At 49.2% G+C, this 143,317-nt stretch overlaps 1 protein-coding gene, 1 long non-coding RNA gene and 1 other non-coding gene across 3 annotated transcripts; 1 reads left to right on the plus strand and 2 right to left on the minus strand.

The window, feature by feature from the left end:
• Positions 1–16,953: 16,953 nt before the first annotated feature.
• On the minus strand, positions 16,954–46,385 carry ARF1 (ARF GTPase 1). Its single transcript, XM_075922960.2, has 5 exons — positions 46,240–46,385; positions 22,727–22,911; positions 22,035–22,145; positions 21,150–21,274; positions 16,954–18,431 (listed from the first exon to the last, which is right to left on the minus strand). The coding sequence occupies exons 2-5, from the start codon at positions 22,872–22,874 to the stop codon at positions 18,270–18,272; spliced, it is 546 nt and encodes a 181-aa protein (XP_075779075.1). The 5' UTR covers positions 22,875–22,911; positions 46,240–46,385; the 3' UTR covers positions 16,954–18,269.
• A 114-nt stretch (positions 46,386–46,499) lies between these two features.
• Positions 46,500–69,440, plus strand: LOC142827409 (uncharacterized). Its single transcript, XR_012902141.2, has 3 exons — positions 46,500–46,750; positions 65,809–66,372; positions 67,206–69,440. It is a non-coding gene; the product is annotated as an uncharacterized LOC142827409 (long non-coding RNA).
• Positions 69,441–86,204: 16,764 nt separating this feature from the next.
• TRNAL-UAA (transfer RNA leucine (anticodon UAA)) lies at positions 86,205–86,287 on the minus strand. Its single transcript has one exon. It is a non-coding gene; the product is annotated as a tRNA-Leu (tRNA).
• Positions 86,288–143,317: the final 57,030 nt, after the last annotated feature.

Consider the following 143,317-nt stretch of genomic DNA (forward strand, 5'->3'; position numbering starts at 1 on the left):
TCTACTGTCCGAAATCAGTGCTTCTTGCGCAAATGCTTTGACGTTCCCGTTCGGGCAAAAGTCCTTTTCTGGAAATGTTTTTGCACAAAAGGGCCAGTGCAGACAGCTAAAAACTCTTTTGCGCAAAAAAGCCCCGCTGACGAAAATGGCGATCGGGGCTTTCTTGCGCAAAACCGCGTCTAGATCGGCGCGTATGCTTTTCCACAAAAGTGCTTTTGTGGAAAAGCGTCAGTGCCAATCTAGACGCTCTTTTCTGCAAATGCTTTTAACGGAAAAACTTTTCTGTTAAAAGCATTTGCGGAAAATCATGCCAGTCTAGACGTAGCCACAGTGTTTCTTCCATTGACTGAAAACTTGCTCGCCCATTCGGTACTTTAAGACCATGTGCAATAGCACCATCTAGTGCTTCTGCCATGCCATTTCCACTTGCTGAGGAAGGAAATAAGGCAGCAGGGCTGTGCAGTAAGTCTGGGGCAGAGCCAGGATTCAAAGCCAGGTCTCATGGTGCCTCGTTAGTGACTCTGCGCTATCTGCTAGTTTAGGCACCCTCTTCATTGATCAATGGACTATCACAATAATTTCTGCAGTAAGCAAATAGGATTGTCACTAAGGGTGGTAAATTCAGGTGGCAAATCAGCACCAGGAACAGACAGAATTGTAAAAACCAGGGAGCATGGACGCGGCTGGACTCCCTGACCACAGTGGAGTCGGGCCCTTTATGTTTGATCTGAATGTAACCCAGCCGCTCTCTAGCTCCTCCCAATCACCCTATTCTGAGCCTCACGCGTAGGGGGTCAGGCGGCAGCAGCCCATGCCCAAACGTTAGGTGACTTTACCATCCGAAACAGGCACCCAGAGGATTTAGACTCATACAGGGTGGTTTGGAGGATCTGAATGTTGGACTTGGTCTCGTAAAGTGGCAGTTAGGTGCCTAAATCCCTTTGTGGCTCTGACCCGTAAAAGCTCTGCCTCAGTTTCCCATCTGTGACGTGTGGGTACTAGCACAGCCCTACCTCACATGCATGAGGGACTCGGAGGCACTCATGAGCCGCGTAAGCACCGTGGAGGTAATTAATCATCTAGCCAGCCCCTGGCTCTCTTGTCTATCTCACGTGATGTATTTCCCAGGGAGGTGCGCCACAGGCCCACGCCAAAGCCACGACCACAGACCCGCCGCGTGGTAGCAGAAACAGGCACAAAGCTCCCAGACTCCCCTCCAGAGCTGGCCTGGCTGGGTGGATCGTCACATTCCCACTGAGGGGGAAAGCCCGCTCTGCAGCACACGATCCCCCAAAGCCTTGTGCCAGCCACACCGTGCACCGGGTTATGTCTACCCTGGCGGGTTCTTGCGCACGAACACGTCCGCACTGCCAGGTGCTTTTGCGCAAGAGCGCCCATGGCCGTGCGGACGCTCCCTCGCGCAAGAAAGCTCCGCTGGCCATTTTAGACACAGGCCTTTCTTGCGCAAGAACCCGCCAGTGTAGACATAGCCCCAGGGTCCTCACCACCCCCCGCCCCTCCGCTCATAAGGGGGTCTGCTGCCGTCCCGGGGTCTGGGATCCTGGCTGCCACCCTGTACTTCTGGCGCACTGCTGCTGGCTCTGGGCCTGAGGTCCCAATTGCTGTACCACACACCGAGGGCCCAGCTGCCTGGGTGCTGGGGACCCTGCTGCTGACTCCGGGCCGGGGGTCACGGCCACTGGCATTGTCCACCTGGAGATTCTGTTTCGGCTCCATGCACGGGGAGGCTCTGTGGCCAGCCCCCTGCTCCAGATCCCGGCTGCTGCCCTCACACGCCAGGGCTTTGCTCCCAGCCTCAGCTGGGGGGGCAGGATGGGGTAAAGCAGCACCCCCACTCTTAATGTTCCCACGCCGCCGCTCCCAGCCTCTGCTCCCAGCAGCCATCTCAGTCCCCACCCACAGCCCCCCCCATGCCGCACCCAGCACCACCCCAGTATCTCCGCTGCCGGGGCCCAGCCCCCAGACTCCTGCTCAGCCAGGGCCCGAGCCTGCTCCCCGTGGAGCGAGACGTCCGGGTGAGACTGGGTGGATGGAGCCCTGGGAGGGCGGCGCCCCTTTTGGCTCAGTCTGATCCTTTTTCAGATGGGGGGGGGAGACGGAAGTGTGGGGGGCGGAGGGCGAAGGGCTCCTCTGGGTAACTCGGAAAATCACGATCCCCTTCCCCCTGCTGAAAAGGAGAAGCTGGGTTGCTGGGCAGGAATAAACCCATTTTTACCCCATGGATTGCTGCTCCCTGCCGCCCGGGGCGGGGGCCAGGTGCTTCCGTGCGGTGGGAGTGAAATGACAGGTCGGGGGCAGGGGGGAGGGAGGCTGCGTTTTTTACAAGGGGAGATGCTTTTAGAGCCCCCGATTGCTTTATGATGGACCCTTGACAGGCTGTAAAAGGGGTTTTAGGCCGGTGCCCTCCCTGGGTTGTGGTTTTAATCTCGATTTCACGCCGCACGTGAGAAAGGAAGCGGGGGAGGAAAATAACGTCCCCTGGAAGCGAGCGTAACGACTGAAGAACAGAGGAATTGCGTCACCCCCCCCACACACACGCGTAATAAAGTGCAGAGCCGGGAGGGGCCTGTCACGTATGTGTTAACTGGTGCTTCGCTGCGGGAAATGAAGCTTTATGGTCTGCTGGGTCCGAGTGATCGGGAAGCCACCGGGAAGTTTCAGCCCCGTAAACAGGTGGCTTTGAAATCAGGCTGCTGCGGCCCGCCTGCTTGCCAGCTCCAGCAAGAGGAAAGCCAGGGGGCCCGATCCGGAGCCCTGCCACTGGTGTTGTCACTTGTGGGGCGAAGCAAGTGCCCCATCCCCTTTCGGGCTTTGGCAGGATTTCCCGGGGGCGGGTGCTAACCCTACTGACCCCCTGCCGGATCCGGGCATGTCACCGCCCCTGGGCGCTGGCCTGAGGCAGACAGAGGCCAGAGACCCAGGGTGAAGGAGAATTCGGCCCACAAGCTTCCATTGGCCCACGCACCTGCACGCCGGGTGTCTCACATTCAGACTACCAGGGTCGGGCCCCAGTTCTGGGCCCAGCGGGTGCAGGCCGAGGTGGGGGTTCCGCCTGCTTTGCACTGCCGGAATTCTGACGCTCCCGGGGGCTGGTTTGGACGGGCAAGGGTCCACCTCCCCGGGGCAAGCTGGCACTGACAGGGTCTGCGTGGCGGGGCTCTCGGGGGCCCAGCTTAGTCCTGGAAATGACTGGAGTAAATTCAACAGAGGCAAGGCCCATTTGACACTAGTGCAGCATGGCCACAGGAGAGGTTTGCCCCGGGACAGCCACCACAACACCACGGCTGGTGGGCCCGTAGGGCCAGACTTTCCCTTGCCTGTTAGCGGACGTCCCGATGCATTTTGGGGTTCTCCAGCCAGCTAGAACCCAAACCAGCACCCCGGCTGCCATGTCCAGCAGCAATTCCAGATCCACTGGCTCCTCCTGTTGCTCCAGATGTGGTGTAACGCCATTGAAAGCAAAGGGATTACCCCGGCACGCTGTCAGAGAGTCCCAGGGGGAATCAGGCTCCCGGAGTGCTAGACATGTATCTGAAGCCTGTCGTCTCAGCACCCCGCCCCTTAAATGATGGAGTGTGGTGAGCAAGCCCCGGGAAGTCGTTCTTCCGCTCTGCTCTGCGCTGATTAGGCCTCAGTTGGAGTCTGGTGTCCCGTTCTGGGCCTCACATTTCAGGAAAGAGGTGGAGACATTGGAGAGGGTCCAGAGAAAAGCAATAAAAATGATTAAAGGTCTAGAGAACATGAGCGCTGAGGGAAGACAGAAAGAATTGGGCTTGTTTCGTTTAGAAAAGAGAAGACTCAGAGGGGACATGAGAACAGTTTTCAAGTATCTAAAAGGGTGTTACAAGGAAGAGGGAGAAAAATTGTTCTCCTTGGCCTCTGATGCTAGACAAGAAGCAATGGGTTTAACTTGCAGCAAGGGAGGTTTAGGTCGGACATTAGGAAAAACTTCCTGCCTGTCAGGGTGGTGAGACACTGGAATAAGTTGCCCAGGGGGGTTGTGGAATCCCCATCTCTGGAGATATTTAAGAGCAGGTTGGACAGACACCTGTCAGGGATGGTCTAGATCAGGGGTGGGTAAAAGGGCCTCCGCTGGCTGGATCTGGCCCGCCAAGTGTGTGGATCTGGCCCGCAGCGGTCCTGCTGCTCCCCCGCCCCCAAGCCAATTAGGGCCTGGGAGCGGGGAAGTGCCCGTGCGCTGTTGGCCGGGCGGGGGTGGGGGGGAGCAGGGGAGTGCAAGAAGCTTCCTTTGCCCTGCCCCAGCTCTGCAAGGAGCCCGCGGCTCTTCGAAGTGCCACATGCTCCTGGCAGAGGGCGGGAGGAGGCTTCCCGCGCTCCCCCACCCCCAGGTCCTGATTGGCCAAGACTCTTCCAGGATACGGGTGCCTAGTGGGAAGGGGGAGCAAGGGGCTCCCCCACCCCCAGACCAATTATGGTCTGGGGGTGAGGGAGCCCCGCCCCTTCCTGTTTAGGCTCCGCCCCTTCCGAGGTGGCCCGGGGCTACTTAAATTTTTTTTGAAGTGGCCCCTGAGTAAAAAATTATTGCCCTCGAGGGCCCTGCCAGTTCTATGCTTCTATGGCGATTTGTGTTCTCACAGCCACTAGGACCAGTGCCCAACAACCACACAATCAACAGACGCACTGCAGCGTTTATAGTCCGCCAGGGCAGGGCAGTACGAGGAGATGGTGCTGGTCAGCCGTGGCCTGGGCCCATCAGCGTCCAGAAGATGCCCGCAAATGCCAGAAGCACCCCATTTCCAAGTACAAGGGGGGGGACGCCGGCGGTGGCTTTATGCCGGTGTGAGAAGCCCTAGAGATGAGGAGTCTATTGATGGCTGAGGCATCTTTAATAGGATCGACTTTTCCGGGGGGGTGGGCACCCTGCTGATGTGGACCGATGGCCGAGGTTGGTCGGGACCCCGGTCTGAGACGCCGTCTGCAGGCCTGGCAGCCGGGGGACAGACAAGCTGACATCCAGGTGGGGCTGGGGTGGGTTCACTGTGCCTCAGACCGACAGGAGAATGAATACACGAGCGTTACTCTTCGTTTGTGCTGCGGCAGCGCCTGGGGGCCTCTGGGGAAGGGGCGATCCCCTTTCGGGCTTTGAAAAGCCCCCCGGATCTTTCCGCTTTCCCAGGGCGTCTCTACTAACCTAGCTGACACCTTCCCTCCCCCCTCTGTCCCTTTCACTCCGGAAACACGCTGAGGAGAAACTACGGCCCCTGCCCCTGCTGCTCCCTCCCTCCCTCAAGCCTCTAATTACAGCTGGGGAGACAGATTTAAGCAGGCGCCTTGGTCTCAGTCGAGAGGCGAGAGGAAGTGGCGATGACTCCATTAGCCCTGCAAAGCGCCGCGAATGGTATAAATCAGGCCCAGGTATGTCCCAAGGCTCAAAGGTCAGGACACAACTTCCTTGGGATTCTCTGAAGTCGGCAATGATTCACCGGCGCCCCACCCTTGCCATGCCCCAGACACCTCCCGCCCTGCTGGATTGGGAAACCAACCCCTGTGGGGGCAGGACAGCAACCGGGGCCAGGCCCCAGGGCTGACAGCTCCAACACAGGCCTCCACCCTTGGAGCTAGGCAACAACCTAGGAAGAGAGGCCCTGCCCTAGCAGCTCAGACCTGGCCTCCATCCCCCCCGGGTTCTGTCTACAATGGGCAGCACCTGCTGCTTCAAAGGAAGGTGCAGGGAACCCTGAAGGAGGCAGAGCTGGGATAAGCTGCCCTCAGGGAGCGTGCCTTCCTCGCCCCCAATATTTATAGCATGGCGTACGCCCTAAAGCAGGAGGGCTTGTAGCCCAGCCAAACACCCTATGAAAAAAGTCCTCCAAGCGCTCCTGTTATTTACAGAAATGCTCAGTCATGCAGAGGCTTCAGACTGGATATCCAGCGGCGAGGAGTTCCCCAGGTTTGAGCGGAAAACAGATTTTCTTTTATTCTTTGGAATGGGCTGCCTTCTGAATGTTTTGAACAGTCCTTTATTCATGACAGGCATGAGCAGGTGAGTGGTGGCAGCCGCTTTGCCTTTTTGTCTTCCACTCCTGATTTTGTAAAACATTTACCATCGGGTCTCATTATCGATCCTCTCTCAGAATTAAACCACGGCCATTTTTCGCAGCCTCTCTTCATTGCTACAGGAGTTTACCCAGAGCCATTTGTGTAGCCCTCTGAAAGTCCTGGATTTCTCCTCTGCTCTTTCCGCGATGTAGCGATCACACACGGCAGCCACGCACGTCTTGTTTCTTTGCATCCTCCTGGTAGAATATTGTCGTCTGTTTCGTTCTTCTTGCCACCCACCTTTGCATGGCTTTCTCCCCACTGCTGCTGCAGACTGAAAAGGGAGTTTTTGTTGTCCAGGGCACACAGTCCACTTAGAACCTGATTCCCAAATCACAGAGGACGGGAGCCAAAGGAGAATCCCCATTCGCCGGCGTGCCGAAATCGTGCCAGATAGGTGAGCAGTTCTCAATCTATCCAGCAGAGGGCAGTCATGCCCCTATGATCTAGTGCTTGTAGTTCGTACCCATTATATTTTGGCTCCCAGATGCCTGGTAATCCCATCCATTTACAGGGGGAGACACAATTAGCAGGCCCCGTTAATGTCCTAGCCAATAGTTACTTGGACTGTAGCGTCCCTGGCTGGGCTGTGCTGTTCTAACACAAGGCCACTTGGTGCCTGGCTTTTCCAACCCAGCTCTCCTCCGGCCCTGTACAGCAGCGGGGGTCTGGTTTTAGGCCCCTGTTTTGGGGCAAGGGAGCGGGCTGCTAGAGGAACCGTAGGATTTCAGGGTGGCCAGAAGGCTTGCAAGCACGCCCACACAAAGCTCTTTGGCAAGAAGAACGTAGCCCCTGGCTGCCGGCCACGTGGGAACCTTCCTGCATGTCGGGTGAGAACCAACCCAGGGCAGGGCTCTGCTAGGGATGTGAACAAGTAATCTTAACGGGTGATGCTTATTGGGTACCAATTAACCTGGAGCAGCTCGCTGCAGGTGTGGGGCTGCCTCAGCCTTTCGGGGGTCAGGAGCCGGACGCTCTGTGCAGGATCCTGCTTAAAGGGTGTCATAAGAAGGAGGGAGAAAACTTATTCATCTTGGCCTCTGAGGATAGAACAAGAAGCAATGGGCTTAAACTGCAGCAAGGAAGGTTTAGGTTGGACATTAGGAAAAGTTCCTAACTGTCAGGGTAATTAAATACTGCGGCTACGTCTACACTCGCGGCTTCTTGCTCAAGAATCCGCAGAGCATCCACACTGCCCGCCTGCTCTTGCGCAAGTTAATTTACAGTACGGCGTGGTCAGAGAGGGCTCCTTGCACAAGAGTTATGCTCTTTTTTGACAGGTGTAAGCCCTCTTGCGCAGGAGCTCTTGCGCAAGAGGGCAGTGTGGACGCTCGGCAGGGATTTCTTGCGCAAGAAAGCCCTATGGCTAAAATGACCATCAGAGCTTTCTTGAGCAAGAAAGTGTCCACACTGCCGTGGGTGCTCTTACGCAAAAGCAGAGCTCGCACATGGCAGTGTGGACGTTTTCTTGCACAAGAGTCTTGCACAAGAAGCCGCGAGTGTAGACATAGCCTGAGATAAATTGCCCAAGGAGATTGTGGAATCTCCATCTCTGGAGATATTTAAGAGCAGGTTAGATAAATGTCTATCAGGGATGGTCTAGACAGTACTTGGTCCTGCCATGAGAGCAGGGGACTGAACTTGATGACCTCTCGAGGTCCCTTCCAGTCCTAGTATTCTATGATTCTATGATTCACTGGCTGGCCAGTGTAATCAAAGGTTTCATCAGTTAATTGATTACGCGGGATTTTACTTCCCTATCTTTGCACTGCTGGAGTGGAACTCACCGGGAGCCTACGCTCTGTGCGCCCAAAGGGGCGGATTTCCTCTGCAGTGCACGACGTCAGGGGATGATGTACGGCGTCAGGTAATCCCTTCTGGCCTCTTTTGAAACAGAGAAAAAGGAAATGGAGATAATTATCGGCTGTCGGGAAGAAAGGAGCAACGCTGAGCTCCCCGTCCGGCTGACGTGAGAAGAGGGGCCGGGCTCTGTTGACAAATGGCTGTCGGCTCCCAAAAGCCCTGTCTGCAAAATGTCAGTCAGTGATTTAAAGAGAGGAAGGCTGGAACCTAGAACCTGCCGAGAAATACCTCCCAGGAGCAGAGGGGCTGTGGAGCCTCCAGCACCAGACCAAAGCAAGGGGGGACCTCATTTTGCTTAGGGCTTGATCCAGTGTAGACATCAATAGGAATTCTGCACATGTCTACACTAGGGAACTATTTCCAAATAACGACAATCGATTCAAGAACTCCTGAAATAAAGACATTGAAACCGTGTGTCCCCACAACAGGGGAGCCTCGAAATGAGTCCGAGACTGGCTCTGTTCATGTGGGCGCGCTACCTCGACTTAGTGACACTAGAGTCATGACCAGATGGCTCTGGGACGTCGTTATTTCGATATAGTGGCATCAGAGCGCCCGCACAGCCGCTACTTCCAAATCACGCTTTTGGAACGAGCGTTATTCCCCCAGACGTGCAGATGTTGAAATAACCAGCCTGTGATTTCGCAATAATGGGCATGGGCACGTTCCCTGTTCCGTTCCCTCCCCCAGGGGTGCCTGGCATCGTCAGGTTCCCTGGTCCATTCCCTCCCCCGGGGGCACCTGGCATTGGATGGTTCCCTGTTCCGTTTCCTCCCCCAGGGGCGCCTGGCACCGGCACGTTCCCTGTTCCATTCCCTCCCCCGGGGGCGCCTGGCACCGGCACGTTCCCTGTTCCGTTTCCTCCCCCGGGGGCGCCTGGCACCGGCCGGTTCCCTGTTCCGTTTCCTCCCCCGGGGGCGCCTGGCACCGGCACGTTCCCTGTTCCGTTCCCTCCCCCGGGGCGCCTGGCACCGGCCAGTTCCCTGTTCCGTTTCCTCCCCCGGGGCGCCTGGCACCGGCACGTTCCGTGTTCCGTTCCCTCCCCCGGGGCGCCTGGCACTGGCCGGTTCCCTGTTCCGTTTCCTCCCCCGGGGCGCCTGGCACCGGCCGGTTCCCTGTTCCGTTCCCTCCCCCGGAGCGCCTGGCACCGGCCGGTTCCCTGTTCCGTTCCCTCCCCCTGGGGCGCCTGGCACCGGCACGTTCCCTGTTCCGTTCCCTCCCCCTGGGGCGCCTGGCACTGGCAGGTTCCCTGTTCCGTTCCCTCTCCCTGGGGCGCCTGGCACTGGCAGGTTCCCTGTTCCGTTCCCTCCCCCTGGGGTGCCTGGCACTGGCAGGTTCCCTGTTCTGTTCCCTCCCCCTGGGGTGCCTGGCATCGGCCGGTTCCCTGTTCTGTTCCCTCCCCCGGGGCGCCTGGCACCGGCCGGTTCCCTGTTCCGTTCCCTCCCCCGGGGGTGCCTGGCATCGGCAGGTTCCCTGTTCCGTTCCCTCCCCCTGGGGTGCCTGGCATTGGCCGGTTCCCTGTTCTGTTCCCTCCCCCAGGGCACCTGACTTTCGCTCTTCCCATCTTTCTACTTCCCTTAGGATGGCATTTGCTCCAGCGTGGGGGAGTTGGATCCAAAGGGCGGGCTGCTAGGGAGAGAGGGGTGTTCAGGTCTGTTACGTGAAGACGCTGGCACTGTTCCCGTCTAGCCCTGGTTTGCTCTTTCCTTCACTCCTGGGCTGAATTTGCTCCGCTGGGTTTGCCATCACTCCCAGAGATGCTTTTAAAAAGTACCAAAGGGGACATCCCCCTGTGCCACGTCCCTGAGTGATGCATCTCAAGCGACTTGCTTGCAGCAGCAGCCACACCCCAGAGGGGGAAACTGAGGCACTGAGCAATGACTTGACTTGACCACGGCCACACAGAAAATAAGTGACAGAAAGAGGAAGAGAACCCAGACCACCCACTTCCCAGGACTTCACTACAGTCTCTTCTCAGGCCCAGCGGATGTTGACTGTCACTCAACGAAAAGCTGTCCAAAACCGATTCCCCTGTGGATTCTGACCGGTTCACTCGCTCTCCCTTCCTCTGGCACAACTGGGAGCTGTTCCGCCCCTCTCGCTGCCTGCTTGTGCCACGCGCTGCTTACAGCTGTGGTTACCTCTGGCTACGTCTACACGGCAGTGCAGCGATCCTGCAATGGAACGGGTGCGCTATTCTGACGTCCCCGTAAACCTCCTTCCACCAGGAGTAAGGGATGTTTTGGAAGAGCGGTTTATTCTGAAAGCCGTGCTGCGTAGACAGCATCCAATTGTGAAATAAGCGCTTTCAAAATTGACTCACACTAAGCTACGCAATTTGCATGGCTCAAATCGCGTCGCTTATTTCGCACTCCAGGTGCAGTGGAGTCTGAAAACTGATCTCTGCTCCAGCTACACAGCAGCCAAGCAGGAGCCCGGCAGGGCCATGGCGCCGTTCCAGGGAAAGGTGCGTGGCCCGTCAGACGTCTCCTTTGTATGCAACAGAGTTGCCAATCTAACCGCGCTGATGGAAGAGTAGCGCCCGTCTCCTTAACGTGGCCGATGCTGCTGGTGCTTTTACGCTTCACTCGAGTGATATTTTCACTTCCCACCACAACTTGAGCCCATTGCTCCTTATTCTGCCATCGGCCACCACGGAACAGCCTCTCTCCAGCCTCTTTGGAACCCCCTTCAGGGAGTTGCAGGCTGCTACCAAATCCCCCCTCACTCGTCTCTTCTGCAGACTAAACAGCCCCAAGTCCCTCAGCCTCTCCTTGTAGGTCATGTGCTCCACCCCCCCCCCCCCCCCCATCACTGGGGGATCTAAGGGTTCAGGCCTGACACTGCAAAGGGATTTAGGCTCCCAGCTTCCAAACACGTACGTGAGGGTCTGGACTTGAGTGCCCAGAGGCCTTGAGCCTTTTCTCTCCCGGTGACTGTAGGGGGCGGGGAGGGGCAGTCCGGATGTTTTAGGGCATGTGGCTAGGAGCTGGGCCATGTTTGCGACTTGGCCTTGAAAAGTTCCTGCCTGTGACCGGCTACCGACGCTGAGGCCTTGGCACAGCTTGACAGGTGAGCTTTCCAGCCTGGGACCCTGCTTTGGGTAACGCTTGCCAGCTGGTCTTAAGCCTTTGGCCTAATTTTCTCAGACAGGCTGCGGCCGCCTTTGCTTTGTACCGTCCTCATGGGGCCAGCAGCTCGTGTGTTTGCGGCGAGCTTTCCTTGGACTCCACGGATGCTGTAAAACGCCTCAGCTACACTGCAGTCAATGGGGCAGACCCCAGCCTGCGCCGCACAGACTGGGGGAGCAGCCCCCCACAGGACTCCCGCGTGCGCAGTAATGAAGCCCACAGGCCCAGTCAGGACTCTGGACCGGGTGCTACACACACAGCAAACGGCTTCTCGGGGGCTACGTGCCAGCCCTCAGCGTGTGCGCCGCCCGGTTTCAGAACCTTCCGGGAGCTCGTTTGCAATCCAGCTCCCCTGCTGATTCCCACCCTGCCTCAGTTTCCTGCTTGCTCTTTTCACTATCCATCCCCCAAGCGCCTCTCCCCACCCCGGGGCCTGGCCAACGCCCCGCCAGCTTTATCCAGGTTTCCACAGCCCGCGAGACTGTCCCCCCCCACCCAGCACACGGCACTGCCGTTGTGAAATCCACTGTGCTGCTCACACGCTGGCTCCGGCTCGGAGGCCGGGGTGAGGCAATAACTTGGCTACTTTCCCATCACCCTCCCCCCACACAGAACAGTCGTGAAGACACTGGACAACCGGGAAGTGGCTCCTACTGCCGGGTTTGCTTTTCCCTTTCAGGTGCCCCCCGAACTTTGTGTGGGCTCCCCCGGCCGCTGTCGCCTCCCAGCCTTTGCCGCTTTGGTTTGACACGTCCTATTAAACCGGTGGTTTGAACCACGCATGGGGCAGCCGCTGGGAGCAGGGGAGGGACAGAGCAGCCCCCCACTGGGCAGCCGTCAGCACAGCCGTGGGGTCTCCCTTCCCAGCCCCGCTGCCAGGAAGCCCCCTGGAGACAGCAAAGGGGCGCTCTGCCGTGGCGATGAGGGCCGTGCCGCGGGGGCGCACGTGGAACCCACACAGCTGCTGGGGGTGGGGCACTGGCCCATGCCGTGGCACGGAGACCACGGACAAAGAATAAGTCTGCTCTACACCCTGGCCGAGAGCCAGCTGCCTTTCAGCTCAAGCGGTAGATGCAGAAGTGGGAACCTAAGGCCCAGGGGCCACATCCGGCCCCCGCGGCTTGTGGCTTCTCCCCCAGCATTGAGGCACCCAAACTGGCGCACCGACTGCCCCTCCCTCATCCTCTGCCTCCCACGAGGCTGGAGCATACACAACCCACTAGGCCGGCCTGCCTAGGCCGGGGTGTGTGAGGGAACAGGGGGAGGGGGAGTGTCTCCTCAGTCAGGGACCACCCCAGGGAGGGCTGCTTGTGCTTCTCACATCTGCGCCGTGGATTTTTCAGTGAGGCAGCAGCTCCTGCCCCAACAGAGGTGGAGCTCACGCACCACGCGCCAGGGGTTCCCCACTTCAGTGCTGCCTCCTGGCGTGGTGGGGATTTCAGCTCCGGCTGCACTCTCTCAGCACGGGGAAGGGGGTAGCCTGCCCACCGACTAAGGACCGGGGCCTGGGCCCATGGAGCAGCATTAGGACCACTTCCAGAGAGAGAACGAGTTCACGCAACAGCCCAAGCGAAGAGGCAGCTGGCTTGTTGCTCCGGCTGTAGAGGCTCCTGCCCTGCGCTCCCGGCGTGTTTGGCCTGTCAGTGTTACAGCTGGATTAGCTTGGATGGGGAGGGCGGGTAGAATTTGGGCTGCCTGTAGCTGGAGAGGGATCCAGTCCCTCCCCAGCCTTAGCATGTAGGGGCTGTGCTCCCCCCCCCCACCGGCTGCCAAAGGGAATTGCTTTGCCTACATGTGCATCCTTACCAACCCTCAGGTGCCCTTCCTTCCTTGCGCTAGTGTGGGGAGGGGGGGGGCTAGCTTTTCATGGACCAGAGGGGCCAGGGGGAATCTCACCCAGTCTGAAATCAAGGTCAGCTCCATGAATTTAGATCCATCAATGGCTATTAGCCAGGATGGGTAGGAAATGGGTGAGAGGAGAGGGGGCATGCGAGGATTCCCTGTTGTGATCCCTTCCTCTGGGGACAGGACACTGGGCTAGATGGACCTTTGATCTGACCCAGCCTGGCTGTTCACATGTTCAAGCAGGTAGCACTTGAACCCAACAGGGCTTATAAGGAAACTTGCCCTTGTGTCAGTGTAGGGTTACTCTGTGCCATCTCCTCTCTACAGGGTTATGGACAAGGAAACTACCTGAAAAGCCCCCATCTCTTTTTTACACACACACCCACCCACCTCCCTCTCAACAGCAGCCCTAAGCAGCACGCTGGCTTCTGCCAGGTGGTGCCTCGGGTAGTAAAGATCCTGCAGCAAGGACAGGTTGGTTGAGGAACATGATAGGACAGGGTCTCCCTGGGTCACGTGGGACAGAGCTCACAAGATCAGCGCCCTTTCCTGGGTCTACGCGCCATTTTCCACCTCTCCATCAGCAGCCCCTCTTGCTCCACCCGCTGATGCATGACTTGGCCCTCCAGCCAGGTCATCAAATGCACCTCACCAGCTCTTCCTCCCACTCCCTGCTCTGAAAGGCCACTCCAACAGCTGGCAGGGGAACCCAAGACACCCTCTGCTCTGGGTTCTGACTCCTCCTGGACCTGCCTCGTCCCACCTTCCTGGCTTTGGTGCAGCAGAATGGGCAGCAGTGCATCTCCACAGCTCATTTCTCCTGCTACAGGTGCAGATACACATGTTGTATGTAGATCTTTGCGGATGCAGATAGCCACTGATGAGGGTGCCCATGGCTATCAGTACAGTTCTCCACGGCTGACACCTGCAGAGCCAGATACGGACAAAGTTTCGTAGGGCTCTGCTGATTGGGTCTCTTGGCCCAGCTTTCTCGGATCATATTGAAAATGGTAAAAAGGAGTCCGTCGACCTAAACTCTGCCTTGGCACAGTGTCATCTTATTGTTGCAGAGGTAAAGTCAGCCGAAAGCGTTTGGATCGGAGATCAGTGCTGAGGGGTTCCTAACCACCTTTAAAAACAGGCCTACAGATCCTGTATGGTCTCCTGCTCAGGCCTTGCTCTATACCTTTCCAATACCTTGCTTATCCATTTCTTCCTCCTGCCTTCCCCCAGTTCAACCACCCACCCTACCCACACACCATCCACAATCCATTCTCCCACTCTCCAGGCTGGCTAAACCCTCCTCCCAGATCAGAATGCTGCCCCTGTTTAGAAATCCACACCAGTGTTCCCTCCAACATTTTCTATCCTTGGGTCTGTTTAAATGTCTTATGTGCAACACCAATACTGTGGTAGCATGTAGAAGTGCACCGCCAATACAAAAAAAAATCTGTCCCTCGAGAAGTCCATATGTGTAGAATATATTAAAATAAGGGATAATTAACAAGGAGCAATGGTTACAAAATGTAACAGGAAATCAAATAAAGTAACATTACCCTTGGAGTACACATATCATCATCCTAACAACTCAAGCTAGTAAACACACCAAAATGCATATTATCCACACAACTCAGCTTTAAGATGCTAAACAAATCTACGAGTTAACTAGAAATAGTATTCTCAAGGACAGCACAACTAATACAGTATGTACTGACACTGGAAAGGAGAGTAAAAGGCATTCACTAAGGCTCATACAATTTCTCTGGAGAATGCTTAGGACTCATGCTGTGAAAACAGATAAAAGTTCTCCTGGTTTGAAACTTTCAGCTTGTGTGTGTCATCAACTCCAAGTGGTAGCCGTGTTTTTTCAGTTGCAGACTAACAACAAGTTGTCCTGCAGCACCTTAGAGACTAACAAAACTCAAAGAGTAGAAGCCCCAGAACAAATTAACACACAGCTTCAGGATTTGTAGCAGGGATGTAATAGTGTAGATTAACTGATAAGCAAAAGTTTATAGGTTAATGCTATAGACTACATGCATTTCTCCCCCACCCAGTAAATTTTTTTTAGCAGGCTGGACAGCAGCCCAGCTCAGTTCTGGCTCACTCTGGGTCTGGGAGCTCAGATCCCACCCCCTACTGCTGCCTCTATCAGAGGCAGCAGCACAGAGCAACAAGCAGCTGGTCCACAAGAAGAGCTAGTTTTTAAAACTGGCTCCCCTCATGGACTAGTTCCCACCTGGCACCCTGCACTGCTGCTGGCTCCACCCCCAAGGACTATAGAATAGTGCACTAACTGATAAGAATTCATGAGATTACTTGACTATTCAATTAAGCAATATTTAACATCCCTAGTTTGTAGATGGATGCTTGTTTCAAAGAGCTTGCAAATAAGGTTTCATCCTACAAAACTAGCAATCACAACTAGTACTTGCTGCTTCTGACTGAGCCAGAACTCTACCACATAGCAAAGATCTGGCCTTAATGTAACACAATATGCCATGTATTAATTAGTAACACAGGATTTTTTTTTAAATCAGTAAGGTCCGAGTTTTAGATATCTGAAACATTCCAAAAAAATTGTTAATTTTTTTTTCTTACCATAAACCATTAACACCTATGTAATCTTTCTTTGAAATGTAATCATGCAGATGTCCTCCTAGCACACACAATACAGCTTGCGGTCCTCTTCCCCCCCTTCCTCCCCCAACCCCAGCTAGGCAGGACTGCAGCAAGTAGGACACCCCAAAACCCCCCTCCACCTCACTACGCAGATGCCAGCACCCACCCACCCTCTTTCCCACACCTACCCCTGTGCAATCTGCTCCCTGCCAGCCCAGGTTAGGGCTAGGAAAAAATCCCGCTTCCCAAACTAGCAAGCACCAGCAGTCTAGCTGGGAGTTAGGACAGGACAAAGCACAAAATTACCCACACGTCCCCCACCTCATAGCACCTCCCCCCTCACATTTGCCCCAAAGCCAACACTCCCCCTCTACCTATCCCTTGCAGTCAGTCCCTCATCTCCTCCATTCCCAGGAGGCTTAAGTGCACTGAGTTTCTGCCCCCTCCCCTCTTGCACAGATGGGACTCAATTCCCCTCCGCCAATTAATCCCTTCCCCCCAGACACTTATTCTCTTCTCACCTCCCTCTATCTGCTCTGGGAGCTGCTCAGTTTAGCTGCTGCTCAGCAAGACAACGCCCTTCTCTTCGCTGGTCAGCTGAGCTCACTGCCTGTGTGGGTGCTTTGAACTTCTGAGTGGAGCTGAGAAAACAGCTGTGCAGCAGCACATAGGAACTGAGCTCCAGACCCCAAAAAAGAACACCTTGTCCCTTGCTCTGAATCCCTTCTCACTGGATTTCCCCCTCAAGATCAACATTCCGCCCAAATCTGTTGAAGCAGGAAGTAGTTGTAATGAAGACCCCAGTACCCACAAGAACTCACCTGAAATCAGCTCCTCAGAGGCTTTTTTTTTGCTTGCTATGCATCTGCTCTGAGTCTACCATACAAAGCCAACATGCTGCAGGATTTGCAGTATTCCTCGACAGATGGCTTTGCTCCAGCCCACAGCCACGTTCACTGTAGTCCCTTGGGAACAGTTACAGCAGCCATGCTATAACGTGTTTGACAGGCGAGGGCATTTTTAGTGGGACTTCACCCCCAGAAGGAGACACTGTTGGGATGCTAAGATTGTATTAGCCACCTTGTACTAGCTAAGAGATGCGGGTTATTTTCAGATCAACCCTCCTTACTTTCCTGCTTGGACGTATGACAAAGGGTAGATTAAAATCCAGTGAGCACCCCTCCCCCCCCCCAACTGCAATCTTTAAATCAGTGCAGATGTTTTCCTAATAGATCTGCTCGAGGAATTATTTTGGGGAGTTATGGTCTGGCCTCCTGTACAACAGACAAGGAGATTCCAAGGCTGGAAGCACTGTGATCTATAAATATTAGTGCAAGTTTCAAGAAACCTTTTGTTCAAACATTTCATTATGATTCTGCAAAGGTCATCAAACAACAGCAAGACAAAAACATGAAATAGTTAAGAGATTTTATTCTAATAGCTTTAATTACAGTGCTTGTTTGTCAAAATGAAAACTGAAACAAGTATACAAAACAGTTGATTACTAATTGTGTATTGAAAGCATAAAGGTTTCCGCAACACTAAACAAACCAGTTTTGATAGTTCCTCAAGTTTAATGTTCTCAACAGCTCCAGATTCTTCAGTGTTTATCAAAATACAAAAGAAAAAAGTAAAGAGATTTTCTGATGGCAAATCTGAACCTTGCAGTATGAGGGATGCCAAGGGTTTTCACACATATACAGATATGGGGTTGTTCCAAAATGGGATTGAATACTTCTAGAATGGAATGACTCTCCAGACTCTCATGCTTTTTTCTAGACACTATACATAGATGTTTGGTGAGTTTCATGGCATTTCTTATTTACGTACAGTACTTTCTAACTATAGAGCTCAGGACCGATAGAGGCTGTGCTTTCTGTGGAAAGATTTTGCCTTCTGAAGTGGTTTATACACAAGAAAAGTAAAAACCACACTTCACATAGAATGCACCAGGCTAAAAAGGCGATTCTCCCAGAAATTCAAGTCTAATGGGAGATCACAATATCAACCTTTTCTGAAGCGAAATACAGAGGTTTAAGTTGTATGAATTCATTTGCAAACTGTTCTAAACCAGTTCGAACAAACCTCTGATCACACATGCTAGGAACTACAGAAAGATCCAGAGACCCAGCAGTGACATGGACCTATATTTTAACCAGATGAAGCTTGGTTTCATTTCTGTTTTGCCATGTCCAAAGAATTAAAAATCACTGGTATCCAAACTGGAACCACAGAAATTATGTCCAACAGACTTATGTGTTCAAGTGTTTTACTTTCCTTTAGCTACTTAAAAAATAGAGAGTTCAGGTTAAAAACCAACCACCAAAATGGATCTCAACACAGATCTCACAAACCAATGGGGATAGTATTCAGCTCTATTGCACACTGGCAACCCTATGTTAATCCACTTAAATCGCTTCCCAGTACTAAACAGTGAGTTGATTCTTTACAATAAAAAAGCTGAGTAATATTGCATAGGAGTACCAGAAACTGCCTCATTGGAAACAAAGACTATTTACATTAAATAAGAAACCTAACTGTTTCCAGGCTTGTATTTGCCACATTTACAGCATGGTGCAATACGTACTGTGACAAAAGTAATGAAAACAGCTTCCGGCACTCAATACCACAAAGTAGCACAGTTTGCCACATTAGAGTAAAGCGAAGGGTGAAGAGGAGGAAATAAAAGGGAGGGGTGGAAGAGAGGGAAGAAGAAGTTTTATTGTTTCATTTCTGGTTTCGGAGCTGATTGGACAACCAGTCCAGTCCTTCATAGAGACCATCTCCACTAGTGGCGCAGGTAGCCTGGATATACCAGTTCCTGTGACGAAGAGAATGGAGTCCAAGTTTGTCTGTAATTTCTGCTGCATTCATCGCATTAGGGAGGTCCTGAGTGACGGGAAAATGGAAGTTATTTTCCATTTAGAAAAATCCTTTGCATACTTCAGTTAAAGTGTTCACATAGGACAAGGTAAGAAACCAAGGAGGACTTAAATGAACACCTGTAGTATTTGCATAACATCATAGGGTAGTTACATACTGCCTGAATATTTTTGAGAAGTTTAACATGAGAGTTAGAAAAAGGTATTTATTGCATCTTATGAAGTTTGCCCCCCCCCCCCTTATTTATTAGGAAAAGGGAAGCTGATTCATTTAATAAAATGAGTTCTGCATTTCATTTAACAGGAAGGATTTCTAAAGATTTACCTTTAGTTAAATTAGCAGTTAAATTTTCATTTAGCACTTTTGAAGAATTTAAATTACACATTTGTAAATCTCTGCTCTCAGCTGTAGATTCAAAGTAACAGCTTTCTGTTAACTCTGGTAATGTAATTTTTGAAAAAGGGAATCTTACAGTCAGGGATCAGAGTAGAGAAAGGGGTAAAACTCTTCAAGCTATTGAAAATTCTTTAACTGCTGGATGCTCCTGCTAAGAGAGCAACAGCAAAATGGTTAATGCTGACATGGAATCTCATTAAGATGCAAAATTAACATGTACTAAGAGAAGACATTTCACACTTCAGGACTACTGTTTCAGGCTAGCTGGGAGCCTGCCCAGTGAGTTCCCATGTATGTAGGAGGGTCTCTCCACAGCTGAGGAAATGGGATTTTTCTGAAAAGCTTGAAGTACTGTTCTGAAGAGCAGGCAGAAATAGCACTTAACAACTCTGCTCCCTGCCTACCTTCAGTCTTTCCTGATGACTTCAACAATGACTTACTGCGTGTAATGGCAGTAGCCCAAAAAACAGAGTCAGCTGAACTTTATTCTCACACAGAAAAGTGAATTAATTGTGTATGTTCTAATCTGCAATCCAGTTACAGGTTGAACCTCTAGTCCGGCAGCCTCCGTGGCCCAGCATTTATGATTTTAGTTTGCCAGATGTCCACTTATGGGTGTGGCCAAGTTTCCCAGGGTCCCATAAAGTTTGTTTACAGTCACCTGTTCTGGCTCTGTGCTGTTATTTAGCTTCAATTTACCCCAAAAAGTCTTCTAAGAGCCCAGTCTGCAGTGGAAGTGCTGGCAATGCTGCTAGACAATATTGACCTCCTGTGGTTTGGAAAATTCTCTGGTTCAGCACTGGTCAGGTCCCACGGGTGCCAGACTAGAGGGGTTCAACCTGTACATGGCTTTAGTGAGGATTTAATCTGAATCAACCAAGCACTACTGGCGGAGATATGAGATAGGAAATCCAGCTAAGATGAGCCTATGAGGAGTCTGCAGACCTTGCGATTCAAAGGCTGACCACAAAGAATCAACAGAATTTTTGTACCTATTACATGGCACCCAGGGGTGACCTGTGCCTACAGGCAAACTAGGCAGTCGCCGACAGCGCCAAGTTGCATGGGGCGCCAAATTCAAAACCCTGCCCTTTCCATTTCCCATGCCTCATCTGGAGCACGGCTTCCCTGCGGCCAGGAGGGGGGTAAATACTGGGAGAGGCAGTGCACGGGGGGGTTTCCCCTGTGCCACTGGGGGGAGGGGAAGGGGTCTGCCCCGGGGGGGGGGGGGGGTTGTTTCCTCTGCCCCACAGGGGGAGGAGGGAGTTGGTACATGCCGGCTCCTCTCTGGTGGGGGTGGGATCTTGGGAGAATCTCTCCCTCTCCCCAGCCCCAGAACTCCATCCCCAGCCCAGAACTAAAACCCTCAGTCGATAGGTGCCGATTGCATGGCTCGCCTAGGGCACCAGTTGCTGGCAGCCGCCCCTAAATTTATCATAACTAATGGATTACATCATAGGTTCCCAAACTAGGGGGTGCATCCCCCAGCAGGGGGCGTGAGGCAAGAGCCTGATCCGTCTGGGGTGGGGGTGGGAAATCAGAAGATACCATGTGAAATGTCCGGTATTTTCTGTTTGTCCTGGCTCGGGCGTCTGCCAGAACATACACAGCTCAGGCTGGCTGGGACAAGGATGGAGTGTCCCGGGAAGACTTCAAAATGGCCACCTTAAAAAGGCAATGCCTGCTCTGTTCTTAAAAGGGCAACCTCCCCCCAGTCAAACTTTTCTGTGCACTTTTTTTTTTAAAACCACACTGGTCCTGGGAATGAAAGGGTCCGCGACTGTTTTTCGGCCCCAGTCAATTCCTTTTGGGGGGGGGGGCGAGCTCAAGTTTTGCTGCTATGGGGGGGGGGGGGGGAGGAGAAGAGGGCACGGTGAGGGTTTCTCAAAAATCAAAAAAGGTGTGCGATGCTGAAAAGTTTGGGAACCACTTGATTAGATAAGCCACTTTCAGTTTACTGTGTAGCTGGTTTCCTAGCTGCCTGGGAAAACCCAGACAAGCACAAAAGCAGAAACTACCTGTAAATTAACTTAAATTCAAGATGGCAGCATATTTAGTAAAAAGCTGAGAATTTCATATGGAAATTAGTGACAAAAATATAAATACTGTCACTTCTATGGAGTCACTTTACAGAGAACCTCAAGGAGCTACAGATCAGTGCAAATATGACACTGTACTGACTACCCTTTCAGTCGGTCACATGCCTTAATTGTCATGTGATTTGTAAGACTGCTACATCACTGGCTACTAAACATTTTTGCACAACTATTTCAGGACTTCTGAATGTTGTTTTAATCAAAGTCACTAAGATCACTTGCTAATGCATACCTGTTTGTTAGCAAACACTAATAAGACTGCATCTCTAAGCTCATCTTCTGCCAACATTCTCATAAGCTCTTCTCGGGCCTCATTAACTCGTTCTCTGTCATTACTGTCAACCACAAAAATCAAACCTGCAAAAAAAAAAAATTAAAAACCAAGATGTATACCAGAAATAATTCTTAATATCTATGTAATGGGTGGGGAAGGAGGGGGGGGGGGGGGGTAGAGAAATCAAGGCTACCATTGTAGTATTTTGAAGATTTAACAGATAAATCAACTGCTCAACATGTATCAGGCCACTATTATTTCTTTCGTTTGAGAATGTCAAGTACCAACAAATGCTGACTATGCATAGATTTCCTCCTGATTTTGGGACAGAACAGCTTTCAGGTTACACGTTACACACACACTTTTTGTAGTTTTAGTTCTAAGTTTTCTTTAAAAACAATTATTATAGGGCAGAGAAGTTGCTATAGAGTTTGTATTGTAAGTGTATTGACATCAATTCCTCTTAACACAGATCCATGAGTTAAGGACAGAAGGTATCTCCTGTAGAGATAAATACTTAGAAAGGAGCATAGCTTCCTAAATTCTCTCATTCGTTTAAAAGCAGATTTTCAGTTCTTCCAGAGGAAAACTCTGAACTATGGATTTGACAGGTAAGCAGCAGAGCTGATTAGGCGTTTTAAAGGAACAGCTGTTATTTTTAAATCTACATTCATCAAATTTGGAAACGGAAACAAAGTCATTGAAGTTTTAGATTGGTACACACTTATCAAATCCTTGAATGAATAGTAGAGTTTGATGCTTTGGCTTATGCTTCATGCAATAAGCTATTCAGGAAAAAAGTTTACACAAGTATATTTAACAGTCATTTAGCTAAGGACTCACCTTGTGTATTCTGGAAATAATGGCGCCAGAGAGGTCTGATCTTATCCTGACCACCTACATCCCACACGGTGAAGCTAATGTTCTTGTATTCTACTGTTTCTACATTGAAACCTGAAATAGAAATGGAGACAAAAGAGTTGATTGAGCAACAAGATACTATAGTCTTTAACTTCTGAGTAGGGATGGATCATAAAAGGGTAGTGTGTGAAATCCCATTTAGATGCTGCATTTTCACACTTTTCCTCTCAAGACCTCAATGTGACTAAGCCATTTCTCTCACCATCCCAAGTCCCTATGAATGGCTCCTCATCTGGGACTTGACTATTCCTTGGTACCTGACCTTCAGATTTTACTGATCTCATTCTCTCCTCTGAGCATTCCACTTCCCCAGAACAGCCACTCTGTTCTCTCACCCCCATCCTCCACATGCTTCGTGGTCATGGTACCCTTCAGAGACGGGTGAGACTTCCCTAACCTATCAAAAATGGCTCCCCCTATATTGGCCAGAAGGAAGAAATGGAATTAAAAAGCAGTCAGATATTCTCTTCCAAAGAATTAATTGTACTGGCTCCACCCCAGTTTATGAAAGGCAAACCATCACTGCAGCTACAGCATGAAACCAGCTAACTGATGCAACCAATGTCACAGGGACCACAAAGTGTAAAAAAGCAAGCAATATTTAAATCTCTTACCTATAGTAGGGATAGTAGTTACTATTTCACCAAGCTTAAGTTTGTACAAAATTGTTGTCTTTCCTGCAGCATCCAGACCAACCATAAGAATGCGCATTTCTTTTTTGCCAAAGAGGCCTTTGAAGAGGTTAGCAAAAATATTCCCCATGCTTCAAGATATATGTTTCCTCACTGGCCAATGAAATCTAGAGAAGAAATTCAAGACCATTAAAATAAGAACATACAAATGAATATATTAGGTCAGACAAATGGTCTCTCGCTCAGTATCTGGTCTTGGACAGCAGCAGGTGTCAGATGTTTGAGGGAATGAACAAGGGTAGTAATTGAATGGTCCGTCCCCTGTTGTTCAGCCCCAGCTTAGGGATACCCAGAGCATGGGGCTGTGTCCCTGACAATCTCAGCTAGTAGACATTGATGGACCAATCTTCTGTGAACTTGAGGCCAGTTATACTTTTGGCCTCCACAACATCCCCTGGCAATGAGTTCCACAGGTTGACTGTGCCTTCTGTGAAGTAGTACTGAATCACCTTTGTTTTAAACTTGTTGCATATTCATTTCAACCTGACTGTGTTCTGTGAAGGGGTAAATAGCACTTCCTAATTCACTTTCTCCACACCATTTATGATTGTATAAACCTCTATCACAATCCTCTTAATCACCTCTCTAAGCTGAACAGTCCCAATCTTTTAAATCTTGCCACACAAAGTACTTTTCCAATTCTAACACTTTTGAAATGGGTTGATCAGAACAGCAGTGTGTTCAAGGTAGGGATATTAAATTTCAACAAACTAATCAAGTTAACTATGGTTTGTAACCTATTTTTTAAATCAGCTTCTGTACCCAAGGACTGGAAGACAGCTAACACCGCCAATATTTAAAAAGGGCTCTAGAGGTGACCATGGCAATTACAGACCAGTAAGTCTAAAGTCAGACTATCAGTTGAAACAACAGTAAAGAATAAAATTGTCAGACACATAGAACAACATAATTTGTTCGGCAAAAGTCAACATGGTTTCTGTAAAGGGAGATCATATCTTACTAATCTATTAGAGTTCTTTGAAGGGGTTAAATATATGGACAAGGGGGATCCAGTAGATATAGTAAGATTTCCAGAAAACCTTTGACAAGATCCCTCACCAAAGGCTTTTGTGTAAATTAGGTTGTCATGGGATAAGAGGGAAGATCCTTTCATGGATTGAGAACTGGTTAAAAAGACAGGAAACAAAGGGTAGGAATAAATTGTAAATTTTCAGAATGGAGAGGTGTAACTAGAGGTGTTCCCCAAACGTCAGTCCTAGGACCAATCCTATTCAACTTATTCATAAACAATCTACAGCAGTGGTCCCCAACCATTTGGGGTTGCCGGGCGCCAGGGGGCGTGGCCGTTCGGCCGCCGGGCGCTGGCCCCCCCCATAGCCGCATTCCGGGGCCGGCGCTCTCTCCCCTCCCTCTCCTCCCCCAAGCGCCGCGCGCCCGGGGCCGGCGCTCTCTCCCCTCCCTCTCCTCCCCCAAGCACCGCGCGCCCGGGGCCGGCGCTAGCGCTTCCCCCCCCCCATGCGCCGCGGTGCATGAATCCGCGGCGCCCCCGGGGCCAGGCCAGCCCTGAGCACTTGGCGAGTGCAGAGAAATGCGCCCGCGGGCACCGTGTTGGGGACCACGGATCTACAGAAAGGGGTATGCAGTGAGGTGGTAAAGTTTGTGGACAATACTAAACTGTTCAAGGTTGTCTGCTTTGGTCTTGACTGTGAAGAACTGCATAAAGATCTCAGAAAACTGAGTGACTGGGCAACAAAATGGCAAATGAAATTTAATGTGGATAAGTGTAAAGTAATGCACATTGGAAAAAACCTCAACTACACATACAATATGATAGGGGCTAATTTAGCTACAGCTAATCAGGAAAGAGATCTTGGAGTTAACGTGGAGTTCTCTGAAAACGTCCACGCAGTGTGCAGTGGCAGTCAAAAAAGCAAATAGGATGCTAGAAATTTTAAAAGGGGTTAGAAAATAAGACGAAGAATATCTTACTGTCCCTATATAAAACTATAGTACGCCAACACCTTGAATACTGCATACAGATATGGTCCCCGCACCTCAAAAAAGATATTTTGGCATTAGAAAAGGTTCAGAAAAGAGCAACTAAAATTACGGGTTTGGAACCGGTCCCGTATGAGGAGAGGCTAAAGAGACTGGGACTTTTCAGTTTAGAAAAGAGGAGACTGAGGGGGAATATGAGAGAGGTATATAAGATTATGAGTGGTATAGAGAGGGTGAATAAAGAAAAGTTATTTACCTGTTACCATAATATAAGAACTAGAGGACACCAAATGAACAAAAGAGAGTTCTTCTTCCCATAGCACACAGTCAACCTTGGAACTCTTTGCCAGAGGAGGCTGTGAAGGCTAGGACTATAACAGAGTTTAAAAAAGAGCTATATAAATTCATGGAGGTTAGGTCCATAAAAGGCTATTAGCTGGGGGTAAGGAATGGTGCCTCTAGCCATCAAAGGCTGGAGAAGGATGGCAGGAGACAAATCGCTTGATCATTGTCTTCAGTCTACCCCCTGGGCACCTAGCACTGGCCACTGTTGACAGAAAGGATACTGGGCTAGATGGACCTATGGCCATTGTTATGTTCTTAAGTAGTCAATGAGATTTCCATCAACTATTCGATTAGTGGACAAGGACTAGTGTGGCATTCCACCTCTGAAGTGTGGAAGAGCCTCAGCTGGGGTTCTTGTGCATTTCAAAGATTGAAATGCTGCTGGCCTTGGGTTCCATGTGGCATTTCAATCTTTGAAATGCACAAGAGCCCCTGCTGGGGCTTTTGTATATTTTACAGGTGGAATGCTGCTGTCATGCTCCTGCCCCCTTTCACAGAGCTGGAGGGAACAGACTTACGCTGGCTCCCTCCAGTACCTCGTTCCCCTCTTGCTGCCTCTTTCTGATAGGGTCAGCAAGGGGGGGAACACGAGGGGGTGACTAGTGTGTCAAACAAAAGTTTATCGGATAGTCATCGGATAGTCGACCAGTCACTTACATACCTAGTTCAAGGCATGGGAACACCAGGGATTTAGTCAGTGGAATTATGATATTTTCTGTTTTATTATCTATCCTTCTAATGGTTCATAAATTGTTAGCTTTATAGTGTAGAGCAGTACTGAATACAGGACCGGGAGCCAGTGTGGACATTTGAATTGTTTGCTGCGTTGTGACAACCCTCCAGAAATGGCCCATAATCCCATAAGTCCCTTCTGGTCTTTGTTTGGAACTCTTCTATTTGCCCCACAGGCAAGCGCATGTACCTTTCAGAAGCCTGCATGTTCTGCTGATTTGCTCCAGGACACAGACTAAACCATTCAGATGAAATGCTTGCACTGTTCAACATAGAGGCGGGTGTCTGTGTGTAGAGGGACTGCTGTGCAACAAGTCAGGGAGGGATGTCTGGGTTTTCCCCTCCCCATCTCAGAAGGGGTTGCTTCTTAAACTGAATTTACACAAGACACAGACCAAAACAGTTCCCCCTTGTCCGCACACACTCCCTGTCATACTCCCCCACTTTTCCTGACTTCTGTCACTGTAGTGGGATGACCATGGAGCAACAGGATTGGGAAACCTGCATCGTGTGCCATGCTGTATTGCAAACCCTTCCCAAAGCACCCTGCAATCAGTTGCACCATGAGTTACCCCAATGCACTGCTCTGTGGCGCTGCAAATACGCATATGCTCCACCATCACAAGCAGCACAGTGTGAACACATGACAGCTGTTTTCCTGCAGCTTTCTACATCTGCCAATGTAGACATGGCCTGTATCACTGCATTTATAATACAATTTCACCTGCCGTTTTGTTGCTCAGTCACCCAGTTTTGTGAGATTTTAAACAAATAAATCAGCTTTTGAGTAACTAATTTACAAAGTTATCTTGAGTAATTTTGTATTATCTGTAAATTTTGGCACCTCACTATTTATGCCTCTTTCCATATCTTTGATATGTTGAACAGCACAGGTTTCCACAAAGATTCTTGGAGGACTCTGCTATTTATTTCCTCCACTGTGAAAACTAATCATTTATTCTTCTTTGTTTCCCCTCTTATCCCATGACTGCTTACCTTGCTTTGAAAGCCTCAGTGCACTATAGTTGCTGCCTCACCCTGGCTTAGACCTTGTTTGCTGACACCCTCAGAATTCTAATAGATTGGTGAGGCAATTTCTTTTTACACAAGCCACACTGACTCTTCCCCTGTATACCAAGTCTATATGTCTGACAGCTTTGTTCTTTGTTTTTAACCAAAGAGAGGCTCACTGCCTTTTAATTATCAGCATTATCTCTAGAGCTTCTTTTAAAAACTGTGTTACTTTAACTACCCTCCAATCATCTGGTACAGAGACGGATTTAAGCAACAGGTTACATACCACAACTAGTAGTTCTGCAAATGCATATTTGAGTTTCTTCAGAACTCTTGGGTGAATATCATCTGTTCTTATCTACAAGTCACTGCATGTATAACTACTGATGATATTTTGCATAGTAACATGGGTTACTTAACAGCTATAGACTAGTAACTGAACACAAATTCTAACAAAAGCTGTTAGGTGCTCGTGGTATACTTAAGTCTATTAAAATGCACTGGGCAAGTGGGGTGAATAGGTAGTCCTAATTACAAGGTAACTGCCGTAAGTATTTCTGAGTTTTGTTAGCATGCTTACTCAGTGTCTGTTTCTGACACTCAGCACCACCATCTTTTTCAATACTGAAAATATACAAATGTTAGTTATTAAATCAAAGAAAACACTGAATTGTACATGATTTATCAACATTAATTACACACTTTACTACTCTGAGTACCTTGCACTAACACTTCTCAAAAGTGCATCAATTAGTTTTTATTGAAACTGAGATATCACTGACTTTTGGTTGTGATTGGGTATGCAAAAGTATCAGCCAAAAGAACACCTTGAAGACTAACCTATATATTTCTAATGGACAGATAGTATCATGAGCTTTCATGGGCACAACCCACTTCTTCAGATGACAGATACCTGAAGTGGGTTGTGCCCATGAAAGCTCATGATACTATCTGTATCTTTGGTTAGTCTAAGGCAGTGTTTCTCGATTTTATTTGGCCACAGAACCCTTTTCAGCTTAAAATAATTTCAAGGAACCCCTAGGGTTCCCAGAGTAAAATTTGGCCAAAAAAAGCCCCGCCAGAATTGGTTGAGCAAAAAAACCTGCAAAATACTCTTGTTTCTTTATGAGGGGGTGGGACAATGCTGGGTTCTCACAGAACCCTTACTTTCGCTTTGTGGAACCCCAGGGTTCCACAGAGCACCAATTGGGAAACACTGGTCTAAGGTGCTACAGGACCATTGTTAAGTTTACAACTAACATGACAACCCCCCCGAGACTATTAACGAACTGAGCTCTGATCTGAAACGGTTAAAATAAGTCTTTTAACATATCTGCTTTTCTAATTTTAAGACCGACACCTCTGTACTTAACACACCCCTATATTTGCAATAAAAGATCTTACAATCAGCAAATTCAGCATTATATTTTAAGGATATTCAGTGCTGTAGTGGGTCCCAGGATACTATCAAGACAAGGTGGGTGAAGTAGCATCTTTTAATGGGCAGTCTTGTCTCTTGCCAACAGACGTTGGTCCAATAAAATGTTACCTTGTCAATTAAGAGATAGGAATTATTGCAGTTTACTGCACTAAAATTCTTTAACAAATCACTGAATAATAGTGTTCAACTTAAAGTTGTATCTGTCACCGAGGTGTGGGGAGTCACCAGGACCTGCACCCCCGCCCCGCCCCCCCCATCCACAGCCAGCATGTAGAATATAAGGTTTATTAGTTCACAGGAATACAGCGCAGAATAAACTTGTCAGTACAAGAACCAGAATCAGCTAGTACAAACTATCTTGCAGGCGGGGGGAGGGGGGTGTCCATTGACAGGGGCCTAGGCCCCTTCCCTGTATCTTAAACCAGCCAAGACTAACTCACATTCAGCAACCGGCTCCACAGGAAGCCCCGCCTCCTCCTCTGTCCAGCTTCCAGGGCAAAAGGTGCCACCTGCTGGCACCCCCTTCCACGCTCATGTTACACTGAGCCTTTGTGAATGTGCTGGCCTGAGAAGCCTGGGGCTCGGGATGTTAAATGTTGATTAACTGGCTAATCAAGTAGCCAATGGAATTTCCATTGACTACTCCATTAGTCAATAAGGGGGGAGCTCTGCTATACCTCCACCTTTGAAATGTACAAGAGCTCTGGTGGCTCTTGAACATTTCAAAGGAAGAGGCACAGCCGGGGACCTGCAGTTGTGGGGACTGAAACAGTCCCTGCTAGCATGGGTTCCTGGGGGAGCTGGCTTTTAAGTCAGCTCCTGCTCCCTTCCCTTCGTGCCTTTGTATAGAGGCAGAGAGAAGCAACTAAACTGCCCAATAGACGAAGGATTATTGGATAGTCAACTCATCACATACATCCCTACCTGGGGCATCCTCCTCCCAAGAGAGAGTCATGCCTAAAATTCCAATCCCAATCCGGGCATGGGTGCAGTGACCAGGGAAACTGAGGTGCGCACAGAGTTACTAAAGAATAGTACTCATCACATGGAAAATAAAGCAAACACAATCACCACTTTGCAACAGCATTCAAGACACATTTTACCAGCAAGAAAGGGTAAGAACTTAAGGCACAAAGGAAATCTGTCCTTAATTAGTAGATGGAGACAAGTCAGAGTTTTGCCTGGAAACTGATGTCTCAAGTGTCCATTAATATCAGGAATGTTAGTGTTTAACCAATAAGCATTAGCATTAGCTTATTGGTTAATATCATCATTAAACTCTGAGCCCCTGGGAGCAGAACCAGCAGCATCCATGGGCCCAGCTCCTGCTGCAGTATGAAGTTTAAGCTTTATACAGCAGAACCCGCAGTGTGCATAACTGCTAAACATTTTTTGCAGTTAGTTACCTTATTAAATCACTTTTAACATCCCCAAGTAATATATGCAGAGATGACCATCACTAACAGAAAAGTTAACACTTAAAATGAAGGTATAAATTTTAAAATAAAATATAGCCAAATATACAATGAAATACTGCACAATTGTAGAGGATTTTTGTTTACTACAATAAGACAATTCAAGTGTAATTTGTTAACACAATGAATTGATCTGAAAGTTTATGCACATGTGCAGCAGGCAAGTGAGACCTACGACTACCCCTTGCAATTTAAGTTTAAGAGAGTCCACATTATAGAACTTGCCTTCGTTTCAATGACTAAAACATGACAGTCACTGCATCTCCACCCCCCAAAATACTTAGCAATGAGTAATGCAAAGAGATCAGAATCTACTTTGAGTTGTTTAGCAATGGGCTATGGATAGTATAGTATAATATAGTTTCATTGAAAAAAACTCACAAAAGGTTCTAATATCTGCTATTATATTCTTTAAAATATTCTAGCCCAGTGGTTTCCAATCTGTACTGTAGTGTCTGCGTGGAGCCTCTCACAGCCAACACGTTGGTTAACCTGCCTTTACAAAGGAATACTTATTTGTACCTTGGACCCTTTAACTCCATTCATCTGAAGTACGTTGTGCTCATGAAAGCACATGATACCATCTACATTTTTGTTAGTCTCCAAGGTGCTAAAGGACTATTTGTTGTTTAAGTTTTTCCAGTTACAAGCCAACATGGCTAACCCTCTGAAACTTTTGCACTTCAAAGGCTGCCATTCCGAAATCTCATCAACATATAATTCACTTAAGTTTAATAAAATGGTATGGAAACTGTCCTTTAGTATTAGGTTTACTTCTAGTTAAAATTTGTTTTGTCGTCATTGTTAAAAAGATGCTCATGAAAATTTAATGCTGGTTTCATATTCCTGTACAGTCAAAATATTGAGCTACTAGAGAGAATGGTAATCCAATTTATGAACATTGCATCAAATAGAAAGACTGTGGCATGACTCATTTGCAAAAGAATGCATTTCCTTCTTTCTAGAGCCCTTATTTCCTCAAAACACTGTTTTTTCAGCTGAGAACAGTCGATGTCTCCTTTTTTTCGCCACGGTCACTGCCAATCCTTATTTGGTGAGAGGGGGAGTGAATGACAGGAAGCATTCCACTGGGCTTGCTGCCTTCACAGCAGTTCATTTGACTGGATTAATAAAAGTGAGACTTGGACTTCGTTGTTCTACAGCAGTGATCTCCAACCTTTTCAAGTATAAGATCACTTTTGAATTTAAGTGCAATCTAGGATCTAGTTCAAACCCAAACAACCTTGCCCTACCCCCTTCCCACATCTTCCCCAAGGCCCTGCCCTTGCTCACTCCATCCCCCCCACCCTCCCACTTATCAGGCTGGGGGCAGAGGGTAGGGATGCAGAAACTGATCTTGGGCTAAAGGATTGGGAGTGTGGGAGGTGTTCTGAGCTGAGCATGGGTCAGGGAGTAGAGGTGCAGGGAGGGAGTTCAGGCTCTGGAAGAGAGTTTGGGTGCAGGGGGACTCAGGGCTAGGGTAGGGGCTTGGGGTGCAGGAGGGGTTCAGGACTGGGGCTCAGAATGTGGGCTCCAGCTGGGCACTGCTTACCACAGGTGGTTTCCGGACAGTGGTGAAGGGGACTAAGACAGACTCATCCCTACCCTGGCAGTGCACCACTCCCAAAAGTAGCCAGCAAACTCTCTCCATCCCTGCCCCCACCTGCTCTGTGGAGATGGCGCAAAGGGTGGGGGAAGAAGCACCCTGATATCAGCACCCCCACCCTTTTTCCTGTGCCCTACACGGCAAGCAGGAGGCTCCCATGGGTAGAGGGGAACCCTCCAAGGTAAAGGGAAGGAGCAGCATGGCAGTACTGAGAGGGGCAGATGAAGTGCCCGCACTGGATAGCCTCCTGGTCAAACTTGTCAGGATCACCTGTCAAAGGTTCCAAGATCTACTAGGAGATTCTGATATACTTATACACACACCTCTGTTGGAAGGCTAAATACCATCACTATTAGGCCACTTTACAAGCCCTGTAAAAAAGTTCAGAATACTTTTTTAAATGTATTTTGCATGTTTAAAAGGCATTACTCAATATGTGTTATGTCATCTATCAGATTTTTAAATGGCTGCTGTCAAATCTCAAATACATATTAACAGAGTTTAACATTTTCCCATACCTCAAAAGAAGCATACAATCTGAGCTTGTCTTATAATAAGAAGTTACTATATTTATACTTAAATTCCATTGCTACTTCCCCTCCACAAACTATGAGACAGGAGGATTTTCCTTGAATCCTTTTGGTAGCAGATAGTTTTAATTTAGGCCTAGATGGGGAGTACAAACTTATCACCCTTCTCAGTAGGGTTATGGCATTCATCTTTTCTACGTTCTCCACCATGTCTCCATTTTAATCTTTTCTAGTAAGTATAAATCTAGCTCTTCTCTCCCTGGTGTACAATGCATCCTTTACTACAGCGCTTCCCAACCACCAGTCCTGCTGGGCCGTGCACTCTGCCAGGCCACATGCCCAGCTGCTAGTGAGCCCTGCCTGCTGGGGAGCTCCATTCTCTCTAAGGTGTATGCACTAAAAACTCTCCTCCCATGGTGAGTGGCGTTGCAGACTGCCTACTTGTGCCACGGCCCTGGCTCCAGCTCCGGCAGTAACCAAAGGATGGGACTAGTATTGAGTACTGGCACTGGGGGACCTGGTGGTGGTTGTGAAGTGGCTGGCACTAGGGGGGTTAGTGAACAGGTGGGGGGGGCTCTAGGGATTAGGGCTGGCACTGGGGAACTCTGGAGGCCAGGGCTTTGGATGGACGGGTAACATTTTATTTGCATAATGAATATGCAAATAAATTACCACCAGTCCGCCAAAGTTTGTGAACAGATCTGCTGGTTCCTCATATCAAAAAGGTTGGGAACTACTGCCTTACTACACATGCTACCCACTTCTGTCCAGTCTTCTCTGTAGCAGCACCTAAACTGTACACAATAGTTTGTAGTTCAGAGGATACAGCCTTAGTCCTTTTAGTGACAAAAATATCTGCTAATCTAGTTTCCATCCTTGAGAGAGAGTCAGAACTTGAAACATCTATTAGGTAACCATTAGACAGAAGCAAGACTTCCCAGCAGGGATGTGAATGGTTAACTGATTGGGCTGCAGCAGACTGGGCAGGGAGCTGCTCCAACCTCTCACCAGTTATCTGGAACCGGTAAGCCTCTTCCGATTAACCACTCAGATGCCTAGTTCCTGGATCCTGCTCAGGGACTCTTCTCTATTTGCCTTTGGCTACAATATGGCAGATAAACTTACCCCCAATCATGGCTGCTACTATTTAACCCTCCATCCATCTCCAATCCCCCTGTCTCCTCCCAACTCAATTTTCACCTAGAATCCATCAATATAACCTGAATTCTCTCATCACCCCATAATTGCTCCATTTTAAAGACAGGCTCATCTAGTGCTATTGTACACATTGTTAATCGTAAGATTCAGTCATGCTTTCTGTATCTTCATGCATCCGTACGAAGCTAAGTATTACAGGGACCTAATGGTGACTTCCATTCCTGTAATATAAATAGGGTATTCTAGTTCTCCCCCTTAGCACCAATCAGAATAATTTCTGAATAGTTATTCTCCACCCCATATGGCAAAAACCTTAATTTTTGGGGGCTTTTGGGTAGGTTTACATCACAATTAGGGATAATAGCATGAGGGTGTTGTGCTCAGCAACTCCTCCTCCCCCCCCCCCCAACCGGTAGGCAGCCCCAGCTCTCCCTCCCCCCAGCTGCCAGCGAAGTCTGGGCCGAGGTGCATCAGCCCTGGCTTCCCCACGCCCTCGTCTCCCGTAACTGGGAAGGGGAGGTCAAGGGGAGGTCGTAGCATGGCAGCCCTGGCTCCCCACAGGACTATTGGGGAGGGTCGGGCTGGGAGTGGGTGGGGCTTGGCTCTGGGGAAGCTGGAAGGAGTGGGGCTGGAACTTGCCTTCCCCAGCCATGCCTCCCCCCCCATCCCTCCACCCCAGCCTGTGGACGCAAATGAGTCATTCTGTCATCCTGCAGGAAATTTTTTTGAGGGAGAGATAACCCTTAATCAGTTAACCCTTTACACACAGGTTCCCAGACCTGCTCTTGGAGAGCCAGCTGCTGCTCTGTGCTGCAAGCTCTGCAGTAAAGATTATACTGCAGAGTCCGCAGCCTGTAACCACTCAGGTTTTCAGCAGTTACACTGTTATCTAATTAACCACTTTTAAACATAATCAGATACCCTGGCTGGCCCATTTTAGCAGATGGTGGCTCATGAAGCTGTTTAATTGCAGTGTGGATGACTGGACTGGAGCTGGATCATCTCCACTGAAATTAAACAGCCCTGCAGCCTTATCTCCATGAGCCCAAGTCAGCTAACATGGGCTAGCAACACATGTTTAATTACAGTGTAGACCAGCGTTTCTCAAACTGTGCTCTGCGGAGCCCCAGGGCTCCATGAGACATCTCCAGGGACTCCGCGAGGTTGACAAACTGGAAACATCGATAGGTACAACATACAATCAGTGGACCGCTGGGGCTCTGCATAAATATTTACAGGTGTAAAGGGCTCCAGAGCCCAAAAAGTTTGAGAACCACTGGTGTAGACGTACCCTGAATCAGTCTTCTCATTCTCTTGCCCCTTCCAAATGTCTGGACACATGCCACGATGTATCCTTCCTGAGAAAATGCTACAAACTAGAGTGAGAGTCTTGACTACCCAATCCATGGTCTATTCTTAAGTAAAAAAAAAATCTTCCTCTACTCTGGTTGGCTTTTTCCCTACTTCCAGTTAGTAGAGACTACAAATATTACCATTGTTAACTGTTTAACAGTCAAAGGGAAGCGAGTTCGGTGATCTCAGTCTAGTTCCCAGTACATGGGTATAACTATCACCCGGGCTTGACAAACCGCGGGGAGAGCTACTCGCCAGCCCCACACTGCGCACGTGTGCAGCGCTGGTGAATGGGGCTCATGGAGCGACTGGCTGAAATCCACTCGCCACAGGCAAGTAGAATCAGCTGTTTGTCGAGCCCTGACTATCACAACCATCAGTTTGGATGTGTCTACTCTTTACCTTAACATGTTTTCTTCTTGCCTTCATATGCAGCCACACACACTTCAGCACAACCTCTGGTCAGCAATAGGTAGTTTTTATATATAGGCAAGTCCTCAGCTGGCATCCTCAGAAGAAATGCTAGAGAATGAACGAGCAGATTCTGTGGGCCTATTAACTGTAAGGTAGGGCCCTCCAGGTCAGGGTTGCCTGGGCTGACTGAGCTGCTAAGATGTGTCATCGATCTACAGTCAAGATTTCATCCTCCATGGAGGTCAATCCAGTACCCTTCACCAGCTCTGACCATTCCAAAACACACTTGGCTGCTTTTACGCCTGTTTTGTGGTTCCTCATTATGCTGAACCCTGGACTACAACACAAACCTATGTTGATATTATTACAGCTCTTCTACCCCCTTGAGCAACAGTCACACTTGGTGTAGATAGCACTGCGTCAGCTCCGGTCAACTTAGCTGTTGCCTCTCAGGGAGGTGGAGTGCCTATTTTAAGAGGTGCCTTCTGTCAGCATGGATAGAGTCTTCACTACAGCAACAGCTGTGCAGCTGCATTACTGTCACTGGACACGAGCGCCAAGCACCACAGAGCACAGCCTCACCCTCAAGTTGCATTCTAAAGCACCTCTCGCAAGGTTTGCACAGTGTTAGGAACCTGTTATTCAGGTTCAGTTAAGACGTTTTGTACACTGGAAAGCAGTAAAAAGGAACAAAGACTCATATTTCAAGATAAGACTGCAAGTTTATACAGGAAGTACATATAGCTCAAACTACTGGTAAATTTCTAGCAAGGGATGTATCTTAGGAGAACTCACAGTAAAGTTAAGTGTGAATAAGTTGTACAGTAATGCTTTTACTATGCAGGGCTCATTTCAGAAGTTTGCTCAAGTGCTACAGCACCACACACAAGAGTCAACCTTCAAGCATTACATACTCTAAAATGTCTCAGAGGGTCACTGTTAGAATTTAACAAACATATCATGAATTTGCAGACTAAGGTGCCACAGGACTGCTCGTTTTTATAATCTAAGGGATGCGACTAAAATGTACATATTTAGTAGTATTACATACGTCAGCATCCAAACCATTTTAATGGCATTTCACTTTACTTGCATGCCTTTAGAAATCCTCCTTTTGCTGCTCACATGCCATCCAATTTTTGAATAAAGTCAGTCTACTAATTGAGTCAAACTTTACTGTAAATAATCTGCCAAGAAAGGTGTACATTTGTACTGATGGTTTAACGAGGATTTAAGATCTTTGAAAATTGTAATGAAATCTGTGTCTATGGTACAGTTGCATTTGGCCACATACAAGCGATTCAACTTCTTTATTGACTAAACAATTCTGATGCAAGACACCATTTCCTGTAATTTTATATAACTAGAAGATATTGGTGAAGGCTTGAAGGCAGTAGGGTGGCAAAAAACCTGTTCATCCAATATCATTTTGACAGTTTCATTTAATGAGTAGGATGCTGGATGAACTACAAACATTACATGTGTGTTCAATTATAGCATGTACATGGAGCTTCAGCAGCAATTAACCTGGTGTTACATACCTTCACTGTTTCAAACCATTGCAAGAAAGGCTACTGGTCAGGAGCATAAGCATCTTGCTCTCAAACTGTCTTCTACCACTGAAGACATCCAACACTGCTAGCAAACGAAACTGACTGCATAATAGCTTAATTCCCTACGTCAGAGTACAAACATGCCATATCTGTTAAAGAGCGTGAAAGCAATCTTAACTAAGGTATTCTGAACAATTGCTAACCCCTTAGCCAGCACTAGTAGTTTCAGTTGTTTTTCCTTTAGGTTTTTCTTTAAATAGTTACAGCAGCTAGGGAATATACATTAATGTACATACAGTCTTGTACACAACATGCTATTTACAATAAAACTAGTCAAAATGCTTCCTTTGTGTAAAAGAAATGACCATATCAAAGCCACAGCACTACAGGCTTGAAATGTAATATTAAGCTTGTGAATTCAGATATGCATTTAAAATATTTACAGTAATCCTGTCCTCCATCTCCAGCTGCTTATGTTAGCTTTCTTGTCAACAATATAACCAAAAAGTAATTATAGAAACTGCTTCCAGTGTCCAATTGTTTTACAAACAGAAAAAGTTTTACCCAACTTCTATAGTTTGGCTTAGAAGTTTTAGTGCCAATGTTATCTAGCAGCATAGTATTTCACACCTGAAATGGATATAGTCAGTTAAACCTGCATGTTTTTGTACTTGAATAACCTGTTACTTGCACCTTAAATGTTTTATTGCCGCTAATTTTAAAAATAGTTTTGGTTGGAGTTAAGTATAACTGGCTAATTGTGTAGTTGATATATTTGTATCGATTAGTCGATAAGGGGAGGAGCTCTGTCCTGGCTCGTGCCAGGTCCAGGAGCTATCACCACTGTGGCTCTGCAGTTTAAATGTAGCAAAAGACAGATGCAGACAGCCTGGCTCCTACTACATTTAAAATGCAGGGCTGCAGTGGGGATAGCATCCGGAGGTAGCTGCCTTGCCCGCTGCAGCTCTGCCTCCCATGTAGCTTGCATCCCTAATCAAAGTAATGTCAAATGTGTAATTAGACTTTAGACTGACTCAATACCTGACTATTCAAGAACAGTTATATCCAACTACTTGCAGAAGTTAGTTAGTGGCCTTTCACCTATGGTGCAAAGGACAAAATATGACTAAATAGAAAGTCTTAGCCTAGGGATACTTAAGTGATTGCTTAAGTGAAATTTTCAGTGGTTACCTATGGGGTGGCAGTCAGCTCCCACTGGGTTCCGCGCTCCCCCACCCCCAAACTGCTCGGGAGCATGCATGTAACCATGAAGGTTAACTGATGACCCCAGGCTTATCGGTTAACCCTGTCCTGGATTACACTTACGCATCCCTATTGTAGTCAACTGAAAATAATTCTGGAACTGTAGTTTTACAAAACTAAAATTATGCCTAAGTTTTAGATGTAGATGTTTGTTAGTTTTCAGAACGTTTGTCTAAGTATGTATCATCATCAGGAATCTAACTTTTTATGAAGTATGCGAATTAAAGATGAATCACTTACAGGGTATTTAAAGACAAACTGGTATCATTTAATACTCACTGTGATGATGTATTAAGACTAATTCTACATTCCTCCTCCACCATTCCACTCAGAACTAGTTACACATATTAAGCCCCCTGATCTCTTTCTTGGAGATATCTGGTAAGATCTGTTGTGCATCTTAAATGGTCAATATCATATGATACCATAACCAGAGCTGCAACTTTCCCCATCCCTAGCTGAAGAAGGCTGGAATGGATGCCGAGTTTGAAAGAGGAAGGAAAAAGAAGTTACAGTATGCTGGTTACTTACCACTAAAGTCCTTCAGAGAAACATAAGGAAAGCAAAGATTTGACTTTCCTAATGTTTCTAATTTAACAAAACCTTTTTTTTTTTTTAAAGAATCAGGTGAAAACTGTCTATAAAGATATGGTGCAGTAAAGGGAATTCTGTCTTTGCTTTACAATTAATCTTTAAGAATTCCCTTCTGTGCCTATTTGATCCTTCGTGGTACCACAAGCCATCAAAATGTATTCTTTTCTTGCTAAACGTAACTGAAGACTAATCTAAATGTGGCTGTCATGTTCCCCAAGACCTGAGGAACAGGATATTATGAGTGAAATTAGGTGAAAAGTCATCCAGAGCAGACAATGCTTGTCCCCAGGTGGAGTGGCTAAAAAACACACAAAGTTATTTTCACCAAAGAGTCACATTTAAAACTAAAGAATGTTCTCAAATGCTTCTCCAAATTAACTGAACTTTCCTGCTAACCTACCACACAAGAACAGCTAAATATCTGGACCAAATACATGCAATTGCTGCGGGCGCCGAAGGCACCTTAGCACCTTTAGAAATCAACATATTCTTCATTGGCAGTAGATCTTACTTGCAACTTTAGCCACAGCATCTCAATTGCTTACGACCAAGCAAGAAACACGACTCGTAAATAGGGATGTAAAAGGGTGACAGTTTCACTGGTAAGCATTGCCACACTGGCATGCTTACCGGCGTAACTGATTAACTGGCCCCTGGCCCGAGCAGCCAGTCCTAGTCAAGTCATGGGTGGGAGCTGCTCCAGCCTGGCCAGGCTTACCATGCTGTGCTGCTCCAGTCCCCCCCCCCACCTCCTCCACCTGCAGAGGGCCAGTTAACTGTAGAATTTAACAGGTTAATATCTGAAACTGGATTTTACATCCCTACTCCTAAATAAAACGAGTTCATTTATTTCATTGATCTCTTCCATCAGATTGAAACACTTAAACTAGGAATGTAAGCGACTAATCGACAGATAAAAAAGCTTGTCGATAGTCGACAACATGAGTTGACTAGTCGCTTCTCCCACTTGCGGCCTCTATCACAAAGAGGGGGAGGGAGTGATGGGGTAGCTGGCTTAAAAGACAGTTTCCCCCCAGCTCCATGGGACAGGGCAGAGGCACAATGGCAGCGCTTCCTCTTGAAATGTACAAGAGCCCCTATTGGGGCTCTTGTACATTTCAAGGAAGAACAGGCTAGTCCTTATAGTCTAATAGAATAGTCAATGGAAATTCCATTTAATTAGTTAATCGATATTTAACATCCCTAACTTAAACTGTAAGTCCTTTTGGGAAGAGACCTTCACACTGGGTGTTTGTACTAAGGATGTTAAAATGAGGTTATTTTACTCAACTGAGTAGTCAACTACTTGGTTAGTCAATTGGGGAAGACAGCCAGCTCAGTCCCATCTCATACCTGGACCAAAACCCACTATGGCTCTGCAATTTAAAAGGAAACCCAGCTCCTTCTGCCTTTTAAATTACAGAGCAGCAGCAGGGTTTAGTCCCAGCACAAGCCAGGACCACGCCTGGCTGCCTGCCCAGACAGCAGCAGCTCCTGATTGCAGGGGGTCATGGACCACTAGCAGGAGCAACCCCTGTCCGAACTTACTGCTGGGACCCTCCCCCACAGACAGGGGCTTCTGCCAGAGCAGCCTCCCCTAGCTCCCCCTGCGCTACTACCTCTGAGAGGCAGCAGCACAGGGAAAGGGAAGCAAGTAGCTCTATGGAGACAGCACTTGCGGGAACCAGCTTCTGCTCCCCACACTTGCAGCCACTGATAGAGGTGTCAAGCTGGGAGGCGAGGGGGGAGAATGAGTGTATTTGACTACCCGATAAACCTAGGCTTATCGATTAGTCTACTACTAATCAACTACTTTTTTACATCCCTAGTTCGTACAGCACTTAGTACAAGGAGGCAGATGGGCACTATAGAACAGAAATAGGTGGAACATGCACATGAACAGCCCTAGTGTACTAAAGATGTAGTCATCCCCGCAGTAATGGGAACAGAAGTAGACTACACAATGCTCTAGAACCCACAGACACAAAAAGCAAGTAATTTGAAAGCCACATTAGTCTAGATTCTTGTTCTCAATTCACCCTGCTGCACGAGAACCAGTGATGCACTTCTAAATTTCAAAAATAAAACTCTGAACCACATTAAAATACTATGAACAGCTGTAGTACCACAAAACAAAGAGCGGGGTAACCCAATACTGTTTCTCTAAAAACAGGTGAACAATTTAACATTCTTCAGTAACCCAGGGGGCTAGGAATCTTTTTGTAGTTTCTCTCTGAATTTATGCTGTTAAGTTTTGCAAAGAGATTAAGTTGAGAGAGACAGGGCTGCAAAATTACTTCTGTATCTTTAAGAAAAGTCTGGCAAAAAGTGTAAAGGTATTCATGCTCCTACTGGTATGAGTTTGACCACAATCATGAGATTTCTGGGCAGAAGCAGAAGGCTATTCTATTTTTTCCTTCTGACTGCCCCCAATTGTCTGAATAATGATATCAGAGTTAAGAGTAGCCTGCTATCCAACCAAGGCACAGCTAAAATAATTTTATTACTGCTTTATCTGCTATTAATGTTGAAACCTGTATAAGAACACTGGTTCAGTCTAACCAGCAGAAAGTGTTACTTCCACTTAAGCACAATGTGGCTCAAACCTACAATAGCAAAATACTTATAGTTTAAAACTGGTCAAGTTTTAAATTGTGTTCGACATATTCACTATATAAGTAGGGATGCAATAGTGAGTTGATTAACCAATTAACTGATAAGCAAAAGCTTATAGGTTAATACTATAGACCAGGGGCTGGGCAAAAGCCTCTCACAGCAGGCCGGATCTGGCCTGGCTAGGGCTTTGATCCGGCCCACGAAGCAGTTCCAGGCCCCATCCCTTAACAGGCATGCCCAACCTGTGGCACGTGTGCTGTGGAGGGAATGAGCTCAGCCCTGCCCCCAGGGCTGGCCTGTAGTCACAGCCTGTACCTCCGGGCACATGGCAGCAGGGCTTCCCTCCGGGGCGGCTGGGACAGCGTGGCTGTAGCAACTGCTGCAAGGGGGCACAAAGCCAAGTAAGGTTCCCCCTCATGCCCAGGCACCCCGACCCCAATCCCCTCACTTCTCTCCCCACAAAGACCTGGCACTCCCAGCTTGCTCCAAAACCCTCCCTTGTTCCTGCTCCCTCCACCTGGCCAGACACCTTACTCCTAGCCTGCTTCTGCACCCCAGCTCCCTCCCAGATCCAGCACCCATCACTATCCTACTTGGTGGCAGCCATCTCGCACACTATTCCCTCCTTTTTGTCCTTACCCCCAAGCCCAACGAAGTCCATAAAATCCACTAACTCCAGAAAAGTAAATCTGGTCTATGGGAAGCCCTGAACCTTAGTCCCCCTTTCCTTCCCCTCAACCTGTGAGCCTAGAGCACTAGAGGAGTGTGGTGTCTCAGTTGAGGCCACATCAGTGAGTGTTGGGAGTTTTTGGAGCAGTTTTTTTTGCTTCTCACTTGTGTGATCCCCAACTGATTGTTTTGTGGTCAGTGACTCCTAACCCAAAAAGATTTTTCCACCCCCACCATAAAGAAAGAAAACATTTAAATGTTTTGTGTTGGACATAATATTTTACTTTATTTAAAATTAAGTTTGATAAACTAACATGAGCAAGTTAAAAAGCTTAATCTGTTTCATAATTGAAATTAAACAGTTCTTACTAACTGCAGCTGACTCAGAAAATAAGGTCACCATACCTAGCAGGGTAGTTCTCAACCCCGCTCCATGCCCCGCCCCTTCCAAAGTTTGTGAAGCAGCCCCCTTCCAAAATGATTGACCACCCCTGCTAAAGACTATATGCATTCCACCTCTCCCCGGTAAATGTTTTAGCAGGGTGGCCAGCAGCCCGGCTCATGCCAGGTCCAGGACCTACCCCTGCTGCAGCTCTGCATTTAAAGTGTATTAAGAGCCAAGCGAGCAGGCAGCTTGGTTCAGTCCTGGCTTGCGCCGGGTCCGGGAGCTCAGACCTTCTCTGGACAGGGGCGGCTGCCTCTGTCAGAGGCAACAGGTTCGCGAGGGGAGCTGGTTTTTAAGCTGGCTCCCCTCATGGAACAGCTCCCACCAGCATTCCATACTGCTGCCTGTGATATAAGTGGCCCCCGACTTGCAACGTGATCGGTTCCTGGGGAAGCGTCGCAAGTCAGGGACGTCATAACTCGAACCTGCATTTACAATAAGTGCTGTGTGCCGTTGCAAATGCAGGCCAAGGAAATATGTCGGAGGTTTTCAGCCCCTTCCGCACTTTCAAAAATGGTCGTGTGTGGGAATCACAACTCAGGCTGTCATAAGGCGGGGGTTTCCAGTATAGAGTGGGAAAAGGCTCCTTGGGAGTAGGACCAGAGCACACTGACTGCCAGCCCCACTGCCTGGGACCACAGAATAGTCAACTAACCCATAAGAATTCATGAGGTTAATTGACTATTCAATTAACCAATATTTGACATCCCTATAGAGGAATTCAACATTATGACTAGCTACACCCTGTGATAAATTCAAGAGTAAGTGAAAAAGGATTGGTGGTTGACATTTGACCAAATGCAAGACCCAATGCTCAAATGACTGGATCAAGGTCAGCATTCAAAAGGAATATGAGAATTGAGACATCAGCAAAAATACCACCATATATTCCCTCACAATGTTTTCATACAATAAAAGATAAATTTAGATACTTGCAAGAGGCAAGAAAAAAATGCTGAATGCAAAAACACAGCAGGAAGCTGATTCAAAACTTGTGTTCAGTAGTAAAAGGAAGAGAATGATAGCTGGGGATAGTGGTAGCTGACATTGGTACCATCTTTAAGGCTTCTACATTAACAAGGCCTTAAACATACTGAAAAAAGCTTGCTTTAAAAAAAAAGGCATCACCATTTTATACAAGTATGGCTATGGTTAAATGAAAGATCTTACAGCAGTGGTCACCAACCAGTAGATCGGGATCTACTGGTAGATCTTGGAGCCTCTGACAGGTGATCCTGACTGGTTTGGTCAAGAGGCTATCAAGTGCCCGCACTTCAGCTGCCCCTCTCCTGACTGCTATGCATCTCCTGCCCTTTGCCCTGGAGCTGTTCCCCTCAGGAGCTACCTGCCTGCTGGGAAGAACAAGGCAAGGAAGGGGGGTGCTGATATCAGAGTGCCCCCTCTCCCTCTGTATCCTATCTCCACAGAGCAGAGAAGGGGGTACAACAGAGCTTGAGATGGGAGTTTGTTGGCTGCTTTTAGGAGTGGTGCAGGGCTAACGCAGGGGTGAGCCTGCCTTAGCTCTACTGCATCACCACCCAGGAGTCACCTGAGGTTAGCAGTGCCCAGCTGAAGCCCACGTCCTGAAACCCTACCCCAGTCATAAACCCCCTCCTGCGCTATTCCTGAGCACCCCTGCATCCAAATGCCCTGCCAGAGCCTGCACCTAGAACCCTCTCCAACACCCTAACTGCCTGCCTCAAGGTCAGCTCAGAGCCCCTCACACTGCAAATCCATTAATCCAAGACCAGAGCCTGCATCCCAACCCGCTGCCCCTGCCTCGTGAAAGGGAGGGAGGATGGAGGGAGTAGGGGCGGGGTCTCAAAAGAAGTACAAAGGAGGCTGGGCAAGGGTATTTGGGTTTGAGGTAGATCTTGGATTGCACTTAAATTCAAAAATTGATCTCATGCTTTAAAAGGTTGGAGACCACTGTCTTACAGTAATGCAGCTAGCTGCACGCACCTCTAAGCTCTCTAATGTCACTACTCTAAGCAAAGAGAAAGAGCTATCCAATCCATAGGAATCATCTACCCCTAACAAGCAGTAATGACTGTCAGCAGCTCTCCTAATAGTACTTTCAACACCAGTGCTACAGTTTTATCACTCAGTGGGGTGGCCTATTCAAGCCACCAAATGACATAACTTATGTCAAGTTAAACTGTAGTGTAGCCAGAGTTAGTGTTGACCAGATTTGCCCACTGTAAAGAATCCAGAGTAATGAAACTTTCCACTAAGCAGGTGCAACAGAAAAAGGTCATTTTGGAAAGATGAGTGAAAGAAGAAACCTGTGAATGTAATGAGTTCTTCATGGTAATTATGCCCTTATTTATACCTATGAAACCTTAATACCAAAAAATAGTTTTACACAGGGGTGCCACAGTGAACAACAGTGCTGAGTCACAAGAAGGTGTAGAATCTAGTCTACTATTAGCAAAGCCCTGACTACATTTTGTCAGTAGAGTCAGCAAGTATGACTCAGATCTACAAAGACCTGAGTTAGAATCCACCATTTTTATAGTACCCTTTCAGATCAGCATGCAAAAAAACCCACCTTTCAGATCCCTTTGTATAAAGTTATTTGCTGATACAAACTGATGCTGAGATTAGAAACAGACATTACACCCAATTCAAGTTTGCTGTATTAAGAACCCAGAGCAAATGAGTGGATACCATGATCCACTCAAGCCATCTACTTATGGACACAACCTACCCTGCACCTGATTCTAAAGGAGTTTTAAAGAGTGTCAAGTCAGGTAGTTTCCTCACCTTTTCATCAAAAGTTATGACTACTGTAAGGGGTTGGGGAAGTAAACAACACTTAAACTTTGCAACAATCATGGATGTGCAAAGTAGAAGTAACAGCATCAAACCCTAACTGTATTTTCAGAAAATAATTTTCCTTCCATACCTATTTAATAGTGTATATAATGGCACCATTTTGAGAAAGAAATAAAGAATATTTGGAGAAAAATTCTAACTTCCTTAAAGGAAGAACACAACATGGAATGATCCAAATTTGAGTAAGACACATGATTAGAGTATTAAACTTCTGTGGCAAAAGCAGTCATAGAATGGTCTGCTACATAACCTTAGATAAATCACTCAACTTTAAGCTCTCAGTTTCTCATCTGTACAACAAGGATAAACAATGTTCTTCAAAGAGGGGCTCAGAGACTCAGTGGCTGCATAGCAAAGTCAACTGTTCAGATAATACAGCTATAGGTGAAGCGGATGGATACAAAATAAAACTTCTGCATGCACTCAAATCAACCTGCGGAATTTGCTTTGCCAGAACTCAAACTCAAAATACTGTGCCGGGATGATTTTATGCCACGATAGTTTTAATTACACCAAGATGGAGTCAACCCATTCAGGTCTCATGGCGAATGCATGCTGCCAATATAGAGCCCTGTACTACTGGCAAGGTGCACTGTGTGGGGGTTGAAACAAAAGACAGGACAATGTAGCACTTTAAAGACTAACAAGATGGTTTATTAGAGGATGAGCTTTTGTGGGCCAGACCCACTTCTTTCGTGGGACTTCCAAGCGGGTCTGGCCCACGAAAGCTCATCACCTAATAAACCATCTTGTTAGTCTTTAAAGTGCTACATTGTCCTGTATTTTGTTCCAGCTAGACCAGACTAACACGGCTACATTTCTATCACTATTCTGTGCGGGGGCTGCTCCCTTCCCGGGGTGCCACGCATGGGCCGCAGATAGCAGCGCACAGGCCGAAGGCTGATCTGCTCTGCGCCAGCCAGGGCCGGGGGCAGGCTGCCTGCCTGGCTCGCCCACCCCACGCCGTGTTGAAATCCTGGGGCGGGGGGAAGGCAGCAGCTCGACGCCCCGCTGCTCCAGCCCCTCTCAGAGAGCCCCCCCCCCCTCACGCTTTCCCAGCCCGCGGGCGCTCGGACGGGGAGAGCCGGCGACCCCCCCCGCAGCAGAAGGGCCGGGGCAGGGCCCTTCCGGGCTGCGCTCCGCGGCCAGGCCGGGGCGGAGGGCGGGGCCCCGAGCGGAGTAGGGGGATGGGGGCGGACCCGCGGTCAGGCCCCGGCGGGGGGGGGGGGGAGCTAGGCCTGGCTCCCCACGGCGCCTCCCCCCGCGCGGCAGGGACACGCCAGCCCGCCCCCGCTGCCCAGGTTCTCCCGGCGGGCCGGGCCCCGCCACCCAGCGCCGGGCCTCAGCGCGGCCTGCTGGGCCCGGCAAGGAGGGGGGGGGGGGGGGGCTACGAGCCGTTGGCGGGGGGGGGGGGGCGCGCGGCCGCTTACCCGGCGCTGGGGTCTCCTGCGGGCTCTCGCTCGGGGCCGGCTGCCTCCTGCGCTGCGCTCCCGCTCCCCGCCCAGGCTCACAAGATGGCGGCTCGGGGCGGCCACGTCAGTGTGCCAGGGCGGCGCGGGGCACGACGGGTAAAGCCCGGGGGAGGGCGGGGCGCGTGAGGCGGGTGGGGGAGGGGCAGCGGCGGGCGCAGGCGCAGTGTGGGGAGCCCAGAGGGATGCGCTGCGGGGCCGTGACGCCCTCCCCTGAGTGACGTGTCTCCCACTCGCCCCAGCCCAGCGCCCGCAGAGCCTGCTCAGGGGGCGGGAGCAGAACAGGGAATCCCCCCCCCTGTCGCCCGTTCCCAGACAAGCACAGGCCATCCCGACCCATCCTGGCTGACAGCCCCTGAGGGACCTAACCTCCAACTCGCTCCTTGGACAGTCCGAACCTTCACCACGTCCTGCAGCGAGGAGTTCCACAGGTGGACTGCGCGCTGCTGCGTGAAGCCAACAACTTCCTTTGGTTTGTTTTAAACCTCTTCGTTTCCTTTGGGCTACCTCTGCCCTGCAACGCTATTGCGGGATACCGGAGTATCCCCAACTAGCTATCCCGCGCCTTCACAGCAAGCCCGTTCTTTCGGGCTCACTAGTCTGATAGCCCTGTAAACCTCATTCCACGAGGAATAAGGGGCGTTTCGGAAGTGCCGGGTTATTTCAAAATTTGGTGCTGTGTAGACAGCGCCAAATAACAAAATAAGCTATTTTGAAATAAGGTCATGATAAGATACGCAATCTTATCTTAATAAGCTCAAATTGCTCATCTTACTTCAAACTACGGTGCAGTGTAGACATAGCCTTGGTGACCCTTAGTTCTTATGTTATGGGAACAAGTAAATAACTTTTCCTTATTCAGTTTTTCCACACCAGTCATGATTTTATAGACCTCTGTCATAGCCTCCCTTAGTCTCCTCTTTTTTAAGATGGAAAGTCAAAGTCTTTTAAATCTCTCTTTATACGGGACCCATGCCCAACCCCTAATTATTTTGGTTGCCCTTCTTGAATCTTTTCCAATGACAAGATATCTTTTTTGAGATGAGGTAGTACCTGGAAAAACTTAAAAAACAACAAATAGTCCCGCAGCATCTTCTAACAAAAAGTGTATATGATATCATGAATATTCGTGGGCACAACCCACTTTGTCAGATGAATGGTGTGTAAGGGGTCCAGTTTTCAAATACCCGGAAGCCCTAATCATTGGCCAGTGTATCATTATTCTTACTCTTGATTAGAACTCTTTTCTTATGCCTGTATATTTACCTGCCTCTGGAATTTCCACTACATGCATCTGACAAAGTGGGGCTTCACACAGTTCTTCTTCAAACAGCGTGTTGTCAACCTGTGGAACTCCTTGCCAGAGGAGGCTGTGAAGGCTAGGACTATAATAGAGTTTAAAGAGAGGCTGGATAAATTCATGGAGGTTAGGTCCATAAAAGGCTATTAGCCAGGGGATAAAATGGTGTCCTTGGCCTCTGTTTGTCAGAGGCTGGAGAGGGATGGCAGGAGACAAATCACTTGATCATTGTCTTCGGTCCACCCTCTCTGGGGCACCTGGTGCTGGCCACTGTCGGTAGACAGGATACTGGGCTAGATGGACCTTTGGTCTAACCCAGTACGGCCGTTCTTATGTTCTTATGTTCTTATGGCTTTGCCCACGAAAGCTTATGCTCCAAAAAATCTGTTAGTCTATAAAATGCCATAGGAGTTCTCGTTGTTCTTGCAGATTCAGACTAACACAGCTACCCCTCTGATACTTATCATTATCCTAGGTGCTGTACAAAATGATATGCCTTCCCCCAAAGAGCTTGATGTTCTTGAGTAGCCACTCTTCCATTGAATGAGGAAGGGCTCATCATGGGTTTTACTGTCATACCCATTTATCAATGCTGTCCATACAAAGCATGCTCCTCTTTCCTATATAGACTACTGACAGCAGAGGTGAAAGTAAGTGGGTGCGACCTAGCACACAGCTCCAGAAAGAGCTGGCTGAGCTGCTGCAAAAACCAGTTTGGAGCTATTTAAAGAGGTGGCAGGGACCCGAGTTGCAATAGGGCAGTACCTGTATAAATTTTTAGTTACTTTCACAGATAATTGGCAGGCACCTGTTAATAAGCTTCAAAGTTGTTAGAAGACATGTGCATCCACAAATTATGATTTTCAAACTTTCACAGTTTGGCAAATTCAAAACAGACTTTCATCAAGACAACAAAAGGCATTTCTGCTGCCTCAGGGCTATTTTCCTGCTCAATTTCAACTTCTTACCTTCCCCCTTTTCAGCAGTATAGTGGTTATAAAATGCTATAATTTTTTTAGTGGAGATAGTATGCTTTGTTGAAAGAACTGGTTTTTTTCTAGTTTAAAAACACTCCAAAAACAGAAACCAAGGCAGAAACCAAGGCAGGAACCAAGGCAGAAACCAAGTCTGAAAAAAAACCCTAGAGGTTTTTAAATCTCAGCTTGACAAAGCCTCGGCTAGGTTATTTAGTTGGTCCTACGTTGGGCAGTGGGCTGCACTTGATGACCTCCTGAGGTCTCTACCAGCTCTATGATTCTATGATTTAGGCCAGTGAACCACAGACCGTTGCTGTTGGTATGTTTTGGGTGTCACAGTGGTATTCCTGTTTCCCGCTGCTGCCATGAGATCTGGGCTTGCCAGTTGCAAAAACCGCATGTCAAAGCAGATAAAACAATGAGGAGTTGGCCTAGGTGCCTCGAAGTATGCAGAAAGAATAGGACCAGTGTCAGGCACGGGAACCCCCTGTGAATTGGAATGGCTACTCACAAAAATGCAACATCCTGAGGATCATGGGAGAAGGGGGTAAGGAAGTCGAACAAGTGTGGGGGAGTACAGGTAGGGAGAGGGAAGAGAGATTAACATTGTGGAGCATATCTAAGTGTATCACAGAAGAACTAAATCACAGAGAAAAAGGCGTAGCGGTAAAGGAAGCAAAGGGAACATACTTTCCTAATATTATTCATTTAAGTAAACATTTTCTGTAGTTGTGATAGGGATGTTCTGTGGTTCTGAATGGGGTGGAGATATGAGATGGGAGGGGACATGGTTCTCTATTAAAACATGATCCGTCCATTCTGTATTAAAGCTTGAGAAGGCCTGGGTTATCCAGCCTCAATTATGTGTGCCACCATGGTTCCAGTTATAAAGATTAAGCACACAGAGAAAGGCAGAAGACTGGAAGTCATGAGATTAGATTACGTTGCTACCTTTGCCACTCTGTCTGTGTCTGACCTTCATCTTCCTGTACCTCAGTTTCTCAGATTACTTACCTATCTCACTTCAAATGATACGAATGACGAAAGTGCTTTAACAGCCTTAGATGGAAGATGCTCTGCACAAGTCTAAAGCAGTAATGCCAACCCATATGTTACAAAATCAGTGCTCCCTCCCCCCCAAAGCTGTTGAGATTGGCTTAAAAATAATGAATTTCTAAAAAAATAAATCTTTGGGTTTATTTTTATTTATCTTCTGATTTGTAGGTCTTTAAGATTTACAGGTGTCACATTGTCTAGCTTTTTTCTGCAACTGTGAGGCTAGAACCTGATTTTTTAACAAATGAAAGCTAAGATTCTGATGTGCTCACATAAACTCTACTAATTGGGGTTGATATGGGATTCTCCATAAAAACATGAAAATCGGCAACACTGGTAGGCTATGTCTACACTGGCATGATTTTCTGAAAATGCTTTTAACGGAAAAGATTTCCGTTAAAAGCATTTTCGGAACAGAGCATCTAGATTGGCAGGATACTTTTCCGCAAAAGCAGTTTTCCGCAATCTAGACGTGGTTTTCCGCAAAAAAGCCCCGATCGCCATTTTTGCAATCGGGGCTTTTTTGCAGAAAATACTACTGTGCTGTCTACACTGGCCCTTTTGCGCAAAAGTATTTCGGAAAAAGACTTTTGCCTGAACGGGAGCAGCATAGTATTTCCGCAAGAACACTGACGATCTTACATGAGATCGTCAGTGTTCTTGCGGAAATTCAAGCGGCCAGTGTAGACAGCTGGCAAGTTTTTCCGCAAAATCACATGATTTTGCGGAAAAACTTGCCAGTCTAGACACAGCCATAAAGTGGTATTAATCAGAAAGTGAAATAGATCAATCTATGGTTTTATTGACCACGGTGAACGAAGTTCAAGCAAGTTTACAAATTGCACAACTAGAGGAAAACAAAATTTGACTTTCAAAACTCTCTTTAACAACCAAAAGTATTATTAAATAAACATTGAAATCAGTTAATAGCTTAATAGTTTTCCATATCCTGGGCTGTGAACATGAGAGTAAACTTCAGGGGCATGGGAATGGCATGAGGCAAAGGTGATGAAAATTATTTGATCCTGTTCCCACCACTCTTCATGCTGCAAACATGCTCTTGCTTCTCTATTAAAACTGTGGCTGGCTTCTTGAAAGCCACCCAGCTTCAGGGGTGCTATGCAGAAGGGTTGGAGGCTTTTCCCACCTTCAGGGACACTGTTTAGTGAGGTTGGAGGGGGGGAGAGGCTATAAAGGAGTCCTGGGCTATATGGATCTTTGGTCTGACCTAGAGTGGTTGTTCTGATGTTCACATACAACCCTAATGTATCTGTCCCTGCTGTAACCCACAAGATGCCACTCCTCTCCTAGTGCTGAGTTAGAACCCAGGGCTATGCCTACACTGCCAGCTTCTTGCGCAATAACTGTTTTGCACAGGAGTTCTTGTGAAAAAGGTCTTCCACAAAAGCGCATCCACACTACCATGTGTTTTTGTGCAAGAGAGTCCCTGGCAGTGGGGACGCTCTCTTGTGCAAGAAAGCTCTGATGCCCATTTTAGGTGTAGGGGTGTCTTGCACAAGACAATCAAGTTGCCTGTCTACACTGCCTTCTTGTGGAAGAGCTCTTGCGCAAGAGGGCTTATTCCTTGTGGAGAGAGGAAAAACTCGTACGGAAGAAGCCCTGTTTTCCAACGCTGTACTGTAAATTTACTTGCGCAAGAACGCATGTGCAGTATAGACACCCGAAGGGCCAGCCCAAGCGATTTTGGTGCCCCGGGCCCGGGTGCGCGGCACTGCCCCCAGGCGCATGTCGCATGTGCGGGCCTACCTCTGGGGCGCGGGCCTGCCCCCCCCTAGGGTGCATGGGTCCACCTCCTGGGCGCACGGCGCATGTGCTTCCCAGCCCGCCCCGGCCACCACTGCTGGTGCGCAGCCCGGGGTGGGCCGCACCTGGCTGTGCAGGGCCCTGCGGCCGTGGGGGGAAGGGTGCTGCTGGCCAGCGCTTCAGGGATGGGAGGGGCCGGCGTTGCGGGAGCCGGCCTGATGGCAGCCATTAGGGACGCTGTGCGCCCCTTACAGCTGCCATCAGGCACTCCCCATCGGTTGGCGCCTGGGCAGCTGCCCAGCTCACCCACCCCTTAGTCTTGTCCTGGACACTCGGCAAGTTTTTGCACAAGAACAGCTGTTCTTATGGAAAAAGCCTGCAGTGTAGACATGGCCCAGGAGTTCTGATAGAGTCTCTCTTTCTGTAGAGTTAGTAGCAAAGTAAGAATATATATTAAAATTTTAAACCTAACAGTGTTCCTTAAGTGACTTACCACAGCATGTCAGAATGTGTTATTATTAGAGCTGAGTGGGTCTAATGCTGGTCTTATGGGAATTAGATACAGGGCTAACTGCTAAAGTATATGCCAGAAAACTACAATTTTCAAGTGTCTACACAACCCTTAGAATCATGGTTAAAGTTGCCCCCCCTCCCCCCGCCATGAGAATCTGACATGGTACCCCTACCCACCTTCCCTTAGTATTCCCGTAGTATCCCTCAGTATACCTGGTGGTGGGATTAACTCTCGTGAACAAAAGGTATGTTCTCAGGCTGGCCTAAGGAAAAGAGAAGAACAACAAATGAAAAACGAACAAACAAACAAAAACCAAAACATCCTCCACAATACCGCAGGATTAAAACAAAAGAGAAAGGAGAGGAAACAGAAAAAAATGTTCTGAAACATGGTTATAGGGGACCTCGGGAGGAAAAGGGATCCAGCCTCCAATCCTTCAGAGAAAAGGAAGATCAGGAACCACAGCTATAAATGACCATCTTGTAGCTATTATTTTATTTATTAATAGCACCCACAGTTAACTAGCACTTTTCAGTAATTAGAAGAGGAACAGTCCCTGCCTTAGGGAGCTGACAAAGACACAAAAGATATTTAGACAGAGGTTAGGGAAAGGGGAACAACAAATAAGTTTTTTTTAAAAATGCAGATCCACTAAAGACAGCATGCCAGAAATGGGTCTTTCAGAAATACTTCAAGAACAGAATAACAAAGCAACTGTTGCCATGAACAGATTGTTTCACAATTCACATATCAGAGGAAAACTACTAGGTTTGCAGCTGTCTGTCTCAGTGTGTTATGGAGTGTTTGCATAAGTATTGTACTCAGCTTGGGCATGCGTAGTATATTCTGAATTTATTCTTTGAGGGGAGAACTCTTTGTCATCTATCAGATGGCTTTGTGTTTGGAGAAACAGTGTTTAAGAGTCATGTGTTTGCCTGTTACCAGTAAAGCTGAAAATTTAAATGTCATTTCAATTGAAAAAAAAAGAAACATTATTAGGCTAAGAGCCCTGAGTTTCTGGAATAGAATGAAGGTTATAAGTTAGGGCACGTCTACATTGCAGGGCAAAAGTCATATTAAGATACGCAACGACAGCTACGTCAATTGCGTATCTGAAGTTGAAATAGCTTAATTTGGCTTTTAGCGCTGTCTACACAGCAGCAAGTTGACGGAAGAACACTCTTCCTTCAACTTCCCTTACTCCTCGTGAAATGAGGGTTACAGGACTCAGAGTAAGAAGTCCTCCATCACAAAATTATTTTGAAAGGACAGCTTGCTTTGTAGATGCGCACTTTGTTATTTTGAAATAACGTCAGTTATTCTAAAATAATGCTGCTGTGTAGATGTGCCCCTAGTGAATCAAATTCAGATTTGGCATAAGTGAGAATAATTCCTATTGAGATCAAGACATGGTGATTTGAACCTAAAATGCAGAGTGAAATTTATGAACTCAGCCAACTACATAAGAAAATAAGAATGGCCATACTGGGTCAGACCAAAGGTCCATCTAGCCCAATATCCTGTCTTCCAACAGTGGCCATTGCCAGGTGCCCCAGAGAGAAGAAACACAACAGGTAAGGTAATCATCATGTGATCAGTACCGGGCAATTAGTTGAAACTATAGTAAAGAATAAAATTGTCAGATACATAGATGAACGTAATTTGTTGAGGGAAAGTCAACATGGTTTATGTAAAGGGAAAACATGCCTTACTAATCTACTAGAGTTCTTTGAGGGGGTTAACAAACATGTGGACAAGGGGGATCTAGTGGATATAGTATACTTAGATTTCCAGAAAGCCTTTGACAAGGTCCCTCACCAAAGGCTCTTAAGTAAAGGTAGTTGTCATGGGATAAGAGGGAAGGTCCTTTCATGGATGGATAACTAGTTAAAAAACAGGAAACAAAGGGTAGGAATAAATTGTAAGTTTTCAGAGTGGAGAGAGGTAATTAGTGGGGTCCCCCAAAGGTCTGTCCTGGGACCAATCCTATTCAACTTATTTTTAAAAATTATCTAGAGAAAGGGGTAAACAGCAAGGTGGCAACATTTGTAGATGATACCAAACTGTTCAAGATAGCTAAGACTGAAGCAGACTGTGCTTCAAAAAGATCTCACCAAACTAAGTGATTGGCAACAAAATGGCAAATGAAATGTAGTGTTGATAAATGTAAAGTAATGCACATTGGAAAAAATAATCCCAACTATACATACAATACGATGGGGACTAAGCTAAATTACTCAAGAGAGAGATCTTGGAGTCATTGTGGATAGTTCTCTGAAAACACCCACTCAGTGTGCAGCAGCAGTTAAAAAAGCAAATGGAATGGTAGGACTCATTTTAAAAGGGATAGAAGAATAAGACAGAATATCTTATTGCCTCTATATAAAACCATGGTAGGCCCACATCTTGAATACTGCGTATAGATGTGGTCGCTCACCTCAAAAAAGGTATCTTAGCATTGGAAAAGGTTCAGAAAAGGGCAACAAAAATGATGCGGGGTTTAGAATGGGTCCCTTATGAAGAGAGATTAAAAATACTTGGACTTTTCAGCTTAGAAAAGAGGAGACCAAGGGGGGATATGACAGAGGTCTATAAAATCATGACTGGTGTGGGGAAAAGTGAATAAGGAAAAGTTATTTACCTGTTCCCATAATATAAGAATTAGCAGGGCTCGACAAACCGCTGAATCTACTCGCTCGTGGCGAGTAGATTTCAGCTGGTCACGCCGCGAGCCCCATTCACCAGCGCTTCACGCATGCGCAATGCCGGTCTTGCGCATGCACAGTGCGGGGCTGGTGAGTGGCTCTTGCAGGAGTTTGTCCAGCCCTGAGAATTAGGCGTCACCAAATGAAATTAATAGGCAGCAGGTTTAAAACAAACAAAATGAAGTCAGCGCACAGTCAGCTTCATGAGGCGTGCAATTGAAGATTTGTACAGCTTTATCCCCACCTATTTCTTCCTGATGTCATAAAGTACTTTTTCTGGGTGACGCCTAGAATTGCTTACTCACAGTTTGTAGTGCTCAGTTTAACAGTTCAGGAGAGCACCTTATTACAGTAGACAGAGACTGTCACCGGAGACATTCTATGTGTAATGGAGGGAGGTGAGATACCATTCACACAGTGCTGTTTGTTTATATTCTGCAGAGATTCCCGTTTATTTTTTGATTGTAGTGACGTAAACTCATGTAAGTGGTGCCTGCTGGAGGCAGCTTAAACTGAGATGCTGCCTGCACTTCTGATGTCAGGTTTGGAATGTTTCAAGGCAGAGAGCAAAATAAGAAAGAAGGGAATCCTTGAGTTAGGCAACAGTGTGCCATTTCTATGCTTAGCCATTGAGTTAGCCACATAAGAACTGCAGTCCAGTTACAGCATTGTCCTTATTCGTAGCAATGGTACATTGGTGCCTCATGATCAAGGTGCCACTGTACTACTCACTGGGCAAAAGCACAGCAAGGCACAATCCCCGTACCTGTTGCAATCTAAATAGGGAATGGAAACAAAAGAAGGGAGAGGAAATAGGGACACAGAATGACTCACCGAAGGTGACGTGACTTGCCTTAGGTCACACAGCAGGTTATGTTCGGAGCTGGAAATTGCACCCAGCTCTACAGATTGCTATCCAGAGCCCAACCCACTAGACCTCACTGGTCCCATCAGTGCAAATTCTTCATCACCCTCAGCAGTCGACCTAAGCTTTATTCTGGAGGCGCTGTGTGGATCGGTGAGAAAATCTTCAGCACTGTGATTGCTAACAAGGGGCCTAGTGACTGACACCTTGGGGTAGGTTTTGTGAAGAGGCTATTTTTCCACTGGAAACCGGACTGAGATCCATAAATTTACATCACACAGGCTTGGGCTAATCTACAATGTGTTAACTGGGAGAAAACTGACACAGTGCTGTCTCTAGAGATTGCAGGCATCATGAAACTATGTCTTAGAGGTTTGAATTCTCCACTCACACTATGGCAATGTTAACTCTGAAACCTAAAGATGAACACATACACAAAACATTGTTCACTATAAAAACAAAGAATAGTCCTGTGGCACCTTAGGCTGTGTCCAGACTCAGGGGTTTTTTCGAAAAAAGTAGCCTTTTTTCGAAAAATTTCACCTGCGTCCAGACTCAAGCCGCGTTCTTTCAAAATTAAATCGAAAGAACACGGCTTTTCTTTCAATGGCGGTAAACCTCATTTCACGAGGAAGAACGCCTTCTTTCGAAAGTTCCTCTTTCGAAAGAAGGCGTTCTTCAATGTAAATAGGGCTTCTTCGAAAGAGAGCATCCAGACTCACTGGATGCTTTCTTTCGAAAAAGCAAGCCGCTTTTTCGAAAGTTCAACGTGCAGTCTAGACGCTCTCTTTCGAAAGAGGCCCTTTCGAAAGTATCTTTCGAAAGAGCCTCTTTCGAAAGAGGCTTGCAGTCTAGACATAGCCTTAGAGACTAACAAATATATATACATAGTATTTCCTCAGATGAACTGGAGGCTGGTTTTGCCCACGAAAGCTCATCATACTATATTCATTTTTGTTAGTCTCTATCTAAACAGTGGCACTATTTCGAGATACCGGAAGTATCCTGAAATAGTTATTCCACATCTTTAAATGCACCCATAATTTCGAAATAGATTTTGAAATAAAGGGCATGCTATTTCAGTGTCCCTGTAATCCTTGTTCCATGAGGGTTAAGGGACTTGTCAGAACAGCGCTTTATTTCAAAATTAGATAGAAATAAGATATGCAATTTGCGTAGCTCAAATTGCGTATCTTATTTTGACCAACAGGTCAAACTTGTTGTTTTTAAAGTTACAGACTAACACGGTTACCCCTCTGAGAACTGTTACCTATGTAATTCTTGATCATTCTGACAAAAATGTGTTTTCCCCAGAATCCAAGTTTACCTCCTATACCTTCTCAGTTATTAAAATCCCCAGCTATCCTATAACCAGCCAGCAAAACCTCCAGCTTCCCCACTGACAGTTTCTATGGCGCAATTATGCATTCTCCATGGAAAAATCTGTGGTGTGTTAAAAACGGAAAATCTGAGGGCTGCATAAAAATAAATAGAATGTAAACTAATTAATATATAGGCTGTTATACATGTTTATAATTAATGAATTAATTGTCCCCCATTTTAATTTAAGCAAAGCTATTGTCAAGCTTCAAAACTTCTGCTAGAGTGTGTCAGAATTTAGGTTCAGCTCATTTCAAAGCACGCAGAGCATTGTTTAATAGCACAAGTAAATGCTATGTAGTCATTAACTAATGAATCCTCCTCATAATCCTGTATAGGTATTATTCTTCCCATTTACCAGAGGAGAAACAGAGAGTAGAGCAAGTCAGAATCAGAGCTGGGATTAGAGAGCAAGAATTCCCAGATCTGTGCTCAGTCCATTGGACTACACTGCTTCTCAATACCTGCCCCCCAACCCCCCAAAAAAGATCAACATCAGTGAATCAATCAGGTTTTGAACAGGGGAAAATCTATACAGAGCTGGCCTCTAGTCATTCTGAGTCACTAAGGTGTGACGCAAGTTGCAAGTTTTGCCAGGTGACTCATGAAATAGATGCAAAGAGACAGTAACAGAGATGTAGCCCTGTTAGTCTGGTCTTGCTGAAACAAAAGACAGGACTATGCAGCACTTTAAAGACTAACAGGATGGTTTATTAGGTTTATTATTAATAAACCATCCTGTTAGTCTTTAAAGTGTTGCATAGTCCTGTCTTTTGTTTCATGGAAAGAGACAGTTCCTCTTTCTGCAGGCAGAGAGACAACAGAATATGTTTGGTTTCTTTTCTGTTTAGTTTCAGCATTTGAGTTGCATCCAATTAAAATGAATTCCTCTGGGGCAGTTTTGTGTAGACCTTAAGCAAATACATAATGCCTGTGCAACAGGATCAATCATGATTTCTACAAACCTTTCCATAGTACATTCCCTTTGATGTTGCTTTCCCTGGGGAAATTCATGTGTCAAATTTTCGTGCTAAATAGCATTCTTCTGTATTTGACTTATGGAAAAAAATCACTCGCAGCAGCCGAGGTTTCCAAGATGATTACAGGACAGCAGCCCTTGCTTGAGGAACTCCTCTCACTTTAGACCCGGGGTGGGCAAAGGGGCCTTCGTGGGCTGGATCTGGCATGCCAAGCGGGTGGATCTGGCCCGCGGATGCTCTGTCACTCTCCCGCCCCCAGGCCAATCAATGCCTGCTGGCGGGAGGAGCGAATGAAGTCTTTTCCTCCCTGCCCCCTACCCTGCCTGCAAGCCCTGCATGCCCCATGTGGGGCAGCATGCAAAGTTTCCTTCTGCCCGGCATGGGGCACATGGCGCTTGCACGGTGGGGGCAGGAAGCGCCTAAAGTCTCCTCCTGCCCGGCAAGGGACGCACAGTGCTTTCACTCTAAGCGCCACACGCCTCTTGCAGGGTGGAGGCAGGGAGCGAGAGACTTTGCGCGTTCCTCCCGCCCCCAGATCCTGATTGGCCTGGGGTTGGGGACAACTAGTGAAGTCTCCTCCCGCTCTGCAAGGGGACGGGTGCCTAGAGGGAACCGCCAGCTGTTCAGAACAGTTGGCAGTTCTCCCCAGGTGAGGGAGGAAGCAGGGGCAAAGACTTCACATACTCCCCCACCCCCAGGCCGATCAGGGTCTGTGGGAGGGGGAGCATGGAAGTGTCCAGGCCCTGCCCCTTCCGGGGTGGCCCAGGGCCACTTCAAAAATTAGTGAAGTGGCCCCTGGTGTAAAATTATTGCCCACTCCTGTTTAGACCAATGACATGGAAAAAAAATCTCAGGCTGGATTCTCTATTGCTCCTTAATTTCTACATTCTAAAGGGACTGGTGATGAATATAGGCTGGGGAAATATACCTCGGTCTTCTAAGCAGGCAATTGCTTTCATCGGGGGAGTCTGCAGCCATTGTAAAGCCACTGTAGCCAGTTCTTAGGCTCCCCATGCAGCCTTGGGGTAGGAGATGTTTTGGGGTGTGGTCACAACACTCTACACTTGGGCTATTCTCTGCTGGCAGATAACCCCTTTAAGGCCATCGCCTATGTGTTTTTTTTATGGCACTTCCAGTAGCTGGCTCCAGAATCATAAAGCTGGAGCGTGTTCCTCTGCAAGGCCCCCAGAACTGGCATGCGTAGAAGAAACTGCAGCAGGGAATCTGGATTCACGTTTTTTATAACGTAATTTAGTGCAAATGAAAATGCAGGCTTGGCAGATCTGGACAGTGAAGCCTTTTTCCTGCAGAGCAGGGGTTATATGGTGACCTCAAGGGGAAGCTTTACTCCATTGATGAAACTGGATGGGAGAACTCTTAGGCCTGGGAAGGGAGCTTGTCTCCCTGCCCTTTCCGTTACTGGCTCCGTGCTTTGATTGATGGCAGAGACGCCAGTGTGTACCACGGGTCTGGAAACTTGTCTGTTCGGACTGTAGCCAACCCAGTCCTTTCATAGGTCAATGGACATCCATCACATGAGAACACTTTTAGTGATGCAGTCACTAACAACCCAGCCTGCAGCTAGGCCGGCATTCTGGGTCTGAAAGCCTGAAGCCTGCAGAGGAAGAAGATGCAGGGAGGGAGCATGAGCAGGCACCCCATTTAGCAATTAATTTTTTGGCAGAGGCTTAGGTGGGGCAGTGTACCTGAGTGCCACCGCGAATCGCCTATACCTGAAAGGCACATCTGTGTAATTACCATTCACCAAAGGCGTCCAGTACTTTACTCCAAGTTTGGCTTTGTGAGGTTAATTATATCAGTGCACCAAAATGCCAGACTGAGCACGTGCGTTGTGAGGAGCAGGCCACAAGGTTTCTTTGGGAAGCAATCACTCCATACAGTTTCAAAATACAGTCTCTGCGGAATCTGTATTTATGGGACCGATATCTGAGCACATATATTTATCTTATGTAGTTGTAATTATTCCCACAATATAAGAACTAGGGGTCACCAAATGAAATGACTAGGCAGCAGGTTTAAAATAAACAAAAGGTACTTTTTCTTTATTCAGTGCACATTCAACCTGTGGAACTCCTTGCCAGAGGATGTTGTGAAGAGTAGGACTTTCACAGGGTTCAAAAAAGAGCTAGATAGATTCATGGAGGTTAGGTCCATCAATGGCTATTAGCCGGCATGGGTAGGAGTGGAGTCCCTAGCCTCTGTCTGTCTGAAAATAGGTGACAGGAGAGGGATCACGTGAGGATTCCCTGTTGTGTTCCCTCCCTCTGGGGCAACTGGTACTGGCCATTGACAGCAGACAGGATACTGGGCTAGATGGACCTTTGGTTAGACCCAGTCTGGTTGTTCTTATGTTCTTATGTTCTTATTGTTGAGTTGATGAGTATTACATTCTAATAAGATACTTGTCTACAAAGGCTTAATCCCGTCTGTTGTTACTGATGGAGATTTCTTTGTCCATTGTCTCACGTTCTTGCTACTGACACATGGGTTTTCTTTTATGTCAGTTTCATATCACTTCTAAAAATGATGTTGAACGCAAACTCTTGCATTTTGGTGCCGGCAAAATTATTCCCAAAGAATATCGGCATCAGGCATGATACCAGCTTGTATAACACTGAAATGACATAAGGTTATTATTTGTATTACCATAGCACCTAGGAGCCATTGTGCTATGCATTATACAAACAAGGAGCCAAAATACAGCCCCTTCCTCTTCCTGAAAAAATGAGGAAGAACGGCTCTTGCACAAGAAGGGGTTTTTGCACAAAAAAGAGCGATCTATACAGCTCCTTTTTGCACAAAAGCCTCTTGCGCAAAAGCGGCTGCTAATTAATTATGCAAATGAAGCCCGGTGATATTCCACGCCGCTCTTCATTTGCATAAGGTTTTCCACAAGAAGGCTACAGTGTAGCTGTAGCTTCTGTGTCAGAGATACGGAAAGTTGTGTTGCTCTCAGCCAGCAGGGGGTTGTTATCTATGAAGCCAAATTAATGGATGTCACTACTGCCTGAATTTCCACATTCAGGTCCCAATATATCAAGGCACCAGATGGGGCTACTCACCTGCGTAAGGTTAGGCACATGCTTAAGTACCTTGCTGAATGAGGGCCTGGAGGAAGACAAGAAACCTGGTTTTGAATCCAGAGTTTCATCTTCCTGTTAATAAAAGGAAAGGAAGAAAATGTTACCCAACAATGCTAGAGAACTGCAGGGGTAGTCAGAGAAACGCAGGTGAAAGCAACAGAATTCACTTTACCTGGGAAAATATGCTCAGTGACAGCAGGGCAAATCAGGAATAACTCCACTGACTTGAAATACTCACTCAACTTGAAGGGCTAGCTTCTATCCTGCACCGTGATAAGCACTGTGTGCATGTATTCTGACTGATTTAAAAGTTGCCTTGTCCATGATTTAAGGCTGTGCTATGTTATATCAGCTGATGATGGTCCTTACTGATGGATCTGTGGGCATCAGAGAATGAATGCCATGTACACAATGACAATTTCCTGCGGGCGACATATTTTAAAATGGCTCTGATGGGATTATTATGCTTTTTGACTGTTGTTAGCGCCGTGTCTCTACTTATACCTACTGTGCAAGTGCTTTTATATCAGACTAGAACAGGGATAGCTGGACCTCAGAAGTTCTGGAGCCAAATTAGCAATTATTATTACTCAACAGAGCCACAGTAGTGTGGATCTGAGTTCCCTGAAAGCTGTGCGCCTGTGTGGTCGTGCAACTTGTTTTCTGAGCTCCGGTGTCTTGCTAAGCCAGCACCTAAACAGAGTGAGCGGTGTGCTTGAAGCGCCGCAGTGGCATTTCCAAAGAGCAGTGCAAGGTGGAGCCCGGGGTCAGTTGAAGTCCCCAGCTGATCCCCGGCTCCACTTACGCTGCCCCTATGAAGTGCTGGAGCAGCACTTCAAAGAGCCACTGCAGCATTAACACCTGCGATAAATGTGTTAATTTTTTTAACGTGTTAATCTTGTCCTGCATTAATCTCAGGCGTTAACGCAGGTCAATTAATAGCCTAATTCATACATGGCATATTGTATTGCATTAAGGTCAGATCTTTGCTATGTGGTAGAATTCCGGCTCTTATGAGTCAGAAGTAGCAAGTACTAGCTTGAGCTGTTAGAAAGATTGATGACTCATGTACTCCAAAGGTAGTGTTCATTTTTTTAATTTGATTTCATATTAAATATCGTGAGCATTGCTTCTTGTTAAATATCCCTTGGTTTAATATATTTTCTTCCATACATATGGACTGCTTAATATAGAGAAGTGTGTGTTTTGGTTTGTATTGGTGGTGCACATCCACACACACTACCTCAATATTGGTGGTGCACATACGAAATTTCAACCCACCCAAAAGAAAATTCAGCCCACCCAAGGACAGAAAATGTTAGAGGGAACACTGGTGTGGATTCTTTGTCTCATTTACTATTTATTGGTATATATTTATTCTCACAGCAAAATGACTACACAGGTATTGTACAATTAATTAATAACATAGTACAGTAATTCCTCATTTAACACTATAGAGATGTTTCAGAAAATGATCGTGTTAAGTGAAAACGTGTTACGCGGGGTCAATTTTCCCATTGAAAATAATGGAAAAGGTGGGGGTTGCGTTTCAAGCGGTGGTGTCTGTTGGGACCAGGATATAAGGTTGGGGGAGAAAGGGGACTGGGTTACAGCCAGGAAGGGAGGTGTTTGGCTCTGAGGAAGGGAAGGAGAGGAGAAGGGAGGGGGATTGGGTTGGGAGTATGCCCCTGTGACGGGTCTGCTGGGACCCACACTGTGTCTGGTAAGGGGGGCGTAACCGGAGAACAGCGCGGCGAGCGGCAAACCCTCTTTTGCAGGGAGGTGGGGGAAGCCCCACACAGCCGCTGGCGATGGGCTGGCTGGGAAAACCCAGCTGCCAGCCTGCAAGGGGGGGGTGGAGGAGAGGGGCCAAGATGTCCGGCGAGGGGGAGTCAATGGGGAACGGTGCAGTGAGCAGCGAACCCTCCGCTGCTTTGCAGGGATGTGGGGGAAGCCCCGCACAGCTGCCGGCAACGGGCCGGCTGGGGAAACCGTGTTATTCCGGGGACAGTCATGTAATTCAAAAAACGTTCCCTAAAAAAAAATAAAAAATTGAGCTATCGTGAAAACGTGTTAAGTGGGTACATGTTAAATGAGGAATTACTGTACAAGTGTTCTGATTGGTGACTAACTTACATTGGTTGATAATTAAATCACACGGTGTTTTAATATTATGTGCTGCAAAGAGCTGCAGGAGACACATTAAAGAACTGCTTGCATCTCAGCCTGCGTATCGCTGTACGAGAATTTGCCATCCTTACATGGATTAGAACCTCTCTCCACCAGCTGTTTCATTGAAATCAGTGGTACCACAGATTTATCCAATGTGACAATTCTTACGTTGTATTTACGATTTGGGCTGACCTGATTCACTCATCTTTAACATTTTGGTGGGAGTCACCCAATTGGGCCTCATCACATTCTCTTCCCTCCCTTTTTTTAGGGTGCAAGCAGTACATGGTCTTTGAAAACATTCCTGAATGGTTTTTAGTTTTCAGTGCATGATTTTTGGGGAGGAGCTGCTGCAAACAGCTGTAGAACTTGCTTTAATCTCTCTAACTAGAGCCTATTCTTGAGGTGGAGTTGCTTCCTGGGAACCAGGCACTGATGTCTGGGCTGAGATTTCTGAAAGAGTGATGTGACTGTATGTCATTTATGACCATCTCTGTTCCAGAACCAATGTGTATACCCAGTGGTTTTTTTTTTGTGACGGAATTGCCCGATATGAAGTACCGGCACCTCCAGAAACAGTACCAGCACCTCCAGTTAGAGCTCAACTACTTTTCCCCTGGAGTACTGGCACTTTTTTAAACAAAAAAAGCACTGTATATACCAGTGGTCCCCAACATGGTGCCTGCCGGGGCATTTATGTGTGCACGCCTAGTGACAGGGGCCGGCCTGAGCCATTCATGCTCCCCGGGCTTTGGGCGCCCGGTGCATGCATGGCCCCCACCCCAAGTGCGTGGCGCATGTGCAGTGCCACCCCCGGGTGCACAACGCATGAGTGGCCCCCACCCTGTGATTTAATTATCAACCAATGTAAGTTATTCACCAATCAGAACACTTGTACAGTAATTCCTCATTTAACATGTACCCACTTAACACGTTTTCGCGATAGCTCAATTTTTTTTTTTTTTTTTTAGGGAACGTTTTTTGAATTACATGACTGTCCCCGGAATAACACGGTTTCCCCAGCCGGCCCGTTGCCGGCAGCTGTGCGGGGCTTCCCCCACATCCCTGCAAAGCAGCGGAGGGTTTGCTGCTCACTGCATCGTTCCCCACTGCCACCATGGCTGCGCGGAGCATGCGTGGCTCCACCCCTGGGTACCCAGCAGCCCCAAAAGGTTGGGGACCACTGGTATATACCTTAAATGACACCAATTACATCTAGAAAAATACACAAACTCCCTGTCACTGACTTCTGTTCCAGTGAGAAACTGACTTGAAACACTCCTCAGTAGATCCCTCACTTGCAGCAGGATCAGGAAGATGCCCCCAACATTGCCCATAAAGATCTTTCATGTGCCCTTTTGTATATGCAAAAAATAGCTAAGGCCCAGCTGGGTTTTACTCTGCCCTAAGTGAGAAACTGCCAGTGATATCAGTGAGAATTTTCCTTGCCCACTGAAGTTAATACAGGCAGTCCCCGGGTTACGTACAAGATAGGGACTGTAGGTTTGTTCTTAAGTTGAATTTGTATGTAAGTCGGAACTGGTACATATTGTAGGGGAAACTTTAGCCAAACATTTCTCCAGAGCTCAGTTTTATTCTCCCACACCTCACTTCCCTCAGTCCTTTATTCTCAAGCTGAGATGTCTGCTGAGAAAAGCCGCTCCGCGTCTCCCTGGTCTGCTGGGGGGGGGGCGGGGGGGGCGGAGGCTAGCTTCGCGACTCCCTGGTCTGCGGGGGGAAGCAGCTAGTGCGGGGTTGCCTCACCCTGTTTGTAAGTAGGGATCCAATGTAAGTCGGATCCATGTAACCCGGGGACTGCATGTAGCTATTTCCTTGAGTAAAAACTGAGTTAAGGGTCTTAGTATTTGGTCTTAACACTATCTTTAGTGACGCGCTTCATCTGTTCAAAAGCTCATTGTGCAATTGAGTTTCCAATTTTGTTGGCAAGTGCAGCTCACAAACCTGCTAGCTGAGATTGCTGTTCAGTGCAATTTAAATATAGAGGTGTTAGTGTTAATTGAAGCCAGCATTGATAGGATTCAGGAACTAACACCGGTAGCAGAAACACGTTTCTGTGAAACATCTGTGGTATATGTACAGATTGCCATATTAAAAAAAAAAAAGACTGAATGTCCCAGTTAAGTATGTGCAGTTGTAAACATTATGAGCGGAACTAATCTCTCATGTAGCTGCACTGAAGACAGTGTTGGATAGATGGTTATTACAAAGCAACACAATTTATAGCAGCCCCGAGGCTGCTCTGAGTTGTGATGTGGGCTAAGCAGCCCTCTGATATAGTCCAGATTTGGGAAGGTGCAAAGCTGGGTGAAAGACACCTTTGCATCCACATCTTCCACCATCCATTGCACATCAAGTGGAGGAATTGAGCTGTACAGAAACTGAGCCTGAGCATCTTTAAGCTGAGTGCTGTAAATACTCATGCAAACAATTACTTCTGTGTATGGCGTTGTCTTAGGAGCATTCCCACTGAAGGGCATTTCACCACAATAGTAGCTAATTAAGTAAAGGTGGTTGAAAATTTTCCAGTGGAAAGGTCTTCCATCAGAAATGCCATTTTGTGCAAGCCAATGCTTCTTGAAGGAACACATCAATTTCAATTAAATTTGTTTAGGAAAAGAAAAAACAATGAACCCCCCACTTTTTGATAAGATTAAAACATTGAAATTTTCACAATTTTTTGTTTTTATTTCAGCTTGAACAGCAACAACAAAAATTAAAATTGTGGAATTTCCCGTGCAGTGCAAATTCCTGTTCTTGCACATCGCTACTATTCAGAATGGCCAGCATTGCAATGTCATCCCAGGAAAGTTCCTTTCTAGAGCTCTGAGGACAGATGTCACAAATACAAATACTCGCAGTAGTAAAGGTTACCGACAGTAGTAAGCATTTGTAGGATCAGATCCTTAGAAAAAAAATGACTAGCTACTGTCCTCTCATCTCCCCAGTGATCAGACGTCAGAGTGGAATACAGGACATTGTTTTTGAAAGAAGGGACAATACAATGTGATGGACCAGGCATATAGTATAGATGGATCATCATATACTGATGATCAATGCACAGAAGCTGTGCTGAGTGGTATCAGCGAGAACTGAAATAACCCCTTGGCTTACCTCCAAAGAGATGGGAAGATTTTATCATGGAAAGCCATGGCCAAACATGGAGAAGGAAGGCCAAGTTAAAAGAAGAATGGAAGACCTGTGGTGGTCAGTGCAATCTACATGTGGCCTGAAGGACCAATTGGTCATGGTGAGCAAGGTAACTGGCCTCTCATACTGTGATCCTTAAAAATGTCCTTATGCCTTTTTGAGGAATAGAGGCACTAATTCCTGTGTCTTGGCTACTTCCTAACTGGGGTAATTCCCTGCTTCCTGCCTGAAAGCAAACCAGATCCCCGCTTAGCTGAGATTCACTCTGAATTTTAGGTGACAACTCAAATTGGTGACTCTTATTTCAACCAAGTTTGTTCATCCAGCTCTACCAAAGAGAAATTAATTGGCAGTTTCCCACCAGTAAACTTATATCTCACCGTGCAATTTTTATATGAAGATTTCAAATGATATTGTAGATACTAATTAATGAAACCTCACAACACTTCTGAAAGTTATGGCACATGATGGTTATCACAAGACTTTGTCTGTCCTTCGCACCTGTGGGATACTGACAGGGTAATCTTGAGTGGGCTCTGTGGAAGTGAAGCACTGAAAATGTAAAAAGAGTTGTTTAGTTTAGAAAAGAGAAGAATGAGAGGAGTTTTCAAGTACCAAAAAGGGTATCACAAGGAGGAGGGAGAAAAATTGTTCTCCTTGGCCTCTGAGGACAGGACAAGAAGCAAGGGGCTTAAACTGCAGCAAGGGAGGTTTAGGTTGGACATTAGGAAAAACTTCCTACCTGTCAGGGTGGTTAAATTACCTAGGGGGTTTGTGGAATCTCCATCATTGGAGACATGTAAGAGCAGGTTAGCCAGACACCTGTCAGGGATGATCTAGTTGGTGCTTTGTCCTTCCATGAGGGTGGGGGACTGGATTCGATGACCTCTTGAGGTTCCTTCCAGTTCTATGATTCTAAGAGCACTTTAATTCTTTTTGTAGGGTAAGCCTTTAATTCTTTGAGTTCCTGTGTCCTCAAGGAGTGGAGGGAAAAAATCAAGAATGGGACAAAGTGCAGAGAATCGCCTCCTTAAGAAGCACAGCGAGACACTGTCAAGGTAGAAATTAGGCTGATTTACAACATTTCTTTAGCGATTGTACCTTTGATCATATAAGACTGAAATCATGTTAAAGCAGATGATGGCATTCAACAGAAGCTCACGAAAGCACCCCCAGATATAACTCTTTTGATAGTGGTCTTACATGTTGTGATGGGTTTGCTCACCACGCTGGCACCTCCTGCTGGCTGTCCTGGGAATTAGTCTAATTAGCCAGCGCATCCTCATCTGGAGGTGACTCGCTGCCATCACGTCTGCTCCAGGAAGCGTGCTGTTCCACCGAACACCTCAGCGGGACACAGCCCTGTGGCTGTGTCATGTGCTGTTCCCTCTCCTTCCAGGGGAACTGTACTCCACTGTCTAGCCACTCTCTCAGTTGCAAGTGCAGGCAAAGGGGGGGGCGGACCCAGTACTCAGGGTCCCAACCCAGGGATCCTATAGATTGCAGCCACATGTCATCCCTTCCAGCCCTGCAGTCTAGTTCCCTGGGCCACCTCCCTGCAGCCCCAGCACCTTCTCTGCTCTTATCTCAGGGCCCCAGCATGCCAGTAGTCAGCTAGGAGTTAGTCCTTGCTCCCCTGCTCCTGCCTAGCATGGCTCTGTCCTTGGCGCAATCTACCTTCCTCCTGCCAGGCAGCCAGTCCTGCTCCCTCTTCAAGCTCCAGGGAGTGACTGGCCTGTTCTGCCCTTCAGCTCTTCTTATATGGACCTGCTTGGCCCTGATTGGCTGCTCATTGTAATCCTCTCCAGTTGGCTGTCTCCTGCACAGCTTCCCTGGGGTTCTCTCCAATTGGCTGCCTGTTGTGCAGCCTCTCTAGGGATACGTTAGCCCCTTTCAGACCAGTGTCGGGCAGATGCCACCTCACGCATGTATTTAGTTTTCATCCTAAAAGATCCTAAAGCAAATTATAAACTGTATATGAAGCACTCCTCTCATCAGAGAAAGGCAGCCATATCCGAGAAGTGCAGAATACTGTATCCAACTGAAAACACGGGAGGATATAGATTGCCAGATTCAGTTCACCCACTTTGTAATTTGACCAAGATATCGCAGCAAGTGCCCTTACAGAATGTCTCTCTCATTCTCTCTCATTGCCCTTCATTATGCTATCTGATTGCAAAGTAGACAGCTCTGTGTAAAATGCCATAGGCTCTTTAATGACTACATATAGCTACAATCAGAATCAGAGGCCTGGAAGGGACCTCAAGAGGTTTTCTAGTCCAGTTATCTGCATTCAAGGCAGGACTAAGCACTATCAGATGATCCTTGACAGATGTTTGTCTCACTTGCTCTTAAAAATCTCTAATGATGGGGATTTCACAATGTCCCTAGGCAGTACTTAACCATCCTGATGGTCAGGAAGTTTTTCTTAATGTCTCACCTAAATTGCCCTTGCTGCCACTTCAGCCCTGTGCTTCTTTTCTTTCCTCCCCCTCCTTGTAACTATTTTTTATGTATTTGAAAACTGTTAGCATGTCCCCTCTGCGTTTCTTTTCTCCAGACAACAGAAACCATTATTTTTTTCAGTCTTCCCTCAGAGGTCCTGTTTTCTAGCTCTTTAATACATTTTGTTAGTCCTCTTTGGACTTCCCCTAATTTGTTCACATCTTTCCTGAAATGTGGCATCCAGAACTGGACACAGTATTCTAGTTCAGACCTAATCAGAGTGGAATAGAGCGGAAGAATGACTTCTCATGTCTTGCTCACAACACTTCTGCTAATATCTCCCAAGAATGTTTGATTTTTCTGCAACCCTGTTACACTGTTGACTCATATTTAGCTTGTGACCCACTATGACCTCTCGATCCCTTTCTGCAGTACTCCTTCCTAGGCAACCATTTCCTATTTTGTACGTGTGCATGATTGTTCTTTCTGAAGTGAAGTTCTTTGCATCCAGTTTACCTCAGACCATTTCTCCAGTTTGTCCAGATCGTTTTGAATTTTGACCCTATCCTCCAAAGCACTTGCAACCCCTCCCAACTTGGTATCATCCGCAAACTTTATAGGCAGGGCTCAATGATCGTGGCGAAAACCACTCGCCAGCCTCGTACCGCATATGCACGAGACCTGCACTACATATGCACGAGACCCGCACTGTGCATGCGCAGACCACCGGTGAACGGGGCGGCTGGCTGAAATCTACTTGCCACGGGCGAGTAGATAAGCGTATTTGTCGAGCCCTGTTTATAGGTGTACTCTCTATGCCATTATCTATGTAGCTGATGACATTATTGAACAGAATCAGTCTCAGAAATGCGGGACCCCACTTGCTATGCCCTTTCAGCTTGGCTGTGAGCTACTGATAACTACTCTTTGGAAACAGCTTTCTAGCCAGTTATGCCACTGACATTTAGTTGTATTTTTCTAGTTCGTGGAGTTTAAAGTTTCATCTGAAAGACATTACATCCAGTGCTAGAGTGCACTGTTCGGGCTTGTCTTCATTACGCGATGGATTGGCGCTGCAGCGATCGATCCATTGGTGGTCGATTTATCCCATCTGTTTAGACATGATAAATCAATCTCTGAGTGCTCATTTATGTTAATAACATTTAACATTCTAGTGGTGGGAAGAACACCTCAGCAGTCCAACACTCTGGCATTTAATTTCAAAAAGGGGAATTATGCAAAAATGAGGAGGTTAGTTAAACAGAAATTAAAAGGTACAGTGCCTAGAGTAAAATCCCTGCAAGCTTCATGGACACTTTTCAAAGACACCATAATAAAGGCCCAACTTAAATGTGTACCCCAAATTAAAAAACATAGCAAGAGACCTAAAAAAGAGCCACTGTGGCTTAACCACGATGTAAAAGAAGCAGTGAGAGATAAAAAGGCATCTTTTAAAATGTGGAAGTCCAATCCTAGTGAGATAAATAGAAAGGAACATAATTTGTTGGGCAAAAGTCAACATGGTTTCTGTAAAGGGAAATCATGGCTTACTAATCTATTAGAGTTTTTTGAAGGGGTCAACAAACATGTGGACAAGGGGAATCCAGTAGATATAGTGTACTTAGATTTCCAGAAAGCCTTTGACAAGATCCCTCACCAAAGGCTTTTGTGTAAATTAGGTTGTCATGGGATAAGAGTGAAGATCGTTTCATGGATTGAGAACTGGTTAAAAGACAGGAAACAAAGGAATAAATGGTAAATATTCAGAATGGAGAGGTGTAACTAGTGGTATTCCCCAAGGGTCAGTCCTAGGGACAAATCCTATTCAACTTATTCATAAACAATCTAGAGAAAGGGGTAAGCAGTGAGGTGGCAAAGTTTGCAGATGATGCTAAACTGTTCAAGACAGTCAAGACCAAAGCAGACCTTGAAGAACTTCAAAAAGATCTCACCAAACTGAGTGACTGGGCAACAAAATGGCAAATGAAATTTAATGTGGATAAGTGTAAAGTAATGCACATTGGAAAAAATAACCCCAACTATACATACAATATGATGGGGGCTAATTTAGCTACAACTAATCAGGAAAGAGATCTTGGCGTTATCATGGATAGTTCTCTGAAAACGTCCACGCAGTGTTCAGCGGGAAAAAAAGCCAATCGGATGCTAGGAATTATTAAAAAAGGGATAGAAAATAAGACAAAGACTATCTTACTGCCACTATATAAAACTATAGTACATCCACATCTTGAATATTGTGTACAGATGTGGTCTCCTCACCTCAAAAAAGATATTATGGCATTAGAAAAGGTTCAGAAAAGAGTAATTAAAATGATTAGGGGTTTGGAATAGGTCCCATATGAGGAGAGGCTAAAGAGACTGGGACTTTTCAGTTTAGAAAAGAGAAGACTGAGGGGGGATATGATAGAGGTCTATAAAATCATGAGTGGTATGGAGAGGGTGAATAAAGAAAAAATATTTACTTGTTTCCATAATATAAGAACTAGAGGACACCAAATGAAATTAATGGGTAGCAGGTTTAAAACTAATAAAAGAAAGTTCTTTTTCATACAGCGTATAGTCAACCTGTGGAACTTCTTGCCAGAGGAGGCTGTGAAGGCTAGGACTATAACAGAGTTTTAAAAAGAGCTAGATAAATTCATGGAGGTTAGGTCCATAAAAGGTCATTAGCCAGGGGGTAAGGAATGGTGCCCCTGGCCTCTGTTTGTCAGAGGCTGGAGAAGGATGGCAGGAGACAAATTGCTTGATCGTTGTTTTCGGTCCTACCTTTCTAGGACACCTGGTGCTGGCCACTGTCAGAAGACAGGATACTGGGCTAGATGGACCTTTGGTCTGACCCTGTATGGCCATTCTTATGTTCTGGTGTTCTTATGCTCTCCCATCGACTCCAGTACTTGACCAGGGTGAGACGAGTAGCTGGAGTCGATGGGAGAGTATCCCTGCTGACCTTACCACACAGAAGACACCGAAGTAAGTGTGTCAACTTCAGATACAGTGTTTGTGCAGCTGAAGTTGCACAAGGTAGATCGAAGGGAGAGGATTTTAGTGTAGACAAGGCCTATTCTGCTAAGACGCTGGGTCGGTACAGAACCAGAGGGAAGAGTACCACCTACTGAATTACCAATGCCACTTCCTGTAGCACCTGGCTTTTTTCTTAGAGCAGCTGTTCCTAACCTGTGGTTCGCGGACCCCTGGTGGTCTGCGATGGTACTGCAGGGTGTCAGTGGGAAGTTTAAAAATAAAAGGATGGGGCCCACCACAGTGGGCCCGATCCTTACCTTTCGTTTTTCTTTCCTTACTTTTCTTTTCCTTTTCTTTTTTTTTCTCTCCCCCAGGAAGTGGAGGAGGCTGTGAAATTTTAATAGATTGAAAAAGGGTCTGTATGCTCGAAACGGTTGGTAACCATTGCTTTAGAGGGCCCTCCCTAACTATTAACACATCTTAATGTCAGAGAGCTGTCTGGACTGCTGTTTAAGGTGGCATGGCTACTGACAGATAAATGGTTGTAAAGCCAGGGAAATCAGGGTTATTATCACAGCCGTTTTTCCTAGATGGGAAAGAAATTCCTGCTATTTTCTATCATCAGAACCTCATTAGGCAGTGCAGCCTACTAATTGATAAACACAGACCTGACAACCTGCGTAGGCGAGGAAGACAGAAGTCCACCCGGGACCTGCCAATCAACGTCACAGCCATCAATGGTTAGAAGTGAACTTTGACCTCTTACAAGAATGATGCTGATTGTTTCAGATGCAAGGAGAAAAATGGAACTTTGCCTAATTATAACATCAATGTCAAGTCACATACCCTAATGGGACACCTGCAGGATGGAAAAAAATGTCTGTAGTTCATGGAGCCCAGCTGTGAACGTAGACATGCTACTTTGCCGAATATACCATCTACTAGAAATTCTTTATCGGTCACTACGATAAAGCTTTGTACCAAGTAGCTCCGTACAAGTAAAACCACACACTCACTTTGCAGAGTGATGTGAGAATACACAGTGGCCAAAGTAAAACGTAAATGACTGTAGATGGAGAGAAAAGTTAAGCGGTTTGGAGGAAGGGAACAAAGGTACGTGCTTAGCTGAGATTTGAAGGGAAAAGGAAAGTTGAGAAGGTAGAAGAACAGATACAGGGAGGTTGTTTCAGGAGCAGGTGGTCAGGCTAAATGATCACATAGTTGTCCTTTCTGGCATGATAAAATCTGTGACAGGGTCAAAGCCTGCTCATCTCACGTATGGGAGCAGTCTTGACCATGTGGCTGAGTAAAGCAAGTTGGATTCAGCCACATTCTGGGGGATCGGCTTGTTGGCTCAGGGAATGCTTTGAACAGAAGAGCACTTCAGATGTGAATCTGGAAAGATCCGCCCGTCTTGTGATTTCCTTCTTCCCACATTTTAACGGGGACTGGTTTTTATAATGCAGAACAAACATGGAACATTAGGGAAACCCCTCAAGGCACCGAATGTAAACGCCCGCTGAGACGTGGAAGGAAAAAGTATCTCTCACAGATGTGCAAAGAATACAAAGCTTCATACAGACACTTCAAAAACTGGCTTCAAGCTGCAGCCAGTTGGGTTGAAGGCATTCCGTATAGACCGAGCGTCAGTCTCTGTAGTTGGCCCAATGCAAATGCACTGAAGTCAAAGGGAATTTTTCCGCTGATGTCATTGGGAGTGAGATCAAGCTTGGGGAAGACTGAAAAATAAATAAATACAAAATCCCTATGAGTATTTGCTTGAATTAAGGAATTAATCCCTTTAATATATACATGGTCCTTCTCACAAATGTATCTGAAGACCTCACAATCTTTAAGGTGTTTCCCCTCATGGCACTCCATGAGGGGCTATTGTTCCCTTTGGGCTGACAGGGAGCTGAGGCATAGAGGCTATGTCTAGACAGCAGGGCTATTTCTGGATACTGGAAGAATGCCAAAATAGGAATTCTGTGTTTTTAAACGTGCCCGTTATTTCAAAAGAATGAGCATGCTATTCCAGCATCGTTTTGTAACCCTCGTTTCACATGGGTTAAGGGACTTGTCGGAGTAGTGCTTTATTTCAAAATTACCTGGAAATAAGCTACACAATCTGCGTAGTACAAATTGCATATCTTATTCCGAGATAAGGGTGCTGTGTAGATGCACCCAGATAGACTAAGTGACTTTCCAGAGGTCACATGTACAGACTGTGTCAGTGCGGGGTCTTGCACTCAGATCACCCTCAGCCTAGGTGAGTGCTCTAACCACTGGACCAGCCTCCCTTTCCCATAGTGCTCTCATCTTTCCAAATGGAAGAATGCATAGCTCCCCGCCCAGGCAGGGGTATGACCTCATCCTCTGATTCTACTGAGCCCCCACTCAGGCAAACGCCTATTTATTCCAATGATTCATTTACATTTCTAGCCGATGCATGACATTTTCATCTCCTGGGAACCAGATTGGCTGTTGGAGATTGATTTTAGCCCAGCAAAATATATTTCAGTTCACATTTTACCCTGGATCTGTGATGTGGTCACAAAGGCAATATAACGAATTACCCTTTGACTCAGCTGTGTAATGTTTTAAAACTTACCAGGCAGGGAGCTTGGCACACATGTTTCTGCCAATAATATGCCTGTAGATATACTCATTCAATCTGTATGGGGTAGAAATTATTACATCCTGTCCCGTTCCTTTGTTCTTTTAACTCCAGACCAGGGTGCATCACTGCTTACTTACAAAATCTTCACTGGCGATTCCAGTTATGTGCTGAAAGTAGACCCAGTCCTCCCCAGACAAAGGAAACTTGCTAGAGGATGGACTAACCCTTGATCTGTCCTGCTGTATTGATACAGTAATAAATTATGTGATGGGGAGGCTGGGCCATAGCTCAGTGGATCTGCCTGTCTGATTTCTTATGTGGTGCCCATCACCGTGGCATCTCACTTATTGCAGATAAAGTGGTAGGAAAGCACTAACGGATTGTAGGCTTATTAATAGCCAAAGCCAGTGACAGGAAGGAGCTGGACTGTGCTGGAAAATTGTGGAGGCTGTCCTTGTTGGCCGGTTGAATTTAGCATCCAGGATCTGAAGTCCCGGGAGGTGTGAAAACTGTAATTCTAAACCAGCTAATGAAGTCGCGCTACCCCGGAGCACTTGTCAGACGGAGTTATATATAGCTGCAGGCAAGGAGATGCTTGCCAGTGCCTTCGCAATGCTGCAGGGCCTGAATCATAGAAACAAAACGTCCCGCTGTGTGGGACAGCACTAGACACGAGCCAACCTGCCAGATAGAGACAGTGAAGCATTGCGAGATCACTGTGGCTACTCACTTCCGGGCAATCTAGGGCTGGGGGAGAGAGGCAGCCCACCCAGTGGTAGATTCAGCATAGCCAGGATTGTCCACACCTGATCCCTGCCCCCCTGGAAAAAGAGGATCACATCCACTGACCTTAGCTGGGCACCTGACCTTTTTGCCCATATGTCTGAACAGGAGCGCGTCTGAGTTCAGGGATGAAATCCTGCTTTATCGAAAGAGTGGGGGCTTTGCTATTGACATTGGTGGGGCAGGGTTAAATCCTAGGTTGATTTCTAATGGGAGGGATCAGAAGAAGACCCCATCAACTGGAAGGCACAGTGCACAGTTCTAGGGATGGGGGTTCCATGACCACCCCCCACAAGAGAAGAAGATGGGTGTTGGTGGTCAGGGACTCCCACCCAAGAGCTGCGTATAGAGCGGCAAGTTTTTCCACAAAAGCAGTTGCTTTTGCGGAAAAACTTGCCAGCTGTCTACTCTGGCCGCTTGAGTTTCTACACGAACACTGACTTCCTACTGTCTGAAATCAGTGCTTCTTGTGGAAATACTATGCTGCTCCCGTTCGGGCAAAAGTCCCTTTTGCGCAAAGCTTTTGCGCAAAAGGGCCAGTGTAGACAGCTCAGATTTGTTTTGCGCAAAAAAGCCCTGATTGCGAAAATTGCAATCGGGGCTTTTTTGCGCAAAAGCGCATCTAGATTGGCACAGACGCTTTTCCGCAATAAGTGCTTTTGCGGAAAAGCATCCGTGCCAATATAGATGCTCTTTTCCGCAAATACTTCTAATGGAAAACTTTTCCGTTAAAAACATTTGCGGAAAATCATGCCAGTCTAGACGTAGCTAAGGAGTCCAGACCGGGAATCTCGAGAAGTGTGCTGCTTACCTGGAGCTAGAATTCAAGATGTGACCGAGAGTCTTCTGAGACCGATCAAACCTTTGGATCACTGCCCCTTTTCTACTTCTAGATGGGGCTACTATAAGGTGGGTGTATAACTGGCTGGATAACCGTTCTCAGGGTGTGTCTAGACTACAGGGTTTTGTCGACAAAAGTATACCTGCGTCTACACTACCGCTGAGTTCTGCTGACATAACGTCGACAGAACTCAGCAGTTTTGTCGACGCTGGTAAACTTCATTTTACGAGGCATAACGCCTTCTGTCGACAGAGTTTCTGTCAACAGAAGGTGTTATTGCATGTAAACTGTCCTTTGCGTCTACACTACCATGTCGACAAAGCAGCTTGCTTTGTCGACAGAACTGAATGTAGTGTAGACGCTCTTTGTCGACAGAAGTTTTGTCGACAGTATCTGTCGACAAAACTTCTGTCGACAAAAGCCTGTAGTCTAGATGTACCCTTAGAGAGTAGTTATTAACAGCTTCTTCAGGGGGTAGCCGAGTTAGTCTGTACAGGATAAACTTAAAAAACAACAAATTGTCTGGTAACACTTTATAGACTAACAAAATAGGTAGATGGTATCATGAGCTTTCGTGGGCTATTAACGGTTCACAGTCATGCTGGAAGGGCATAACAAGTAGGGTCCTGCAGGGGTCTGTTTTGGGACCTGTTCTGTTCAATATCTTCATCAATGATTAAGATTTGGTATAGAAAGGACGATGATTAAATTTGCAGATGATACCAAGCTGGGAGAGGTTGCAAGTGCTTTGGAGGATAGGGACATAATTCAAAACGATCTGGACAAACTGGAGAAATGGTCTGAGGTAAACAGGATGAAGTTTAAGAAGGACGAATGCAAAGTGCTCCACTTAGGAAGGAAAAATCTGTATCACACATACAGAATGGGAAGCGACTGTCTAGGAAGGAGCACTGCAGAAAGGGATTTAGGAGTCATAGTGGACCACAAGTTAAACATGAGTCAGCAGTGTGACACTTGCAAAAAAATGCATTCTGAGATGTATGAACAGGAGTGTTGTGAGCAAGGCATGAGAAGTCATTCTTCCGCTCTACCTTGAGCTGATTACGCCTGAATTGGAGTATAGTGTCCAGTTCTGGGCGCCACATATCAAGAAAGATGTGGAGAAATTGGAGAAGCTCCACAAAAGAGCAACAAAAATGATTCAAGATCTAGAATACATGAGTGATGAGGAAAGGCTGAAAGAACTGGGCTTGTTTAGTTTGGAAAAGAGAAGACTGAGAGGGGACATGACAGCAGTTTTTAGTTATCTAAAAGGGTGTCATAGGGAGGAGTGGTGGGATTATTCTCCTTGGCCTCTGAGGATAGGACAAGAAGCAATGGACTTAACCTGCAGCAAGGGAGGTTTAGGTTGGACATTAGGAAAAACTTCCTGTCAGGGTGGTCAAACACAGGAATAAATTGCCTAGGAAGGTTGTGGAATCTCCATCATTAGAGATATGTAAGAGCAGGTTAGACAGACACCTGTCAGAGGTGATCTAGACCATGCTTGGTCCTGCCGTGAGGGGTTGGTGTTTGGTATTTTTGGTTAAACCATCTGGCAACCCTAGTCAGCGGCTCAGGGCTCTGTGCAGGGAGCAGACAGAGTGCTTGGGGCTGATTAATCACCCGTGAAGCTGTGCTGCCATGCAACTTAGAGGGAACACTGGCAGGCAGGGTGGCTGATACTGAAACGGCTGCTGGCTGGTAAGTCTCCTGGCCAGAACCTACCTCCGGCACCCCAGCTCCTCCCTTCCCCAACTCTCTGCCGCCCACTCCTGCCCCCTACTCCACATACCCAAATCCTTTGCCCCCTCCTGCACCCATATCCCCTCCCAGATCCAGCACCCCAATCCCTGCCCCAGATCACAGTCCTCTCCTGCCCTAGATCACAATGCAACCCCCTACACTCCAGTCCAGTGCCCCAGGTCACAACTGCCTCCCTCCCTTACCGCAAGCTCCCTTCTGCACCCAACCTCCATCCCAGACCTCGCACCTCCTCCATTAATATCATGGAAGAGTGAGGCCCTCAACCACTTTCCAAATTCTTGGCGTGGCCTCCCCATCAAAATGTTTTGCCCTCCTCTGCTTCAGAGGTATCGGCACTTGCTGTGAAGAGCAGGGCAGGAGAGGCATGGGGCAGGGTGGCGCTCTCTGTGTCTGTGTATCTGTACTGCAGGCAGAGGGGTGAGTGCCGTGTGGGGAGACACAGCCGAGCGAGCATTAGTCTGGCTAGCTCAGGTCCCAGGAGCAGGGAAGCCGCAGCAGTGTGGACTTCAGCATGGCCTAGCCACCTGAGTAAGTACCCAGGTGGGCGGGACTGTACGTAACGCAGCAGAAGAGCCAATCACCGGAAGGACCAGAGAACCACAGGGACCAGCTGGCTCTCAGGAAGAGGTAACGCAGGGAAAGATCTTCTAGTGCTGTGCCCAGCCAGGGGTGGGTTTCCTGGCTCCGGTAAGATGCATTTCTATGTTGTACAACATTTTAGGGTAGACTCTTCCCCAATACCTTGGGTGGGGAACTTTAGGCCTGAGGTCCGGATGCGGCCCCCAGCTTGCCTGGATCCAGCGCCCGAGTCTCTGGCTCTGTCAGCATCGGGGATCCCTCACTGGTGCTCCAGTCCCCCCTAGCCCCATCATGGGTCTGGAGCACGCAAAATCTACTCGTCTGGGCCCCCCAGGCTCTGATACGGGAGAGGAATGTGGGGAGTGTCTTTCTCCTTCGCCGAGGGCCACTTCAGTGAGGGATTTGTTTTGTTTTGCTTCTCGCTTGCTCACTCGTGTGCAGGCCCCAACGGATTTTTCTGTGTGTCAGTGGCCCCCGGCCTGAAAAAGTTTCCCCGCCCCGGTCTAGACTGTCAGCGCCGTGGGCAAGGTCTGCCTAATTTTGTGTTTGCATTGCATCGAGCACCGTGGGACCGCAATCCTGATCAAGGATTCTGGGCATGGCTGTAATATTAGACTATCCTGCTGGCTGCTACCATGGGCACTACCCTCAGACCTGACTGCGGGAGCGTCACAGCTGAAAACCAGGGGCTGCTACAGCTTGAGCTATAGGAGCACATGTGAGAAAACAGACTCAGCGTGAGAACCTTTGTCTGGCACGGCTGTCTTGGCCAAGCATATGATGCGATGGGATTTGTGATGGACTTAGCTATGCCAGTGAAAGCCCCTGGTGCAGCTGCAGTTATCAATGCAGTTGAACTTCTCTCGTCCGGCACTCTCTGGTCTGGCAACATCCGTGGTCCGGCATGATGTTAGTTAGCTGGGTGTCCAGTTTTCATGGCTGTGGCTAAGTATCTCGCAGTCCCATGCAGTTTGTTTACAGCCTGGCTCTCAGTGTTCTGTGCTGTGATTTAGCTCTTATTTACCCCTAAATGGCCCAGCAAGCAGTGAAAGTGTTGGACAATATTGACCTCCTGTGGTTTGGCAAATTTTCTGGTTCGGCACCAGTCAGTCCTGAGGGTGCCGGACTAGAGAGATTCGACCTGAGGCTTATTTTGCTCAGGGACTGGACTGGAATAAGCTATGCTAACAAAAGTGCAGTTTGGCCATGGCACGAGGCTGGCGCACTCGTCTCCTTGAGGGGGGACGTGTGTGCTGGCTCCGCAGTTTGGTTTGGATGTCCGTGCCTGGCAGTGCTGCCTAATGGCCAGCATCCTGAGGGTTCTCCTTTCTCCCAGGATTGGGTGACCTAATGGCAAGAGTCCATAGGGTAGAACCAAAAGAACAGCCCTTCCTATCAGGGCTGCGTGGCCTAGCAATCAGAGTCAGTAGAACTGCCCTTTTGGTCAGGGCTGTGCAGCCTAGTGGCCAGAGCCAGTAGGGCTGGAGAGCTGGGCCACCAGCCCAGAGTGAGTGAAAGGCAAGGTAGGGAGACCTGGGCCCTCCCTCTCTATTCAGGACCGGGTCAGTGACAGGGCTGCCGAAGCTTTCCAAGCTAGTCTCTGGTTCTACTACAACCGACTCCTCACAAAGTTTCCTTAGGTCACCTCCTACCTGTGTCACCAGAGCTTCCTGGCTCAGGGTCCCCATGGTCTCTCCTTTGTCTGGGGTACCCCGATCCTGGGGGCTTTGGGTCGACTCTGTCTCTTTGGCCTCCATGTATTTCTTTATCAGGAGCTGGCAACATCCCTCCTTCCTCTCCAGTGGTTGGCTCAGACTGAGCTGCGCTGCGCTGCTTCCTTTTATATCCCGGTTCCGGCTGGAGCTAGGTGTCTGGTTTTCTACCCGACAGTCCGGTTTTTGGGCCCTCTGTCCGGTAAAAAAATCCAGAAAATACCGGACATGTGCAATGTCAGACGGAAGCCTGATGGGGGCGGGGGCAGTGACGGGGAGGCGGGCCACGATTGGCGCTGGGAGCCCCGGTTGCGTGTGAGGAGGAGGGGCAGCCCGGTCCGTACTCCTGCGCGCTGGTCAAGCACGTAGTGGAGCCGCAGCCGGACTGACTCGCGCAGGATGGGAGCACCCTAGGATCTGCACAACCCGGGTCAGTCCTGCTCCCCGCTGGCTGATTCGCTCTTCTGCCCCCTCCGCCAGCTCTGCATCCTGCTGGCCGGTTCCTGCTCCAGATCTTCCCCAGCCAGTCCCTCTCCCCCCGCCCCCAGCTCTGTGTCCTGCTGGCCGGTTCCTGCTCCAGATCTTCCCCAGCCAGTCCCTCTCCCCCCGCCCCCAGCTCTGTGTCCTGCTGGCCGGTTCCTGCTCCAGATCTTCCCCAGCCAGTCCCTCTCCCTCCACCCCCAGCTCTGTGTCCTGCTGGCCGGTTCCTGCTCCAGATCTTCCCCAGCCAGTCCCTCTCCCTCCGCCCCCAGCTCTGTGTCCTGCTGGCCGGTTCCTGCTCCAGATCTTCCCCAGCCAGTCCCTCTCCCTCCACCCCCAGCTCTGTGTCCTGCTGGCCGGTTCCTGCTCCAGATCTTCCCCAGCCAGTCCCTCTCCCCCCGCCGCCAGCTCTGTGTCCTGCTGGCCGGTTCCTGCTCCAGATCTTCCCCAGCCAGTCCCTCTCCCCCCGCCCCCAGCTCTGTGTCCTGCTGGCCAGTTCCTGCTCCAGATCTTCCCTGGCCAGTCCCGCGGCACCCCCCACCAGCTCTGCTTCCGGTGGCCAGTTCTCCCCTCCTCCTGAGCTCCCCCAGCCAGATCCGCCCCTGCCGGCTGTCCCTTCCCCTCCCTATATCCCCTCCCTATATCCCCTCCCTATATTAACTCCTGCTGCCCCAGTGTGGGACCGGGACACCCTGTTACATCCCAACATAAACACTGTCCACACTCGGTGTGCTTTGTGATGTAGAATCCTAACAAAGAAGTCCTGGTGTATTCCTGGCCGACCTGGGGCTGCAACACACTTGTATCATCTGAGGCCTGGCCAGGGAGGAAAACCTCTAGTATAGGCTCAATTACATGGGTTACAATAACAAATAGAGGCCGCGTGAAAGCAGGGGTGAGTTAGAATCCTAGAACTGGAAGGGACCTCGAGAGGCCATCGAGTCCAGTCCCCTGCCCTCACGGCAGGACCCAGAAGCGTCTAGATCGTCCCTGAGAGGTGTCTGTCTAATGTGCTCTTAAATATCTCCAGGGATGGAGATTCCACAACCTCCCTAGGCAATTTATTCCAGTGTTTAACCACCCTGACAGGTAGGAAGTTTCTCCTAATGTCCAATCTAAACCTCCTTTGCTGCAGTTTAAGCCCATTGCTTATTGTCCTATCCTCAGAGGCCAAAGAGAACAATTTTTTCCCCTCCTCCTTGTAATACACTTTTAAATACAGGCAGTCCCCGGGTTACGTACAAGATAGGGACTGTAGGTTTGTTCTTAAGTTGAATCTGTATGTAAGTCGGAACTGTCGTCCAGATTCAGACACTGCTGAAACTGACCGCCAGTTCTGACTTACATACAGAATCAACTTAAGAACCCCAGGCTCCCCAAATCAGCTGCTGCTGAAACTGATCAGCAGCTGATTCCAGGAAGCCCGGGGCAGAGCAACTCTGCCTGGGGCTTCCTGTAGTCAGCCGCTGGTCAGTTTCAGCAGAAGCTGACTTGGGGACGCCTGGGGCAGAGCAGCTGGGGTGCTGCTGGGTTGCTCCAGTAGTGCCGCTCCTCGGTGCTACTGGACCAACCCAGCAGCACCCCAGCTGCTCTGCCCCAGGCGTCCTGATTCAGCCGCTGCTGAAACTGACCAGCAGCGGCTGAATCAGGACCTGGGGCAGAGCAGCTGGGGTGCTGCCGGGTTGGTCCAGTAGTGCCCAGAGCGGGCGTTGCAGGACCAATCGGCAGCGCCCCAGCTGCTCTGCCCCAGAGTCCAAAACAAAAGCCTGGTCTGCTGGGGGGGGGGAGCACACTAGCTGTGCCCCCCCCCCCCCAGCAGACCAGGGACACGGGGAGCAGAGCCGCAGCGGCAGCGGGGTGCCGCGCCTCTGAGGCTTTGCTCTGGCAAAGCCTCAGAGGTGCGGGACCCCCCCGCGGCTGCGGCTTCAGTCCGGGTGCCTGTGGTCTGCTGGGGACCGTCCCCAGCAGACCACAGGCACCCAGACTGATGCGGCAGCAGCGGCGGTTCCCCGCGCCTCTGAGGCTTTGCTCTGGCAAAGCCTCAGAGGTGCGGGACCCCCCCGCGGCTGCGGCTTCAGTCCGGGTGCCTGTGGTCTGCTGGGGACCGTCCCCAGCAGACCACAGGCACCCAGACTGATGCGGCAGCAGCGGCGGTTCCCCGCGCCTCTGAGGCTTTGCTCTGGCAAAGCCTCAGAAGCGCGGGAACCCGCCCGGTGCCCCTGGTCTGCTGGAGACGGTCTCCAGCAGACCAGGGGCACCGGAGCAGCTTACGAACGGGGCTTTCTCGCCCCGACCTCCGGGGTGAGAAAGCCCCGTTCGTAAGTGCGGATCCGACATAAGTCGGATCCGCGTAAGTCGGGGACTGCCTGTACTTGAAAACTGCTACCTTGTCCCCTCTCAGTCTGCTCTTTTCTAAACTAAACAAGCCCAACTCTTTCATTCTTCTCTCATAGCTCATGTTTTCTAGACCTTTCATAGTTGTTGTTGCTCTTTTCTGGACCTTCTCCAATTTCTCCACATCTTTCTTGAAATGCCCAGAACTGGACACAACACTCCAACTGAGGCCTAACCAGCGCAGAGTAGAGCGGAAGAATGACTTCTCGTGTCTTGCTCACAACACTCCTGTTAATGCATCCCAGAGTCATGTTTGCTTTTGCAACAGAGTCACTTTGTTGACTCATATTTAGCTTGACCCCTAGATCCCTTTCTGCAGTGCTCCTTCCTAGACTGTCACTTCCTGTTCTGTATGTATGAAACTGTGAATGGGAAGGGCTCCACGAAATAGCTTCCAGCCCCTTGACCCAAGAGGAACTGATAAATACTCATTTCAAGTGGTCTCAATATGTGTATATCTATCTATATAAAACTATCACAAGGCAGTCATATAGTCATCCTGACGGCGATCCGTTCTGGGGCTGGAAGCCAGAGATGCAGGTTGTAACAGCTGTTCCTAAGGCCTTATCATCAGACGGACTTGTACTCGTTTAACTCCAGGTGTGATTTTTTAAACAGCTTTAAACAAGAGTAAGTGGAGTGGGGGAGTGAGGGGCGAGGGGCTAACTTTTCCAAACTTGGCTCTCTGCTAGAGATTTAAATACAAACAAGTGTCTTCCCATACAAAACTAGCCTAACCTGAGAGACGGAAATTTCCATCCCCTCCCTTTGTCCTTGCCCCCAGGCTTGTGCTCTGCTTGTGCAGTTTTGCTACATGGCACCTGGTTGCATTTCCCGGTGGAAGGCGCATTCAAATCTCCAGTTCATGGAGATGGGAACACTATAAAGTGCCCTTAAAATTCTGCTTTGTGATTTTTTTTTTTTAGTTATTATTGTGCCTGAGGGAGAAATTCTTCCAGCCTCCCATCTGTTGCCCCTGAGATCTCGGGGCACAATGGCGCTAGTGTTACTCTGCAGCACAAGATGGGCAGCACCTGGAGAGACTGCAGATGTGCCGTAGAGAGCTCTGCCTAACGGGGCTAGACCGGGGCCGGGTGACGTCACTGTGCGGATTGCCCATGGAACAGGGTCAGGCAGGCTTGGCCGTGGTGTGTTTGCAAGTGCCTCCTCTGGGTGCAAATCATCAATAACATTGGCCCGCGAGGACACTGAGCCCTCGCTACCCAGCTAAGGATCCAGTGCTCCGGTGCGATGCAGCACAGCCTGAGATTTGCCGCTTCACACACTATGGATTCCCTGCCCTTGTCACATTCATTTGATTTATTGGCGTAGCAGCTAGGAGTCATGGACAAGGACCATCTTGTGCTAGGTGCTGTACAAACATAGAACAAAACCATAGCTTTGGGGGGAGAGATAGCTTGGTGGTTTGAGCATTGGCCTGCTAAACCCAGGGTTGTAAGTTCAGCCTCTTGGGGGAGTGCATTTAGGGATCAGGAGCAAATCTGTCAGGGGTGGTACTTGGTCCTGCTGTGAGAGCAGGGGAGTAGGCTCAATGACCTCTCAAGTTCCCTTCCAGTTCTATGTAGGGTTACCAGATAGACCTCCCCAAAATACCAGACACACTTGATCCTGGGTAGGGGGTGGCTGGGAGCTGCCTCTGCACACAACCAGAGGGTCCTAGCTAGGAGGCAGGGCCATGATTGGCACTGGGGGCCTCTGGTTGTGGGAAGTGGCAGGGAGTCCCAGCCACTGTCCCCACTCCACTTGGCTTTTGCACAGCGCTCCCAGCACCAATCACGGCCCCACCTCCCAGTTGCTCCCCCACCTCCGCCAGGCACATGTCTGGTATTTTCTGAATTTTTCTACCAGGCAGAGAGTGCAAATATCGGACTGTCCGGTAGAAAACCAGACACCTGGCAACCCTAGCTCTATGAGATGGTATATCTCCATATATTGTATTAGTCCTGCCCTTCCCACAGTAATTTTTGTCCTAGGCTATCAGGGACCTTTGTGAATACTAACGAATTGAGCCTGAGAACATCCCCCCCTCTTAGACAGTGGGTGAGTAAGGGTTGGAACAAATCTGTGGCCCCCAAGGGCAGGTGTAGTAAGACGAAGGCTTAAAACAAAAGCCCATGTAGCACAGGCCTGGTTTGAGGCCTGAGGCCTAGCTAACAATGGGCAAAACATGGCTAACATAAAGCGAAGCGAAGCTGGGAGCAGGAGGCAGGCTCCTGCTCACAGAACTTGGCACAAACAAGGCTAAGAGAGCAAAACACTCATTGGCCCAGATGTAGAACAGTCCTTGGTACTGGTTGTAAGCGGAAAGCACATGGTACCACCAGGTCATTAAAAAAGACCTTGGTACCCACTTCCCACAGCTACTCACCCAGGTTCAGGAAAGGGTCTAAAACAACAGCATGATGGGCAGAGATGATCTAATCAAACCACAAGGAACAGGGCGAAGGGTGGTATCGAAGACGCGTCACAGGATGGTAACCTGACAACACCAGAGGGTGGCAACTTGACACGTCAGCAGCGAAGTGTCACTTGTTTGTACCTGTCTATACCGTGGTGTCTTGGGGGGACAGTCTTTGGATGACCTAGGGGACAGTGGGAGTTTCCCATTAATGAAGTTATTCCATTGTTACGAATTGCATGTGCGTAGTGGTTCGGTAGAGTCTCCTGAAACTATCACCGGTCTTTGCTTAACAATAAACCCGGCTGGGCACCTTTGATCCTTATTTGATTTGTTGTCATTGGGGGCTCTCTTGGGGTCTGCTGTGGGGACTACATGCACAAGTCGACACGGCACACACCCGCAAGCAGCCTCCTGGTTATCGTCATCGATGGAGCCAGGGACCTGTGAGGCCACCTCGGCAGTAAACCCTGGCTAACTGCAGCAGGTACGTCTTGGCTGTTGCTGGACCGCACTCCTAGGTTGCTTAGAACATCGCAAGGGTGATCTTACATCTACCTGCACCAAAGGGCCCTGCCACAGGGACTAAGGGAGTTTCTTCCCTACTAAGCTGGGGCCTATAACACACAGCTGAGTCTGTCTAGTATTAGCGACAAGGAGTCCGGTAGCACCGTATAGACTAACAGATGTACTGGAGCATAAGCTTTCGTGCGTAAAGACCCACTTCATCACATGCATCTGCCCATGAAAGCTTATGCTCCAATACATCTGTTAGTCTATACTATAAGGTGCTACAGGACTCTGTTGCTTTTGCACATCCAGACTAACATGGCCACCCCTCTGATACTTGTCTAGTGCTACAATCCTAGGGCTGGAAGAGACTTCACAAGGTCACCCAGTCCAGCCCCCAAAAGGCAGCTACCAGGAGCGGGGTTCAAACCCATGCGGGCATGCATCCATTGGATTTTAAGTCCAACACCTTAACCACTTGGCCATCCTGGTGCACAAGTCTGAAGGCTACCTTTACACTGTAGTGTTATTTCGGGATACTGGTGGTATCCTCAAATAGCTATTCCACGTCTTCATAGCAAGCCCATTATTTCAAAATATAACAGGCTCGCTATTCTGATGTCCCTGTAAATCTCATTCCACAAGGAGTAAGGGGCATTTCGGAGTAGCAGTTTATTTTGAAACTAGCCAATTAGCCCGTCATAAGACGGGATTTTCAGGTCTTCTCTCCTGAGCTTGCTTGCTCTGTCTCTCTCTCTCTTTCTCTCTTCCTACTGCCTCCCCATCTCTCTCTCAGCTCTCCTCCGCCTCCTGACTCTCTCTCCGTCTCTTTCTTTCTCTTCTCCCCCTCCTGCCTCTCACTCTCCCTTTCTCTTCTCCTCCTCTTCCTGCCTCTCTCTCCCCTCCGTCTCTCCCCGCCCCCCTTCCCTTCCCTCCTGCCATGGCGCTAGGCTGAGTGCTGCCTGCTCAGCTGGGCCGCCGTGAGGGAGAGGGGGCAGGGTGGCTCCCTGGCAGCCTGGCTGAGCTTGCCACTGCTTGCTCCCCCGCTGGGGCCCGGCGGGATGGCCACTCAGCTGGGAGCGGCGCAGCGCGCCACGGAGGGAGGGGAAGGGCAGGGCTGGCCGGAAGGGGGCTGGAAAGCAGAGCTGGCGGGGGATTGGGGGCTGTGGGGCTGGAGGGGAGGATGGGGGGGCCTGGAGGAAGTGGGAAGGGAAGCAGCGCTGGCGGGGGAGGATATCTGGGGGGGCCGTGGGGCTGTCCGAACGGGACCAGGGGGCGTGATCATGTCCATCAGCATTACAGACGCACAGACACTGGGCTTCTATATATATGATAAGTACTATGCAGACAGCGCCAAATTTTGAAATAAGCTCTTTTGAAATTGACTCAAAATAAGCTACGCAATTTGGATAGCTCAAATTGCGAAGCTTTTTTCGAGCTCTGGGTGCAGTGTAGACACACCCAAAGAGAAGGGTGCACGCCCGAGGGGATGGCTGAAAGACTAACCATAGGGTGACACACACAGGCCTCTCCACTTCCAGTTTTCATTTTAAACGTCTCTACCTGTTAGGGTTGCAGAGAAAACCTTCTAAGTACGTCCCGAGTGTAACGAAGCAGAAGCAGAGACATTTCTCTCCTCTCCATATGTTTGGTGTTAGTCCTTTGCCTCGGGGCTCAGTGATCTATGACAATAAAGGAGACGCTTTGCTTTGGAAGGGACGAGATCAAGACTGCAGGGGCCCCCTGCACTTCTCAGCAGCTCTGGAAGTGCTCTAGCAAGGACAAACCCAGCCAGAAGCAGGCTGTCGTTCCCAGAGACATGTCCTGTATTCTGAATGAATTTTACTGACAAGGTCCAAGTTAGCAGATTGAAACAACTGTTTAGTGGCAACCACGCAACCAGATCTTTCGTTCTTCGGAAAATCTGAGTCACTGCAGAGGTTTTGCGTTTGATAACCCTTCTGACCAGCAGGGGGCAACAATGAGTTTTCTATGCTGAAAATGCAGCACTTGGGGCTGTTCCAGCTGTCAACACAGCTGTGTAAAGGAGCCAGGCCACTCAGAAGAAAGCAAAGCGCCAGGGGAACGCCACAGATGTTTTGCAGGTACAGTAACATAATTGCCCGTTGTGACTAAGAGGGCATATGGCAGCTGGTCCATCAGTGAACCCGAAGCACCTGTTGACAGCGGCTTTAATGAAACAGAGCCAAGCTTTTGTGCTACTTAAAAATCGACAAAGCACGAGTGTGTGGAATGCTGGACTGACAGCCCTGGGAACAAGACTGTTCCTCTGACCTACAGCACAAGGGGCAACAAACAGATCAGCTTCATTCATTCATTAAGCCCCAACCAACACACTTTAACCCTGAACCCCTTTGAAAGAGTGACGGTATTCCACTCTCTGCATTTGGTCGTGCTGTGGCAAGCTGCGACCTCGATCAAGGGTGCCAGTCCTGCTAATTTGTCCATCCACGTGCAGACTAAATTTTGTTGTGTGCACCAATCATGTGTAAATGTGCACCACCAGGAGAAACACAAACCCAGCTGTGAGTACTCTGTTAATCATCTGGGCGGTACTAGAATCTTTGCTGAGTGGCCGCCCAAGTGCACAGCTTCCAGGGAACACTGGTGCAAGTTGTGGGGAGTGATCTTGTGTGTCAGAAGTCGCGTGAGGAAGGACCTGGACTGAGATCAGCTGTCACACTGTAATAAGGCTTGGTCACCACAGAGCCCTTGTTAAATCTGAACCAGTCCCATGCATCAGCCACTACACCACAAGTGTGAGGGCATGCCGGGGGCCTGTTTTCTTCTAGACTCTCAGGGTATGTCTAGACTACAGGGTTTTTTTTTTTTTTAAATGGCCTTTTTTCGTAAAACCTTCACCAGCGTCTAGCCTGCCGTCGCGTTCTGTCAGAACTAAATCGAAAGAATGCGGCGTTTTTTTCGACAGAAGTAAACCACATTTTACAAGGAAGAACACCTTTTTTCGAAAGGGCTCGAAGGAGGGGTGGCAAATGTCCCCACATGCCTTTCACTTCGCACCTGCTGGCCTGTTGCCAGCGGGGCTCCTTAACACCACTCACTGGCTACGACTAGACTGGCATGATTTTCCGCAAATGCTTTTAACGGAAAAGTTTTCCATTGAAAGCATTTGTGGAAAAGAGCATCTAGATTGGCACGGGTGCTTTTGCGCAAAAGCACTTTTTGCGGACAAGCATCCGTGCCAATCTAGATGCGGTTTTGTGCAAGAAAGCGCCAATTGCCATTTTTGCCATCAGGGCTTTTTTGCGCAAAACGGTTCTCAGCTGTCTACGCTGGCCCTCTTGTGCAAAAGCATTTGCGCAAGAGGGCATTTTCCCGAACGGGAGAGTCGTTGTATTTGAGGAAGAGCACTGACAATCTTACATGAGATCGTCAGTGCTCTTGCGGAAATTCAAGCGGCCAGTGTAGACAGCTGGCAAGTTCTTCCGCAAAAGCAGCTGCTTTTGTGGAAAAACTTGCCAGTCTAGACGCAGAAAGTGTGTAAGTGGAGCACAATGTGCCTCCGCCTGATGGCCGAGTGGTCTCCGGGTATTGATAGCATTGGGTAAGACAGACTGCAGTAACTCAGCCTTAGGGCCCGTCTATGTGCAGCGGGTGTCCTGGAACATTTTGCAGGCTACAGGCGGCTCGCAGGGCATGGACAGTCTCCAAATACCGGCCAGCTTCCCACAACAGGGCGAGGAAACTCCCCAGATGCCCGGTAGCTGATCTGTGTGTGTAAGGGCGGAGAGGGGAGCTGGCATGGGAGGGGAGGAAGGGTGAGTAGCTGTACTGCACTCCCAGCAATAGGAGACAGGAGATCTGGGTTGTATTCTCTGATTCTACGTGGCCGTGGGCAGGTGGCCCCACCTTTCTGTGCTGCGGCGTCCTCGGGGATTGTAATGCTGGAGTACAGCAGTGGGGGGCTGGGCTGCGCCCACTGGCCGTGCAGGCCCTGCTGCTGCCCATTCTGGGTATGTCTGTGCTCCCTGGAAAATCTGGCACAGGGTCTCAGAGCCTGGCTCAGCTGACTCAGGGGCACGGGGCCTGGACTGCAGAGCTAAAAATAGCAGCTTAGACATTCATGCTTGGGCTGGAGCCAGAGCTCTGGCTACGTCTACACTGCAAATAGAGATCACAGCTGACTCAGGCTCAGTCTGAGGGGCTGTTTAATGGCAGTGAAGATGTCCGGGCTTGGGGTGGAGCTCAGGATCTAGGACTTTGCAAGGTGGGAGGGTCCCAGAGCTCAGGAGACAGCCCGCACTGGAACGTTTATACTGCAGGGCTGTGTCTAGACTGCATCCCTTTTTCGTAAAAGGGATGCAAATTAGACATATCGCAATTGCAAATGAAGCGGGGATTTAAATCCCCCCCCGCTTCATTTGCATAAATATGGCTGCCGCTTTTTTCCGGCTCGGAACTTTGCTGGAAAAAAGCGCCAGTCTAGATGGGGATCTTTCGGAAAATAAAGCCTTTTCCGAAAGATCCCTTATCCCTCTTAAAATGAGGGATAAGGGATCTTTCGGAAAAGGCTTTATTTTCCGAAAGATCCGCGTCTAGACTGGCACTTTTTTCCGGCAAAGCCCCAAGCCGGAAAAAAGCGGCAGCCATTTTTATGCTAATGAAGCGGGGGGGATTTAAATCCCCGCTTCATTTGCAATTGTGATATGTCTAATTTGCATCCCTTTTATGGAAAAGGGATGCAGTCTAGACACAGCCCAGTTGTTTAGCCCTGCAGCCTGCCTGCCCAAATGAGTCCCAGGTGTTCAATTGCCGTGTAGACTTAGCCAGAGACCAGGCACCAGTTCCCACCTACATATCTATCCAGCAGTTCTGTAGCCCCACAGCCCGAGCCCTGCAAGCCTGTGTCAGCTGATTGGGGCTAGGTGTGGCCAGGAGTAGATGTACCATGAGAATTCTCCCGTGCACGTTGACATTTTCCCATTTCCAGGCACGCAACGGAACATTCAGTCGGGGGGCAGAGTCTGTGTCCCGACTTAGTGCCCGGCATTATCGATTTCACACACTAGCTTCCCATGCACTACGTTGCCATGTGGACAAGGCCTTGCTGCTGAGATACTGAGATTTCCATAGAAATTGCCAGTTGAGAAGATTTTTGTCCGGGACACAAACGCTCCTGCTTGAGGGAATAAGCCAGCCACGGAGCACCTGGTTTTAGGACGACACGTGCATGGGAAAGTTATTCCAGAATTGTCCCTGTGATTTATGCTTTGTACCATGGGAGCACCTTGGAATCCTATTAAGGGGCAAGATCCTGGTATGCTAGGGGCTGTACAGCCAGTTAAAAAGGAGCCCCAGACAGGGCATGAGAAATGGGTGAAATGGTCAAAAGGGCAGGTGGAGGTGGGGAGAGACTGAGAATCTGAGGGCTCAGGACCCAGACTCATTCCTTGGCAAAGGGGAAGGGAAGACCATGTCTTCTGCCCTGCCAAGGGAATAACAGGCCAGAAACTTTGCAAGGTAACTTATTCTCACTACAGAGTGGCTCAGGTATTCACATGGGTCCAGATCCATTGGAAATTAGAAGCCTAAACCTCTTTGAAGATCCAGGCCATAATGCCTGTTAAACACCCAAAGTGCTTTTCCAGCATGCCCTGTGTGCCCTGAATGTGGTTTACTCGAAGTCAATTTGTCCCCATCTTGACTGCACTTATGTTCTGTCATCCACATTTCATGATCTGTTCGGCATGCTATACTCCACTAGCTGTGTCTAGACTGGCAAGTTTTTCCGCAAAAGCAACTGCTTTTGTGCAAAAACTTGCCAGCTGTCTACACTGGCCGCTTGATTTTGCGCAAAAGCACTGACATTCTACTGTCCGAAATCAGTGCTTCTTCTGCAAATGCTTTGACGTTCCCGTTCGGGCAAAAGCCCATTTCCGGAAATGTTTTTGCGCAAGAGGGCCAGTGTAGACAGCTAAAACTGTTTTGCGCAAAAAAGCCCCGATGGTGAAAATGGCGATCGGGGCTTTCTTGCGCAAAACCACGTCTAGATTGGCACGGACGCTTTTCCGCAAAATGTGCTTTTGTGGAAAAGCGTCCGTGCCAATCTAGACGCTCTTTTCCGCAAATGCTTTTAACGAAAAACTTTTCCGTTAAAAGCATTTACGGAAAATCATGCCAGTCTAGACGTAGCCAACTTTGTTTAATGCCTCCTTCCACTGTGTGACTCCCCAAGCCAGCTTACCCCTCTAATCAAGTCGCAGCAATGTCCATGGATAATTTCCAGCTCCAATATCACTCAAAAGTGGCCTGGCCTGACTTTAGCTACGGACATGTCCCATAGGCCTTACTCAGGCAGAACTCCCATGATCAGCTGTGAGATGATGATGAATTTGGCTCCCTCAGGCCCCGTGGGGTGCATCTACAGTGCACCATAGTATAACCACCACCAAGCGGATTGGAACGTGGGACCACTGGATCTTAGTAAAGGAGCTTTCAGCTTGAGCTATAAACCCAGCTGGCTCGCATTTTAGGTTGTAGAGCTCCCTTGTTCTTATCTTTCGCTGTAAGTGGTATAAGTGCCACTCCATGGGACAGTGAACCACACTAGGCATGGGGGTTACAGTAGCTCGAAATAAGATTGAGCTATGCAAATGGTGTATCTTATTTTGAAAGAGCTTATTTAGAAATTTGGTGCTGTCTACACAGCTCTTATTTTGAAATACCCCACGATTACAAAACATCTCTTACTCCTCGTGGAATGAGGTTTGCAGGGATGCCGGAACAGCGAGCCCATTCTATTTCGAAACAACGGGCTTGCTGTGAAGACGCGGGATAGCTATTTTGGGATACTCAGGTATCCCGAAATAGCTCTGCAGTGTAGATATAGCCCATAAGGATTCTCCCCTCTGTGCCTTGTCTGGGACAGACAAATGGACTTCCCGAAGAATAATTTGGTCCCTAGAGTGACACCTTGCATCCAGGCATTACGGTGCTCCAAATGGCTTACACGTGGCCTCTTTAAAAAGTGGTTACTGGCTTCTAGCCATGGGTGGTGGGTGAATTCCTAGCTTGGGGCGGCAGGCTATGGCTAGCCCCTCAGCCCCTCCCCTTGTGTCTACCAATTACAGCCCTCCTCCCTGTATTATGGCCACTGGCCCTTGTGCCCCGCCTGTGGCCATTGGCTTCAGCTTCCTGGTCCTGGAGACCCAGGCGAGTGACGCAGCCCTGCCCCAGCCTTGGAGCATCTGAGAGCCGGGCAGGCAGTGTGGCCCCAGGCACCCCTGGCAGCCACTGACGCCCTCCCCCTGCGGAACCACCAGCCCAGCCTGAGTCCAGCCCCAGCACTGGGCTGCCAGAGCAGTCCCAGGGGCACACCGTGGCCCCCAGCTTGTCTGCCCCAACCACTGGGAGCCGGCAGGAGGGGGCCTACTAGAGGCAGAGCTTGGGTGGAGCCTCCTCGGGCAGTGTAGGAAGGCAACGCCTTTCCCTGCCTATGATACTTTGATCCCTCAGGCCCGACATGTCACATGGTTGGGTTCCCAGGCGGGTTGCGGGACCAGGGGGAAACACATGGCTATAGGCCCAGAGCTATGTAAAGAGGCATAGAAGGAGCAAACAGGGAGGGGTGGCAGGGTTGCTTTGTGAAGACAGCTGGAGGAGCCTATGGGAGAGATTGTCAGGAGGCAGGGTGCTGAGTAAGGAGGCCTTCATCCACCCCCTGCCACTAGGGTTGCCAGATGGTTTAACAAAAAATACTGAACAACCCCCCGCCCCCCCAAAAAACAAAAACCACCAGGAAAAAATTCTGTTGAGAAAACAAAAGAAGGGGGAGACCAAAGTTGTTGAGAAAAAGAAAAGAAAAAAAGGTCCCTGAGATCCTGAGAGTTGTTAAGGAAAAACAAAACAAAACAAACAAAAAACCAGTGTGGCCCCTTTAAGAAACACTTTGCTTTTGAGGGGTTTTTTAGCTCCCCTGCGGAACTCGGTAAGCACCCGGGATTTTCCCCTCCTGGCCAGGAAAAAAATCAGAAAATACCGGACATTTTAGGTGTCTGGTATTTTCTGAAATTTTTTACCAGACAGGAGGTGAAAATACTGGACTGTCCAGTTCAATACCGGACACCTGGCAACCCTACCTGCCACTCCAGCCCTGGGGGTGGATGAACAGCCCTGTGCCCGCCTGGCAACAGCTGCCAGCCTAATTAGCTAGTAAAGGCTGGGAGGAGGGAAGAAAGAAAAGGAAGGCCGGGCATGCAGGGCCGGGGTGTGGGGGGAAAACCTGTATGCAGCTAGTAAGGTGGTGGTGGTGGGGAGCTGTAGGTAAGGAGCGGTGGTGTTGTGTCAAGCTGAGGTATCGCTGGCTCGTGTGTGAGGGGAGCTAAAGGAGAAACCGGGGGAAGTCCCAGGGAGAGGTGAAGTAAAAGGCTTGGGGCAGAGCCGTACTGCCGGAGCTGGACTCCCATGTGCATGTGGGCCTTATTTAGGGTCCCCACTCTGGACCGTCCCTTCAGAGTGAGATGACTCTTCCCGTCACCTGTGTATCAATAGGCTGAGCCCAGGGAAAGGGCTGAGGGAAAGGAGCACTGTCTGGGCCCAGGGTAGCCATAGAAATGTCTCTGAAAACTACCTGCCTTATGATTGTGCCTAGCGCCCCCAAAGGGGGCAGGGAGTGCGAGGCAGGGTACACACAAGGCATGAGACAGTCCCTGCTCCAAAGGGCATAGGCAAGATAAAGGTGTGTGAAGTAGTATCCTGGTTTGCAGTGGGGGAAATATCTCCATCACTGCAGATATTTAAGAGCAGGTTAGACAGACATCTATCAGGGATGATTATAGACTGTGCTTGGTCCTGCCGTGAGGGTCGGGGACTCTCGAGGTCCCTTCCAGTTCTAGTGTTCTATAATTGATTCGGTGAGGGTTGGAGAGGTAGAAGTGACTTTCCCAAGGTCACACAGGGAGTCGGTGGCAGAGCTGAGCGTTGACTCCAGATCTTCTGAGAGGCCAGCCGGTTCCTCAGTCCCCGCTTGCCTCTAACTACAAAAGGGGAGCCTCTGCTCTGTACAGTATCGAAGGCAGCTTTGCTTTCACCAAGAAGCAGTTGACTGTAGGAGATGGAGGAAGAGATGCCGACGAGTAGCATTTAATCAAACCAACGGACAGATCTTGTGCTTTGCAGGCCGATCCTGGGGCTGCAGGTGTCTCCTGCTCCGTGTTCATCATCCTGGCTTCAAGATAAGGCTGTGCTGACACAATGGAGACATTCAGCTGCAGCAGTGAGACCCATGTTGCCAGCCAAATTGAAGGCATTTGAGTTCTCTCCCAGGCAGTTTGGTTTCTGACAAAGTTAATTGAAGTTTCTAGACAGTTGCTGTTATCGTCAGGCAGCAAACTGATGTCAGAGCATGAGCCGATATGAGAATGTCCCTGGCAAAGCAGAAACAGTAGCCTCCAGTGTTCCTACTGTGCTTCTCTTCAGGAAACATTTGTATCAATAAGCCCTTTAACAGAGTGGAGATGATTGGATCAGAAATATAAAGATGTTCTATTTACAAACTGCAACTTGTAAATTTAATTACTCCCCCTCCCCTTCCCCACCACCCTTTGGGGCTTGCAGCAACCAGTTAGAGAAAGTATTTCTCAAGCCCGGCATGAATACATGCACCCATGCGGAAGAGAGAGTGTTTCCCTCTTGCGCTGCAGTGAAGCCAGATGGGTAATTCCCTCGGGGCACGGAGCCCAGCTGACTTTGCCAGAATTCCACGGGACTGAAAGCCCATGAAAGTTATTGGCTGACTAGCATGCCTCAGTGGTTTCCAGGATCAGTGTGTATTAGGATTTGCCTCTGTGGTCCACTTAGGGGATCAGGACCTACAAGGTGCTGTAACTTAAACAGGATACAAGGTAGATCCTGTAAGTGACCCCTGATGGAGATGTAGTTTGGATTAGGCTGTAATGTCTATACAAGTTTGGCAAAGTATGGCCTAAATCTGTCTGGTCATGTGTCTATTTCATTACAAGCACTGGAGGGTTCCTTTCCACGTCTGATTTATGAACTCCTTCCTCAAAGTGCAGCAGTTGAACTTCCATAAAACTAATGTCCTGGGGTAAATGCTCAGGGGCCTTCTTAAATCTAGTGCATGTGCAGTGACTGGTTTTGTCTGCTTGACCCACTCTGGTTCAATGGATTGGAATAGCAAGATGCAGTGCATTGGGCTACCTGTATCTATCTCATGTTATCAGAGGACTCCCGACGCCATAGTCTCTGAGCACCAGGGATATGTTAAATATTGGTTAATTGAATAGTTGAGTAACCTCATGAATTCTTATAGGTTACTCAACTATTCTATAGTCCCTGGGGGTGGGGCTGGCAGCCAGCACGCTCCAGCCCTGCTCCTGAAGAGCCCCTTGTCACCCCGCGCTGTTGCCTCTGGATCAGAGGCAGCAGCGTGGGGTGCCAGGTAGGATCTGGTCTGCAAGGGGCACCAGTTTAAAAAACGGCTCCCCTCACGGGCCGGCAGCCTATTGACCCGTGCTGCTACCTCTCACACAAAGGCAGCAGTGCAAGGTGGCAGCAGCCCTCTCTGGGGTGGGGGTCTGGGCTCCCAAACCCGGCGTGAGCCAGGACTGAGCCGGGCTGCCTGCCTCCTAATACTCTTTACATGCAGAGATGCAGCGGGGGTAGGTCCCGGACCCATCAGAACCTGGGAATGAGCTGGGCTGCTGGCCAGCCTGCTAAACCATTTACTGATGGGTGGGGCGGGAATGCGTGTAGTCTACAGCATTAACCAATCAGCTTTTGCTCATCGGTTAATCGGTTAATTGACTACACTATTCCATTCCTACTGAGCACCTCCCAGTCTGTCATGAGTGTGTTCTGACAGCACCTCTGGGAGGCGGGGAAGTGCTGAGAGTGAGACGAAGGGACTTGCCCAGCATCACACAAGAAGTCTGTGGCAGGGCAGGGACTTGGCGGTAAGTTTCTAAGGTCCTTTCACCACTGGCTCATCCTTCCTCTCCCTGCACTGAGCCTTGCTTGCAGAACTCCCCTGTGCCTCTTCACACCCCTCTCAAACGGCTGAGGGAAAAGGGGTTTGGCATCCTGGCAGTGACCAAACGCCCATCGACTTCACCGGGGATACGCAGGAACCAGCCCCTGGCTTCCTGCTTAGTGCTCAGGGCAGTACCTGCCTTTCCTAACAACCAGGCCTTGAACCTCAACCTGGGGTCTGGGAGCTGAGCAGTGCCCACTCTGCCTCCTGGCCAGCCAGGGCCACGTGGGACGGCGAATCCCCAGTGCCCGGCTGATTCTCCGCTGCGGGACACTAAGGCTGAAGGTCTGATATCTGTGATGAGGAGCAGCCCTAGGGCAGTGCTGGGCCTGGGGAAACCCCCCCCCCCGCCCTGTGCCCCAAGTGTGGGGCCCAGGGCAATACCCTTGCTGCAGGCCCCACCCTGCCTCTGCTCCACCCCCACTGCACCCCTTCCCCAAGCCTCACCCCTGCTCCAGCCACTTGCCTAAAGCTTCCTCCGCGAGCAAGATGCGCCGGAGGACAACTGGGGAGCCTGATGTGGGGCGGTAGCCCGGTTCCTCTTCACCCGCACTCACCGCGGTGCCAGGAGTCAGAGTGGCCTGGTAGCCTCTCTCCCAGCCTGCTGAGCTCCACCTCACTGCAGTGGCCGCAAAGCAGAGGGTGGCGGGGCGGGGCGGAGCGAAGCTGGCTGCTGGAATGCTCTAATTCCTGGCACTGTGGTGAGTGGGGGGGTCGACCCCTGCTGCCTCCCCAGGCCAAGCCCCCAGGTAATCCTTCCAGCGGCCTTGCGCCCCTCTCCAGAACTCCCTTCCAGAGCCCCTATGTCCCCTACCCCAACCCGTTGGCCCCATCTACTGTAGAAAAATGTTTAGAAAGTTTTTCTTAGCATCTAACCTGAATCTCCCTTGCTTTAGATTAAACCCAACTTCTTACCCTGCCGTTAGAGGACAGGTAGAGCAATTAATGAGCACCCTTTTTAGAACAGCCCTTGCCATATCTGAAAACTGTTTCAGCAGTACGGCTGCCTAGCCAGTTAATTCCCATTTTGTATTTGCACGTTTGATTTCCCCCCCCTTCCTTTGCATAGTACTTTGCACTTGTCTTTATTGAAGTTCATCTGGTTGAAATCAGACCAATTCTCCAATTTGTGAAGGTTGTTTTGAATTCTAATCCTGTCCTCTCAGCATGGTGTCATCTGCAAATTTGCCTACAGCTTCCCCCATCCACTAGGCCAGTAACCCTGTCAAAGAAGGAGATTGGGTTGGTTTGGCATGTTATGTTCTTCCTGTGTTGGCTATGTCTTATAATCCTATTAACTTGTAGGTGCTTACAGATTGATTAATAGTTTATTCCAGTAGCTTTCCAGGTACTGAAGTTATGGTGACTATGTACTATGCTAGGTATTATGTTTCTGGTCCTCTTGCGTTTTCCATCCTCTGAGTTTTCCAAAAGAATTGCTAATGGTTCAGCAAGTTTCTTGAGTACTGTAGAGTGAATAGCGTCCGGTCCTTCTGACTTGACTACATCTAACTTGACTACATGTTTTATTCTGGTCTTTCCCTATTTTAGCTTGTGTTTCTTCCTCCATCTTTTTAATATAAACTGTGTTAAGTATCTGGTTATAACCCATACACCTGTCCCATGTGATGGCACTTAGACCACGTAGAGAGAGAGAATGAGTTTGCTCTACCACAGCATTAGCCAAACACCAGCTAGCTTTGAGCTTAAGCTGGGGAGACACATACATGATGCTTCAGAGGGCCCAGGTTCAGTTCTGCCTGTCGGTAATACAAGGTCACAATTTACTTTTCTGTTGAAAACTGAAGCAAAATAGTGATAACTACCTCAGCCTTACTAGATGTCACCCATTATTAAATCCCCTTTCCTGCCTACTAGTGGACCTACACTTTTCTTTCTCTTTCTCTTGCGCCTAATGTATTTATAGAACCTGGTTTTACTCTCCTGGTGCATTTCATTTTGTGCCTTAGACTTTCTGATTGTGTTCCTACAGGCTTGGGCTACTGTTTGGTTTTCTTTCTTAACAATTTCTCCATGTGTAACCACTGCAGGGAAAATTCTTTTTTCATTTTGCAGTTATTAAAGGAGCCATACAGGCCTCTTATAAATCGTCTTCTCCTTTCTTCACATAGGGCTGGCGACAGACTTTGATGGGCCATGGGCAATGTGGGGGAGACTCAGCTGGAAGGGGCGGAGCTAAAGGACAGACAGCCCTCAGTGCTGCCCGGACTGTGCCATTCCCCTCCCCACCAGCCCTCAGCATCATCCGGACTGCACCATTCCACCCCCCGCTAGCCCTCAGCATCGCCCAATCTGCAGCATTCCACCCCCCGCTAGCTCTCAGTCCTGCTTGGACTGTGCCATTCCACCCCCACCCTACCCTCAGCGCCACCTGGACTGCGCCATTCCACCCCCAGTCAGCCCTCAGCGTCATCCGGACTGCTCCACTCAACCCTCCACCAGCCCTCAGCACCACCTGGACTGCACCATTCAACCTCCGCCAGCCCATAGCATCCCCCAGACTGTGTCATTCCACCTCCACCCAGCCATTAGCATCTCCCGGAGCACACCATTCCATCTCCACTTATCCCTCAGCACCACCCGGACTGCACCATTCCATCCCCGCATCAGCCCTCAACGTCACCTGGACTGCACCATTCCACCCCCCACCAGCCCTCAGCATCGTCCGGACTGCGCCATTCCACCCCCCACCAGCTCTCAGCATCGTCCAGACTGCGCCATTCCATCCCCTGCTCGCTCTCAGCACCGTTTGGACTGCACCATTCCACTCCCCACCAGCCCTCAGCATCGTCCGGACTGCGCCATTCCACCCCCCACCAGCCCTCAGCATCGTCCGGACTGCGCCATTCCACCTCCCACCTGCCCTCAGCATCGTCTGGACTGCGCCATTCCACCCCCCACCAGCCCTCAGCATCGTCCGGACTGCGCCATTCCACCTCCCACCTGCCCTCAGCATCGTCTGGACTGCGCCATTCCACCCCCCACCAGCCCTCAGCATCGTCCGGACTGCACCATTCCACCCCCCACCAGCCCTCAGCATCGTCCGGACTGCGCCATTCCACCCCCTGCTCGCTCTCAGCACCGTTTGGACTGCACCATTCCACTCCCCACCAGCCCTCAGCATCGTCCGGACTGCGCCATTCCACCTCCCACCAACCCTCAGCATCGTCCGGACTGCGCCATTCCACCTCCCACCAGCCCTCAGCATCGTCCGGACTGCGCCATTCCACCCCCAGACAGCCCTCAGCATCGCCTGGACTGTACCATTCCACCACCCACCAGCCCTTAGCGTCTCCCAGTCTGCACCATTGCACCCCCAGCCAGCTCTCAGCACCACCTGGACTGCTTCATTCCACCTCTAGCCAGCCCTCAGGGCTGCCTGGACTACACTGCACAGGTGTGATTTAAAGGGCTGGGAGCAGGGCCGGCCCACAACATTTTGGCACCTGAAGCGGGGAGCTCAAATGACACCCCCGTACTCCCTCACTTGGGCCGAAACTTTGCAAGGTCTCAATTCTGCCTTCTTCCTGTTCTACTCCTCTCATGGTACTGCTCTGCTACCTACATATACACCAGCAGCAGACAATTTCATAGAATCATAGAATAATAGGACTGGAAGGGACCTCAAGAGGTCATCGAGTCCAGCCCCCCGCCCTCAAGGCAGGACCAAGCTCCGTCTACACCATCCCTGACAGATGTCTATCTAACCTGTTCTTAAATATCTCCAGAGAGGGAGATTCCACCACCTCCCTTGGCAATTTATTCCAATATTTGACCACCCTGACAAATTTTCTACACTCTGGGTCCTAGTGGAGCCCCCCCACAGTCTGGCATCTGAGGCGGCCGTCTCAGTTTGCCTCATGGTAAGGCCAGCCCTGACTAGGAGCTCCAGGTCCTTTTCAATTGCTGGGCCCCAATGGAACTACCCGCTTTGCCACGCCCCCTCCCGACCCTCTCCTTCCCATCAGTGGTCCTGCCTTCGCTCCCGGGTAGTCTGCAGTTGTGCTTTTAATATTGGCTCATTTGAAAAACTGCCAGCTTCCTTGAACAACCTTATCTGTTGGATTTTCTTCCCACTGGACCTTATGTGCCAGTTCTTTGATTTGTTGAAGTCTGTCTTGTCTGAAGTCCATTTCTTGCTGTAGGTCTCACTCCTTCCTTTCCTGAATGAGTATTCTGCAGCCAGCACTTCCTTGACAATGCACAGGAGAGAAAGTAATTCAGGTCCATCCCACCCTTAGCTTTGCAGGGCAACTTGCCAGCAAGGTTCATGGTGCTAATTGACAAGACCGAGAGGGAGAAGATATTGGGACAGATTTCTTTGCTGCATCTGAGATCTACTTAGTGCAGCAGAGGGGAGGTTGCCAGAACTGTCTGCCAATTGCCCAAGGAGCGCTGGATAGCTGGATTGCTATACGCCAGCAACAGCCGTGCCCTGCCCACCTGCTGCCTGCCCTCATGTTGCAGTGGGAGTGTATAGGAGTTAATTACACTGTCTCTTATGTCTATTGGGAATGTCTATGGCCTGGGAGAATCCCCAGCTAGCGAGATGCAAGTGATTTATGCTCTTTGGTCCACCAGTGAATCCTGCTCAGCCAGACGTTGCTGTACTTATTTCCCCAGGTTGCTCTATGTGGTGGGAGCGCTGGGCTACAAATTAGTCTGTAGGCTTCATAGCAAGACTGACGCCTTTGAGAGCAGTGCGGAGAAGAAGCAAATGCCGTATGAAAATCAGAAAGATGGGGTTCTTCTCCAGCCATGTTTGCTATTGCCTCCCTTTAAACCATAGTCTGATGCCTAGTTCTTTCCTCCCTGACTCCTTTATCTGGATAGGAAACAAAGGAGCCACCCCTCGGCCCTCAATTCTTTTAAACTTCACTAAAATGAAAGTGAGCTGTAATGAGGCTAAAGATCCCAGCATTCCTAAGCAGCATCTGTCCTCATCTAATTGGATTCGACCTACAACACTGAATGGGCGGGGGTGCGGGGGAAGCCCCCTTAATATTTCCATAATGATCCAATTGCTGTTGACCCCATGCGGTTGGCAAGAGACCATGTGGTTCTGATCATGTGATTCCCAACCCTCCCAGCTTGTGGTAGGACAGCTTTGTTCTCTTGGAGCTTGGGTGGGCCTGAAGGCATCGGAGCCTGAAAAGGTTTATCTGAATTGTTGCATTGCTTTATAGCGATAACTGCAGGGAGTTATTCTCCTCAGAATTAAGCCCATGACCACTGGAAAAGCATTCAGGTGGTATTTCTAAATTCCAATTATCTTGGTCTCTTGAACAAAAAAACAGATTATGTGGTGCTGGACAAAAGGGTTTTTCTATGTAACTTCTTGTCTCAAAGCCTCATAATGTGTAATGCCAATATAAATACCCTAGAGCTAGACTATCCTATGTTGTGGTCAAATCTCCCATTCAAAATCTTCATTTACGGGGGGATCCATTCAATGGGGAAACCAAAAGCACATTCAGTTCCGAGCGTTACAGGCCTGACTGAATACGCTGTCTTTAAGATATGATCTGAACAAAATCCTCGGAGGCACGTTAACCAATATGAAAGGAGGAGTGGAAAGCCGAGTTTGTCTTCTGTTCCTCGCTGAAAAGACAGGATGCTCTTTTCTTCCCTCTGCTCTGCCTTTTTTTGTCTTGAAGAACTCCCAGCACCCAGACAGCCCTCCCTCCACCCTGCTCCCTCCAGTTGCTCATTGAGCAGAAATCTGCTGCTTCACTGATGCTTTGGATTGCAAATGCTGATAAGCAGCCAGTAATCCTTGGCAGGGCGTGAGGGGTGTTAATGGTATTCAGGGAGGCGAGATTGATCCATCCCGGGTCAGAAATGTCAAGCTAGGGGTTCAGAACTGGATGGGACAACCTCGTGCAGGAGGCCTCTACCATCTCCCATGACCGCGAGCCTGTTTTGTCACTTTTGCACAGTCAGGTCCTACAGAACATGAGTAAACGGCCTCATGAGCTGTCGTGGGACTTGACGGAATAAAGGAGTAGGCAATATGAAAATTGGGCCCATTGTTTCTATTCCAACCACTCTTCTATCCCAGCATGTGTGGTTACCTGACACATCTTGGCCCCAAATATGTCTAAAACGATGGGGTTTAAAGTAGCTGTAACCACTCCAGAGAGAGATCTTGGAGTCTTTGTGGCTTTCTCTGAAAGCATCCACTCCATGTGCAGTGGCAGTCACAAAAACAGACAGACTGTTGGGAAGCATTGTCGTGTTTGTCTATATCTGCAAAAACAACAAGGAGTTCTGTGGCACTTTAAAGACTAACAGATTATGCTTATGCCCTAATAAATCTGTTAGTCTCTAAAGTGGGAATCATTAAGAAAGTGATAGAGAATAAGACAGAAAATGCCTTATTGCTGGTATATAAATCCATGTGACGCCCACATCTTGAATCCAGTGTGCGGATGTGGTTGCCCCATCTCAAAAAAAGATAGATTGGAAATGGAAAAGGTTTAGAAAAGGCCAACAGAAATGATGAGGGGTACGGAATGGCTTCCGTTCCAAGAGCGATTAATAAGATTGGGTTCTTCAGCTGCGAAAGAGATGACTAAGGAGGAATATGTTTGAAGTCTATAAAATCATGTAGAGAAAGTAGAGAAAGTGCTATTTACTCCTTTTTATAGTGCAAGTCCTAGACATTCCTGTGTCTGGGGCAGCAAATGAAACGGTATCGAGAGTGAATGTCAATCACCAATTAAAACTCAGGATAGCTGCCCTTCTAAAAATGGCAAACAAAGATTGGGGGTGTGATAATACCTGCCTAGCCAATCTGAGTACACTTTTGCTCTGCTCTTACTGTCAACTCAGAAAGGGTATATCTACACTGCGGTGCTATTTTGGGATCCTTCCGGTATCCTGAAATAGCTATTCCATGTCTTTTGAGCAAGCCTGTTATTTCGAAATATCTTTCGAAATAACAGGCATGCTATTCCAACATCCCTGTAAACCTCATTCCACGAGGATTAAGGGACATTTTGGAATAGCGCTCTATTTCAAAATTAACTCGAAATAAGCTATGCAATTTGCATAGCTCAAATTATGTAGCTTATTCTGAGCTGCAGGTACAGTGTAGATGCACCCAAACAGTGCTCACTGTGCCTGTAAGGGCGAGAGAATTAAGCATCTGTATCTTTGTGCTGCACAGCTTGTATACAGATTGTACAACAGAGTGTTTTGTGAGGAGTGCATGATAAAATTTAAGTATAATAGTGATGTTCAGTGTCAAAGATTTTTTTTAGCTGATTTGCGATATGGCGCTGAATATATCTGTGAATTGTCACCTGAGTCACTTGTGTCAGTCGCTTCAGCTATGGCACTTAATGAGCAAAGGTTGTGACTTTGTGATTAGATGCTGTGATGGGCTGGACAAGAGCCGCAGGTCCCCTGCTGGAGGCTCACGGCCCCACCACAATCCACCTCAGAAGAGGGCAGTAGAGAGGTCCTCCGAGCTGCCTAGAGTGTCTGTGTGGGACCTACCCAATGAGGAAAGAGGCTGCAAGGAGCAGCCAATTAGAGGCTAGCAGGCTCATATAAAAGGAGCTGCAGAGCCTGGGACTGCAGGGGTGTTGGCTGGCTGCAAGAGCTGGACAGAGCAGCTGCAAAGGACTAAGCAGGGACCTATGCTCCTGGGGCTGAGTCCGAGAGGGGTGGCTCAGCAGGAAGGCTGGGTTCACTGAGGTCTCAAGTAGAGGCAAGGAATCACTGGGGAAGAAGCCCTTTGGGTGCTGCTCAGTTCTCGAGTAGGAGCCTTGCAATAGATCAGTTGCTGCAGTTTACGCAAAAGGGCTGGCCTATCACCAGGACAGAACCACGTCCACACATTGCACAGAGGACACCAAAGAGCCATCAGGTGCTAGGGATGTAAAAAGTTGTTTAAAAACGTAACCATGTAACTGATTAAAATCCTAGCAGTTGCACAGTTCCGTGTGCTGCGGGATAAAGCTTATATATATCCCACTCCGAGGGAGCCAGAGTGTAACCTGCAGCGAGGGGCCAGGCTGGGCCGGCCACGGACAGGGCTGCTCTTTATGGGGTTGGACCAGGGATGTTAAATATCAGTGAATTGAATAGTCAAGTAACCTCATGAATTCTTATTGGTTAGTTGACTATTCAATATCACTGGGGGCGGGGCCGGCAGCCAGTGCTCTCTGACCTCAGTCCTGTGGAACCCCCTGCCACACTGCGCTGCTTCCTCCGTATCAGAGGCAGCAGCATGGGGTGTGAGGCGGGAACTGGTCCCCAAGGGGAGTCTGTTTAAAAACAAGTTCCCCGCACAAACTGGCTGCCTGTTGCCCTGTGCTACTGCCTATGATACAGAGGCAGCAGCGTGGGGTGGCAGCAGCCCCTGTTGGGGGGCAGGTGGGGTTTGAGCTCCCAGACCCGGCGCGAGCTGGAACTGAGCCGGGCTGCCTGCCCACCCAGGTCCTAATACACTTTAAATGGAGAGCCGCAGCAGGGCTAGGTCCCAGACTTGTCACAAGCCAGGACTGAGCTGGATTGCTGTCCAGCCTGCTAAAAAATTTACTGTCAGGGGGGCGGGGAGGGAAATGCGTGTAATCTGTAGCATTAACCTATAAGCTTTTGCTTATCGAATAATGGGTTAATCGACTATACTATTACATCCCTAGGTTGGATCATGGGGAGCTGCTCCAGCCCTTACCGGTTAACCTTTATATCCCTCTTGGGGGCTAGGGACTTCCATTGTCACTGAGCTCATCAGAACTCCAACAAAAAAAGTCTCTAGGGGTATGTCTACACTGCCACCTAGTTCGAACTAGGGTGGTTAATGTAGGCAACCAAAGTTGCAAATGAAGCCCGGGATTTGAATTTCCCGGCTTCATTTGCATCTTGCCGGGCACCGCCATTTTTAAATCCCCGCTAGTTCGGACTCCGTGCCCGCGGCTACACGCGGCACGGAGTAGGTAGTTCGGATTAGGCTTCCTATTCCGAACTACCATTACTCCTCGTGGACTTAGGTGGTAGTGTAGACATACCCTAGAAGAATGAAAAGCTCTTTAATTTATTACTGATTCCCAGGTCACAGTAGGACCAAGCACCAGCTAGATCATCCCTGATAGTTAAGCATTGATCAGGGATGATCTAGACCAATGTTTCTCAACCTTTTTTTTTTATAAAGTACCCCCTTTTAAAAAAAAGTACCCCCAGCCACCCCACTCTAACCCAATGCCCTTCCCCAGAGCCAGGCCCCCCCCAGCCCAGCCCCGCTCTAACCCAATGCCCTCCCCCAGAGCTAGGTCCTCCCAGCCCCCCTGATCTAACCCAATGCCCTCCCCCAGAGCCAGGCCCCCCAGCCTCCCGCTCTAGGCCAATTCCCTCCCCCAGAGCCAGGCTCCCCCCCCCCCGCTCTAACGCAATGCCCCTCCCTTTCCCCAGAGCCAGGACTGGACTGTGGTCACCCTACCTTTGAAGTGCCCGTTCCCATTGCCCGGCCCTGCCCCTGCGGCTTGTCTGCAGGGAGCAAGTGGTCCGCCAGCGTCGAGCTCGCCGGGTGGGGCTGTGCGCTCCCACCTCAGCCCAGCGCTCCCCTAGTGTGGCGCCCGGGGGCAACTGCCCCCCCTCGCTGCGCCACCGATGCGGGGTGTGTGTGTGTGTCCTTTGGAACAAAGCTTATTGTGCCACGTCACCGCCTTTTAGCTCCTTTCTGCAGCGCCACGGGGAAGGGGCGATGGGGACGCGTTGGACTGAGCTGCTGGCGGGAGGGGGGGTGATGCGCGTCTCCAGGTTCAGCCGCCCTCCCCGCTGGAGCACCCCGGGGAGGCTGCCAGAGAGGAAACGAACTAGGAGAGGCAGCTGTGGAAGTGATTTTTTTTTCTCTCCACCCCCCAGCTTGGAACTGCCCGGGGTCTCCCCGGAGCCAGCGCCACCACAGCCGCTGCCCCACACTTTTCCCGCCAGCGCTGGGGCGAGGAGAACTTACTGCTGCTCTGAATAGAAAGGAGGAGGGACCTGGTTGCCAGGGAGGCAGAGGTGGCGTTGACCAAGCTAGTTCACAGGCTGAAGCAAGGTCTGAAACCACTACGGCAGACAAGGTGGGGAAAGGCAGCAGGTCCACACCCCTTTGCCTGTGATGAGTGGCCATTACAGACTGCAGTTTGCCGCTGAAGCAGGGGCTAGATGGAGACTGATAGTGGGTCACTGAGGCAAGGTGGGTCCAGGGGAACTTGGGGTTCCCTGGGAGGAGAACTGGGTGCCGCTTGGGAGGGGAGGAGCCAGGAATGCAAAGCTGGAAAATCACCTATGCCCCCGGAAAGGGGCTCAGAGACACTGGAGTGGGCACTGCCGGAGGGCAGTGTCCTGAAGAGGATGCCGTAGTTTAAGAATGACATGGGTCTGGACTAGAGAGGGAAGCGAGGACACAGGGACACACCAGCTAAAGGGAGGTGTCCAGTGAATCAACAAGCTAATTCCCAGGGCTACTGGCCAGAGGCGCCATGGTGGAGTCTGCCTTGTGACAGCCCCCCAGACTTCTCTTGTGTACCCCTAAGGATGTGTACCACTGGTTGAGAAACACTGATCTAGATGGTGCTTGGTCCTGCCGGGAGGGCAGCGGGCTGGTCTTGATGACCTCTCAAGGTCCCTGCCAGTTCTAGTGTTCTATGAAAAGTCATTCCGTGTCCTACAAATGCCACTTTTCCGTTGAAACAGAACAGAGAATACAAATCGTGGTCAAAATTTTCAAGAGCACCAGAAAGTTTGGGACATGTGAATATTTGAGTTCCCAACTTAAGATCCCTTAAAGGGGCCTGGTTATTTGAGGGCTCTGGATATTGGAAAACCATGGCCCTTTTAAGACATCCCAAGTTGGTTACCCACAATCAGTAGGCATGCCTGAAAACTTTGGAACCAAAATCACTTGACTCAGTTAAAGAAGACTTAGGAGCCGATCCTGTGAACACTTGCTTGGTTAATGCTTTTCCACTGGATTCAGCATGCCAGTGAGCACAATATTTATCTGTAGGATTGGGACTGTAGTTGCCAGGAATGAGGCTTAGTTTTATTTTTCTTTGGTGGCCTCTTTCATTCTTTGTTGTACACCTTAATCAGTGCTTACCGCTAGAACTTTCTGGTAATAGCAACAGGCCCTGTGGTCCGAGGCAGACATCTGAGGGTGGTTACTGGGAGAAGAGAGACCATAGAGAAAACTTTGTGGCTTTCCCACTGTCACCACCACATTGTCAGTGGCATGTTGTGGTTTCTGCCTGCTTTCTTAGCTATTCTTGTCCCCGCATGCATCTCTGATCAGACACAGCAGTGGGCAGTTTTTAGAAGCTAACTCTATTGATGGTTCCAGTGGCTCTAAAACTCATTAGTTCCATAGTTGTGTCCTGTCAGCCAAAGTGTAATGGACCTAGAAAGAGCTGGAAATGCAAGCCCACTTGTAGAGCTGATTAGCCCTTTATATTGCCGGTCCCACTCTGCAGTCTACTCGCACCGGAACACAGACATTCCAAGACCGGGTCAGGCTAGCGGTGCCTCGAGGCCAGCATCCTCCTTCCGACAGGCCTGCTGAGACACAAGGGCAAGAAATGCTACCGGAGGCAGTGCTGGGATAAACTTCCAGTAGGGGAACTTTGCCTCCTGACCTCCAATAGCTTAGAGGCTGGTTTAAGCCCTGAAGCAGGAGGGTCAAACTTACTCACACTCCAGCTGATGTCTCCAGGTCAGCTCTGAAGCCCCTGCCACCACTTTCTCACCTGTGGTACAGGGAATTTCTTTGGAGTTGATTTGCTTTGGGGGAATGATTTAAACATTCCCCGGTGAGTTGCAGCATTATGCTGGTGTGTGAGAACCCAATAGCACAGCTGGGTGTAAGGAGCATATGGTCAGAGCGGGAGTCGAGGAGTTGTCCAACTCTGACACAGACTCCCCGTGTGGCCTAAAGAGTATCACTTAACCTTTCCAAGTCCTTGTTCCCCATCTGTCAAAGGGCATGTCTACACTATGGGGAAGATTGACGCTGCCATGGTTGATCGTCCGGGGTTCGATTTAGCGGATCTAATATAGACCCACTAAATTGAACTCAGAATGCACCCTAACAGCTCTGGTACTCCTGCTCCTCACAAGAAGTAAGCCAATGGAGCGTTTGCTCCCGTCAACCTCCCTCTGTGTGGACGGTGTGGAAACGCGATGTAAGATTGACTCCAGCTATGTAATTTATGTAGCTCGAGTTGCGTATCTTACTTCAACCTTCCGAAATAGAGCAGACAAGCCCAATGGGAACTGATACCCCTTTTCTCCCACCTTTTGCCTGTTGTGTGTAGTTAGGGCATGTCTATGTATCCCATACATCTACTGGGTTACCCAAACAAGAATTAGTTGTCTCCAGAAACAGAGGCTGACTGGCCTAGTTGCACTGTTTAGGAAAAGCAAAAGGCCCACATTAAACAAAAGTGGAAAGTAATTTGATGTTTAAAACCCTTCTATTTAAATAATAATTTGGAGCCAGATCCTACTAGTGTTAAGTATATGGATAACTTTTGAGTTGGCTGTAAATATTAGTGACTCTGCTGTTTTGCTTCTCAAATATTATTTATCTTGTCAATGTCCCTTTTGGCCCCAGATAATAACCATTTTGCCTTTGCGGCTTTCATAATATTATAGTTGAAACAATAAAATCAAAACAAAATGGTTCGATCATTTCCTATAGAAAACATCGATGAAACCGACATTCCGACCGAGCATTTTGATTTTTGCTCTGGCAGAAAGCATTCCTTCCATCATTTCTGTGCAGCTATTCTGCTGGGGGGTTTTAAAACGTACTTGAGCCATTGGGGATCGCTAGGAAAGTATAAACCGTGCAGCTTGCTACTGTATGAGCCTTGATAGCCTTCCAGGTATATGCCAGACAGAACGGACGGCCGCAGGGTATGTGGTATCTGCATTCCACAGGTGGCAATCAGAGGGGTCACAAGACACAGGGCTAAAAATCCTTCGTGTCTGACCGATGCGTAACATACATCCACCCTGCAGTTGGGCATTCTGTCCCCTATAAATGACGGCAAAGCTAAAGACAAAGAGGATGAATCTGTGGCCGTTTCTGCTAACACAGGCTAGTCGACTAGTTGCTTCCCCCTCTGCCCCTCATGCTGCCTCTATCAGAAAGAGGAAGCAAGGGGGGGAAGTGGAGAGGGTACTTCAAAGTGGCAGCACCGCTTGGAGCCTGGGGCCAGACCCCAGGCTTCACATGGCACTGCCACTTGAAACGCCGTGTGCTGCTCAGGGTCAGCTTGGGTGTCCCCAGGCTGCACGCGGTGTTTCAAAATGACAGTGCCATGTGGAGCTTGGGATCAGCTGGGGATCAGCTGGGGACTCCCCCATTGACCCCGAGCTCCTTGCAGTGCTTTCACCTTTGAAGTGTAGCAACAGCCCCAGGGCTGTTGCTACACTTCAAAGGCGGAGGCGTCCTATCGACTAATTGAATAGACGATGCAAAATGCATTGACTATTTGATTAGTCAATTAGTCGATATTTAACATCCTTAGTGTGGATGGATGTTTTAGCTCAGGGCTGGTCTCCACGATGCACTTAGGTTGCCAAGAGACTACAGCCTTCCTCCCAACGATATGCACAGATACAATAACTCTACCTCCACAAGAGTGTAAGGAATATGTCGTTGTAGGTAGGGCGGCGCAGTGTCTGCGTAGACCAGCGACGGGCGACCAAGGCTCGCGAGCGGGCCACGTGAGTGACCCTCCTACATCTCAGGGGGCCGCAAGATTGGCCTAACCAAGGTGGTCTCCCAGGATGGGGCAGTTTTGCTCACTTGTACTTGCGTGTTTAAAATCTGCAGGGGTGTAGATTGAGCCATACCAGTGCTGGGATTGGATGCAGAGGGAGCACCCGGCTCTCACAGTGTTGTGTTCAGTCAACACGCTCCTCACTTCACGGGCCCTGGTTTGATGTGTGTGTCCTTTTGTAACCCCGGTAGGAAAAAAACGATGGGGATATTTCAGAGCAGGTTGGATAGACGTCTATCAGGGATGATCTAGATGCTGCTGGGTCCTGCCATGAGGGCAGGGGACTGGATTTGATGACCTCGCGAGGTCCCTTCCAGTTCTAGTGGTCTGTGATTCTGGGCGGATCCTGGGGTCTAAGCACTGCAGCTTATTCAGGTCTCCAGACCAGGTGCTATTTTTGGTTCAGCTTTGCATTTCCAAACTTAGCCTCCAGGGGTCTAATGTACCAAAGCTCTGCACCTGGTGTCCATTCATACCAGTGCAAAGGAGGGTAAAGTGCTTCCATTCTTTGGGAGCTGGGTGTCTGAGTCCCAGCAGGTATAGGACTGACAGACAGATCTTCATTTGGCCTTGGGCGACGCAGGCCTGTTTCCTCAGGAGTCAATGCCACTGCTCTAATCAAATATGCAAAGCAGGGATGTAAAAAGTTGGTTAAAAAGTTTATCAGTTAAGTGTTATAGTTAACTGGGAGCAGCCCCCCACCTATGGCTCCACACAATGGGCCCAGCCAGGTCTCTGGTTAACTGATTACCTGGTAAGCATCACCTGGTAAGATGCTTACTGGGTAACAAGCCTTTTACAAAGGGATATGTTTAGTCTGGTGACGAGGTTTAATAGCCCGTGCAGTTCGCAGACCCAGAAAGGTGCATAGAGTGTAAAATGACAGTGGTGTGCATAACACAAATGAATCCCTTCCCATGAGTAACCTCCTGGTAACTTCACCCTCTATCTTCTCGCTGCTGACTAGTTGCCTCTTACCCAGCATGCCTTTCAAGTGATGAGAATATGGGCGTGGTCTCCGGATTCTAGTTCTGGCTCCATCCCTAGGGAAACTGAGGCATGAATATTATCTGTAAGTTAGAGCTGAACATAGCTATGAAGAGGGAGGGTCAACCATTTTTGTCAAAATGTCTTTTCAGTGGGAAATTGGGGTTTCAAGTTACTGAAAATGTTCATGGAAAGTGTTGGCTTTCCTAAAAAATATTCGCTTTCTGGATTTCAAATAAATTTTTTTCTGATGGGAAGGGGGAGAGAAAAGCCCATTTCTCAGTCTAATCTAGTTGTGAGGCTGTGTTAATTCAATGCTTGGAGACCAAGAAGAGTAAGATCCTCTATTGGAAGATGCACTGCAGAAAATAGCCCTTGTTTCCTGCTTTGTCGACAAGTACGTGGCATCATTTATTCTCCAGAAAACGATAACGTTAACTGAAAGGAAGGGGAGTGTGCGATGGCCTTATGTCAACGAACAACTTCAGGAATGGCAGTAAGAATGTGACCGCATATGGTAGATTCAGAACGTATCTTATGGTCGGTTCTGGCCTCGTGGTGTGTGTCAGCAAACCTCCGAGCCTGGGCTGATGGACTCATGGTAGTGGTGCTTGTACTTAAAATAGCTGTGTAGATGTTGCAGCTTGGGATGAGGCATCTCAGAGCCAGGCATCTTCAGAGCCTGTCTGCCAAGCTGGACTGGGAGACTTGCTGCTAGTCATTGTGTAGACATACCACGATGGCTCCTCTGGGTTGTAGAACATAGAAAAAGAGGATTATTTGGTTCAAAGGTCACAATGTTTGGCTCTTCAAAGTGGACTGAAGTCTTATCAGCCTATTTCCTCCAGTCTGTTTTTCCATCTTCAAGAGGAAAAACAAAACCATTGACGACATGAAAGGGTGTAAATTTGGCTGTCGGGAGTCATGGGAGAACCTTCAAAGGTTCAATTCAGTCTGGATGCTCCTCAGAGGTTATGGGGCCTCGGCGCCCGCACCATGCACCATGACACCACTGCGCTAGATGCTGTACAAACACAACGAAAAGATGGCCCAGCCCTAAAGAGCTCACAATCTAAGCATAAGAAAAGAGACAACAGGTGGATACAGGTAGATGGGGGAATGTGATAGGCAGTGGTTTCAAACTCTCTGATGTGCCTGAATCTGCAAAACTAGGCTGGGAATCTGACAGGAATCATAAGCTTTCTCCCGAGACTGTGACGGCTCCCAGCCATGCAAGAGATGGAAAAAACAGCTGTTTTCACAGCAGTGTTCTGATGCTGCTATTTCCTGTCCCTTCTGGAACAGAGGCGCAGAAGAATGAATACCAAGCGGGGACAAATGTTAACTTACTGTTTTTTAGTTCTCAGATTTGGTTCAGCTAAGGTTAGGATCATCATGGGGTGGGAACTGTAATCCGGCCAGCTCTCTCTTTGCCCAAATCAATGCGTCCAGCCTTAACAAGTGACACTCTCCTGGCTGTAGCAGAGTTTGTCTGATTAAACGGGCCATGATCAGCTAAAAGGGGAATGTTTTCAACACTAGATGGAGCACGGATCCTAGACATGAGCGAGTGAAAATGTCTCCTGGTTTTGTTAACTCGTTCTTCCCCATGTAGTTGGCCCCCTAACTTTCTGATGGTTAGATATGAGGATCCCCTTTGTAATTCAGACTGATACAGTAGTGAGCAGTCATGGGGGGATATTCAGTAACTCGACTGAAATCAACGGGAGATGACTATGGCCCATTGGAGCTTGAAATTGGCATGTCTTTGCCTTGTGAATTTGTCGGCTTTTTTGCTCCTTCCTGGTCATGCTTTTCTTTGTGAGAGACCCAGGCTCAAATATCTGGTTTTATGCACATGTCTCTAGTGATATTTAAAAAAAGGCAAGAGAAAAATGAAAGCGATACAAAATATTGGGGCGGAGGGGAAGAACCTACGGCCAGGGGCCAAATCTGGCCCTCCGGCTTGCCTGGATCTGGCTCCTGAGGCTCAGGGCTCCCCTCCCCCCAGCACTGGAGAGCTGGCACTCCAGCCCTGTAGTCCCCCTCCCACCCAGACCCCACACCCCCACTCCACTCCTGCACCCTCCCACACCCCCCAACCGACTCCTGCAGCTTCCCTCCCTGACCCCACACTCCAAGCCTGCTCCCCAGCAGCCCCCTCCCACACACTGAACTCATTTTTGGTTCCACCCCAGAGCATAGGGAGGCCCTGAAAATCTACTAGCCAGAGCCTGTAGAGTTCTGGTGTGGGAGGGCAACGTGGGGTTTTGTTTTTGCTTCTCACTTTTGTGTGCCCCCCCGATTGATTTTTGTATGGCTCAGCAACCCCCCACCTAAAAGAGATTCCCCACCCCCGTTCTAAGTAATACGGGTCTCCCGAACGCGCCAGGGATTGTTCATCGCCGTAGCTGGGGGCAGCCATCAGATTCGTAGCCGCTGTCAAGAGGTCATAGGCAAATCCGTTGTCAAAATCCTGCTATGTTACAGAGCAGTGTTTCCCAATTGGTGCTCCGCGGAACCCTGGGGTTCCGTAAAACGAAAGCAAGGGTTCCGTGAAGAGCCGGCACTCCCCCGCCCCCATCTTAAAGAGACAGAGCCGCGGCAGGAATCGTGGCAGCGGTGGGTTGCGTAATGGGTTTTTTTGCTTGATGAAACGTGGTGGGGGCCTTTTTTTTTTTGAAGGGCAACCCTAGTGGTTCCGTGGCCAAATAAAATTGGGAAACACTGTTATAGAGCAAAAAAGCGGCTGTTTGGCCCAATCCCCGAGCCAGGGTGCTCCTTGGGGTTGATAATAGACGCGTCCGCAGCAGCAGCACTAGGGCTAAGATGTCATGTGGCCCAAGGGCTGGGGAAGTCGGAGATCAATCGATGGAGACTCTCACTTCAGAGGCAGAGGCTTGTAAAGGACTAAGGATCAGGGAGATCAAGACTCAGGTCATTTCCTTGTTGCCTTAACATGTGAATTTCTCCTCTTCTGCACAATGAGGGAGGGTCAAAGGTTGGGGATTAATGCGCCAATGGTGATGGACTGATAGCTCAGCAAGGGCCCCGGGGAATACAGTGTGGTGTATGGATGCTGCTGCTGTCCCGTGTTCTGTGAATGGGACCCCACTTGTAGGCTGGGTCCTATATGGGGTGTGCCGGCCGGCCGGCAGGTCTGTAAGATGTGTCTCAGTAACAATGCTGCATTTACAAAGCCCCAGACACCCTGCATGGTCCCGGAGCCTGTGCTGAATGGGTGCCCAAACAATAGCCTGATCTCACAGCTTTCTTTGCGGCTGAGCCAAAGCGCCCCGCGGACAATGGAAAGACCAGAAAGTGGGTGACACAAGTGCCATTAGGGGGCTGAAAGTCCGCCTGTAACTCAAGCCCCTGTTGGATTGTTTGCACTTAGAGCCAGGGTCCTGTTGTGCTAGGGGCTGTACTGGTCCACGAGACAGAGCGGACTCAATTAAGCAAGCTGCTTAACCTCTGTGTGCCTCAGTATGAAAGCGACATAATTAGCTGCCTTCCTCATGGGGTGGGGGCTTATGTGATGTTGACAAAGGGCTTGGAGACCCTTAGAGGAAAGCAGAGGTTATTACTAGCCATTTAGCTACTGTGCTGTGCCCACTGCTAATCTCACTATTCGCTAGGGGTGCGTCTACACTGCACACTGATTTCGGAAGAAATACTCCGAAATAGTTTATTTCGAAATAGCATGTCTACGCTACAGGGAAGCCTCGAAATGAGTCTGAGGCAGGCTCCCCTAATGTGGACGCGCTACCTCGATTTAGAGCCCCAGGAGGCACTGGGGAGTAATGACTTTGAATGGCCCTGGGGAGGCACTATTTTGAAATAGCAGCAGTGGAGCGTCCAGACTACCATGATTCCGTAATAGCTATTTCGGAAGAGGCGTTATTCCTCGTGGAATGAGGTTTACAGAAATCGGAATAATCTGTCAGTTGTTTTGAATTTATTGTGAAATAACAGGATTGCTGTGTAGACCCTCGCATTCTTATTTCAGGATAAGGGCCGTTATTCTGAAATAACGCTGCTGTGTAGACGCACCCTTGGGTCAACACATTTGTTTCATCTTGCCTTACACTTAGGGTATGTCTACACTACACCACTTGTCACCCCCTATCAGCAGTGTTTGCTTTGGGGGCAGGAGAGTATTCCTGCCCCCAAAGCACTGTTTGCACTATTACCTGGGCACAGCTTTTGTTGTCTGGGAACAAGGGAATGGGGGTGGGGGGTTAAGCACCTGTGAATGATAAAAGCTTTGTTGCTCAATTGTCCACTTAGACCACTGGTTCCCAAACTGGGGGGCACGAGGTGACCCAGCCCCCTTCCCCATCAATCCCCCCCTCGAAGAAAGAGCCCAGTCTGTCTGGGTCAGACTTCAAAATGGCCCCCTTAAAAGGGCAATACTTGCTCTGCTTTTAGTTTTGCTGCTAATTTTGTTTTTCGGCCCCAGTCAGTTCCTTTTTTTGGGGGGGGGGGGGAGGTGAGGGTGTGACTCAAGTTTTGCCGCTATATTTTTTGGGGGAGGGAAGCATGGGGGTGTGAAGTTTTCTGAAAAATCAAAAAGGAGGCGTGATGCCAAAACGTTTGGGAACCATTGACTTAGACAAAGCCTAAGGCTCAGTCTACACACAGAGTTGTGCTGACTTTGTGTCTGGTGTGCTTTAGATCAGTTTAGTTAATCTGGTGCAAGTTTGTGTGTAGAGTTGCCAGGTGTCCGGTATTGACCCAGACAGTCCGGTATTTTCGCCTCCTATCCGGTAAAAAAATTCCGAAAATACCAGACAACTAAAATGTCCGGTATTTTCTGATTTTTTTTTTTCCCGTCCAGGAGGCGAAAATTCCGGGTGGTTACCTGGTTCCACAGGGGAGCTGTCCAGCCCGGAGCAGGGAGGCAAGATGGCAGACAGCCACCGGCAGCCTGTTATAGCCAAAAAGCCTCAAAAGCATTTCTTAAAGGGGCCGTGCTGGTTATTTATTTATTTAATTATTTTGCTTAATAACTTTTTTTTTTTCTCAACAATTTTACTCTCCCCTTTTTTTTTCCTCAACAGAATTTTGTCCCCGTGTTTTTTGTGTGTGTGTGCGGGGGGGGCGAGGGTGGGGGGAGGTTTTCGGTATTTTTGGTTAAACCATCCGACAACCCTATTTGTGTGTGGATGCTCGGGTCAGCTGAAATCTGGCTCAGATAGAGCTGGCTAGCGGTAAGCCACTGGGGGCCCACCGGGGTTCTATGTGCGGCCCCCGGGATGTTTTGTTTCCTGCTGCCCACGGACACGGTTGCCAGATTCTGTGGGTTTCCAGCCGCGTAGTTTTTTCCCAATGATATCACTGCAAATTTGAGGTAGGCAGATGCAGTGAGCAAAACGACCCTATCCGGGGAGACCGTCTTGGTGACGACAATCTTGGGGCCCACGTGGACAAAGGAGGGCCACTCGTACGGCCCACTCGCAAGCCTAGCTTGTCCCTCGCTGCCCTAGGGTGTCCGCTGCAATGCAAGCCATGGTGATCCCAATGAAGTGTCCTCCCTGGAGGCATAGCCTGCTATTCTGAGCATTGGCAGCCCCTCCATCACAGCATCAGGGATGAAATTCAGCCCCCGTCAGTATAAACATGTATTTGATAACATCCGTCCTGTAATCCTTGTTTCTTATATAAGACTTCCCGTCAGCTGATCTGAGAGTACTTCGCAAGCGTTAACGTATTTATCCTCACAACCCATCAGCATGGCTGATCCCCATTGTACTGGGGGGGGGGGGAAACTGAGGCATGGTGACGTGCTCATGGTCACATAGCTTGTAACAGAGATAGGACTTAGACCCAGAACTCCAGCTCATGCTGTAACCACTGATCCATTCTTCCTTCCTTTAAGCGATCAAGTAATTTCCCCACAGAGGGTGAATCTAGAACTATGGGGATTAATTTATAGTCCAGACTTCGTTTGCAGTTCGGAAGCCAGTGACTGGTGATGTCGGTTATCTCCACAAAGGAGAAAAACCCAGATAAGCCCTGTTCTTATTCCAGTGTCCCTTTTCTGTGGGGCTCTGAATAGATCTGTATGTGAACGCCATATCGAGGTAGTGTCACCCAGTGGTTAGAACAAAGGGCTGGGAGTTAGTGGTCTTGGCATCTATTTGCAGTGCTATTACTGGCTCCCATCATGACCCTGGATGTGTGAATTGAATAGAAGTGAGCTCCTACCTCCCTCTTCTAAGCTCCAGGAAGGGAAGGTTTGTTTCTGGAGCTGAATTGTTCGGCTTGTCCCTTCATGTCTGGTGGGTCGGCCCCACCACTCCACCATCTTTGGGGTTCAACGTTCAGATCTGGATCCATCTTTTGTGTCTCGGGCCCCTCTCTGCAGAGAGGCCCTGGCCCTGCAAAGCAAGCAGTTGCATTTAAATGCATCCAAAGAGGACCAGGAGTTGGATTTTGGGCTTCAGCTTCCTGGCTGCTCTCTCTTCCCATCGAACCGTTTTCCTTCCGAGTGACCTCGTGAGGCTCAACTCACTCGTGTGTGTAAAGCTCTTTGCACTTCACCCTTCGCTAGGCCCTCTGGCCCGAGGATTTCAGAGGGTTCTGAGCAGAGAGGGGACACAGTTCTCCCCAGTTTGGCTCTGCGCGTTGTACCGTTCTGGCCACGTCCTGTTGCTGGGATGTGTACATGTTCAGACAGATAACACCTCCCATACTCTGCCCCATTGAACACAGTCCCAAGTGCCTCAGAGCTTGGTGAAAGCCGCCCCATGCCAGGCCCGGGCTCAGTAGCCCAGGGGGAAAACCTTTTGAGCCTGCGCTGAATTCAGTGTCTCACAAGGGTCTGTGCGTCTCTCCAGTGGGGAAGGTAGCTGGGCGAGCGATGACCAAATCTGAAATACCTGAGGCTTGAGTCATGCCTGAAAGAGGAAACATGCATCGACAAGCCGTAAGCTGGGAAACTCCACGTCTGAGGTGGACAAAGGTAAAAGTAAGGGGCTTGGTATGTCTGCGTGGGCGCAGGAAAACCAAGAGTAGCAGCTTGCGCTGATAACCACAGCGCCTCGAGCAGTGCTCTCCAGGCAAAGCCGTGTCAGGTCTAGTCACCAGTGGGCTGGAAGTCAGGCCTCTAGGGATCATCCAGGGTGTTGCAGAGAACAGGGCTGGCTCTTCAGCAATAATAGCACCTAGCTCTTCTCGCCAGCAGATCTCAAAGCGTGGTACAAGGCAGATCGCTATCGTTAGCCCTGTCTGACAGATGGAGAAATTGAGGCATGGGGAGCAACATGACTCGCCCCAGCTCATCCTGCAGACCAGAAGCCTAGATCCAGGGTGTCCTGAGTCCAAGTCCACTGTTCTAGCCACTAGGTCACACTGTTTTTCTGCCTTTTTGGTTTTGCCCATCCCATATCAGTGCCCTGTCTTCGGCTGGGGGGCAACGTACTGCTATTTTTTCCAAGACTAGAGGTGTTAACCCCATTGTCCCAACCGAGATCTAATTTGGATAGCTGTATTGGGCCTCCCAGAATTCCCTCTGCCGTCTGAGGGACCACAATCATCCCGAACACAGGTTGCTGGATTCTATCCAGTAATCCCCGCATTAGGCCCAAATTCAGATTCGGAGGGGCAGCGTGGTCGAGAGCCCCGGACTGGAACAGCTGGGTATTATTCCTGACTCTTCCAACCCACTGAGTAACTTTGGACAAGCAGTCACATACGTGCCTCAATTTCCCCTTCTGTACCAGGAGGCTAATGATACTGACATCCCTTGTAAAAACAACCAGGATTCTTCGTCGTTTTCGCCGATACAGACTCACATGGCTACCCCGCCGAGACCCTCCGTTTTAAAGAGCATTGAGACGTATGGATGAAAGCTGCTACCTCCAAGGTAATACGTATGACTGCATTTTGTCCCCCACGTTTCCCCCAGAATTTTCAAAAGTACAGCCAGGAGAGTGGTTCTAGGAGCTGTTAATCAGGAGGCACCTTCTTTCTATCCCAGAGGTGGCTGCTTTTCAGCTGGTAAGATAAGTGATCGCTAAGGACGCAAGCACCACGGTTACATGTCAACGTACACGTCTAGGAACAAAGCATTGAGGCCTCATTCCCAGGGCGGGGAACTCCATCCTGGAAAGCAGGGACTCGGAAAACAGTTTGGCATCCTGGTGAATAATGAGCGGAATAGGAGCTTACTATGCGATGCTGTGGCTGCACGGGTGAACACAGCCCGAGGATGCCTAAACAGGGGAGCCTGGAGCAGGAACAGAGGGTTAATCTGTCTATGTTTGGCACTGGTACAGCCGCTGCTGGAATGCTGTGTCCGGTTCTGCTGGCCACAATGCAAGAAGGATGTTGCTAAATTGAAGAGGGTTCGGAGAAGAAACATGGGAATGATGAACGGGCTACAAAACTTGCTACTGTACAGACTCAAGGAGAGCGATATATTTAGCTTCACAGAGAGGTTAGGGGGTGTCTTGGTCACAGATCATAAGAACTTACGCAGGCTGAGCTCAATCATAGAATTCTAGAACTGGCAGGGGCCTCGAGAGGTCATCGAGTCCAGCCCCCTGCCCTCATGGCAGGACCAAGCACCATCGAGACCATCTCTGACAGGTGTATCTGTCTAACCTGCTCTTAGATATCTCCAGTGATGGAGATTCCACAACCCCCCTGGGCAATTTATTCCAGTGTTTAACCACCCTGACAGGCAGGAAGTTTTTCCTAATGTCCATCCTAAACCTCCCTTGCTGCTGTTTAAGTCCATTGCTTCTTGTTCTATCCTCAGAGGCCAAGGAGAACAATTTTTCTCCCTCCTCCTTGTGACACCCTTTTAGATACTTGATAATCACTGTCATGTTCCCCCTCCGTCTTCTCTTTTCTAAACTAAACAAGCCCAATTCTTTCTGTCTTCCCTCATAGCTCATGTTCTCTAGCCCTTTCTGTTGGGATATGTAAAATGAATACAGGTCTGGGATGATGGTAAGGATTTCAACCACAGCAGGCATTAACCTTGAACATGTTCTTTCCCCTTCATTTTTGCTGCCTAGAAACATAGGTAAGTATGGAGTTGCTCTATTTTGTTATGTCTCTTTCTTATCCTCATTGGCTCTGCATAACATATCTGCAGTCAAATTCCTTGTAATCTCTGTAACCTGTTAGTTTGTAGCATAGGAATATGTTGATTTAATTAGGAATTCTGTGGGGGTATGTCTACACTACCCCGCTAGTTCGAACTAGCGGGGTAATGTATGCATACCGCACTTGCTAATGAAGCCCGGGATTTGAATTTCCCGGGCTTCATTAGCATAAGCGGGGAGCCGCCATTTTTAAATCCCCGCTGCTTCGAACCCCGTGTAGCGCGGCTACACGGGGCTCGAACTAGGTAGTTCGGACTAGGGTCCTATTCCGAACTACCGTTACTCCTCGTGAAACGAGGAGTACCGGTAGTTCGGAATAGGCACCCTAGTCCGAACTACCTAGTTCGAGCCCCGTGTAGCCGCGCTACACGGGGTTCGAAGCAGCGGGGATTTAAAAATGGCGGCTCCCCGCTTATGCTAATGAAGCCCGGGAAATTCAAATCCCGGGCTTCATTAGCAAGTGCGGTATGCATACATTACCCTCCTAGTTCGAACTAGGAGGGTAGTGTAGACATACCCTAAGTAGTAATTAGGGGGAATAATTGTATTAATATTTATTTTATGGGAGTTAACATTACTAAATAAGGCTTTAGGAAAAGTAGTGATAGCCATGTGAATTAACAGACTAAAATAGATAAAAGGGTGTAATCGACACCAGGGTGTTGCCACTTGGACATTGGGTTGAATGTCTGAGTAAATGTGTGTAGGTAATAAAACAGTTCCTTTTACCCCATTTGCTCCTGGGTCGCCTGTTTCTTCTCTAACACTTTCATCATTTTTGTTGATCTTCTCTGGACCTTTTCCAATTTCTCCACTTCTTTCTTGAACTTTCACAACTGGACACAACACTCCAATTGAGGCCTAATCAGAACAAAGTAGAGCGAAAGAATACTTCTCGGCTGTGTCTAGACTGGCAAGTTTTTCTGCAAAAATCATCTGATTTTGCGGAAAAACTTGCCAGCTGTCTACACTGGCTGCTTGAATTTCCGCAAGAACACTGACGATCTCATGTAAGATCGTCAGTGTTCTTGCGGAAATACCGTGATGCTCCCGTTCGGGCAAAAGCCCTCTTGCGCAAATCATTTGCGCAAGAGGGCCAGTGTAAACAGCACAGTACTGTTTTGCTCAAAAAAACCCCGATGGCTAAAATGGCGATCGGGGCTTTTTGCGCAAAACCGCGTCTAGATTGGCCATGGACGCTTTTCCGCAAAAAGTGCTTTTGCGGAAAAGTGTCCTGCCAATCTAGACGCGATTTTCCGAAAATACTTTTAACGGAAAACTTTTCCGTTAAAAGCATTTCCAGAAAACCATGCCAATGTAGACGTAACCCTTGTGTCTTGCTCACACCACTCCTGTTAATGCATCCCAAAATCATGTTGGCTTTTTTTGCAATACTGTTGACTTGTGTTTGGTCCATTCTGACCCCTAAGTCCTTTTCTGCACTGCTCCTTCCTAGACCGTCGCTTCCCATTCTGTACGTGTGGCTCTGATTATTCCTTCCTAAGTGGAATGTGCAGTGAAAAGCTCCGGCATAACTTAACTCCTGTCTGGGTGGCCTGAGAGCAGCGACTGCTGGCTGGGACCCCAGCTCTGAAGGCAATGCTGTTGCCAGCAGCAGTGCAGAAATAAGGGAGACAATATCATACCATGCCATCCTTACTTCTGCGCTGCTGCTGCTGGTGCTGCCTTCAGAACTGGGTAGCTGGAGATCAGTGGCTGCTGGCCAGAGTTGAGAGGTGCCAGGGCTATGAACTCTCAAACCTAGAGGGGCCAGGGCTCAGCCCCAGCCAGCCCTGGAACAAATTAAGCACGGTGCATGGGGAACAAAGACTTGATAATGGTCTCCTCTGTGTAGCAGAGAAAGGTCTAACATGGTCCAATGGCAGGAAACTGAAGCTAGACGAATTCCGACTAGAAGACGACATACATTTTTACCAGGGAGGGTGTCATGGGGTGGGATTCACAGCTGCAGCGCCTCCTGCTGGTAGTTCTGGGAATTAGTCCTTTCATTAGCAGGGCTCTTCCTTCTGGCTGGTGCCTCCCCCGTCCGTGCTCTATACTCCAGACCTGCGTTGCTCCCAGATCGCGGCATCTTCTTCAGGACATGGCCCTCTGGCAGTGCCCGCTCCAGTGATCTCCATGCCTTCTGGGTGTGGCTCAGCAGTCCTGAGTCTCTCCTGCCTCTGTGGCCAACTATGGCCTACAAGCCCAGTCCCCTCTGTCTCGGGGCAAGTCACAGTCTGTATGGGCCACACCTTGGCGGCGAGACGAGGTGAAAGAGGGAAGGGAGGCCTGCCCACTATTCTGGGTCCCGACCCTTGTCCTGCCTTCCTATAGTCCCCTTCACTGCCCTCTGTTCCCTGGGCCACTTCTCCTGTGACCTTTGCACCCTCCTGGCCCTTGTAGCAAGGCCAGAAGCCTGGTAGGGATCAGGTGAGAGCCTCCCTCTCTAGCCCCCTGAGTCTGCCCAGCCCTGCTCTATCGAAGGTGCTTTTCTGGGAACCAGTCCTGCACTTTCCCTGGTCAGGGCTTAACTGCCTACTCTCTGCTCAGCAGCTCCTTTTATACAGGGCTGCCCCAGCAACCTACATCTTGATTGGCTCCTTCAAAGCCTCTCTCTGATTGGTGCGGGCTCTGGGCATGCTCCCTCCTGCCTGCTTTAACCCCGTCTGGCCAGTGTGAGGCAGTCACCCCGCCAGAGGGCACTTCATCACTGGAGCAATTTCCGAGGCTCATGGTGAGGTCTCCATCATGGATACTTTTTGTATCAATATGGGATGTTTCTCTGAAGGACCCGGGCGTTATTTGGGGAGAGTTCTGCGGCCTACAGGAGGCCCGGCAAAGTGGTCCCAGTGATCCCTTCGAATCTGCGGCCGTGCGGAGCACTTTGTGCAGCTGGGCAGTGAAAGCCGCGGCTTACATTTGCGGTGAAGGGAATAACGGATACAGAGGCAGGGAAAGGACCGGGGGACTTGCGAGGCATTGTAGTCGAGGGAAACAGAGTCCCAAGGGAAACTCCCACCAAAGAGGAGGTCTCGAGAAGGAGTTCTCGTCCCCCTCCAATGCTTCTCGCTTGCTGTCAGCCAGCCAAGAAAGACCAGGTTGGGAGAGCATGAGCTGGAGTGAGGTGCAGGTCTGATTTCAAATGTACTTCAGTGTTAGACCTTATCTCCCGGGGAAACCGCTTCAGTCAGTGCGCTGGCTGGCTGGTAAATAGACGCTGAGTGGCAGCCCGGTCCTGAGTTTGCATTTCTCACACGGAATGCTGCTTATCTCGAGATCTGGTGTCCGTTTTCCGTGTGCCACCCTTCTGCCCGGTGTCCCTCAAGTGAACTCAGGGGCAGGGGCGAGGAAGTGGGGAAACCCCCTTCTCAGCCTCTCTCTACATCCCTCTTCCTAGCGAGAAATCAAATGGGTTTGTACAGCTCTCCGCTCAAGGACGGGCATTACGGTGGAGCTGGGGGGTGCAGTCCTCTCGGTAAGGAACGCCATGGAATGTGCTTTATCGGATCTGCCTTCTGGTTTCTCTTGTTCTCCGGCCTGCTCCAGGTCCCACTGCAGGGAATGGGAGTTTGGCCATTGACCTCCGTGGGCTCCTGCGTTGTCCAAACCCCGAAGGCAGCAAGTACAGTCACTGCTCTGGTTTCCTGGGTCATGATCTTGCCATCAACTCCACATAAGCCAACCTGCCGTGACAGGAATGCAGCCCCATTGAGGCTACAGGATCAGGCTCGGAGTCTGAGAGTGGAACATCAGTAGAGTGTATTATACCCAGGGAGGCTGAGAGACTTGCTGGGCCCCTGGGCAAGGTGTGTGTGTGTGTGTGGGCTCCATGCTCCCAGAAGGGACGACACTTTGGGTGGAAAGGAAGGGGCTGCACTGCTCAGACCATGCTGCACCAGCCCCTTCCAAGCAGCCCTCAGAGCAGGGGCGGGCAATAATTTTTAATGGGGGGGGCCACTCCAAGATTTTGGTAAGTGGTCAAGAGCCTCACTTTGGTGGCGTGGGTGTGGGGTCTGGGACAGCGGGTGGGGAGTAGAAGGGAGTTTGGGGTAGAGGACGGGGGTGCAGGAGGGAGTATGGGATCTGAGAGGTAGTTTGGGTGAAGGAGGGGGTCATGATCTGGGGCAGAGGCTTGGGGGTGCAGGGTCCAGGAGGGGTTATGGGTGCAGGAGAGGAGTCTGGTCTGGAGGAGGTGGGTAGGAGCAGGTGCAGGGTCTTGGAGGGAGTTGTGAGCTGGGAGAAGGAGGGAAAGGGGGTGCGGAGGGTTTGGGTGGCGATGTGGGGCAGGGCTGTGGGTGCACGAGAGGATTCTGGCCTGGGGGAGGGGTGCAGGAGGGGGTGCAGGGTCTAGGAGGGAGTTGTGACCTGGAGGAGGTGGGGAGAGGGGATATAGAGGGTTTAGGTGGTGGCCTGGGGCAGGTAGTTAGGGGTGCGTGTGCCAGAGGCAGGCTCTGGCTGGGCGGCTGTTAGTCAGCACTCTGCACAAACCAGAGACAGGGTCTGTGCCTGTGTGCTGGGCGGGCTGTACCACATGGCTCTGCCCCAGCACAGGGAGGGAGGAAGGAGGCTTCTTTTGCTACCCCTGCCGTCAGCAAAATTTCTCAGCTCCTATTGGCTGGAAACTGGCCAATGGGAGCTTGGGGATTTTGCTAGGGGGGCGGAGATAGCACACGAAGCCTTCTCCTCCCTGCCCAGCTTGCAGAGCAATTAGCAGCCTGCAATTAGCTGCTCTGTAGCCAGGGTGCCAGTAAGGCGGCGGCAGGCTGGATCCAGCCCGCTAGCTGCCTCTTGCCCATCCCTACCTCAGAGCCAGCCAGAGCACGTTGACTGATGCTCAGGTGGCGATTTAAAGGGCCTGGGGCAATTGCTTCTTTTGTCCCCCCATCGGTGGGCCTGATTGTACTGCAGTCAGTAATGGATAATAACCTACTACTGCTAATGGAAGTAGAGAACTACTCTGTAATGCTATATAGCTATCTTAACTTATTATGGCCCTTATTAGCAGAGTATGTGAGCATCTCAGTGTCTTTATTAAGCCTCACAATCTTTGTGAGGAAGGGCATGGCTATTATCTCCATTTTACTGGGGAGGGGGAAACTGAGGCACTGCATGACTAAGTGACTTTTCATCACTTCTGAGGCCAGATGGGACCATTGTGATCATCTAGTCTGACCTCCTGTATAACACAGTCCAGAGGAGTACCCCCAATAATTCCTAGAACAGATATTCTAAGAAAACATCCGATCTTGATTTAAAAGTGACCAGCAATGGGGAATTTGTCATGACCAATTACTCTCATGATTAAAATGTACATCTTATTTCCAGTGTGAATACCTCTCATTTCAGATTCAAGCCATTGGATTATGTTGGGCCATTCTCTGCTAACTTGAAGAGTCCATTATAACCTGTTCGTCCCCATGTAGGTACTTACTAACTGTAATCAAGTCACTGCTTACCCCTTTCGTTGTTCAGTAACTACATCGAGCTCCTGCTGTCTCTCACGATGCAGCAGGTTTTTAACCCTTTCATTATTCTCATGTTTCTCCTCTAAACCCTCTCCAATGTATCAACATCTTTCTTGAATTGTGGACTCCAGCTTTGGGCACAGCGATGCAGCAGCAGCTATAAAGGTCAGATAACCCCTCTACTCGTACTTGAAATTCCTCCCATTATGCATCCAACAATCACAGCTCTTTTGGCCACAGTGTTACACCATGAGCTCGTGTTCTGCCTATTGGGTACCATGATCCCCAAATCTTTTTCAGAGGCACTACTTTCCAGGACAGACTTTGCCGTGGTCACACAAGAAGCATGTGCGAGTGGAGAATCAACTCCAAGTCTCCACCGGTGTCCTAACCATTGGCCCTTTCTTCCACTCGTGCTGGAGGTTCTGTTTTCAAACTACTGATGATCCAGATACAGCAGAGTGATGGGGTGAGTAACCGACCAGGCCCTGAAGGCGTTGAAGTGTTCCTGAGAAACAGTTACATTACATCATTATACCTGGAAGGAGTCAGACTTAATTGATCGTGACACTCAGCTAGGCAGGAGCAGCTTGGTCCTCATAAAGCCATGAAGTTTGCAGTAGGAAGAGGCTGCAGTCACTCCTGGTGGGAAGTGGCCCAAGGAGTAGACCTTCACTGCGAGCTACAGGAGCTCTGGAATGGAACCCAGAGTGGAGGGAGGCCCTGACTTCCCCGCCAGTCACCAAGGAAGATGGGGTGAAACCTTGTGAAGTAGGGACCATGGAGCCCAGAGATAGAAGAAAGAAGTAAGGTCGCCGGAGTATAGCGCACAGTCAACCTGTGGAACTCCTTGCCAGAGGATGTGGTGAAGGCTAGAACTTTAACAGGATTCAAAAAAGAGCTAGAGAGATTCATGGAGGTTAGGTGCATCAATGGCTATTAGCCAGGATGGGTAGGAATGGTGTCCCTAGCCTCTGTTTCTCTGGAGGTGGGTGACAGGGGAGGGATCACGTGAGGATTACCTGTTGTGTTCCCTCCCTCTGGGGCATCTGGCATTGGCCACTGTCAGCAGACAGGACTCTGGGCTAGATGGACCAGTCTGGCCGTTCTTATGTTCTTTGTTATGCTGTTACCCTGCAAGGGGTAGACTAAAGAATGACCTGGCCAGAGGGCTAATTTGTAGGAGGAGGGACCCCAATGAGGACAGAGAGTATCCTAGGGGGAGACAGCCACTCTGCCATGCCTGGCCATGAGGAGGCGCTCCTGCAACCCCTGTACAAGCAGCTGTACGGAGCCACTTGGCTGGTGCTCTCTGGCAGCCAGGCTGCGTGGGTTACAGCCGTTTCAGTACATGGCCTCGAACAATGCTGGCGACTCACAGGAGGTGAGGCTGCGTTACTATCTGTTAGTCTGCAGAAGAGAAGAGTGAGGGGGGATTTGAGAGCAGCCTTCAGCTGCCTGAAGGGGGGGGTCCAAAGAGGAAGGAGAGAGGCTGTTCTCAGGGGTGACAGATGGCAGAATGAGGAGCAATGGTCTCAAGTTGCAGTGGGGGAGGTCTAGGTTGGATATTAGGAAAAACTATTTCCCCAGGAGGGTGGGGAAGCCCTGGGATGGGTTCCCTAGGGAGGGGGTGGAATCTCCATTCCTAGAGGTTTTGAAGTCCCAGATTGATACAGCCCTGGCTGGGATGATTGAGTTGGGGTTGGTCCTGCTTTGGGCAGGGGGCTGGACTCGATGACTCCTGAGGTCTCTGCCAGCCCTGGGATTCTAGGAGTCTATGATTCTAGGAGGTGGTGTTGCAGAATCTCCTTGCAGAAGTGCCCATGTCTGCCTCTGTTTGTACACAACCTAGAATGATGGGGCCTGAGCCTCGCTGGAGCCACCTCAGGTGTAAATAATAATTACCGAGGAGGATTCGATGTCCTCGAGCTGGGGTGGGGGAGGGGGTGGAGGGGGGAATGAAACGAAGGAGGAAAAGACAGGAAGCTTGGGCTGGAAAATACAATCTGCCCGGATGCATTTGTCTAAATGGACCCCCTGCATAACAACTGGCTGGGCGGGGTCTGTGTTGGGTTTCGTCTGACAGCCCTTCATGCGATGGGGGAAGCGTGTGTGGAATGCGACAAGCCCATTCCCTCGCTATGTGTGTACACTGGCTGGGTCTATTCGCATGCTCTTGAAGGGAGCATTTGAAGGCTCCTTGCAAAGCAAATTTACTTTTCCAAAGCACAAGTGCCAGCCCCGGGAGACCATAGTGTGCCTTAGTGGATCAGGGAGGGAGAACTCAGTGGTTTGAGTGTTGGTCTGCTAAACCCAGGGTTGTGAGTTCAATCCTTATGGTGGCCATTTGTGGGGTGGTACTTGGTCCTGCTGAGAAGGCAGGGGACTGGACTTGATGACCTTTCAAGGTCTGTTCTAGGCAATACTTATTAATTTTTACTTTTATTTCCTTCTTCTGAAGCAACCAACTTCGAACTTCTGTCTGCCTGAATCCAAGAGCGCCTGCTTGAAATTGTGGGGCTGCATTGAGTAGACCGGCATGGTTGGCAACCTCTTCATGGACCTTTCCCAGGGACCAGCCACTGAAGAATTCACATACTTTGGCATTGGAAAGACACGATCTAGTTCAACTCGAGATTCATTCATGGAAGTCCCGTGGCCTGTGTGAGGGTTGTGAATGGGTAACTGGTTAACCAGTACGGGCTAGAGCAGTCCCGAACTGTGGTGGGGGAACCATGCCAGACCAGCCATGAGGCCCCCTGCCCAGCCCCTTTAATCAGTTACCCAGTGAAACTTGACGTTAACTCATTAAACAGGATTTGTGTTACTCAGGGGATCAAATGAAATGATCACACCGGCCTCCTCTGCCCCATAGGCCCGATGAATTCCCACAGCCGAGCCTAAAAGCTCCAGATCCAAACTAGACTTGCCTTCCAACAGGACAGTGTCACCGAGCAATGGAAAGCACCTCGCAGCGCACACCACAGAGATGGATCAGCCCGTGGGAGGAAGCACAGCGGGGGGGACGCATGATGTTAGTTACCTCTGCAGGCGCTGGCAGAAAGCAGAACCCGCCCCTCGCAAAACCAAGGGGGCAAGGCTGCTAGCCAGCTTCCTAGACGAGACTGCGCGGGGAAACCGATGAAGTGACGTGTCCCGGGGTCAGAGTAGGGCCATGGGAAAGAATACAGGTCTCCTGGGTCCCAGGCCTCACCGCACTCCTCGTCCAGCACTATTACGAACAATAATAACGTGTTCATACGGACTGCTGGCATTTTCCTGAGAGGTAAACTGAGGCAGAGAGCGGCCATGAGAATTGCCTACCCTGCCAGTTGATAGCAAAGCTGGGAACTGAATCCAGGCATCTTGGTTCACAGCATCTCACTCCCCACCCTCCTTCAATCAGAACATTTACACAGCAAGGACCATGCTTCAGCTGGTCACTGTTTTATATCTCCGGTGCTGTTCGAGAAATCGGTGCTTGAGGAAAAACGTTTCCTCTCCCTCTTCCATGGGAAAGTCATAACGCGGTGTCTGATGCAGCAGTGGGTTCCCAGTAACATTCCTTATCATCGGTTCCATCCATCTGCGGAATACATTTTGTTGTGTGCACCAAGGTATGTGTGGATGTGCACCACCAGGAGAGCCAGGGTGAGAGAAATAACAGGCAAAGTTCTTTGCCCATCCGTAGCCGTTCTCCCATCTTGCCGCCTGCCTAGATGTTATCACCAGGCACTGTTGTGTAGAAGATGAGTTCCACAGGCTAATACCATTGCAGGGCGAAGTATTTCCTTTGATCAGTGTCGAATTTGCCCTCTTTCGTTTTCACTGATTGCCATTGGTGGTGGTGATTCGAATGCCGGGGACCATTGTCCAGCGGAACCTGGATGGAGATACCAGGTAGGGATGCGTTTGGACACAAAACTGAACGGGACAGTGATCTGTAGCTAATAAAGAAGCTCCTGAGCAAACTTTGGACTTGTCTAGACCAGTGGTTCTCAACCGTGGGCCATATGGCTCCCTAGGGGCCATGCCCTACCTCTAGGGAGCCACGTGGAACAAAAACGGAACATTCGGTAAATTATGTACCTTGGTTTCCAACTAACAACGGCCATGAGGGGGGCCACAGAGGTAAACGAGGCTCAGAAGTGGGCCATGAGCAAAAAAAGGTTGAGAAGCACTGGTCTAGACCTTTGGTTCCCAACCACTGGGCTGCGGCCAGCTGCCCAGCCCCAGACCTCTGGCTGCCTGGCCGTGGCAGCTCTGGAGGGTGTGGCTGGGGTACACCGCTCTCACTCCAGCTGTTGGGAGAGGCGTGTCCTACCCTGCCTCTCAGCCAACCAGCGCCAGGCAGAGGCGGGGTCTCCTCCGAGCCACGGACGAGCCGTCCCGCCGTGCAGCCTGCTGCTCTTCCGCGGCCGGGAGGAGACCCCGCCTCTGCCCGGTGCTGGTTGGCTGAGAGGCAGAGTAGGACACGCCTCTCCCAACAGGCCCGGCGGGAGGGGAGGTGCTGTGCGGTGTACCCCAGCTCTGGTGCAGGGCTAGGTGGGGGAGCGGGGCAGGCACTGGGGGCTGCAGGGGTGGGGTTAGTGCTGTGGGGCTCTGGAGGCAGAGCTAGTAGTGGGGGATAAGCGGCGCTGGTCCTGGCAGAATCTGAGGGGGTTGGGTGCAGTGGGGCTCTGGAAACAGGAGGCTGGTACTGGGGGTCTGGTGGGGAGCTTTAAGGGGTGGGGGCTGGCATTGTTTGGGATAGGGGGCTGACATTGTGGGGTTCTGAGGGCAGGAGGCCGGCACTGGGGGGGTTGGGTGCAGGGGACTCAGAGATCAGTGGTGGGTGCTGAGGGGTATTGGGGGGCGGGAGGCTCTAGGGGTTAGGTCTGGCACTGGGGACTCTGGGGGCTGAGATTTTGGCAGACTGGTAATGTTTTATTTGCATATTCACCATCTGCATAATGAATATGCAAATAAAATGTTACCAGTCCACCAAAAGTTTGTGAATGGGTTTGCCGGTCCCCAGTATCAAAAAGATTGGGAACAACCGGTAAGTCGCTGTTGAAATGGGTGTACATCAAAGTGCAGTCAGGACTTTGCGTGCACAGCAGCAGGGTTTCCATGCCCACTACCTGCGTGCCAGGTGAGACTGACAGCTCCGCCTGCCACAAATGACATCTGCATCGAGACAAGCACTAAGGCTCTTGGCAAGGTGTGAGCCAGGCCGTCCCTCCCTAACTCGGCACAACACCAGCTACCTTTGTTCCCAGGAGGAGAGGCGATCTTTCAAGACCTTACTCGTTGCAGACATTTCTGGGTTTCTGCCTTTTCCGCAACAGGCCTTGGCATGGCGTTGGGCCAGGAGAATGATAAATTCCCCCGGAAGAGCTCACCAATAAGCCAGTTTGACACAAACAGCTGAGTTGTCAAGTTTTCTCCCAACGCAGCCTCACGCCCTTCTCGGCGTCCGTGCCAAATGAGATCTGACATGTAATTTGAACTCCACAGGCGCTCTCAACGTCTTGCCTCACGCCAAGAAGAGGAGTGGAGTGGCCGGGCGTTCTCTCTGCTTGCATAGGTGCTTAATGAAGAGTTTACGTCTCCCCCGGTTACTTACTAATTCAGAGCAAGACCCCCAGGAGAGAACATTTCACTCGGAGCATTACCAACCGATCAGCCATTTCTTAGTTAAAAAGCTTTACAGCAGGTCTCAGGAACCCCTCCCAGCAGGCCCTTCTCGAGCACTAGAAAGAGCACGAGGGTCTGCAGCTAATGGACAGACCCCAGAGCCAGGGCCCACCAGTGAGCGGCGTACTGTGAGAAGCCACCTGTGCAACACAAAGTTCTTATGTTCTAAATACTCCGGAATAGCTTATTTCAAAATAGCGCGTCTACACTACAGAGAAGCCTGGAAATGAGTCTGAGGCAGGCTTCCCTAATGTGGACGCGTTATCTTGATTTAGAGCCCCAGGCACCGGGGAGTAATGACTTTTGAATGACCCTGGGGAGGCGCTATTTCGAAATAGCCGCAGTGAAGTGTCCACACGACTGCTATTCCAAAATAGCTATTACGGAAGAAGCGTTATTCCTCGTGGAATGAGGTTTACAGAAGTCGGAATAAACTGTCTGTTACTTCAAATTTATTTCAAAATAACGGAATGGCTGTGTAGACACTCGCATTGTTATTTCGGAATAACGGCCGTTATTTTAAAATAACGCTGCTGTATAGACGCACCGGGATTTAAGCTCCTAACCCCTGTGATTTCAAGGGGAGCCGGGGGTCTAAATACCTTGGAGGCTCTGAGTTTCAGTCCTTAAGGAGCCTGCCAGGGTTCAGCGTTATTCTGTGTCTGGTTTCAGCGGGCGGTGCACAACAAGAGCTTCACAGCACTTCACCTAGACCGGGTCTGGGAAATGCATCCCTTCCAGACATAGCCCCCAATAACACAGCCATGTCTTCACTGCATCGCTCAAGGCATGAGTTGAGTTTTGCCCCAAACTGGACTCCATCCACACACACGGATATCAAGGTGGAGGCAAGTAGTGCTTTAAACGTGAGCTGTTTGGCCTCGGTGGGTATGGATGTCAACCTGGCACTACGGGGCTTGAGCCACTGAAAACAGCTGGGTAGACCCTGGCTTGGGCAGCAGGCTGGCCCTCCGGTAGCTGGGTCGGAGGTTGGGGCCTAGCCGAAGGGCTTGTCTTCAGGTACAGCGACACAGCTGTAGCACTTTCGTGAGGACACGGAAGAGCTTTTCCTGTTGGTGGGGTTAATCTGCCGCCCCAGCAGGTGGTAGCTCTGTTGGTGAGAGAAGCTGTCCTGGTGACGTATCACTGTCTACACCAGGGATTACACCAGTGTAGCTGCATTGCTGGGTGGGGTGGGGTGGATTTTTCACAGCCCTGAGTGACGCTGTGATAGCCATTCCCCTCTGTAGCACAGACCTGGGCCAAGTCTCAGCCCATGCAGCAAGGTCCGCAGGGCTGTTTTCAGAGTGCTGGCTCGCGCCCTGTCCGCGTGTACCTGTCTCTCCAGGCGGGGAAACCGACTCCCAGTGCAGCTGACGCCATGGGGAGCAGCAGCTGCAGTTAAACTACAACTCCTCAGCTGCGTGTTCAGTCACTTCTTAAACCAGCCCCAACGTGCTGGAGAACTGCCCGCTTATTAACGAGTGCATCTCATTGGGCGCACATGGCCCTCGTGCACCACCCTCTGCACTGGCTGCCTACTGCTTTCAAGGTGGTATTTAATCAACTAGTCGATGGATTTTCCATCGACTAGTCGATAAGTGGGGGAGCCCTGCAGCAGGGTTAGCTTTTAAGCCAGCTCCCCCAGCACTGGCTCCTGCTCCCCCCACTTGCTGCCTCTGATAGAAGCGACTAGTTGAGGGGGGAAGCGACTAGTTGAGGCACTAATTGCTTACCTCCCTATTAGGAACATAGGGTTGGAGAGGTCATTTGGCCCCGGCCCCTGCTACCAGAGGCAGCGCCTTCATCTCATCTCATCCATAAGGAAGCTCCATTTGACAGCTAGTTCAGATGTTTGCCCCCCTGCTCCTACTGGGAGGCTGTTCCAGAACCGCCTTCCTCTGACGGTTGGAAACCGTCTTCTAATTTCCAGCCACTGTTGGTTAGAATCATAGAATCATAGAATAATAGGACTGGAAGGGACCTCAAGAGGTCATCGAGTCCAGCCCCCCGCCCTCAAGGCAGGACCAAGCTCCACCTACACCATCCCTGACAGATGTCTATCTAACCTGTTCTTAAATATCTCCAGAGAGGGATATTCCACCACCTCCCTTGGCAATTTATTCCAATATTTGACCACCCTGACAGTTAGGAATTTTTTCCTAATGTCCAATCTAAACCTCCCCTGCTGCACTTTAAGCCCATTACTCCTTGTCCTGTCCTCAGAAACCAAGAGGAACAAATTTTCTCCTTCCTCCTTGTGACACCCTTTTAGATATTTGAAAACCGCTATCATGTCCCCCCTTAATCTTCTTTTTTCCAAACTAAACAAGCCCAGTTCATGAAGCCTGGCTTCATAGGCCATGTTCTCTAGACCTTTAATCATTCTTGTCGCTCTTCTCTGTACCCTTTCCAATTTCTCCACATCTTTCTTGAAATGTGGCGCCCAGAACTGGACACAGTACTCCAGCTGAGGCCTAACTAGTGCAGAGTAGAGCGGCAGAATGACTTCACGAGTTTTGCTTACAACACACCTGTTGATACAACCTAGAATCATATTTGCTTTTTTTGCAACAGCATCACACTGTTGACTCATATTCAACTTGTGGTCCACTATGACCCCTAGATCCCTTTCCGCCATGCTCCTTCCTAGACAGTCGCTTCCCATCTTGTATGTATGGAACTGATTGTTCCTTCCTAAGTGGAGCACTTTGCATTTCTCTTTATTAAACCTCATCCTGTTTACCTCTGACCATTTCTCTAACTTGCTAGTTTATCCCCACTTGTGCTTACACCAGTGTTGTCCTTTGGCTTCAATTTTTTGGGCTGTTTAATGCCTAGGCCCACGACATCCATTGAAATCAATAGACATTCAGAGCCAGAGTGCCTCTGTGGAGCCGAGCCATGGTTCTCAAATGTTGTTTTTGATCTGTAGTGCTTTACCAAGGAAGGAAGGGGCATTATCCTACATCTGGGGGTGGGTAAACTGAGGCGCAGAGCGGTGACATCACTTGCTAGGCTAGTGACAGAGCTGGGAACAGAAGCTGCATTTCCCAAGTCCCAGTTTCTGTTGACTGGCAGACTCTGAGTTTGGTTGAAATTGTGATAGCCCTCTCACTAGATGCTTGGGTACAACGGTGCTGAGCATGCAAGAGGACTTCTTGGATAGTTAAGTGACTTCCCTCCTTTCCCCCCCCTTTTCCCTAAGCCATCCCTGGAGCCTAGTCCAGTTGTGCAGGACAGGCTGTTTTTCTGAATGTGCTCCTCCCATCGTTTCTTTCTGAGCGATTTGCAACGCCCCCACCCCGATCATCTCCCTGATGTGGCTTTTCAGCACCCTGAACTGCTCTGCTTGCCAGCAGCTGCAGCCCAAAATGAAGTCCGAGAAGAGCATTTGCCTGGGTGATGTTTATCAGGCTGTGGCTACAATTCCCCCTTTGTTAGCTCTTTTCTCGCCCCTCCGCGGCGGACCGGTCTCGGGTACCTCGCCCTCCCTTTACCCTTCGTTTTGCCTTTCAGTGGCGAGAGCCAGCGCCCGGGAGCGCAGCGCTGTCTGGGGCTCCTGCTGCTTCATTATTAGTTTGGCTCGAGGAGGCAAGTGGTGATGACAAGCCAGCGAGACCCACTGTGACCCTGACGGTGAAGCATCTGGAGGAGCCAAACCCAGAGCCTCTGTGAGTGGATTATGCAGTAGGGCAGATTTTCCCCAGCACAAACTCACGTGCACAGGAAATCTTGGCGGAGCATCTCTCTCTAGAGGCAGAGTCCGTGCGCCACCTGGGAGTTTGCGTTCGGCTCGGTGCTCCCGGGGTGTAAACGGATCCCGACCTTCACGCTCCTCTCATTCTTTCGTGCTTCGGTCCAGCAGCGTTTGCCCACGGCGGCAACGTACCACGAAGCAGCATGCTCCGTGCAAGGGGAAGAATTCTTCCGCCCACAAGGCAGACCGCTCCAGGCAGCCGCTGGGTTTGTGTTGCTCTTTGCCTGCTCCCCCACTTCAAAGTAGGAGGTTCCTTACACGGTTGGGCTGCAGAGGCGTGCGGCAGCAAAAGGGTGTGGTGGGGCAGCGTCCTCCGACAGAGCAGGCCTGATCACAAAACGCTGCTGTGACAGTGTCTGATGAGCAGGCTGGCGAATGCATCTCTCTTTAATAGGGGTTTATTAAAAGCACGGTTTCCTTGCTGCACCATCAAAGGCAGCATGGGCCAGTGGTGAGGTCAAGGGACAGGGAGTCAAGAGTCTTGGGTTTTATTGTCCGACTCATTCTCTGACTTTGGACTGCTCAGCACCTCAGTTTCCCCACGTGTGAAGTGGGGATAATATGAGTCTCCCTTTAAAACGTGCTTTGGGATCAAAGGATGAAATGAGTTGCAGCGCACAGTCAACCTGTGGAACTCCTTGCCAGAGGATGGGGTGAAGGCTAGGCCTTTAACAGGGTTCAAAAAAAGAACTAGATAAATTCGAATGGAGGTTAAGTCCATCAACGGCTATTAGCCAGGATGGGTAGGAATGGTGTCCCTAGTCTCTGTTTCTCTGGAAATGGGTGACAGGAGAGGGATCACTGGATGATTCCCTGTTGTGTTCCCTCCCTCTGGGACAACTGGCATTGGCCACCGTGGGCAGACAGGACACTGGGCTAGATGGGCCTTTGGTCTGACCCAGTCTGGCCGCTCTTATGTTCTTATGCACGTACAGTGCATGTCTTTTCACAGTGTACTTAGTGCTGATGGAATGGCCTGGATTTAGGGCTGGTCAAAAATTTTCCATTAAAATTGTTTTTGATGCAAAATTGGGTTTTTGATTTTTTTGGCGAAAAATGTCTGTTTTCCATGGACAGTGCTAGCGTTTCGATGTGCAAATAAACACCGACATTGCTGGGTTTCGGCTCGTGTCCCATGCATTTGGAAATACCGCCGTGGTTCCTCGCCAGAGTTGTAGTTTGGGTGTCTCATGCTCCAGTCCTCAGCTGGACGTTTTACACAATGCACTGTCAGCAGGGAATCCCATGACATAACACAGAGCCTGAGAAAGGGAGGAGCCCATGGAGCATGATGGGAAATGTTGGGCCAGGGAAAAAGGGTTGTAGAAGAGAAGGCATTGGAACTACAACTCCCATCGGACACTATGGCAGCTTTTCCAAATTGAAATGTTTGGGGTTTGATTTTTCACTGAAAACTCAGATTGAATCAAGTTCAAAGTCTCCATCTTCATGGTGCTTAATGACCTGGCCCCAGGGAGCTAAAAGATCATCAGAACTTTTGGAATCATAGAACCCTTGAACTGGAAGGGACCTCAAGAGGTCAAGTCCAGCCCCCTGCCCTCATGGCAGGATCAAGCACCGTCTAGATCATCCCTGACAGGTGTCTGTCTAACCTGCTCTTAAATATTTCCAAGGATGGAGATTCCACAACCCCCCTAGGCAATTTATTCTAGTGTTTAACCACCCTGACAGGCAGGAAGTTTTTCCTAGGGTACGTCTAAACTACATGGCTCCGTCGACGGAGCCGTGTAGATTTTTTTGTTTGGCAAAGGGAAATGAAGCCGTGATTTAAATAATCGCGGCTTAATTTAAATTTAAATGGCTGCCACGCTGAGCCGACAAACAGCTGATTAGTTGTTTGTCGGCTCAGTGCGCTAGTCTGGACGCTCCCCTGCCGACATGAAAGCCCTTTATCGACCTCCCCGGTAAACCTCATCCTACGAGGCATAACGGGGAGGTCGATAAAGGGCTTTCAGGTCGGCGCGGGAGCGTCCAGACTAGTGCGCTGAGCTGACAAACAGCTAATCAGCTGTTTGTCGGCTCAGCGCAGCAGCCATCTCCCCTGCATGCACAATTCTCCTCCTGCCATGTCTTTGGTGTGCTGAGAGGATGTGTGGCTGTCATCTTGGCCCGGGTGGCAAGGGGCCACGGTCTGCTCCCAGGCTACGTCCGCACTACAAGTTTTCTCGGAAAAAAATATGCTAATGAGGGGCTCATTTGCATGAGTTGCAATCTCATTTGCATATTTTCTGCTGACCCATTTTTGGGCTGGGGTTTTTGCGCAAAAACAAGCAGAGTGGATGTTTTCTTTTGGCACAAAACCCCGTTTTCCCACAAGATCTTTATGCCCCCAAAAAGGTTTACCGCTCTTGCAGAAAAAGGGGTTTTTGCTCCAAAAGAAAACATCCTCGCTGCTTGTTTTAGTGCAAAAACCCCAGTGCAAAACCAGATTGGCAGAAAATATGCAAATGAGATTGCAAGGCATGCAAATGAGTCTCTCAACTCATTAGCATATTTTTTGTGGCAAAAACACGTAGTGTAGAAATAACTTCAGTTACAATTGGCATAAATGTGCCTGCCTGTGAGTCTGGCTTCTCACTGCTATAACCAAGATCCGCCCAGGATCAAGCCCCTTGCCCCCAAGATGAGCAAACTCCCGCTCCGACGCTCCTGCCCTTCAGAGGGCACAGCTGCCTGCTGCAAGCAACTCTACAGGAACGCACTCAGCTGGCCGTCCAGCGCAGGCCTCCAGGCTCAAGATGTCCTGATGACCCCCGCCATTAAGAACTTCTGCTCCTCTTAATCTGGTTCCAGGTCAAGCTTCTCACCTGAAGCTGTGGGGGCGTGTCTCCAGCGGAGTCCAACCATGTTCCCTTTTGCTGGGGTCTGAGACATCAGCTAAGCACTGCAGCAATTTGCTAAGGGCCTTTTCCCTTACTGTCTGGGAAGGAAGCCTCCTGCCTTAGAGCTAAGGGAGTAGGTAACGTGGGATGGGTAGCAGGTTTAATGGGTAGCAGGTTTAAAAACTAATAAAAGAAAGTTCTTCTTCACACAGCGTGTAGTCAACCTGTGGAACTCCTTGCCAGAGGAGGCTGTGAAGGCTAGGACTATAATAGAGTTTAAAGAGAAGCTAGATAATTTCATGGAGGTTAGGTCCATAAAAGGCTATTAGCCAGGGGATATAAAGGTGTCCTTGGCCTCTGTTTGTCAGAGGCTGGAGAGAGATGGCAGGAGACAAATCGCTTGATCATTGTCTTCGGTCCACCCTCTCTGGGGCACCTGGTGCTGGCCACTGTCGGCAGACGGGCTACTGGGCTAGAAGGACCTTTAGTCTGACCCAGTACGGCCGTTCTTATGTTATGATGCAGTGGCACAGGGGGGTGGGGCCTAGCCACAGCACCTCATGGATGCTGTTTTTAATATGTGCCCGGGCAGGCTGAGGAGAATGTTCCTAAGACCTTTCAGAACAGGTCAGACGACCGTTCCTGTAGCAGGGGCATATAAACGACTGTGTAGACAACTGCCTAGGGAGAGGGCTGCAAGAGGGTGGGGGTCGGGCGTCCTTGACGTCTGACAAGTTAATTAAATGTCAGAGCAAACATTTGTCCCCTGGTGAGGTCCCGAAATTCTGGGAGATGCTTGGCTGCACAGAAACGTGCCGAGGTCACGGATCTCTCCGGCCTCGATTCAGGCAAGCGTTTGAGCATGTGCTTAAACTTTGGAACCTGTGCTTCCTGCCTGTTGTGACTTAAACACCGGCGTGAAGTTAAGCACGTCTTTAAGCCCCAGGCGTGAAGAAGGGTTCTTTGCTGACGGGGGCCTGAGTTGGTATGGCAGATGGCTTTCTTGAGGGGGAGTGGGATAGCTCAGTGGTTCGAGCACTGGCCTGCTAAGCCTGGGGTTGTGAGCTCAATCGTTGAGGAGGCTGTTTAGGAAGCTAGGGCAAAAATCTGTTAGGGATGGTATTTGGTCCCACTGTGAAGGCAAGGGACTAGACTCCATGACCTTTTAAGGTCCCTTCCAGTTCTAGGAGATGGGCATCTCCATTCATATTATCAAATTCCCACCCCCCCAGCACAAAGGCAGGAGCACAGGACCCTCAACTATCTCTGACAGGTGCTTTGCCAATCTGTCCTCTGGAACTTCCAGTGATGGGGATCCTAGCACCTCCAGGGGAAACCTATTCCAGAGCGTCTCTGCCCTTATAGGTGCAAAGCTTTCCTGAGTATCTCCCCTAAATCCCCTTTGCTGCACAGCACACCCACGGCATCTTCTCCTACCTTCCTGGAGGGAACATGGAGAACAACTGACCATTGTTCTCGTCACAATAGCCCGTAATATATTTCAAAACTGTTAAGAGCGTCCTTTGCTTAACATGAAACTTGCCCAGATTTTTTAACCTTTCCTCATAGATCAGGCATTTAATCCTTTTTGTGACTCTCCTCGAGACTCTCCAGCTTAGGGGAAGTAGAGGTGGGTGACAACCTGGGAAGCAGTGATCATGAGATGGTAGATTTCAGGATCCTGACCAAAGGAGAAAAGGAGAGTAGCAAAATACACACCCTGGACTTCAGAAAAGCAGACTTTGACTCCGTCGGAGAACTGATGGGCAGGATTGCCTGGGATGCTAACATGAAGGGGAAAGGAGTCCAGGAAAGCTGGCAGTATTTTAAAGAAATCCTATTGAAGGCACAGGATGAAACCATCCCGATGTGCAATAAGAAAAGCAAATATTGTAGGCGATCAGAGTGGCTTACTGGGGAAATCCCTGGTGAGCTTAAACACAAAAAGGAAGCTTACAAGAAGTGGAAACTTGGATAGATGACTAGGGAGGAGTATAAATATATTGCTTGAGAATGCAGGGGAGTTATCAGGAAGGTGAAAGTGCAATTGGAATGGGATGGGATGGGATGGGATGTGAAGGGTAACAAGAAAGGTTTCTACAGGCATGTTAGCAATAAGAGGGTGATCAGAGAGGGTGTGGGGCTCTTACTGGATGAGGGGGGTAACCTAGTGACAGATGATGTGGGAAAAGCTGAAGTACTCAATCTATTTTTTTGCCTCTGTCTTAACAGACAAGGTCAGCTCCCAGACGACTGCACTAGGCAACGCAGTATGGGAAGGAGGTGGGCAGCCCTCAGTGGAGAAAGAACAGGTTAAGAACTATTTAGAAAAGCTAGACATACACTAATCCATGGGTCCAGATTTAATGCATCCGAGGGTACTGAGGGAGTTGGCAAATGTCATTGCAGAGCCTTTGGCCATTATCTTTAAAAATTCGTGGAGATCAGGAGAGGTCCCAGATGATCAGAAAAAGGCAAATGTAGTGCCCACCTTTAAAGAAGGGAAAAGAAGGATGATCCAGGGAACTACAGACCAGTCAGCCTTACCTCAGTCCCCAGAAAAATCATGGAGGGGATCCTCAAGGAATCCATTTTGAAGCACTTAGAAGAGGGGAAATTGATCAGGAATAGTCAACATGGATTCACCAAGGGCAAGTCATGCCTGACCAATCTGATTAGCTTCTATGATGAGGTAACTGGCTCTGTTGATACGGGGAAGTCAGTGGATGTGATATATCTTGACTTTAGCAAAGCTTTTGATACAGTCTCCCACAATATTCTTATTAGCAAGTTAAGGGAGTATGGACTGTAAGGTGGCTAGAAAGCTGGCTAGATTGTTGGACCCAATGGGTAGTCTGGTTGGCGTTCTGTTTCAAGTGGAGTGCCCCAAGGATCGGTTTTAGGGCTGGTTTTGTTCAACATCTTTATTAATGACCTGGACGAGGGGATGGATTGCACCCTTAGCAAGTTTGCAAATGACGCTAAGCAAGGGGGAGAGGTAGATACACTCGTTGGAGGGCAGGGATAGGGTCCGGAGTGATCTAGACAGATTAGAGGATTGGCCCAAAAGAAATCTGATGAGGTTCAACAAGGACAAGTGCAGAGTCCTGCACGTGGAATGGAAGAATCCCAAGCATTGTTACAGGCTGGGGACCAACTGGCTAAGTAGCAGTTCTGCAGAAAAGGACCTGGGGGTTACAGTGGATGAGAAGCTGGTTATGAGTCAACAGTGTGCCCTTGTAGCCAAGAAGGCTAATGGCCTATTAGGGGGCATTAGAAGGAGCATTGCCAGCAGATCTAGGGAAGTGATTATTCCCCTTTATTCTGCACTGGTGAGGCCACATCTGGAGTAGTGTGTCCAGTTCTGGTCCCCTCTCCCACTATAGAAAGGATGTGGAGGCATTGGAGAGGGTCCGGCGGAGGGCAACCAAAATGATGAGGGGGCTGGAGCACATGACCTAGGAAGAGAGGCTGAGGGATTTGGGCTTATTTGCTCTATAGAAGAGAAGAGTGAGGGGGGATTTGAGAGCAGGGAGGTTCCAAAGAAGATGGAGAGAGGCTGTTCTCAGTGGTGGCAGAACAAGGAGCAATGGTCTCAAGTTGCAGTGGGGGAGGTCTAGGTTGGAGATTAGGAAAAACTATTTCCCCAGGAGGGTGGGGAAGCACTGGGATGGGTTCCCTGGGGAGGGGGTGGAATTTCCATCCCTAGAGGTATTTAAATCCCGGCTTGACCAAGCCCTGGCTGGGATGATTGTGTTGGATTGGTCCTGCTGTGAGTAGGGGGCTGGACTCGATGACTCCTGAGGTCTCTGCCAGCCCAAGGATTCGATGATTCCAGCCTGTTGTCACTGTAATATCTCTCATTGCTCAGTCCTAGCCAGAACAGTCCAGCACCGCAAGGGGCAACTGAGACTAGTAATCGGGCTGTCTGAGTGGCTCTCTTTCATCTCCGTGGGCCATAAAATTCTCCGAACCAAGAGGGTCTCCAGAGCTAGTTTAGTTTTGCTCACCGGGCGTGCATGCCTGGAATTTGCGGGTACATGTGCGTGCACACGTGTGTGCCGAGTGAACTGTGGCAGGGCTGTGGATGCAGAGCACACGGCTCTCAAAATGCTGTGAGCCAACCGCGCGCACCTCACGCCACGTGCCCCTGTTTTAAGTGCCCGTCACTTCTGTAATACTGGTGGGGAAGCCCCAAACGATGCAGATGAAAGCCAGGGGAATCTGGCAACCACAAAAGGTTTCGTGGCCCAGATACCCGGCCCCAAGGCGGCTGTCAGGCGCCAGCTTGCCTGCCACTGGGCTAGCAGTACCAATTTCGCCTCATGAGCTCAAGAGAGAGTTAGTCACTGAAGTGCGTGGAATAGGGACAATCCCCGTGTCCTCTCACTTGCCTGTCTCCATGCCTCACTCTCGATCCAGAGGGAGCCCCTGGTACCCTTTGGAGGTAAGTTCATTCCCCTTCCCACCCTGCCTGTGGCCTGCCGGCTGGGCTAACTCTCCACGATGCCACGTCCATTGGAAAGAATCCCAACACCCACCTGTCTGCCGTGGTCTTTCCACCCCCACCCGTGGTGTTAAGTGATGTGAAGCATGCAAGGTTTCAGTGTTTGTGTTGGAACAAGCCTGAGTTATTAATCCCTTTGTGAACCGAGTGCCATGCGCTCCTCAGGAACATTTCTGTGGCAAGCTGCCATCTTTCTTCACCTCGCTTCCCTCAGAGTGACAAACGCCTTGTTTGGGAGGTTCCGAACCCTTGGCTCCTTTCACCCGGGCACCTGCGCGTACTTTGCAAACATTCATTAATTACAGTCTCCCGGCCACGGCTG

Source organism: Pelodiscus sinensis, chromosome 2, assembly GCF_052426305.1.
Source record: "Pelodiscus sinensis isolate ZL-2025 chromosome 2, ASM5242630v1, whole genome shotgun sequence".
Classification (NCBI taxonomy): Eukaryota; Metazoa; Chordata; order Testudines; family Trionychidae; genus Pelodiscus; species Pelodiscus sinensis.

Bases quoted from the DNA above. Each gene is read 5' to 3' on its own strand.
- ARF1 (XM_075922960.2), bottom strand. From the start codon at position 22,874: ATGGGGAATATTTTTGCTAACCTCTTCAAAGGCCTCTTTGGCAAAAAA. The intron at 22,146-22,726 runs GTAAGAGATTTA...TTTCTATTTCAG, and splicing joins AACTACTATCCCTACTATAG to GTTTCAATGTAGAAACAGTA. The intron at 18,432-21,149 runs GTATGCATTAGC...CCCGTCACTCAG, and splicing joins TAGTGTTTGCTAACAAACAG to GACCTCCCTAATGCGATGAA.